This window comes from Aquarana catesbeiana, unplaced genomic scaffold (assembly GCF_042186555.1).
Source record: "Aquarana catesbeiana isolate 2022-GZ unplaced genomic scaffold, ASM4218655v1 unanchor238, whole genome shotgun sequence".
Lineage (NCBI taxonomy): Eukaryota > Metazoa > Chordata > Amphibia > Anura > Ranidae > Aquarana > Aquarana catesbeiana.
Window position 1 is genome coordinate 76,471 of NW_027362666.1, and position 143,407 is coordinate 219,877.

Sequence of the window (143,407 nt, forward strand, 5' to 3'; positions counted from 1 at the left end):
GATCTCTCCAAGTAAGAACACTTCCTCATATATGCTTATATAAATAAAATAATTAAATGTGAAAAAAGCTGTAATAAAACAATAAAAAAATATATAGACCAAGATCATCCACTTCAGCCATAAAGACATTGTGATTCAAGATCTTCTAGATCACATAGAAGGAGGACTCATCGACATACGTCCCAACTTTTTGAGATGGGAATGTGGGACACTTATTAGCAAACGTATGTAGGCATCAGACACACCCCCTGCCACGCCCCCTTAAAGGAGAATCATACAACATTCTACTGAAACTGCCCTACTAAAAATCACCAATGACCTAATAACTGCCAAAACCAATGGCCACTACTCCATACTCATACTTTTAGACCTCTCTGCTGCCTTTGACACAGTTGACCACCTGCTGCTCCTCAGAAAATTACACTCCCTTGGCCTCCGTGATTCTGCATTATCCTGGTTCTCCTCCTACCTATCTCAGCGCACTTTCAGCGTCACTTACAACTCCATCTCCTCCACTCCCCTTCCTCTTTCTGTTGGGGTACCCCAAGGCTCTGTCCTTGGGCTTCTCCTTTTCTCACTCTATACCTCTTCCCTGGGCCAGTTGATCACCTCCCATGGCTTCCAATACCATCTCTATGCCGATGACACACAGATCTATCTCTCCACTCCCCAACTCACCCCCACTATCTCCTCACGGATCTCAAACTTGCTGAATGACATATCGGTATGGATGTCACACCACTTCCTCAAACTTAATCTTTCTAAAACTGAGCTTGTTATATTTCCTCCTTCACGGTCCCCCTCCTGTGACTTCACCATTAATATCAACAACACAACCATTGGTCCCTCCACACATGCCAGGGTCCTGGGTGTAATCCTTGACTCTGACCTCTCCTTCAGCCCCCATATCCAATCACTGGCTAAATCCTGCCGCCTTAACCTCCGCAACATCTCCAGAATTCCACCCTTCCTGACTAATGACACCACAAAGCAACTTATTCACTCCTTGATTATTTCCCGCCTCGACTATTGCAACTCTCTTCTTAATGGCCGACCCTTAAGCAGGCTCCTCCCCCCCTTCAGTCTATTATGAATGCTGCTGCTAGACTAATACACCTCACTAATCGATCCGTGATTGCTGCTCCTCTCTGCCAATCCCTTCACTGGCTTCCCCTACCCCACCGTGTAAAATTCAAAATGCTAACCATAACATACAAGGCCATTCACAACATCGCCCCCATTTACATCACCAACCTCATCTGCAGATATCGCCCAAATCACCCCCTCCGCTCCTCCCAGGACCTCCTGCTCTCTAGCTCCTCCCATGCTCACCTTCAGGACTTCTCCAGAGCCTCTCCTCTGGAATTCCCTGCCCCAGTATGTCCGATCAGCCCCTATCCTGTCCACCTTTAGGAGATCCCTGAAAACTCATTTATTCAGGGAAGCCTATCTCACACCCACATAACTGTCCCTGAGCCACCCCCATCAAATCATTCTTTGCAGCTATTACCTTTTGTACCACCACCCCCTCCCTTTAGAATGTAAGCTCTACGAGCCGGGCCCTCCTGTACCTTTTGTATTGAACTGTACTGTAATTGTGTTGTCCCCCTTATACATTGTAAAGCGCTGAGTAAACTGTTGGCGCTATATAAATCTCGTATAATAATAATAATAATAATACAAAAAAATGATTGGTTAAACCCACAAGTGCTTTTTTACCACTACTTTTCCTTTACACTGGCTGTTAAAATTTACAAATGCAGCAATTTAGAAATCGGATGAAAGGTTTAGCGCTGGGAAACAATTTTTGTAAGATAAAAAGTGCATTTTATATACAACTATAAAGATCAGACCAAAATGAGGGACAGATGAGGAGGAAAGAGGGACAGAGGGACATTGTTCCAAATCAGGGACAGTCCCTGAAAATCAGGAACAGTTGGGAGCTATGCATCTGTGATTTCATACATTTGTTTGGAAGGATAGAACAATCCTCAGAAGGGATCATGTAGGATGACAGGAAAGGCTCCTGATTGGTGAGGTCCAACAGACATCCCAACTCTCCCACATTTCGGCTGTGGCTCCCTGACACCTGCAAGTGCCGCACAATATCCCGGCTGCAGGGCCGATTCTGGGCGGGTGCGCGGGGTGCACCCAGGGGCGGCGATACCGCTAGGCAAAACTAGGCAGTCACCTAGGATGCAGCCACAACCACTGGCTTACCTACTCTCCATTGGGAGGAGAGAGGGCACCTGATGCTTGTGAGTGCCTGTGCGGCTGTGCCTCATCCTCTACCCCTCCCCTACCCGGTAGCTATGTGACCAGTGGCATAGCATGGGAGGAGGCAGGCGGGGCACCGCCCTGGGGCCGGGTGCAGAATGTAAAGGGGCGCTGTTGGACTGTCCCCAGTGTGATGGCTGATTAGCGGGGCAAATAGGTGCAGCACTAGTGGCACTATGGCAGCAATCCGCATCTCCCTTGGGGTGCAGGTGGGCATCCATCGCCACACACAGCAATAATCAGCGATTTGATGGCAGATAGGTGGGGGGACCTGAGAGAGCCCAGGACTCAGAAGAAGAGCTCCTCCGGCACCGCCTCTTCCTCCTAGACCCCACCTCCCGAAGAGGCGAGAAGCAGCTGGGCAGGCCCGGAGTGAGGACTGTTCTCTGAGGACAGGCTGATTTGGGACACAGGGGACAGCCGAGAGCAGCTGACTGGCTGAAAGGATCAAAGCGGATCTTCACAAGAAGACAGACTGGCATTGAATGGAAGGTACCGTACCATCACATCATCATCATACATACACAGGTCTGCAGACAGATTCTAGTACAATGGGACAAAGGAGGGACTGCAGATAAGGACAGGGCTAGGGGTCTCACTCATCTCCCCCCTCACTCCCCTCTTTCAGTCCTCACTCTCTCTGGGCCCCCCCTCTCTCTGTCAGCCCCCCCTCTCTTTGTCAGTCCACACTCCCTCTCTCTCTCAATCATCCTCTCAGCCCTCTCTCTTTCTCTCAGACCCCCCCTCTCTGTCCACCACACCATGTGTAATTTCATATACAACATAAACATAAAGTGCTTGGTGCTCAAGATGCTGTTCCCTGCAGATCCACTGCTTCCACTTTGCTCCTACTTCATTCATCCTATAATATTTGTTGCTATATAAAATAAAGTAAAAACCTGTGCAAATTCATGTAATCATACAATATTATGTGCTCAATATAGTGTTCTCTGCAAGTCCACTACTTCCACTTTACATCTACTTCAACAAACTTATTTTGCTCAAAAAAATTTCTCAAATCAATAAAAATCCCCACTAAGGGGGCGCCCTCACCATCACGTGTGTAAGAGGTGGAAGAAGGCGTGGCTACACTACAGCTGGCACAGTTTGGAGCACCGAGAACTTTACACCTTATCAACTTTTCATTGGTTGGTGGATTTTATTGAGCAAAATAAGTTCATTGAAGTAGATGAAAAGTGGAAGCAGTGGACTTGCAGAGAACACTATATTCAGCACAAAATATTATATGATTACATGATTTTGCACAGATTTTTAGTTTATTTAATATATCAGCAAATATTATAAGATGAATGAAGTAGGTGTAAAGTGGAAGCAGTGGATCTGCAGGGAACAGCATCTTGAGCACAAAGCACTTTATGTTGTATATAATTTGCACATGGTTCAGTTTACTTCATTTCTTGATAAACACCATAAGATCAGTGAAGTAGGTGTAAAGTGGAAGCAGTAGATCTGCAGAGAATATTATTTGAGCCCCTAGCACTTTATATATGAATGTCTCCACATATTTTAGTGTATTTGTGATGATTTATGTGCACACACAATAGGACAGCGCTGTGACACATAATGCTCTTCTAGTTGATAAAGGGAATACTTACCTTTGTTACAGCAGCAGTCCGGTATAAGTTATTTTTGTAGGTATTTGAGTTGTTACACATAGCGCGGGTTTTATTCTATTTATATTGGTGACATCATTGCCCAAATCTGGGGATCAGGAGCCATTTCCACCCTTTACTCTCGGCTGGGGTTCTTTGCAGGTAGGTGCAGTCAGGGGATGAAGAGCCTCACCCGCCATGAAGGTAAAAAAACAAAACAAAAATAGAAGATTGAGCTTCTAGGGTCGTAGCTCGGCTTCCTGGGAAATTTGGGGCTCCTTGTTCAGCCTGTCAGAAGCTACTTACAGAGCGGACAGTTTAACTGCTTGCCGCCCGCCCACCATCAAATGACCCCGGGGTGGTGAGGCTCTCATTCTGGGACGCCGTCATATGATGGCATCCCAGAACGGCCGCTCTCGCAACCTCAATCTCGCCTCCACGGCTCTTTACCCATGTGATCGGCTGTGTCCAATCACAGCGGATCACATGTAAACAAGGAAGTGCCATAATCAGCTCTCCTCGCCTCACACTGACAGGGTATGTGGCGAGGAGAGCCGATCAGCGGCATCTCCTCACAGGGGAACATCTAGGAATGTAATCAGGGCACTGATCACAATATTGGAAAATAGTGTCACAAATCAGTGCCCACCAATGCCAGCTATCAGTGCCCACCAGTGGCAGCAATCAGTGCTCACCACTGCCCACAAGTGCCACCAATCAGTGCTCTTTAGCAATGCCAGTCAGTGCTGGCAATCAGTGCCACCTATCAGTGCTGCCCATCAATGCCCATCACTGCTGTCCATAAATACCCATCAGTGTCGCCCATCATTTCCACCCATCAATGCCCATCTGTACCGCCTATCCGTGCTGCCTATCAGTGCCCACAAGTGCCGCCTATCAGTGCCCACCAGTTCCGCCTATAAGTGCCCACCAGTGCCGCCTATCAGTGCCCACCAGTTCCGCCTATAAGTGCCCACCAGTGCCGCCTATCAGTGCCCACCAGTTCCGCCTATAAGTGCCCACCAGTGCCGCCTATCAGTGCCCATGAGTGCCGCCTAACAGTGCCCATAAGTGCAGCATATTAGTGCCTCCTCGTCAGTGCCACCTAATCAGTGCCCATAAGTGCCGCCTCATCAGCGCACATCAGTGAAGGTGAAAAATTACTTCGTTACAAAATTTACTGACAGAAAAAAGTAAAAAACATATTTTTTTCAAAATTTTTGGTCTTTTTTGTAAAAAATAAAAAACCCAGCAGTGATTAAATACCACCAAAAGAAAGCTCTATTTGTATGAAGAAAATGATAAAAAATGTGTTTGGGTTCAGTGTAGCATGACCGCGCAATTGTCATTCAAAGTGCAACAGTGCTGAAAACTGGCCTGGGCAGGAAAGGGGTGTAAGTGCCCAGTAGGCAAGGGGTTAAATACAAGCCGACACACTCTGAGAGGATGAGATCACAGAGCCTCTCCTCACTTCTTATCAGAGGCACTGAGCTCAATGGACAGCTTGGAGTCTTGGACCAATGGTAAAGTAGCATTGGCCCCAGCTGTCCAATAAAGATGCTGCAGTGGAGGCACGCCTCTCACTGCAGTGTCATAGAAGGGGGTGTGTCTAAAAGACAAACACTCCCTTTCAGCCCAGGCCTCTTATCTAGAAGGAAAAACGTGTTTATGTGTATAAGAATTACTCACAATCCCGTGTTTTCTCACACAGTTAGGAGGGAGAATGAGAATCTTCTGTTGATGAAAAGGTACGAGCTAAATCATATATTATTATGTTATAAGATAATCATTTATTATTTATCTATTTACTTTATCGTCATCATATGCTTCATTTAAAGTCCCACCACCCTGTTCTCGCCCCTTCTTTTGATATCTATTTACTGTGAAATTTCTGGTTATAACTTCAAACTTCAGTAATTTGTCTGTTAATCCACCTGCTTGAGTACAGATTTTGAAAATATAGTAAATTACCTTAAAATAATATATAATAATTATTTGGTTATTACTTATGGTAATTAACCCCTTCCCACCCAGGCCAATTCTGACACTTCTCTCCTACATGTAAAAATCATCATTTTTTTTTACTAGAAAATTTATCAAAACCCCCAAACATTTTATATATATATATATATTGTTTTAGGAGAGACCATAGAGAATATAATGGTGGTCATTGCAACTTTTTATATCACACGGTATTTGCGCAGCAATTCTTCAAACACGTTATTTTTTTAAAGAAACTGTTTCATGAATAAAAAAAAACAATAACGTTAGCCCGATTTTTTTTATATAATGTGAAAGATGATGTAACGCCGAGTAAATAGATACCTAACATGTCACGCTTTAAAATTGCGCACACTTGTGGAATGGCGCCAAACTTCAGTACTTAAAAATCTCCATAGGCGACGCTTTAAAAATGTTTACAGGTTACATGTTTAGAGTTATAGAGGAGGTCTAGTGATAGAATTATTGCTCTCGCTCTAACGATCGCGGTGTATGTAACCTGTGTGTATCCAGCTCTGATACTATCCAGTCCTTCACCAGCCACTCACCTCACCGCACGTCCCTGATACACACACAGCACAAGGCCGTGTTCACACTACCAGACGATTCTCTGGGCTGCAGTTCTTCTGATCTCCACAAGGTGGTGATCTCATTTCTACCAGGAAATCTCTATGGAAGACAGGAAGTGATGTCAGATACACACAGGAAGTCTCTATGGAAGACAGGAAGTGATGTTGGCACACACAGGAAGTGATGTCAGATGCAGACAAGACGATCCATGAGGTATAAAGTACAAAGAAGACGTTGCTGGAAGAGGCAGCAGAGGCGGTAATAAGATCTTATTTTCTATTTACACCCAGTAACCCCCCGTCATGTCCGTCCTCTTCCTCCATAGTCACTGTGATGTCTTTTATCTCCAGCAGATGATGATACACACATATATAGTGTGGAAATGTAGATTAACCCCTTCAGGGGGATCAGTTGATGATTAATATATCTTCCTTCCAAATCTGGCCATACATGGTTCAGTTTTATCGTTCATCCAGCGGGATGAGAGGAAAAAACTGAAGTGATTCCCCCATCCACACATTGGAGGGGGATGGGGGAATCCTCCCCGCTGCACTATTGTATTCTGACAATGGGGGGCGCTCCTCCGCTCTCAGAATACACAGATCAGTGATGAAGCTATTGGCTGCAGCCGCTGATGGAGTGACTTTTATCCGGCAGTGACCACACATGGATGGAAATGTGACCGATCCCTGCTGAACCAGCTGAATTTCCATGTAACTGTAGCACTGGTAGATTTTTCAATCTACCGCTTATAGGTAAATTTAATGGGTCATCTGTTCTGTACATAGTTCAGATTTAATTTACAGTTAGATTTGCCTCTGTTCTAGTTTGGCTGTGTTGCGTGCAGTTCCGCATTCTGCCTGTGGGTGTCGTTGTCACCATGGGTCGGTGTTGGAAAGCAACAAGCTGAAGTGTATAAGTGCTCTTCTGTCCCGGAGACAACTCGGCGGAGGTGGTCCTCCGGGTTGCATTCTGGGAGAGAGTATTTATGGGACAGATGCCATGTGTTAGAGAACTTTACCTAGTGGCCCTCCTGGTCTAGAGATATGTGTTAGTGAGTTCTAGCTCGCGGCCTGGAGGGTTGTGTTGCGGCAGCCGAGCGGGTGGACCCAGAAGTCTGTCTGCGGCCTGCTGTTAATGGGATGGTCCTGTGCTGTCTGTCCTGCGGGAAGAAGCCGGACAATCGGGAAGATCCAGGGGAGGACCCATCTTGGAAGGGACCATGCAAGGCTGGTCTTAAGAAGGGTCTGGTGAATAGAGGAGATATCCTAAACTAATCTACCGCACAAGTACTGTCGGGTCGGCTTAAAGGTTCTGGTACTGTGTTTGCTGTTCATCAGGGACTACTACATCCTGTGGCAGAGGATCGTACGGGTTTTGTTTCACCCAAGTTATCTCCCATTAAAGCATTGGAAAAGTACTAAAGTGACTGGTGCCTACATTGTCTGATAATAAGCTCAACGGGACCCTAGAACCGGTACTGGTGAAATTACAGGTAAAAAGGTGACGTAACAGCCCGCTAAAAATCAGCAGCTCCACCGTGAGTTAGTGCTACATATCTATGGTCACCATAAGTGACTTCCTCCCCTCCCCCTCATCTCCTTCATTATGTAAGTCATGCTGAGATAATCTCCCATTGGCTGAGCAATATTCTCATTTGTCTCTGAGCTCCTTCTTGCTATTCCTCGTCCTGCCTGTTGTTTCCTTGGATTGATTTTCTGTGTAGTGACCCCGGCTTCATCTCTTGGATGCGCTCGTCTGTTGCTTGTCCTGACCTTTATCCTGATTCCTGGATCTCCTCCTCATCTCTCCTCCATATCCTCTTACACAGCTTTTCTCCACACCTGCAGTGATCCTGGGGGGTGGAAACTTGGCACCAGCACTCAACAAAATCCATCCCCACCATTAGGGGCTCTGGAGAAAATTGTCTGCTATTTACACTCCGTTCCTCCGCACATCACCTGATCACATGAGAGCTTACTTTCACAGATTCCTGACAGATTTCTGTATGGTAAAGGTCAAAGTTCACTCTTCAGTTTAGGAGAGGAAGGACACACCCAGGAACAAAGATTTGGTTTGCACAGGAGCCTCCTATAGAGCCTCCCCCTCCAAATGTCCCTCCATCCAGAGTCTATATGACCTATGACATCACACTGACCTCACAGCTCCTCCTCCTCCCAATGTCCCTCCATCCAGAGTCTATATGTCCTATGACATCACACTGACCTCACAACTCCTCCTCCCAATGTCCATCCAGAGTCTATATGTCCTATGACATCACACTGACCTCACAGCTCCTCCCAATGTCCCTCCATCCAGAGTCTATATGTCCTATGACATCACACTGACCTCACAGCTCCTCCTCCCAATGTTCCTCCATCCAGAGTCTATATGTCCTATGATATCACACTGACCTCACAGCTCCTCCTCCCAATGTCCCTCCATCCAGAGTCTATATGTCCTATGACATCACACTGACCTCACAGCTCCTCCTCCCAATGTCCTTCCATCCAGAGTCTATATGTCCTATGACATCACACTGACCTCACAGCTCCTCCTCCCAATGTCCCTCCATCCAGAGTCTATATGTCCTATGACATCACACTGACCTCACAGCTCCTCCTCCCAATGTCCCTCCATCCAGAGTCTATATGTCCTATGACATCACACTGACCTCACAGCTCCTCCTCCCAATGTCCCTCCATCCAGAGTCTATATGTCCTATGACATCACACTGACCTCACAGCTCCTCCTCCCAATGTCCCTCCATCCAGAGTCTATATGTCCTATGACATCACACTGACCTCACATCTCCTCCCAATGTCCCTCCATCCAGAGTCTATATGTCCTATGACATCACACTGACCTCACAGCTCCTCCTCCCAATGTCCCTCCATCCAGAGTCTATATAAGACATGTGCATTCGTTTTCGTCCGAATTTCAGGTATTTTCGTTATCGTTTTAACAAACGATAACGAAAGTGCAGAATCTGAAAAACTAAAGATCCAACAAACAAATGCTTTATTTTCTTTTTTGTTGCTACAACAGTTCGATATAGATAGGAGATTCGACTTGATGATGACAATAACAATCTGTGTCCATCAAACCTGTGGTCGAATGTGCCTAACCTTAACTCTATTAGTCCAAGATTATTCTACATAGAGAGAAAAGATTCGACATAGAGAGAAAAGATAAATGAAAATAATGATGATGATGAATGTTATTGGCTGATTGTAACCAAAGAGGAGGAGCAGTAAATTAGCTAGAACTAAGTACACACGTACTTTGTCTTATGGTGTCTGTTGAAAGTTCTAAGAAGAGTGATGGAGCAGGTAAACTATACGGCGTCATACAGTTTAGCTGCTCCATCGAATCTTCTTTGAACATTCGACAGACACCATAAGCCTTCAATGACAGATTCCACCTTAATTTGGATTTTCGGACTAATGCAATTTTTAACGAAAAACGAAATAAATAAAAACGAATTTCGGGAGTAACTAAATAAATTTATTTTTCGGACGAAAACGAAATTCCAAAACAAAATATTTCAGTGTGCACAGTCTAGTCTATATGTCCTATGACATCACACTGACCTCACAGCTCCTCCTCCCAATGTCCCTCCATCCAGAGTCTATATGTCCTATGACATCACACTGACCTCACAGCTCCTCCTCCCAATGTCCCTCCATCCAAAGTCTATATGTCCTATGACATCACACTGACCTCACAGCTCCTCCTCCCAATGTCCCTCCATCCAGAGTCTATATGTCCTATGACATCACATTGACCTCACAGCTCCTCCTCCCAATGTCCCTTCATCCAGAGTCTATATGTCCTATGACATCACACTGACCTCACAGCTCCTCCTCCCAATGTCCATCCATCCAGAGTCTATATATCCTATGACATCACACTGACCTCACAGCTCCTCCTCCCAATGTCCCTCCATCCAGAGTCTATGTGTCCTATGACATCACACTGACCTCACAGCTCCTCCTCCCAATGTCCCTTCATCCAGAGTCTATATGTCCTATGACATCACAGTGACTTCACAGCTCCTCCTCTAATAGTCCATCCATCCAGAGTCTATATGTCCTATGACATCACACTGACCTCACAGCCCCTCCTCCCAATGTCCCTCTATCTGGCTTTTTTTCTGATGCTCTTAGGATGTGGGCGGACCCTTGGTATCCTCACTAGCAAAATGGGACTGTTGGTCCTGCATTGTATGTAATGACATCAGAATGTCTGCTACAAGCTTTTATCCTGCATAGTGTGGGGGTCCTGTGTGTGTAAATTATACCTTATCCTGAAGTGGGGCTTTAATAAAATGGAGACCTGAATGGTGAGGTGAGGAGGATTCTGGGAATAATATTTGATTTTACTATTTGTGTTCAGATCTAGAGTTTTCCTCCTGTGAAGTCTGGAGATCATATGACCATCACATTGCCTCCACCTCCCTCCCTGATAGAATAGAGAAGTACAAAGAAGATTCTAGAAGTCACCAGAGAGATCATGGAGGAGAGGTGAGCGGTGCTGGGAATTCTGGGACATTATCCAGTAACAGACAAGGGATGTGTCTGGATGGTGACTGTATCATTGTGTGTGTCAGGTTCCTATAAGGTGTCAGGATGTCACTGTCTATTTCTCCATGGAGGAGTGGGAGTATTTAGAAGGACACAAGGATCTCTACAAGGACGTCATGATGGACAATCAGCCGCCCCTCACATCACCGGGTAAGAGGAGACTTTATTGTAAAGGAGAGAGCAGTACGGAGGGTCCACCTAGATCCCCCATTATCTGATAAACACATAGAAACAATGTATTCAGTCAGTGTGTGTGTTTCCTACAGATGGATCCAGTAATGTGAACCCACCAGAGAGATGTCCCCGTCCTCTGTATTCCCGGGATTCCACACAGGAAGATCACACCATCCCTCACCATCATCAGGTAGATGAGGAACAATCACTGATAGTATCATTAGGATCTGTACATTATCTGCATTGTTACAATTGATGTCATTTTTATTATATATTCAGAGTGGAAACCTGAGAGAGTCTAAAATTGAAGTAAAAGAAGAGATAAAAGAGGAGGATGATGAGGATGGGGTGATGGAGGAGTCAGAGTTTCTAAAAGAACACAAAGATCTGTACCAGGACACCATGGTGGAGTCATCCAGCTACAGAAACCCACCAGAGAGATGTCCCCGTCCTCTGTATTCCCGGGATTCCACACAGGAAGGTCACACCATCCTTCACCATCATCAGGTAGATGAGGAACAATTATTGGTAGTTCTGATTTATACACAGCATGTTTATTACAATGAATGTTTTATTATATATTCAGAGTGGAAATCTCAGGGATGATAATATTGTTGTTAAAGAAGAGTATAAAGAGGAGGATGAAGAGTATGGAGTGATGGAGGAGTTTTCAGAAGGACACAAGGATAAGATGGAGCCACCAAATACCAGGAACCCACCAGAGAGATGTCCCCGTCCTCTGTATTCCCGGGATTCCACACAGGAAGATCACACCATCCCTCACTGTTACAAGGTTGGTGGGACGGAGGTTATAAAACACACTTATAGAGACAATGTGTGTATTTTTTGTGTAATGTCACAATAATAAAGCTTATATCTTACAGATGATATTCTCTCTCATTCTCTTGATTTAGAGTGGAGATCCAATCGATATAGAATTTGAGGTTAAATCAGAAGAAGAAGAGACGTATGTGAGGGATGATCAGCAGTCTATGGAGGAGGATGGAATAACGGGGACATTTATAGAGGAGGACACTCCTACAGAGATCAGCACAGGTGGGTCATTAACACTAATTACATTCCTCCACCCATACTGCTCACTGATTGGTCCAGAGTAGGGCAAAGACTGGGTGATATCAGCCTGTAATCCCCTGGTCACTTTCCTGAGCTGTGTTCCCCGTCCTGTATTCCTGTATTTCTCTCGGATAATCTTCCTTCTCTGTGCTGCAGACACAATTTATGTATCTAGACTGGATTTATGGAGATTCTGGGGTTCAGCTGGCTGCAAAATGTTCATTTTCACCATAAATGTTACTAGATCTGGGCACCTGGGGTATGTGTTTTGGGTCTTCTGCCCCATACCCGGATATGGCAAGATGTCTGACAGAACAATCCCCCCAGGATTACTTGCTCTGTTGTCTGCTGGCTGTGCCGGGTGGAGGGATATGTCTGTATAGTCTCAGACCCAAGTCACTGAGTGCAGTCTCAGGAGATGGGAGGTAGCGGTGTGGGACCTCTGCAACTTGTCTCATGTAAACATTTAATCTTCCACTGATTACTGAATACCAATATTATGAGTCCTGACCCTTACACCAGGGCTCAAAATTTCAAGTCCTGAGCTACTAGCCAGGCCTTAAGGGTTACTCGCCACCAGATGCTCCACCCAACCCAACCAGTCCCCGCCCCTAAACACACCCTCAGAAATGATCTCATGAAATGACACTTAAATGTTTTATGCAGAATTAAATTACAAAAATAAATATTAACAACAACTTTATCAGTGCCCCTCAGGACAGCCTCACCAGTGCCCCTCAATACAGCGAGACCTGTGCCTATCAATAGAGTCTCACCTGTGCCCCTTAATACAGTCTCACCTGTGCTCATCAATAGAGTCTCAACTGTGCTCATCAATAGAGTCTCAACTGTGCCCATCAATAGAGTTTCAACTGTGCCCATCAATAGAGTCTTAGCTGTGCCCATCAATAGAGTCTTAGCTGTGTCCATCAATAGAGTCTTAGCTGTGCCCATCAATAGAGTCTTAGCTGTGCCCATCAATAGAGTCTTAGCTGTGCCCATCAATAGAGTCTTAGCTGTGTCCATCAATAGAGTCTTAGCTGTGTCCATCAATAGAGTCTTAGCTGTGTCCATCAATAGAGTCTTAGCTGTGTCCATCAATAGAGTCTTAGCTGTGCCCATCAATAGAGTCTTAGCTGTGCCCATCAATAGTCTTAGCTGTGCCCATCAATAGAGTCTTAGCTGTGCCCATCAATAGAGTCTCAGCTGTGCCCATCAATAGAGTCTCAGCTGTGCCCATCAATAGAGTCTCAGCTGTGCCCATCAATAGAGTCTCAGCTGTGCCCATCAATAGAGTCTCAGCTGTGCCCATCAATAGAGTCTCAGCTGTGCCCATCAATAGAGTCTCAGCTGTGCCCATCAATAAAGCCTCACCTGTGCCCATCAATAAAGCCTCACCTGTGCCCATCAATAAAGCCTCACCAGTGCAGATGAAGAGTCGAGCTGGCCGATTATCAGAGAGCGGGGATTGCCCGCTGTAACAGCTTTCATTTGAATTGCTGGGTTCCAGGTGCCGCTCACCATCACAAAGTCCCGCATCCTTGCCCGGCGCCTCCTGGCATTGGACTGGTGTAATGTCTATCAAATGCGCCGGGCGAGGAGGCAGGGCTGTATATGAAGGTGAGCTGCGCCGGGAACCCAGCAATTCAAATGAAAGCTGTTACTATGGGCAATCCCCGCTCTCTGATGATCGGCCAGCTCGACTCTTCCTCTCCTCTCTTCCCCTGGCTGGGACAACGGCTCCCATTCAACCCCCGCTTGCTGGTGGTGCTCGCCCCCCTCCTCCGAGGCAGCACAATACGAGTAGGCGAGTGGAAAATTTGAGGGCCGCCTTACACTATATACTCTATATTGTACATTACATGTTCCTGACCCCTGCACTATATACTCTATATTGTACATTACATACTCCTGACCCCTGCACTATATACTCTATATTGTACATTACATACTCCTGACCCCTGTACTATATACTCTATATTGTACATTACATGTTCCTGACCCCTGTACTATATACTCTATATTGTACATTACATACTCCTGACCCCTGCACTATATACTCTATATTGTACATTACATACTCCTGACCCCTGCACTATATACTCTATATTGTACATTACATAATTCTGATACTATAAAATCCTAATTGTTGTATCCTATATAATAAGTTGTACATTACATAGTCCTGACTTCTTTTACACCCATTTTCTAACAGCTGGAGATTTTATATCTGATGATTTGATTGGAGCACAGACTTTTACATGTTGATAATAATGTGATAACATCCTCCAACTTTGAAACCTTAAACAGAAAGTGATAATGAGGGAGGAGTCAATAACCCAATGATGGTGGTCTTCAGGATCAGTCCAGTCTTCATCTTGGTTGTTCTTCCCCCATCCTCACTCTCTGACCTCTGGTGGGGCTCAGCCCCGCTGTTATTCATGACTAAAACATGGACTAAATAAGGAAGTGCAGGACTTCTTGTGTTGGGAAGATGGCAATGAGTGATAGAGGGGGTGGGGACACTCGTCCTATAATCTCCTCATTACTGTCACTCCTATAAAGGAAAATGTTTATTATAATTGATTATGAAAATAGTTGTCAACTATTTTCATAATCGATTAGTTGGTCAGTCGATTAATTGGCCTTCATACAGAATGCATTATTTCTTTACATATCAGAAAATACAGCTCAGTACACCATCCATACATGTCAGTAAATGATTGAGAATTTGAATGTGTGAGGAGCAATGCCTCATGGGACATGTAGTCCTGGGGAAGAGAAGGAAGCAAGTGATTCTAAAGGCAGAAGTTTATCTTCCTATAGGGGAACTCTATACTATACTTTGTAGATTCCTATAGGAGAACTCTGAAGGCAGGAGGAGCCAGAAGTGCTGGTGGGGGGGTCCATAAGAGGAGAATTGGGCTGCTCTGTTCAAAACCATTACACGGAGCAGGTAATTATGACAAGTTTGTTTACAAAAAAAAAAGAAATCCAACATTTACAATGACTTTAACCACTTGCCGACCGCCTCACGACAATATACGTCAGCAGAATGGCACGGGCAGGCAGAATCACGTACCCGTACGTGATCTGCCTCCCGCGGGCGGGGGGTCCGTTGGACCACCCCCCCCCGGTGCCCGAGGCGGTCGGCTTCTGTCCAGCGGCGATCGGAGGTGAGGGGGAGGCCATCCATTCGTGGCCCCCCCCTCACGATCGCCGCCGGCCAATGAAATCATTCCTATGCTGCTGTATGGTAAACAGCAGCAAAGGAAATGATGTCATCTCACCTCGGCTTGGTATTTTCCGTTCCGGCGCCGAGGAGAGAAGACTGTAATGTGAGTGCACAACACACAATAGAACATGCCAGGCACACAAAACACCCCCCGATCACCCCCCAATCACCCCCCCCCCCCGTCACACTGACACCAATAGCAGTTTTTTTTTTTCTGATTACTGCATGGTGTCAGTTTGTGACAGTTAGTGTGTTAGGGCAGTTAGTATTAGCCCCCTTCAGGTCTAGGGTACCCCCTAACCCCCCCTAATAAAGTTTTAACCCCTTGATCACTCCCTGTCACCAGTGTCACTAAGCGATCATTTTTCTGATCGCTGTATTAGTGTCGCTGGTGACAGGGACCCCCATCTATACTACCGAATAAAGGTTTTAACCCCTTGATTGCCCCCTAGTTAACCCTTTCACCACTGATCACCGTATAACTGTTACGGGTGACGCTGGTTAGTTTGTTTTATTTTTTATAGTGTCAGGGCACCCGCCGTTTATTACCGAATAAAGGTTTAGCCCCCTGATCGCCCGGCGGTGATATGTCGCCCCAGGCAGCGTCAGATTAGCGCCAGTACCGCTAACACCCACGCACGCACCGTACACCTCCCTTAGTGGTATAGTATCTGAACGCATCAATATCTGATCCGATCAGATCTATACTAGCGTCCCCAGCAGTTTAGGGTTCCCACAAACGCAGTGTTAGCGGGATCAGCCCAGATACCTGCTAGCACCTGCGATTTGCCCCTCCGCCCGGCCCAGCCCACCCAAGTGCAGTATCGATCGATCACTGTCACTTACAAAACACTAAACGCATAACTGCAGCGTTCGCAGAGTCAGGCCTGATCCCTGCGATCACTAACAGTTTTTTTGGTAGCGTTTTGGTGAACTGGCAAGCGCCAGCGGCCTAGTACACCCCGGTCGTAGTCAAACCAGCACTGCAGTAACACTTGGTGACGTGGCGAGTCCCATAAGTGCAGTTCAAGCTGGTGAGGTGACAAGCACAAGTAGTGTCCCGCTGCCACCAAGAAGAAGACAAACACAGGCCCGTCGTGCCCATAGTGCCCTTCCTGCTGCATCCGCCAATCCTAATTGGGAACCCACCGCTTCTGCAGCGCCCGTACTTCCCCCATTCACATCCCCAACCAAATGCAGTCGGCTGCATGAGAGGCATTTTCTTTATGTCCTCCCGAGTACCCCTACCCAACAAACCCCCCCAAAAAAGATGTCATGTCTGCAGCAAGCGCGGATATAGGCGTGACACCCGCTATTATTGTCCCTCCTGTCCTGACAATCCTGGTCTTTGCATTGGTGAATGTTTTGAACGCTACCATTCACTAGTTGAGTATTAGCGTAGGGTACAGCATTGCACAGACTAGGCACACTTTCACAGGGTCTCCCAAGATGCCATCGCATTTTGAGAGACCCGAACCTGGAACCGGTTACAGTTATAAAAGTTAAAGTTACAAAAAAAAGTGTAAAAAAAAATATATATATATATAAAAAATTTTTAAAAAATAGTTGTCGTTTTATTGTTCTCTCTCTCTCTCTATTCTCTCTATTGTTCTGCTCTTTTTTACTGTATTCTATTCTGCAATGTTTTATTGTTATTATGTTTTATCATGTTTGCTTTTCAGGTATGCAATTTTTTATACTTTACCGTTTACTGTGTTTTTTTTTAACCATTTTTTTGTCTTCGGGTACGCCATTCACGACTTTGAGTGGTTATACCAGAATGATGCCTGCAGGTTTAGGTATCATCTTGGTATCATTCTTTTCAGCCAGCGGTCGGCTTTCATGTAAAAGCAATCCTAGCGGCTAATTAGCCTCTAGACTGCTTTTACAAGCAGTAGGAGGGAATGCCCCCCCCCCCCACCGTCTTCCGTGTTTTTCTCTGGCTCTCCTGTCTCAACAGGGAACCTGAGAATGCAGCCGGTGATTCAGCCAGCTGACCATAGAGCTGATCAGAGACCAGAGTGGCTCCAAACATCTCTATGGCCTAAGAAACCGGAAGCTACGAGCATTTTATGACTTAGATTTCGCCGGATGTAAACAGGGCCATTGGGAAATTGGGAAAGCATTTTATCACACCGATCTTGGTGTGGTCAGATGCTTTGAGGGCGGAGGAGAGATCTAGGGTCTAATAGACCCCAATTTTTTCAAAAAAGAGTACCTGTCACTACCTATTGCTATCATAGGGGATATTTACATTCCCTGAGATAACAATAAAAATGATTAAAAAAAAATGAAAGGAACATTTTAAAAATAAGATAAAAAAGCAAAAAAATAATAAATAAATTAAAAAAAGCACCCCTTTTGCCCCCTGCTCTCGCGCTAAGGCGAACGCAATCGGCGGTCTGTCGTCAAACGTAAACAGCAATTGCACCATGCATGTGAGGTATCACCGCGACGGTCAGATCGAGGGCAGTAATTTTTGCAGTAGACCTCCTCTGTAAATCTAAAGTGGTAACCTGTAAAGGCTTTTAAAGGCTTTTAAAAATGTATTTATTTTGTTGCCACTGCACGTTTGTGCGCAATTTTAAAGCATATCATGTTTGGTATCCATGTACTCGGCCTAAGATCATCTTTTTTATTTCATCAAACATTTGGGCAATATAGTGTGTTTTAGTGCATTAAAATGTAAAAAAGTGTGTTTTTTCCCCAAAAAATGCGTTTGAAAAATCGCTGCGCAAATACTGTGTGAAAAAAAAAAAATGAAACACCCACCATTTTAATCTTAGGGCATTTGCTTTAAAAAAATATATAATGTTTGGGGGTTCAAAGTAATTTTCTTGCAAAAAAAAATAATTTTTTCATGTAAACAAAAAGTGTCAGAAAGGGCTTTGTCTTCAAGTGGTTAGAAGAGTGGGTGATGTGTGACATAAGCTTCTAAATGTTGTGCATAAAATGCCAGGACAGTTCAAACCCCCCAAATGACCCCATTTTGGAAAGTAGACACCCCAAGCTATTTGCTGAGAGGCATGTCGAGTCCATGGAATATTTTATATTGTGACACAAGTTGCGGGAAAGAGACAATTTTTTTTATTTTTTTGCGCAAAGTTGTCACTAAATGATATATTGCTCAAACATGCCATGGGAATATGTGAAATTACACCCCAAAATACATTCTGCTGCTTCTCCTGAGTACGGGGATACCACATGTGTGGGACTTTTTGGGAGCCTAGCCGCGTACGGGACCCCGAAAACCAAGCACCGCCTTCAGGCTTTCTAAGGACGTGAATTTTTGCTTTCACTCTTCACTGCCTATCACAGTTTCGGAGGCCATGGAAAGCCCAGGTGGCACAAACCCCCCCCAAATGACCCCATTTTGGAAAGTAGACACCCCAAGCTATTTGCTGAGAGGTATAGTGAGTATTTTGCAGACCTCACTTTTTGTCACAAAGTTTTGAAAATTGAAAAAAGAAAAAAAAAAAGTTTTTTCTTGTCTTTCTTCATTTTCAAAAACAAATGAGAGCTGCAAAATACTCACCATGCCTCTCAGCAAATAGCTTGGGGTGTCTACTTTCCAAAATGGGGTCATTTGGGGGGGTTTTATGCCACCTGGGCATTCCATGGCCTCCGAAACTGTGATAGGCAGTGAAGAGTGAAATCAAAAATTTACACCCTTAGAAATCCTGAAGGCAGTGATTGGTTTTCGGGGCCTCGTACGCGGCTAGGTTCCCAAAAAGTCCCACACATGTGGTATCCCCATACTCAGGAGAAGCAGCTAAATGTATTTTGGGGTGCAATTCCACATATGCCCATGGCCTGTGTGAGCAATATATCATTTAGTGACAACTTTGTGCAAAAAAAAAAAAAAAAAATTGTCACTTTCCCGCATTTTGTGTCAAAATATAAAATATTTCATGGACTCAGCATGCCTCTCAGCAAATAGCTTGGGGTGTCTACTTTCCAAAATGGGGTAATTTGGGGGGGTTTTATGCCATCTGAGCATTTTATGGCCTTCAAAACTGTGATAGGCAGTGAGGAGTAAAATCAAAAATTTACACCGTTAGAAATCCTGAAGGCGGTGATTGGTTTTCGGGGCCCCGTACGCGGCTAGGCTCCCAAAAAGTCCCACACATGTGGTATCCCCATACTCAGGAGAAGCAGCTGAATGTATTTTGGGGTGCAATTCCACATATGCCCATGGCCTGTGTGAGCAATATATCATTTAGTGACAACTTTTTGTAATTTTTTTTTTTTTTTTGTCATCATTCAATCACTTGGGACAAAATTCAATGGGCTCAACATGCCTCTCAGCAATTTCCTTGGGGTGTCTACTTTCCAAAATGGGGTCATTTGTGGGGGTTTTGTACTGCCCTGTCATTTTAGCACCTCAAGAAATGACATAGGCAGTCATAAACTAAAAGCTGTGTAAATTCCAGAAAATGTACCCTAGTTTGTTGGCGCTATAACTTTTGCGCAAACCAATAAATATACACTTCTTAACATTTTTTTTACCAAAGACATGTGGCCGAATACATTTTGGCCTAAATGTATGACTAAAATTGAGTTTATTGGATTTTTTTTTATAACAAAAACTAGAAAATATCATTTTTTTTCAAAATGTTCGGTCTTTTTCCGTTTATAGCGCAAAAAATAAAAACGGCAGAGGTGATCAAATACCATCAAAAGAAAGCTCTATTTGTGGGAAGAAAAGGACGCAAATTTCGTTTGGGTACAGCATTGCATGACCGCGCAATTAACAGTTAAAGCGACGCAGTGCCAAATTGGAAAAAGTCCTCTGGTCATTAAGGGGGTAAAACCTTCTGGGGCTGAAGTGGTTAAGGATGGTTTGAATTTGTAATTACAATTTATATTACTAGATGCTTATAACTGGCTCCTAGTAGAGGACATTTGCCAAGACACATCATACTTTATACCCACTTCAACCTCGGGGGTCATTTTTCATCCTATTTTTTGTGTAATTGTTTGAAGAAGCACGTAAGGCTGTAACTATCAACTGTATTTCTGTCAACGTGGTTTCCTTCCACCATGTTTTTATATTCTATATACTATTAAACTGTTTTCATACAAACTATATATACTTTTGTCTACGTCCTTGAGGTACCGAGATAGTTCAAACCCTTTTCTCGCTTTGCAGGGGCACTTCTGAGGTGACCCCATGCACCCATTTCTATGATATATGAAGGGTTCAAAATTTCAAGTCCTGAGCTACTAGCCAGGCCTCAAAGGTTACTCGCCACCAGTTGCCCAACCCCTTCCCTGCCCCGCCCCTAATCACGCCCTCATTATCTCATGAAATTACACTTAATGTTTTATGCAGAATTAAGTTATAAAAATAAATATTAACAACAACTCTATCCGTGTCCACCAATGCAGCCTACCCGTATCCACCAATGCCTGTGTCCGCCAGTGCAGCCTGCGTCCCCCCCAGTGCAGCCTGCATCCCCCCGGTGCAGCCTGCATCCCCCCAATGCAGCCTGTGTCCACCAGTGCAGCCTGCGTCCCCCCAATGCAGCCTGCGTCCCCCCCCAATGCAGCCTGCGTCCACCCAATGCAGCCTGCGTCCCCCCCAATTCAGCCTGCGTCCCCCCAATGCAGCCTGCATCCCCCCAATACAGCCTGTCCCCCCCAATGCAGCCTGTGTCCCCCCAATGCAGCCTGTGTCCTCCCAATGCAACCTGTATCCTTCCAATGCAGCCTGTGTCCCCCCAGATCAGCCTGTGTTCCCCCCAGTGCAGCCTGTGTCCCCCCCAGTGCAGCCTGTGTCCCCCCAGTGCAGCCTGTGTCCCCCCCAGTGCAGCCTGTGTCCCCCCCAGTGCAGCCTGTGGCCCCCCCAGTGCAGCCTGTGGCCCCCCCAGTGCAGCCTGTGGCCCCCCCAATGCAGCCTGTGTCCCTCCCAGTGCAGCCTACCTGTGCATAGGAAGAGAGCTGCTGCCTGGTTGATTAGAGCGCTGGGGAACATAACAGCTTTCATTTCAATAGCTGTGTGTTCCCCGCCGCACGCCGTCATATACAGCCCCTCCCCCTTGTCCAGGCACTTTGATAAACAGATCACCCGTCCAATCCTGGGATAGGTGATCTGTCTATCAAAAGTTCTCAGGACAAGGGGGAGGGGCTGTATATGATGGCGCATGGCGGGGAACACACAGCTATTGAAATGAAAGCTGTTATGTTTCCCAGCGCTCTAATCAACCAGGCGGCGGTGGCTCTCCTCTCTTCCCCTACAATTGCTTGGAGAATGGCTCCAGTACTATCCAGGCTGCCGGCGGTGCTCGCCTCCCCCCGCTCCCAGGCAGCCCACAATCACCAGCCCTCAAAATCCACTCGCAAAATGCGAGCAGGCGAGTGGAATTTTTGAGGTCTGATATATGGATGATGGTACCCACCCTTACCCTATAATATACCTTAAATTGAGGCAATACTGATAAATTATGCAGAGATAAGTTATAAAAATGAATATTAACAACAGCTTTATCCGTGCCCATCAGTGCAGCCTATCAAAGTCCCGAGACCAGGAGGCGGATCTGTATGTGACAGCGAGTGCGGGGAACACACAGCAGTTGAAACGAAAGCCGCTAGTGATGTTCCCCACTCACTGATCATGCAGCCGGCTCCCTCCTCTCTCTTCCTTTCCGCGATCGCTGGGAGAAGGACTCCAATTCAACCTGCCTTCCAGCGGTGCTCTCCTTATAATGTGATAATAATGCGATAACATCCTCAAACTTTGGAACCTTAAACAGAAAGTGATAATGAGGGAGGAGTCAATAACCCAATGATGGTGGTCTTCAGGATCAGTCCAGTCTTCATCTTGGTTGTTCTCCCCCCATCCTCACTCTCTGACCTCTGGTGGGGCTCAGCCCCGCTGTTATTCATGACTAAATCTTGGACTGAAGTGCAGGACTTCTTGAGTTGGGAAGATGGCAATGAGTGATAGAGGGGGAGGGGACACTTGCCCTTTAATACCCTCATCAGTGTCACTCCTATAAAATACAGTTCTCGTTGTTTCCTCACTCTTTGACTAAGGTCCATGAATAAAGAAATGATTTGGTAGGAGATCCAAGATGTAGGGCTGAAACAAACCAATCTTCTTGCCAAACCAATCTACTAACCTTCTATGAGGAGGTGAGTTGCCATCTAGATAAAGGAAGGCCCGTAGACGTGGTGTATCTGGATTTTGCAAAAGCATTTGACACAGTTCCCCATAAACGTTTACTGTACAAAATAAGGTGCGTTGGCATGGACCATAGGGTGAGTACATGGATTGAAAACTGGCTACAAGGGCGTGTTCAGAGGGTGGTGATAAATGGGGAGTACTCGGAATGGTCAGGGGTGGATACTAAGCTAAGCAGGGCAATAACTTCTCTGCAGGATGTGGAAACCTTGCAAAAAGATCTGAACAAATTAATGGGGGAGGGGCGACTACATGGCAAATGAGGTTCAATGTAGAAAAATGTAAAATAATGCATTTGGGTGGCAAAAATATGAATGCAATCTATAGACTGGGGGAAGAACCTCTGGGGGAATCTAGGATGGAAAAGGACCTGGGGGTCCTAGTAGATGATAGGCTCAGCAATGGCATGCAATGCCAAGCTGCTGCTAACAAAGCAAACAGAATATTGGCATTAAAAGGGGATCAACTCCAGAGATAAAACGATAATTCTCCCGCTCTACAAGACTCTGGTCCGGCCGCACCTGGAGTATGCTGTCAAGTTCTGGGCACCAGTCCTCAGGAAGGATGTACTGGAAATGGAGCGAGTACAAAGAAAGGCAACAAAGCTAATAAAGGGTCTGTAGGATCTTAGTTATGAGGAAAGGTTGTGAGCTCTGAACTTATTCTCTCTGGAGAAGAGACGCTTGAGAGAGGATATGATTTCAATGTATAAATACCGGACTGGTGACCCCACAATAGGGAGAAAACTTTTTTGCGGAAGGGAGTTTAACAAGACACGTGGCCCCTCCTTAAGATTAGAAGAAAAGAGGTTTAACCTTAAACTACGTAGAGGGTTCTTTACTGTAAGATCAGCAAGGATGTGGAATTCCCTTCCACAGGCGGTGGTCTCAGCGGGGAGCATCGATAGTTTCAAGAAACTATTAGATAAGCACCCGAATGACCGCAACATACAGGGATATATAATGTAATACTGACATATAATCACACACATAGGATGGACTTGTGTCTTTTTTCGACCTCACCTAATATGTAACAAATAATCGATGATATGCAATTATGAAAATAGTTTGTTGGGAAGATGGCAATGAGTGATAGAGGGGGTGGGGGACTCGTCCTATAATCCCCTCATCACTGTCACTCCTATAAAATACAGTTCTCATTGTTTCCTCACTCTCTGACTAAGGTCCATGAATAAACAAATGAACTGGTAGGAGATTCAGAGATGTGAGGCTGAAACAACTAATAAATTATGAAAATAGCTGTCAACTATTTTTATAATCGATTAGTTGGTCAGTCAATTAATTGGCCTGCATACAGAATGCGTTATTTCTTTACATATCGGAAAATACAGCTCAGTTCACTATCCATACATGTCAGTAAATGCCTGAGAACTTGAATGTGTGAGGAGCAATGCCTCATGGGACATGTAGTCCTGGGCAAAAGAAAGAAGCAAGTGATTCTAAAGGCAGAAGTTTTTTTATCTTCCTATAGGGGAACTCTATACTATACTTTGTGCCTCCCTATAGGGGAACTCTATACTATACTTTGTGCCTCCCTGTAGGAGAACTCTATACTATACTTTGTGTCTTCCTATAGGAGAACTCTTTACAGAAAAGTAGAATTATGGCTGCTCTGTGAAAAAACATTACACAGAGCAGGTAAGTATGACAAGTTTGTTAAAAAAAAAAAAACATTTACAATGACTTTAAGGTCTCTGTGCAGGAAGATCAGCATCTGACCCCAGAGAAGGTGGAGGCTGATAGACTGGAGGTAATAGAAGGCATTACTATTATATAAAGTAAAAGTTTACTAGTATTGTGCTTTATATATAAAATTATTATATCCATGAAAAAAGTCTCAGCTTTCAGTATTACTTTAATATAAAAGTCCCCCCTCCCCCCTCTAACCTCCATTTATCTTCATGTGTGACTCACAGGTAATATACCCATATGTCCTACTTCTGGGTATATTTATTATTATTATACACAATTTATATAGCCCCATCATAACAGATGATTAAATAAAATCATGCTGCTGCTGCTAAATGTCCTATGCTGGCCATACACGGATCGATTTTTGGATGAGAATATTCGCACAAATATTTGTATGAAAATTATTTGTACATTCAATGAATAGATGAGTGTAGTTTGAAAATTCCACTTGCTTTTAACATTCAATTATAAAATGAATGTAACTTTGAGCAAAAACCACATACACAATGTAAAAATTTGTTCGATGGAGAAAAGTTTTCTGTTCTGCTCCTTTGAATTTTCTCGTCACTGTGGTGGAAAATGAACGCCGATTTGACCCGACTAATGGTTAGAAAATTGGATGAATGTTTTTTTGAAAGAAAAATGAGTTTGTGTTCGGCCAGCATAAGTGACATCAGGTGCAGGGAGCTTGTACCCACCTACCTGTCTATGACAAGGGAGTCTGTCATCCATCATATTATATTACACTCCTGTCTGATCATCTGCAAAACAGCGTTTTACATCTTTTTTATAATTTAATAATGTTGATCTCTGATTCTGATATGTAGCAGATTCTCCCTCTAATAATACATCTATCTGTCTGTTATTCTCAGAGTGGATTAAATATCCAACTATATATCTGGATATTTATATTTACCGCTGTATATAGATATTCAACAATATTAACTAAATTATACACCAACCTTTTTTTGAGGTTTTTATCCAATTAGTTGATTAATCGAAACAATAATCATCCATCTAATCAATTCTGAAAATAATCATTAGTTGCCGCCCTACAGAGGACCCATTTACTAGTTACCTTGAGGGGGGAATTGTAAGATCCTCAGAGACAAAGCTGCCTGATGTGGGCGGAGTCCTGGTTTAGGGGAACCAATCTGCTCATGTCTAGTAATAATCTTTATATTTCTATTTTAGTAGATGGACGGGAGATGAGGAAAACCTCAGAGGATTGTCTCACTTTGTCTCCAGACTGTAAAGTAGAAGATGAGGACATCACACAGTATAGTCCAGGAGAAAACCCGACTACCTCAAATGTCCATCCGGCACCACACAGTGTAGATGGACCATCGTATTCCTCTTATCCTGAGGAACCTCAGACTGTGAGGGACGGTGCCGTCCTTCCAACAGATAAGAGCTTTTCCTGTACTGAGTGCGGGAAGTGTTTACCTTCTAAATCCAAACTTAATGTGCATATAAGATCTCACACAGGGGAGAAGCCATATTCCTGTCCTGAGTGCGGGAAGTGTTTTTCAAAGACGTTCGGTCTTTACACACATCAGAGATCTCACACAGGGGAGAAGCCATATTCCTGTCCTGAGTGCGGGAAATGCTTTATACAAAAATCAGACCTTGTCAGACATCAGAGATCTCACACTGGGGAGAAGCCGTATTCCTGTCCTGAGTGCAGGAAATGTTTTTCAGAGAAGTCCAGTCTTTCTGCACATCAGAGATCTCACACGGGGGAGAAGCCGTGTTCCTGTCCTGAGTGCGGAAAATGTTTTTCCAGGAAGTCCTATCTTTACAGACATCAGAGATCTCACACAGGGGAGAAGCCGTATTCCTGTCCTGAGTGCGGAAAATGTTTTTCACAGAAGTCCAATCTTTACATACATCAGAGATCTCACACGGGGGAGAAGCCATATTCCTGTCCTGAGTGCGGGAAATGTTTTTCAGAGAAGTCCAGACTTTCCGCACATCAGAGATCTCACACTGGGGAGAAGCCGTATTCCTGTCCTGAGTGTGGGAAATGTTTTTCAGAGAAGTCCAGTCTTTCCGCACATCAGAGATCTCACACGGGGGAGAAGCCGTGTTCCTGTCCTGAGTGCGGAAAATGTTTTTCCAGGAAGTCCTATCTTTACAGACATCAGAGATCTCACACAGGGGAGAAGCCGTATTCCTGTCCTGAGTGCGGAAAATGTTTTTCAGAGAAGTCCAGTCTTTCCGCACATCAGAGATCTCACATGGGGGAGAAGCCGTATTCCTGTCCTGAGTGCGGGAAATGTTTTTCAGAGAAGTCCAGTCTTTCCGCACATCGGAGATCTCACACGGGGGAGAAGCCGTATTCCTGCTCTTAGTTTTTCAGAGAAGTCCAGTCTTTCCGCAGATCAGAGATCTCGCACGGGGAGAAGCTGCATTCCTGTCCTGAGTTCGGGAAATGTTTTACACAGAAGTCCCATCTTTCCACACATCAGAGATCTGACATGGGGGAGAAGCCGTATTCCTGTCCTGAGTGAGGGAATTGTTCCTCACTGAAGTCCTGTCTTCCTGTACATCAGGGATCCCACACAACCCTCGAGGTGTATTAGTGCCTTGAGTGCGGGAAATGTCTTCTATATGAATGTTGCTGGACATCACAGCTCTCATGTGGGGAAGAAGCACACCCTGATATACACCTCAGATATACTCCATGGCTGATCTTCATCATGTAAGAAACAGTTCATAAGGAGATAAGAGATCACCAAAGACATGGATGAAGTGTTGTACCATGTTGGCCATTGATAGCAGTAGAAAAATAAAAATGGAGTCATTACCTTTCATTGGCTGAGTACATTTTGTGGTGTAAGATTTCACAAACACTTAGAGGTCTCTTTAAGAAAAAAAATAGTTGAAGGGTTATGACCGGCATTCGCCCAGCCATAATGAATATTGGCCGTATTTTATTTCATAAACTGATTTCCTTGATTCCATCTAATGACCATAATGCAGTATTGCACTAATTGAGGTATTTCAGGAAAAATATCAGATTATGGCCACTAGATGGAGCTGATCATAAGAAATCACTGTGTTTAAATCACAGCCAGAAATTGTAACAGCTGGATGAATGATTGTCACATTAGTCCAATACTTTTTATGAAAAATAGACCTCTTAGTCTCCTTCATCAGACATGTCTTCATACTAATACCTGAGATCATACTCATACACTTATCAGTACAGTACACACTGAAGGATATAACTAAATAAGCCAACACTATTATACTAACCATTGATTTAAAATGAGAAATACTATTGACTCGGTTAAATTGATGATAGGCAACTCCTATCCTCATATTGATTAGTGGTTCCAAATTAATAATAACTACTGCAGTAGGGAACAGACACAAAAGATACGCTCAGCATCTTTCCAAATAACTGTTCTGCCTTATGACACAATTGAAGGTTTTTATGCACACGTAGGTATCACATTGATATTACAATTGTACGTTTATGGTAACAAGGGGCGTTACATAGGCAGGCTAATTCTAATCAGGACTCAAAAGAATGTAAACATTTACTGAAAACCTTATTAGTGCCGTGTGCACAGTGAGGGCAGTGTGCGATACATACAAAATACAATACAATTATATACAGAACTTACAAATTTCCATTACAGTCTCCCCTCTTTTGATCAATATTTTGATCACTCAATTGTGGAGAAAATAATAGCTGAGCAACTTTTTCATTACCAAATGACTTTTCATTGTGAAAAACAAATGATTGATAAGACATATTTACAGAGTACTGGCTGTACACTCCTGTGACCAGAATGGCCTTCTAGCTGAATTGTGGACATGCTGACTTATCAGCATATGTAAACACAGACAATTCTACATAAAATGGAAGACGTACAAAAGAAAAATATGACTTCAACATGGCTAAACTACTTTTCAAATATATATATCTCTTACAATTAAAGTAATTAAATCAAAAAGTACCCTAGACTGTGATCATAAGAGGGAAACAAATCAAACACAGAGATTTCTTTAATTTAGTCATTTTTGCAGTGTCTGGTGTGGATCCAGGTGACTTTTCCTTCAAGTTTTGCACAACTGTACATGAAATAGATGCTGTATTGAGTCTCCAAACATTTCCTTATATATAAATGTCTCTTAACAATCCACAAGTCACCTGGCTTTAGTTTTAGATCCTTCCAAACTTTTAGGATCTGGAATTGGGGAGAAAAAACATAAATTAGTTTGTCAAAAAACCTTAAAAGATCAGCAACGTTCTCTGTGAGATCCGAATGGAGGACTTCAGCTGCTGAGACAAAATATTAGCAAGTGAGTAACACACTCCCAAACCAAATCCCATAGGGAGAGAGTCCAACATCCCCCTTAGGGGCTTCATAAAATATAAGAAAACATTCAGGCAAAAGTTTTCTAGTTTCTTACTCTACTTTTTCCGCTACATTGTAGACAGTAGGGGGTGTAAAAATAAAACCTCAAAACTTCTAGTAAGGACTCTCCTATAAAAATGATTTCCTCTGTTACTCTCTGTACTTACAAACTACTTCTAATAACACTTTTTACTGTGGCCTTTGCAGTAGCATTTGCCACTGGACATCCAAAAAACATGTCCATACAGACAAAATGCATACTTGTAAGATCCTAACTTGGGCATCTGGATATATCTTTTTTGTGATCTCTGGAAGGGATGTTTAGCTTTTGGTAACACCTTTGGTAACAGGTAAAACAAGAAGTGGTATGTTATAAAAACAACTGTGGAGGACCCTGGCTCTATCCCACGCTCATTTACTAAGGCAGCCATAACTGCTTGTGACTGATGACACGGTCCATGTGTCAAGCTGGAGGGAAAAGAGTGGCTGGCAGACATAAATGATCACCTTTTCCAAAGTCCTGTTTCATAAGAAGTTGCCCCCTGTGGACCACTTGTTCTTCTCGTTCTGGGGTCCTTAAAGTTTAATTATTATTCCCAGCTATACTGGGCCAGAACTAGGGTGGAATCTGAGTTAAACAGACCCAGCAAGTGTCTGGGGCTGTAATGCAGCATCCTTAGTGCATCCTGGTCTGCTTCCTTGTGTAAAAGTTAATATGGCTACCTCAGTAAGAACCTGGAAGGCTGAAAACAGCCGATCAAATTAACTTGGCATGCTTTATTGGTTTACCTGCCGAAGTAAAAACAAACTTCTGGCCCTTCAAATGGAACCAAAAGCTCTCTATATCTTGACTATCTATATAAATATACACTCACTTATTTTATAGCTCACAGGCTTTGCTAAAACATGGAGCTCTGCTTCATGAGCTGGGGAAAAAGGATCCAATGACTTTGAATACAGAGTATCCTTCTGGGTGATAAACTGCATCCTCAAATCTACAAAAAATGTAATATCTGGGTCTTCAGGGAGTGTGTCCCGCACTGGGCTCACAGCAGCTGATTCCTACACCATCAATTTAACACATGTGTCTTCCTTTCTTTTGAATAAATGTACGCGGTTTTCATTGTTAGATTTGTACATAAACTCATATTTTAAACCTTTCATTAAACAAACATTTAGTTAGCTGTATATTTGCTGCACAGAATGTCGGACCATTAAAAATTAAATGTTTGACCAAAACAATATCTAACTTTGTCTAATAGCACCTTTGCATAAAGCTACAGCTCTGATATATCGGGGTGAACCCTTCATTACTGGGTCCAGCTTCCATAAATATATTACAATGGCTTGTTTTCTATCACGCTGTTTGTGTAAGAACTCCAGTTTCATGTTTCAAAAGACAACTTTTTCCTGGCAATATTATAACAAATGATAACAATACCCTGCGGTCATGGAGAGATGCCCATAAATCAAAAATATTCTTCTGCTTATACCACTGTACTTACAAGAAAAAGGGGCACATCATTTCACAATCCACACATTCTGCTTTGGATTTCAAAAATAAAAATAAATAAAAACAAAAGGACCAACAATCTGTATGATGGACCAGAAAGCATCAAAAACTGTAAAACAACTGGCTGCAGGTGGGATCTATCCTAACAGGGTGTGTGGAATTGATGTGATGGGTCTGTTATATTTAAATTTTATTTATTATTACTCTTACATCATGGACCGCACATCAAGTTATTATCAAAAACCTTAAAAGTTCATTTTTGTAGAAAAACTTCTTATGTATTCCATCCATCTTGGCTTTGTTAAATATTATGGCAGCTGTATTCCAAATAACAACCTCATTTTAATCGTTTTTTCTCTCAATAAGGGCTTATTGTATAAATGTTAAATTACAAAATTGTTATCTTAATCTAAACTAACTCCATTCATTACAAATTTCCCCAATAACCTGGATTTCATTTCCAACCAAAGGTTGTCTAAACCAGTTTCAATATATCTATATTATTAATAAAATTGTTAAACTCATATTAGAAATGAATACTCATTATTTTTTTTTTTTTTTCCATAAAGATTTTATTGTGTAAAAAAAATATAACACATACAGAAATCGTACAGAGAATCTTGCACAATTGTCACATAGCTTAAAAAAGAAACAACATTGGATTCATACGTTTTCCAACAAAATGCTAGTAGGCGGTTGATCTGGAGAAAGATTTATGATAATGTTGGGAGCAAAAACATGAAACTTCTCAACAGGGTGTTATATTCCAGTGCAGAATTCCCCCCACTCACATCATCTTTCGGCGAGTATTAAGGGGAGAATTGAGCACCGGGCCAGTCCCGTGTAAGGGCCCAGAGGACGTCGAGACCCCTCCGGGCACAAATGTTGAGTGTCCCGAAGTTTCAAGATCGACAAGTGGGTGCCCTCATCTTGGGGCCTAATATATATGAGGCAACTGTACAAGGGTTGCAAACCAAGGAAAGGAAAATAGAGCAGTCTAAGAAGGAAGGAGAAGGGGGAAGGAGAAGAGAAAAGGGAAAAGGGAGGGTAGTGTTTGGAGGTAAGGCAAGTGGGAATAGAAAAGGATGGCTCCGGGGTGTAACCCAACCCGCCCCCCTCATAACCTGAAAGGGAGGCACCAACAGGGATGCCCTCTTGATTAAACGCGGTTATGTTTGTATGGAGGCCCGTGGAAGATACTGGCGGTATCCCTTAGTGGTCGTGAAGTGTATCCAACAGGACCATGTAGCCGTGAACTTCTGAGTCCTATCCTGAGAAACATGAATAAGCTCTTCCATGTCTTTTGTTTTGGAAATTCTTGCAAACCATTCACCGATTGATGGAACAGATGTAGATTGCCAATGTTTTGGGATGCATAGTCTAGCAGCATTCACCAGATGCATCGCTAGGGATTTGTAGTAGTTTTGTTTGGATAATGAGGTATGGTGTAGGAGATATTGGGCTGGGGTAAAGTCAAGAGTAAATGTGGTAATTTGTGTTATTAATTTGTGAACCTCCTTCCAAAAAGGTTGGAGGATTGCGCAGTCCCACCATATATGGAGCATAGTACCCACTTCCACTCCGCATCGCCAGCAAGTGTTGGGGATAGAGGTTTTAAATTTGTGGAGTCTTGAGGGGGTTCTATACCATCTGGTAGCTATCTTATACCCGTTCTCTTGTGTAGTGACATTCAATGAACCCTTGTGTATGTATTCATGGACCCTATTCCATTCCTCACTAGTTAAGGGTGTCGAAAGGTCTCTGTTCCATGAACTCTGAGAAGGTGAGATAGTAAATGTCAAGGGGTCATTAAGCAAAGTGTATAGAAGAGAGATGAGGTGTCTTTGTGGGGTTTTACGGTGACACAGAGTTTCAAACTGAGTGAGTTGTTTAATCCCGTGGGTTTGATTGATGTGAGATTCCAGGAAATGTCTGATTTGCCTGTAAGTCCAGAAGGAAAATGCTGAGGTTTTGGATATTTCTATGAGTTTTTCATGGGGCATGATTTTCCCGTCTTGATAGAAGTGCATGATTAAAACGTCTTCATGTGGCCATTCTTTCTGCAGGAAATTGGTGTGGGAGCCTGGGGGGAAAGCAGGGTTTCCTCTTAACGAAGTTAAGGGGCCCGGGATTGAGGCTAAGTTCCCCTTAAGTGAAGCCTTTCTGAATGCTAATAGGGATGGATAGATTAGTGGATGTGTCATTGTTGGTTGTGGCCAGTGCTTAGGGGATAACCATGGGAGTAAGTGTAAAGGAAGATGTGATATGGCATTTTCCAGGGGAATCCAGGATTTCTTGAGGGAGTGGATATTCCAATCCGCTATCCTCGTGAGGTGGCTTGCGCTATAGTATTTGCCCAGATCCGGCAATCCTATTCCGCCCCTGGATTTAGATAAGGTAAGTCTAGAAAATTTAATGCGGGGGGGAGAATCTCTCCATAAGAATGTTGAGCAGATTTTTTGGTATGTTGTAAAAAAGTTAGTTGGCAGGGCTATTGGTATTGTTTGTATGAGATATAGTAGGCGCGGCAAGATAAGCATTTTAATCAAAGCTGCTCGCCCAAACCAGAAGACATTTAACGTCTTCCATTCTTTGAGGAGATTTTGGGTTTTAAGAAGAGCTACCTGGAAATTCAATGCGTATAGGTTTGATAACAGGGGTGGGATTTGTACTCCTAGGTAGGTGAGGGCGTTCTTTTGCCATTGAAACGGAAAGGATTCTTGACAGCTTGTCACTTCTTGGGGGGGAAGCGAGATATTCAGGGCCTGTGATTTTGTGTGATTAATTTTTAAGTTGGATATTTTGCTAAAGAGATCAATTTCATGGAGAAGATTTGGGAGAGAGACACGGGGTGCTTGTAGTGAGAGCAAAATGTCGTCGGCGAATGCCGCTACCTTGTACTCTCTCCCTTTTACCATAATGCCCCGAATATCAGGATTGTTTCTTAATTTGTTGAGGAAGGGCTCTAAGGTGAGGATATAGAGAAGTGGTGATAGAGGGCAACCCTGACGTGTGCCATTCCTGACCGAGAAGGCGCCTGACAGGAGGCCGTTAACTCTAACTGCAGCGGAGGGACCAGAGTACAGTGCCATGATAGATGAGAGCATACGATTTCCGATCCCAATCGCCGAAAGAGCTTCGTGCATGTAGTCCCAGGCCACCCTGTCAAACGCCTTCTCGGCGTCCAGGGAGAGGAGGAAACCCTGGATTTTAGTGGTCGAAGTCCAGTGGTGTAAGTTTAATGTGCGAATTACATTGTCTCGGGCTTCTCTGCCCGGGACAAACCCTACCTGGTCCAGGGATACAAGGTTTGGTATTAGGGGGAGTAGTCTAATAGCGAGGATTTTTGCATACAATTTGATGTCTACGTTTAATAGGGATATTGGCCTGTAGTTTGCGACTGATGAAGGGTCTTTACCTTCTTTTGGTATGACCGTGATGTGGGCCATTAGCATTCTGGAAGGATCAAATTGGGCATCAGCTAAGGCGTTAAATGTAGATAAGAGTGTAGGGGAGAGGATGTCAGAGAATGTTTTATAATACTGGAGAGTGTAACCGTCGGGACCAGGGCTTTTGCCACGCTTCATTTGTTTAATTGCCACTTCAATTTCAGTTAAGGATATGGGTTTATCAAGTTCTAGTTTAAGTTGGGGCGATATAGGCTTGGGGCTATATTTGGAGAGGAAAGATTTAATGAGGTCAGATCGGGTTTTCTGTGCGTTTTGAGACATTTGATCAGGGCATAAGTTATATAGTTTTGAGTAAAAGGTCTCAAATTCTCTAGCTATTTCCTCATTCTTGACCAGGAGATCTCCCTTGGGATTGCGTAAGTGATGTATTCTGGTAGAGGTTTTAGCAGATTGGACTGAGCGTGCCAGCAAGCGGCCACATTTGTTCCCTTGCTCGTAAAAGATCCTCTGGGAGAGGATGTAGCGTCTGCTAGAGCGTTTGTCCAATTCTATTTTGAGAAGAGCGCGGGCGTGAGATAGTTCTTGTAAGGTGGCGACTGCCTGTGTTCGTTTGTGTGTTCTTTCTAGGGATTTAATTGTTGTGATAAGTGAGTTAATAAGTTCTTGGTTCAGTTTTTTGGCTTTAGCCGCCAGTGCGATCAGTTCCCCCCGGACCACACACTTGTGAGCCTCCCAGAGGGAGATAGGGGAGATTTCAGGTGACGAATTCTCAGCAAAGTAGTTGAGGATGCACGTGCGTATGTGATCTAGGGAGACCGGATCCCCGAGCAGCGAAGGGTTGAATCGCCATACTTTAGTTCGAGGGTGAATTTCGGGAAAAGTTAGTGTGACCGTAATGGGGTGATGGTCTGATAGAAACATGGGTTCTATCGTGGACTGTTTTAAATATGAGAGATCGGACTGGGAGAGGAAAAAATAGTCGATTCTAGAATACTTTTGATGTGGGGCAGAGAAAAATGTGTAATCTTTTACTGTGGGTGATAATGTGCGCCATGTGTCGTGAAGGGTCAGGTTTTGTAATTGGGTTTTGATCTGACGTAAAGCCCTGTACGTTAGGGCAGAAGAGCCTGATGATGAGTCCAATAGTGGATTCAGGGGCACGTTAAAATCTCCTCCAAGGAGAACTAGGCCTTCCTGGAAGGTTGCCAGTCGGTCACAGATGTCTCTAAAGAAGGAGACTTGATGTTCATTGGGGCAGTAAACGTTTGCCAGTGTTATTGGTTTGTTTGCGTACTTCCCTTTGAGGAAGATATATCTGCCCGTCGGGTCAATCAATGAGTCTGTGAGGAAAAAGTTTGCATGTTTGGAGATTAATATTGAGACACCTTTCGTTTTGGCCTCTGGGTTCGTGGCATGGTGAGCTGTACGGTATATGTGATTGGCAAGTTTAGGTATTGTGTCGGAGCGGAAGTGGGTCTCTTGCAAAAAAATAAAATGAGCTTTGTGTTTAGAGAGAGATGTCAAGACCTGGGAGCGTTTCTCAGGAAGGTTGAGACCTTTCACGTTAAGGGATATACATTTTAGCATTAATGAAAGATTGATTAATGGTTTCGATTGCATGGTTATGCGCTGTTTGCGTCTGGGGGTCAGACCCCGCCAAAGTGCAATTCAGTAAGTAGTGGTGGACAGTGTGTGAGGGCTGTCAGGGAGGGGGCGGAGCGGGGCTAGTCAATCCCCGGAGCCTAGGAGTATAACAAGAGAGAGAGAGAATTAGCGAAGAGAGGGAGAAGATAAAGGAGAAAGAAGAAAAGAGAAGAAGGGGAGAGGAGGGGTGAGGAGTAGTGAAGCAAGAGTGAGTCTGGGATGTAGGAGAGAAAAGAGAAGAGAAGTGGGAATAGGAGATGGGGAGGAGAGAAAGAGAGGAAGGAAGGAGTAGGTAGTGTAAGATAGGGTAATAGAGAAGAGAGGAATCGAGCAAAGAAGATACACCAGAGGCGAGGTTAGAAAATCTGCCTCGCCTAGGGGAGGAAAAAAAAAAGGGGTTCTGGAATATCAGCTGGTGTCCTTAGGGACCAGCTGTGTGGGGGAGCGAGAAAAGACGGGGGACCTCGATCGGGTGTGGACCCGGGGACAGATCCGCCTTTCTGCTTAAGCAGAGAAATGTAAGCTGAAGATTTGTGGTTTAATGTTATTGTGGTTTGAAGGGGAGCCCACTTAACATTATACTCTACTATAGAACCACTAGTATCATATTAAAGGAACCTGTGAATAGAAGCACAAGGCAATCATCAGGAAAACATAAGCATAATACATCATAGTAGGGATAGCCTATAAGCTGTGTACCTTACCGTATCAGCCATGTATTGAGCTTTTCAAGCAAGGGGGAGAAAATAACAGTATAATTCCCCTAAAACAAATACAAGAATATTAACAAGAACAAAAACAAGAACAAAAGCAACCGATATCCGATACTCATTGTGGAAGAGATATCTAACTTAAGCTTTTCCTGCTAAACGAAAAGCTAATCACTATCTTTAGAAGTGAAAACTGAGATGGCAGTTCCCGTGAGGGGGGATAGAGAGAATGGCAAGGGAGGGGAGGACTGGATGGATGGGGGGGTCAGAAGAAGGGGGGGTAGGGGGGAGAAGAGAAGTAAGGAAGGACGGAGGGGGAGGAGGGAGGGTGGGGGGAAGGGGAAAATAATTGTTATCAACGTTTGGGCGGGAGGGTCATAATGTGCGATAATGAGGTTGTGAGATTATGGCTTGTTCGGTAGCCCCCTCGGGGGTCCCAGTAACCTGATAGAGCGCATTGTATGTGATCTAGTTCCTGGGGTAGGTGGTTAGCTCACTGAGGACCAGGGACGTCCGGGTTAGTGGGGTCTCTCCTACCCATCACAGGTGTAGGTTGCGTGGGAGGTGATTAGAGCTAAAGTAAGAAAGTGGAACCCCCCGAAGGGGCACCCCGGATCGGGTAAGGACGACGTCCCTGATGATCAGGATAGCTATGAGTTTGCCTTTGCTAAATACATAAAATCATTTACCATAAAGATATGCCTTATCTACATTTGTGGGAGAGGAGGAAATACGTGGCCGTATCTTACAGTGGGAGAGGGAAGGCAGATCTTATTTTGTTCTTTGAGAAGTTCGAGTAAGGTGATTTTGGGGTATGGGCAATTATGGAAAAGATCGGTAAGATCTGCTGTTCCTCAACCCCCGGCAAGGGTATTTAAGGCCTAAGAAGGAGTGATAATTTAAGTATAAATGAAGCAAGACGAAACACATAAAAAAAAAAAAAAAAAAAAAAAAAAAAAAAAGATCTGTTCCTTCGATTCCAGAATGTTATTTTCCAGGTGGGAACTTGACCAGTTTGTGAGATATGGAGAAGTTCCTGTGTATAATAAGATGGAAAAGCCGGATAGGGGCGAGACGGGTGAGGATGAGAAGTGCCAAGGGATATCAAGTGGTTGCATTCTTGATGCATAACTTAGAACACAGTATAAGATGAAGGGGCAGTGTGCATCAGGGGTTAAATCCAAAACTCACTGCTGTTGCGACATGGCTGAGTAAGTATCGTCAATCTTCCGGATGGTTGCGTCCCGGGGGGGACATCGGAGCACGAGCAGGACTTCGTTGGTAGAGGTCTCGACGAGATGAGTGAGCTTTCGGAGATGCCGATCCTGCCTTGCGTCTACGTGATCTCTGGCGTGGTGCTTTCGGAGATGGATTAAGGGTAACCGGATGCCATGGTTCCGAGGGGAAGAAGAGGTCATACCATTCCGGAAGCTCGATCCGTGGGAGATCGAGCTGATCGCAGAAATTCTTCAGATCATCTGGTGTGCGGAGGATGGCAGAGCGTCCCCTGGTGGACGCAGATAGGGCAAAGGGAAATTTCCAGCGATACTGGATGTTCCTAGCGCGTAGTGCATCCAATAAACGTCTTAGGGCTCTTCTGTTTTGTAAAGTAATCTGTGACAAGTCCTGAAATAGCTTTACTTCGGCCCCATTAAAGATTACTCGGCCTCTTTCCCTGGCTTTCCGTAGGATTTCTTCCTTAAGGGGAAAGTTCACCAGGCAACACACAATATCTCTGGGTGGTTCATTCTCCCTGGGTTGGGGGCGTAGGGCACGGTGAGCCCTCTCCATGTCGATGGGTGAGTCTGCAGGTCTTTCTATTAAATCATTGAATAGTGTACATAGGGTTTGCTGTATTGAGTTTGGATCAATATTTTCAGGTATCCCCCTTACTCTTATGTTATGCCGTCGGCCGCGATTATCGAGGTCTTCCACATGCCTATGGAGGTCGAACATTTGGGAGAGTTGTGAATCATAGGCAGATTGGACCTGACGGATGGCTGCTGCGTGAGTCAGGGTTGTTTGTTCTACCGTGTCAATGCGGTGTGCAATCGCCTGCATGTCTGATTTTAGGTCAGCAATAGCTGCTGTCACCGTGCTTTTAATGTCCGAAGCTACTTTTTCCAGGTCGAACAAGTTTAGCATGTGTGTTCGTCCGGAGTCGGATGTGGGAGTAGGAGTACCCATGGTCTGCATGTCGGGCCGTTCAGTAGGAGAGGCCGGCGCCTGGGCCTGTGAGGCCGCGGACAGTCTTTGGGTGCGAAATATGTCAGGGATGTTCCTACTGAGTTGCGTACCTGGGTCTAATGTGGCACGGGACGTTGAGGAGCTCCGGGTGGATCTGCTCATGCTGAAATCAAGATGTGGGCTCCCCGTTAAGCCAAGATCTGTCCCCGGATCACAGGAGCTCTTGGCTTATGCTGCCATCACGGTCTCCGTCCAGGCCACGCCCCATGAATACTCATTATTACTTAATTTTACTTAATTTCCCTTTTTAAAATGCTTCCACTATCAAAGGATATTCAATTTGTGTAATACACGGTTAAATGTACCCTTTATTTTACCATGTTTGGAAAACAGATTCAAAAAATAATTGTGATCACATTGTTTACCATTAGATTTGTTAACCCAGCACATGTTTTGTCTAAAAAACTGGAATTGGCATGGTATCCTTCCAGCTTATCACTGACCTCTCATCCCAGCCACATTCTTTCAGGAGAGCACAAAGGAGGGGGTCACATCTGTGTACATGACACACACAAGTAATAGAACTAAAGGTCCCAGCATTCGCACACACACCAATATCTCTCTAAAATCGCTTACATTTTCCCATTTGTACACAACACATGCATATCATTCTCTCACTTTCTTTTAACTCTCATTAATATTTCCCTGCCTAAATTCTGCTTTGCTTATTTTGTTCAGATATCTTTTATATCTAGCTTCTATGATAAGACGGCAGCCACAGTGCTCATCCCATCTTCCCTCTCTGACAACATATAAAGTATTCTGTTTTAACCTCTCATTTCTCTGTTTTGACTTTACTAGTTGTAGTGCCTGACCCCAAATTCATCCCACAACTTAACATCAAAATATCCCTTTCTGTCTAGTGTTAATGTCACCCTTGATCCATCCTGCTCACATAGATAGCTGTTTCTCTAGCTGTTTACTCTGCATGATTCTTAGTCCCTGTGGACCTTGGTAACCCAGTTACCCATTGTGGATCCCTGTCCACTTTAACCATTAATCTAGGGGCTCAGTATAGGCGGAACCGCACCTTCGGTTCATATATAGCGCTCCTCTTGCGCTGGGCATTTTGAGGGTCTCTTACCCTTCATTCCCTTACTTAATTCAATGCCCATAATGACTGGCCAGTCTTCTCTACTTGTGCCTATACCCTCTTGCATCTAAACTACTTTATCTAGCAGATGTAGTACATATACCTGTGAACAGCACTATTCTTCCCTTTCTTATCTATAACACTCCAATGAACAGTAGACAGGGACAACATAACATATAACCACCAATCAATACAGTTCGATTAAGGGGAGTAAAATAGGTACCCTTTGTCCCAAAAATGCCTTACCGATCAAGGAAGTCTGATAACTCAAATGTAAGCAAAAGGCTTACCTCAGCCGGCTGATTATCAGAAATTCCCGGATCGTCTCAAGCTCCTCGTTTCGGATACTCAGGGTCACCTGGAATCTCCTCCTAAGGCAAAGCTCGCCATGCTGACTCGCCATGCTGACATCAGAATCTATATGTCCTACGACATCACACTGACCTCACAGCTTCTCCTCCCAATGTCCCTCCATTCAGAATCTATATGTCCTACGACATCACACTGACCTCACAGCTCCTCCTCCCAATGTCCTTCTATCCAGAGTCTATATGTCCTATGACATCACAGCTCCTCCTCCCAATGTCCCTCCATCCAAAGTCTATATGTCCTACGACATCACACTGACCTCACAGCTCCTCCTCCCAATGTCCTTCTATCCAGAGTCTATATGTCCTATGACATCACAGCTCCTCCTCCCAATGTCCCTCCATCCAAAGTCTATATGTCCTATGACATCACACTGACCTCACAGCTCCTCCTCCCAATGTCCCTCCATCCAGAGTCTATATGTCCTATGACATCACACTGACCTCACAGCTCCTCCTCCCAATGTCCCTCTATCCAGAGTCTATATGTCCTATGACATCACACTGACCTCACAGCTCCTCCTCCCAATGTCCCTCCATCCAGAGTCTATATGTCCTATGACATCACATTGACCTCACAGCTCCTCCTCCCAATGTCCTTCCATCTGTTTTTTTTTCCCTGATGCTCCTAGGATGTGGGCGGACCCTTGGCATCCTCACTAGCAAAGTGGAACTGTTGGTCCTGCATTGTATGTAATGACATCAGAATGTCTGCTACAAGCTTTTATCCTGCATAGTGTGGGGGTCCTGTGGGGGTAAATTATACCTCAGTCTGAAGTGAGGCTTTAATAAAATAGATTTTTCTATTTGTGTTCAGATCTAGAGTTTTCCTCCTGTGAAATCTGGAGATCATATGACCATCACATTGCCTCCACCTCCCTCCCTGATAGAATAGAGAAATACAAAGAAGATTCTGGAAGTCACCAGAGAGATTATGGAGGAGAGGTGAGCGGTGCTGGGAATTCTGGGACATTATCCAGTAACAGACAAGGGATGTGTCTGGATGGTGACTGTATCATTGTGTGTGTCAGGTTCCTATAAGGTGTCAGGATGTCACTGTCTATTTCTCCATGGAGGAGTGGGAGTATTTAGAAGGACACAAGGATCTCTACAAGGACGTCATGATGGACAATCAGCCGCCCCTCACATCACCGGGTAAGAGGAGACTTTATTGTAAAGGAGAGAGCAGTACGGAGGGTCCACCTAGATCCCCCATCATCTGATAAACGCATAGAAACAATGTATTCAGTCAGTGTGTGTGTTTCCTACAGATGGATCCAGTAATGGGAACCCACCAGAGAGATGTCCCCGTCCTCTGTATTCCCGGGATTCCACACAGGAAGGGCACACCATCCCTCACCATCATCAGGTAGATGAGGAACAATCACTGATAGTATCATTAGGATCTGTACATTATCTGCATTGTTACCATTGATGTCATTTTTATTATATATTCAGAGTGGAAACCTGAGAGAGTGTAAAGTTGAGGTTAAAGAAGAGATAAAAGAGGAGGATGATGAGGATGGGGTGATTGAGTTTCTAAAAGAACACAAAGATCTGTACCAGGACACCATGGTGGAGTCATCCAGCTACAGAAACCCACCAGAGAGATGTCCCCCTCCTCTGTACTCCCGGGATTCCACACAGGAAGGTCACACCATCCCTCACCATCATCAGGTAGATGATTGACACTTATTGGTAGTTCTGATTTATACACAGCATGTTTGTTGCAATTCAAGTTGGGAAAACAGTTTGGACTGAGCAAAAAGTTTGGTCTGAACATTGCCTGTTTGTCCATTTGGCGAACACCAGAATTTGCAGGGCACTCGGTGAATGTTCGCCCCATTGAATGCTCTGCAATGCACAGTGTATTCTAAGCCCTGATTGGGTAATGCTTTGCCCAATCAGGGTGCAGTGAATAGCTGGTTATTTAGGAGTGAGGTTGGGAAGCCAGACATCCTTAACAACCGATGAGACATTAGCTGTCAATGTGTTTCCCCCCCTGACAGCTGAATTAAAAAAAAACATTGCCGGCAATAAAAAAGTGAAAAAAAAACGTGGGAGCCCCCCCTCCATTTCATACCAGACCCTTATCCGAGCATGCAGCCTGATAGGCCAAGAACTGGGGGGGTGCTTTAGGGCAGGGGGTCCTCCCATTACAAAGTACCCTGTCCCCCCAGCTGCTTGGACATCCCCCCCTCCGCTGCTCTTACCGGGCCTCCCGTCCCACCGGGAGACCCGATCCGCGATCTGGCACTTCCGCCGGTTAGAGTAATACCGCGTACACACAATCGGAAATTCCTCCAGCAAAAGTCCGATGAGAGCTTTTGGTCGGAAATTGCGATCTTGTGTATGCTCCATCGGACTTTTGCTGGTGGCATTTCCGCCGGCAAAAGATTGAGAGCAGGTTTTCTATTTTTCAGATGGAAAAAGTTTCTATCGGAAATTCCGATCGTCTGTGGCAATTCCGACGCGCAAAATTCCTACGCATGCTCAGAAACAATTTGACGCGTGCTCGGAAGCATTGAACTTCATTTTCTGGGCTCGTCGTAGTGTTGTACGTCACCGCATTCTTGATGGTCGAAAGTTCAGAGAACTTTTGTGTGACCGTGTGTATGCAAGCCAAGCTTGAGCGGAATTCCATCCGAAAAACCATCCAAGATTTTTCCGAAGGAAATTCCGCTCGTGTGTGCGGGGCATAAGAAACGGCTTAGTTCCGGTCTTCTCTCTGTAAACACAGAAGCCACGTCACTTCCGGTTTACTCGGCTGCCAATGGCCGGTTTTTTAAAAAATAACAGTATTTAGAATCGACGTTTTTGGCGATCTGAATACTTTGAAGTGTAAAGGAGGGATTTGGGGTCTTTTGGACCCCCTGATCCCCTCCATAAAGAGTACCTGTCACCACCTATTACTGTCACAAGGGATTTTTACATTCCTTGTGACAGCAATAAAAGTGATCAGAATTTTTATTTTTATTTTTTTAAAGTAAAAAATAAATAAATAAAATAAATTAGAAAAAAAATGAAAGCGCCCCCGTCGCCGAGAGCTTGCTCAGCAAAAAAAAATGCACACGTCGCGCCCGCATATGTAAACGGTGTTCAAATCACACATGTGAGGTATCGCCGCGGTCATCAGAGGGAGAGCAATAATTCTAGCACTAGACCTCCTCTGTAACTCTAACCTGGTAACCGTCATTTTTTTCAAAGTGCCGCCTATGGAGATTTTTTAGGTATCGTAGTTTGTCGCTATTCCACGAGCAGGCGCAATTTCAAAGCATGACATGTTGGGTATCTATTTACTCGGCAGAACATCATCTTTCACATTATATAAAAAAATTGGGCTAACTTTACTGTTTAGTTTTTTTTAATTCATGAAAGTGTCTTTTTTCCTAAAAAAATTGCATTTGAAAGAACGCTGCGCAAATACCATGTGACATAAAATATTGCAACAATCGCCATTTTATTCTCTACGGTCTCTGCTAAAAAAAAATATATATATATAATGTTTGGGGGTTCTAAGAAATTTTCTAGCAAAAAATACAGATTTTAACTTGCAAGCAACAAATGTCAGAAATAGGCTTAGTCATGAAAAGGTTAAAATCAATATTTTACATATTGAACTGGTCTATGCCCAATTGGAGTCATTGTCCTTCAAAGTCCCACCAGAGGGTCTCTTTTTGTTTTGGGGTTCATATTAGGGATGTGGGCGATTTCTCCTCCACCCCACTAGAGGTGAACTATTCTACCTAACCTGTTCACCACTTCAGCCCCGAGCCTCTTTTTGAGATTTGTTGTTTACAAGTTAAAATCATTTTTTTCTTGCTAGAAAATTACTTACAACCCCCAAACATTATATATATATATTTTTTTTTTTCAGACACCGTAGATAATAAAATGGCGGTCATTGTAATACTTTATGTCACACCGTATTTGCGCAGCGGTCTTACAAGCACAATTTTTTGGGAAAAAATGCACTTTTTTTGTTAAAAAAATAAGACAATAGTAAAGTTAGTCCAATTTTTTTCTATATTGTGAAAGATAATGTTACGCCAAGTAAATTGATACCATGATACCATAACATGTCACGCTTCAAAATTGCGCCCACTCGTGGATGGGCGACAAACTTTGGCACTTAAAAATCTCCATTGGCAACATTTCTACAGGTTACCAGTTTTGAGTTACAGAGGAGGTCTAGGGCTAGAATTATTGCTCTCGCATTAACGATCGCGGCGATACCTCACATGTGTGGTTTGAACACCGTTTTCATATGCAGGCGCTACTCACGCATGTGTTTGCTTCTGCGTGCGAGGTCGGGGGACAGAGGTGCTTTTTGCTGGCCAAAGACCAGAGCATTTTTTGCGATTCGGCACTGCGTCGCTTTAACTGACAATTGCGCGGTTGTGTGACGTGGCTCCCAAACAAAATTGACGTCCTTTTTTCCCCACAAATAGAGCTTTCTTTTGGTGGTATTTGATCGTCTCTGCGGTTTTTATTTTTCTTTCTCGGACATCACGGGACACAGAGCCACAGTAATAACTGATGGGTTATGTAGGTACCTTTAGGTATTGGACACTGGTCACACCCTAATCAGGAAGTTCAACCCCCTATATAATCCCTCCCCTTCCAGGGATACCTCAGTTTTTACGCCAGTGTCTTGGGTGTTGGACGTGTAAAGATGTGCTGTGCTGAGCTCCAAAGGGAATATCCTGATATCCTATACTGGGGCAAGCCTGGCGAACCGGATCCATTCAAAGTGTCTTTTCATGGCCGAATTGGATGGTACCCGGGCCTTGTGTCTGAAGAAATGAGGTTTTACCTGTAATGCTTCTCTTTTTAGAGAGCTGGACCCCGCAGATCAGAAAATGGCTTTAAATCTCCTAATTTCTGGCTAGGTGCTTTACAGGGCCAGAACTGCAGGATCCCCCTATTCGTAGGGGGCCCCAGTCTCTGACGTTTTTTTCAAACGGAGCCCACCATGAGAGGTGAAGATTGGGTCTGTGTAAACTGAACCCTGCGGCTGGATAAGGTAAGAGGAGATTCCACAGAATTTTGAATTCTAGCAGGTTTTCTCCTTTAAGGTAGATGCATGCTATGCCTATTGTGACCACCGGGGGCTGCCAAGAGCACATAACTTCTCATGCTGTTTCTGTCTCAGCGTTCGACGCTGCACATCTCTTCCGACCTGCTCCAGGTAGGATGGGATGGGGGAATTTCTCCTCAGGAATGTTCCCCCCAGGCCAAGGGGAGGCCGCAGGTGGGCTGTAAGGCGGTTTTTATACCGCACTGTCGCTGCCGCTGCCGCCAGGCCGCCATTGCATCTATGCAGGTCCCATCGCTGCCGGCCTCTCTCCTTCCTCCTTCACCCCCAGCCTTCCTCCATGCTTACTCCGGAAGGGTCAGGCTCTCGTGGGAAGCACTCGTTTTCAAAAAAACGAAGGGGGGGGTGGCAGGGGGGGGGGCGTCAGCACAGCGCCAGCATGCTCAGACGCCCACAGTGCCAAAAGCATGACTACTTAAAGCACACTCTACAGGTGCTCTGAGCCTTGGAGGGACACAGAGCTGACAGTCGCATGTAAGGTGGGACACAGGCATTCCCCTAGGCAGCATTTACTAAGGTAACACCAGACTGGGCATTTGGTAGCAAGGCTTTTGCCAGACTACATCGCTCAGCAGTCAGTGTTCATTTGTGATACCTCCACCTTGTTGCTTTGCACTATGGGTAGAAGAGGTTCAAGTACCCCCAGAACCAGAGACACTAGGGGATCTCGTTCAGGTTCTGAGGACCCCCTGTCTGCTACATCCTCCCCCCCTGAGGGGCCAGGGACGGCTGGACAGGGAGAGCCGTTGGGGTCAGGGGCTGTACCTGCCTCTGGCACTTCAGCCCCTGTATACATTACGCAGGAGGTTTTTTCCTCAACCATCAATGGATTAGAGGAAAGATTAATGACCGTGATTACGTCTTCACTCAGTGGAAGAAAACGCACTAGGCCTTCCTCTGTTTCCCAAGACCCTCAAGCAGAGGAGCTCTGGGATAAAGGAGAGGAATCCCTTTCAGAGGATCAGGATGGGACAGATAATTCCTCTTCAGAGGAATCAGGTGGAGAGGGACCCTCTGCGACTTCCCAAGAGGAGAAAGTCTTAGTACAGATCCTTACTGGATTGGTCCGCTCCACATTTAAGTTGCCCGTACCTGAAACTGTTAAAGAACCCTCTTCTTTAGGGTCTCTGAAACCTCCTCAAACAGCACAGGCTTTTCCTGTTCATAATTTACTTGAAAAGCTCCTTTATTCTGAGTGGGATCACCCAGATAAGCGATTTCTTTCGCCGAAAAAGTTTTCAACACTTTATCCTATGGAAGAAAAATTTATTAAGATGTGGGGGATGCCGGCCATTTCCTCCGTAAATAATAGTCTGACTTGTCCTGTAGACAACGCTCAGGGATCCTGTGGATAAAAAGATGGAATCCCTATTGAAGGATGTTTTTTCCTTAGCAGGTTCAGTGGCCCAACCTGCAGTAGCAGCGATTGGAGTCTGTCAATACTTAAGAGACCATGTTAAGCAGGTTATCAAAGTTCTACCTGAACAGCAGGCCCAGGGGTTCGCTAACCTTCCAGCGGCCTTATGTTATGTTGTTGACGCCATCAGAGATTCTATCATGCAAACCTCTCGTCTTTCTCTTGGGTTGGTGCATATACGTAGAATCCTATGGTTGAAAAATTGGTCAGCCGAAGCACCATGTAAGAAGCTCTTGGCAGGGTTTCCATTTCGTGGTGAAAGGTTGTTTGGAGAAGACTTGGATAACTATATCAAGAGAATCTCTTGTGGGAAAAGCACTCTCTTACCTGTTAAGAAGAAGAGTAAGCTATAATAATAATATAAGAATAATCCTCCGCTCTGGGGTACAGTGCACTGTTTGTAAGTGTTCCCATTGTTTTTCATTAAATTTTGAACGCATCATACAGAGAGCACTAGATCTCCTTTATTTTTATTCCATGTGATTACTGCAAGTTCATAAGATATCAGTGTCTGACCTGTCACAAGTGGATCTGTTCCTGCTAATATCCCCTTGAGGGAACTGCTGTTTTAGACCTGACTGATTAACTCAGGGGTCCATCTGCTGAGGTGAGCGGCTTGTGTTACCAATGGTGGAGGTCTTTTCACTACAGTCACTTACTTTTGTGGATGTCACTCGTGTCACCGGATTATTCGCTGGAAACCTTTGTCTTGAACTATAGAAAATGGACTGTTCTTTATTGTTTCTATTAGATTTTAATTATATGCGCTGTACTGCTTTTTGATAATACACATGTTCAGTGATTTGATAAATTTGACCCTCAGTACCACAGCTGCTTATTGTTAGTCTTATATGGTTTGCGCTGGTTGATTTCAATATATTGCCGTTTATTTTAAAAAATTCATACGAACACACGAACACCATTAAATTCTATGGGACATGAGAATGAAAAACCAAAAGTGCTCATTTTAAAGTCTTATATGCAAGTTATTGCCATAAAAAGTGTTTGGGGACCCGAGTCCTGCACCAGGGGACATGGATCAATGCAAAAAAAAGTTTTAAAAACGGCCGTTTTTTTTCAAGAGCAGTGATTTTAATAATGCTTAAAGTTAAACAATAAAAAAAGAAATATTCCTTTAAATATTGTGCCTGGGGGTGTCCTTAGTATGCCCTTAAAGTAGTGCATTTTTCCCGTGTTTAGAACAATAACACAGCCACTTTTTTTTCAATTTCTTTATTAGGTTTTTTAAGACAAAAATTCATACAAAACAAATACAGTCAGAGCTGGGTTGCCACTACCGGCCCTACTTATGCATCTACCAACAATCTAAAATGAATACCTCCCTCCCCCCGAAATCCCCCCCACCCGCCCCTCTTCTCTCCAAGTACCTGTCTTCAGTCCCGCCCCCTCACACTCAATCTTGGTGATTGCTTGTACTTTAACCAGTCTTTCCATCTCCTTTCAAACCCTTCTTCTCCTACTTCACCATTGAACCTTAGAAACTCCATATTATAAGTTTTGTTAATTTTACCAACTCCTCAACAAAGGACTCTCGGGATCCTTCCACTGTCTGGGGATTAAACTTTTTGCTGTATTTAGGAGATGGGGCAGCAATGTTCTCTTATATTGTTTGATGGACATTCTGACCCCGTGGAACAGACAAACCCATGGCTCCTCAGGTATTTTAGTGCCAGTAATTCTTCTCTTATTAATATTACTTCTTTCCAGTATACTTTTATTTTAGGGCATGTCCACCATATATGGGACATAGTTCCAATTTCCACACATCCCCTCCAGCATAAATTAGAAGCATCCCTTTGATATTGGTATAATTTATCTGGAGTTATGTACCAGCGTGCCAAGCACTTGTAATTCATTTCTGTCGAGCTACAATCCGATGATGTAGCATGTGTCAACCGTAATATTTTACAAACATCTACCTCCATGTCTCCTGTTCCCATCTCTTCCTCCCATTTTTTGATAAATGGCAGGGGCCCCAATATTTTTAATCCATTCAGAATTTTGTAGATCCTCGAGATCCCTCTCCTTCTGTCTGTGGCTGAGCACAGCCGTTCTAGTGGGAGCAGGCTGTTCTCCGACCTGATTGGTTGGGGAAGGGACTCCACAAAGTGTTTTAACTGTGCGTACCTCCACCTGTTTACTTCCAATACATCTTTTTTATTAGTCAATTCCTGAAAAGTGCATATTTCACTGTAATATCTTTTAATTGTGCGTTTTTTTGCTTAATCCAATTACCAAACAAACTCTCTTTCCCTGGTGCAAAATAATATGTGTCTCTTAGTGGTATCAGAGGGCAGTTATATCCCCACTTTTCCCTTTTGTGTACCGTGACCCACATTGCCATTGCTATCCGTGTAATCCTGTGAGTGTGCTCATCTAAATCTCTTATGTGTGTCGGAATCTATATCACTTTCCCTAGAGTGACCTTACTAATCCTACTTTCCAATTTCACCCACCTTTTTTCCTTATTTATTTTTACTCATTTAACCACCCGTGACATAAGAATTGCGATAATAGGTTTTTATATCCGGTACCCCCAAACCACCTTGTGCCTTATCCTTATCTGTTCTGCCAAATAAACCTAGGTAGTAGTGTATTTAATATTTTGAAATATGTTTCTGGGATTAAGATTGGTAACATTTGCATTTTAAAAAATATTTTAGGGAGGATTATCATTTTAAAGCTGTTAATCCTACCAATCCAAGACCTTTGTCTAGAAGCGATTTTATTTAAATCGGTTTTGATATCATTCAACAGAGGAATACAATTTTGTTGGTAAATGATTTCAAGTGAGGGTGTTATTTTAACTCCTAAATACTTGAAATCGGTGTCCATCGGTCTCATCCCTACTTGTAACGTGGATCAAGAAGGGTTGCCAGCCAGTAATGATCCCTCTCCTTGATACCACGAATCCTAGGGTCCTTTCGCAGGCTTTGCAGAATCAAGGAGGCCATGCAGTGTAAGTTTGCAGAGGCATTCGATTCTGAGTCCTCTGGGTCACTAAGGATCACATTATCAGGAACTACCTCCTCCCAGCCACGTACAACTCCTTGGGTTTCTGGGGACTGAAAACCATCCCTTGAAGACTGCTGCTGAGTGTTATCCTCTAAATCCATGCTGACACAATCCTCCTCCTCTTCTTCTTGTGTGTTTGGCGGACCTGCAGGAATGCTATCTGGATAAAGGGGGCCTTGAGAGGAAAGGAAGTCCTCCTCTTCCTCCCGCTGTTCTGCTTCAAGTGCCCTGTCTATGATCCCACAAAGCGTGTGGTCCAGCAGGAAGACTAGAGAGACAGTATCACTGATGCATGCACTGTCACTGCTCACCATCCTCGTGGCCTCCTCAAATGGTGACAGGACAGTGCATGCATCCCTGATCAGTAGCCACTGGCGTGGCGAAAAGAAACCAAGCTCCCCTGACCCTGTGCCATACTTGCACAGGTACTCATTGATGGCCCTCTGCTGTGTGTGCAGCCGCTGCAGCATTGCCAATGTTGAGTTCCACCTGGTGGACATGTCCCAAATGAGGCGGTTGGTGGGCAGGTTAGCCAGCCAAGCACTGGCATTGTATGACCACCGGAAATGACCACAGACTTTTATGGCCTGCCTCAGGAGATCTTGTAAGCCTGGGTATCTGGTCAAGAAACGCTGCACTACCAAATTTAGGACATAGGCCAAACATGGAACATGGGTCAAGTGTCCCTTTCAGAGGGCGGAGAGAAGGTTGGTGCCATTGTTGCTTACAACCATTCCTGGCTGAAGCTGCCGTGGCATCAACCACCTCTGAGCCTGTCCCTGCAGAGCTGACAGAATCTCTGCCCCAGTGTGACTCCTGTACCCTACGTAGACCAACTCAAGCACCGCATGGCATCTTCTAGCCTGAGTGCTTTGTAGCCCCTTGAGCGCATACGGAGCACTGCTGGTTCAGAGGACAATTCTGCAGAAGAGGCCATAGAAGAAGAGGAGGGAGGGGAGCATATAGATGTTGTGGCAGAATCACCACCAGCTTTTTGGAAGCGTTGTGGCAGAACAAGCACCAACACGGAACCCTGTCCTGCATCCTGTTTCTTGCATTGGGGCCCTGAAGATTCTAGTTACGCCTCTGCTGCAGACTCTGACCATCTCCTGTAGTATATCTGCAGTCTCTGACCATCTCCTGTACTATGTCTGCAGTCTCTGACAGTCTTCTGTACTATATCTGCAGTCTCTGACCATCTCCTGTACTATGTCTGCAGTCTCTGACCGTCTTCTGCACCATGTCTGCAGTCTCTGACCGTCTTCTGCACCATGTCTGCAGTCTCTGACCGTCTTCTGCACCATGTCTGCAGTCTCTGACCGTCTTCTGCACTATGTCTGCAGTCTCTGACCGTCTTCTGTAACATGTCTGCGGTCTCTGACCATCTCCTGTACTATGTCTGCGGTCTCTGATCATCTCCTGTATTATGTCTGCAGTCTCTGATCATCTCCTATACTATGTCTGCAGTCTCTGATCATCTCCTATACTATGTCTGCTGTCTCTGACCGTCTACTGTAGAATGTCTGCAGTCTCTGACCATCCCCTGTACCATGTCTGCAGTCTCTGACAATCTCCTGTATCATGTCTGCAGTCTCTGACCATCCCCTGTACCATGTCTGCAGTCTCTGACCATCCCCTGTACTATGTCTGCAGTCTCTGACTATCCCCTGTACTATGTCTGCAGTTTCTGACCATCTCCTGTATCATGTCTTCAGTCTCTGATCATCTCCTGTACTATGTCTGCAGTCTCTGACCATCCCCTGTACTATGTCTGCAGTCTCTGACCATCTCCTGTATCATGTCTTCAGTCTCTGATCATCTCCTGTACTATGTCTGCAGTCTCTGACCATCCCCTGTACTATGTCCGCAGTCTCTGGCCATCCTCTGTACTATGTCTGCAGTCTCTGACCATCTCCTGTATCATGTCTTCAGTCTCTGACTGTCTCTTGTACTATGTCTGTAGTCTCTGACCATCTCCTGTAGTATATCTGCAGTCTCTGACTGTCTTTTGTACTATGTCTGCAGTCTCTGACCATCTCCTGTATCATGTCTTCAGTCTCTGACTGTCTCTTGTACTATGTCTGTAGTCTCTGACCATCCCCTGTACTATGTCTGCAGTCTCTGACCATCTCCTGTATCATGTCTTCAGTCTCTGACTGTCTCTTGTACTATGTCTGTAGTCTCTGACCATCTCCTGTACTATGTCTGCAGTCTCTGATCATCTCCTGTACTATGTCTGCAGTCTCTGATCATCTCCTGTACTATGTCTGCAGTCTCTGACCATCTCCTGTACTATGTCTGCAGTCTCTGACCACCTCATTATTATAACAAAGTATTGTAGAAAAGATCACACCATAGAAAATGGGGAAAGTAGAACATAAACCCGAATATGAAGGTGACATTTGTGTACGAGGAACACCTTAACAATTACTACCATTTTATTCTCCAGGGCCTCTGCTTTCAGAAAATATATGTTTGGGGGTTTTATCGAATCTTCAGGACCAAAATCTGCATTTTGCCATGTGTGCAAAAATAATGGAAAACCAGCTCTGGCAGTGAAAGGATTAATGTGAGCTAGATGGGATCACTCTGCTGTGGTAACACTCTAAACATTAGAGCTCCCCCTAGCTGCAGCCTGGTAATAACATTGCTAGGAGGTCTATTCATTTATCTGCTACATACTTCCCATCTATATAAACGTCTCCTGACATTTAGGGGTCTATTCATAAAAAATGTGCATAGCAATTCGGCCAGTAAAAATACATGTACATCCCTTCTGTGTGAATGGGGGTAAAAAACAAATGTTATTAGGAGATTTGCTGTGCTGGTCAAATGTTTGACATTGATTTAAAATGGAAAATTTGAATTAAGCCACTAGAGTTTCTTCTGTTATAAATCAATGGTTGGTTTAAAGAATTTACGTTCTTAGATATCTACTGTACTCATGTAACCATGCCTAACACAGGAAATTAAAGGGTCTATTTAAAAAAAAATGGCTGAAAGAATGTGACATGGATTTGCCCACCAAGTATCACACATTTTTTGCCATATTTAAGTTAATACCGCGATTCCTATGATCATCAGATCCATCTAGTGGCCATAATGTGACATTTTTCCTGAAATGCCTAAAAAAAGAAAGAATAGTGCAATACTGTACTATGGGCACTAGATAGAGAAAAAGATCCTAGGAAAGTATTGTATGAAGTAAAATACAACCAAAATCTGTCAAGACTGGATTGATTGCTTCTCACATTTGTCCAAAAATAATTTTAAAAACAGACCTCTAAGTGTTTGTGAAATCTTCCCCCACAAAATGTACTCAGCCAATGAAAGGTAATGACTCCATTTTTATTTTTCTACTGCTATCAATGGCCAACACGGTACAACACTTCATCCATGTCTTTGGTGATCTCTGATCTCCTTATCAACTGTTTATTACATGATGAAGATCAGCCATGGAGTATATCTGAGGTGTATATCAGGGTGTGCTTCTTCCCCACATGAGAGCTGTGATATCCAGCAACATTCATATGGAAGACATTTCCCGCACTCAAGGCACTAATACACCTTGAGGGTTGTGTGGGATCCCTGATGTACAGGAAGACTGGACTTCAGTGAGGAACAATTCCCTCGGGACAGGAATACGGCTTCTCCCCTGTGTGAGATCTCTGATGTGTGTAAAGACTGGACTTATCTGAAAAATATTTTCCACACTCAGCACAGGAATATGGCTTCTGCCCCGTGTGAGATATCTGATGTCTGGAAAGATAGGTCTTCTGTGAAAAACATTTCCCGCACTCAGGACAGGAATACGGCTTCTCCCCTGTGTGAGATCTCTGATGTTTGCAAAGACTAGCCTTCTGTGAAAAACATTTCCCGCACTCAGGACAGGAATACGGCTTCTCCCCTGTGTGAGATATCTGATGTCTGGAAAGACTGGAGTTCTGTGAAAAACATTTCCCACACTCAGGGCAGGAATACGGCTTCTCCCCCGTGTGAAATTTCTGATGTGTGTAAACATTGGACTTCTGTGAAAAACATTTCCCGCACTCAGGACAGGAATACGGCTTCTCCCCCGTGTGAGATCTCTGATGTGTGTAAAGACTGGACTTCTGTGAAAAACATTCCCCGCACTCAGGACAAGAATACGGCTTCTCTCCTGTGTGAGATCTCTGATGTGTGGAAAGTTTGGACTTCTGTGAAAAACATTTCCCGCACTCAGGACAGGAAAACGGCTTCTCCCCCGTGTGAGATCTCTTATGTATGGAAAGATGGGACTTATGTAAAAAACATTTCCCGCACTCAGGACAGGAATAAGGCTTCTCCCCCGTGTGAGATTTCTGATGTGTGTCTAGACTGGACTTATCTGAAAAACATTTCCCGCACTCAGGACAGGAATACGGCTTCTCTCCTGTGTGAGATCTTATATGCCTATTAAGTTTGGATTTAGAAGGGAAACACTTCCCACACTCAGTACATGAAAAGCTCTTCTCTGTTGGAAGGACGGCACCGTCCCTCACAGTCTGAGGTTCCTCAGGATAAGAGGAATACGATGGTCCATCTACACTGTGTGGTGCCGGATGGACATTTGAGGTAGTCGGGTTTTCTCCTGGACTATACTGTGTGATGTCCTCATCTTCTACTTTACAGTCTGGAGACAAAGTGAGACAATCCTCTGAGGTTTTCCTCATCTCCCGTCCATCTACTAAAATAGAAATAAAAAGATTATTACTAGACATGAGCAGATTGGTTCCCCTAAACCAGGACTCCGCCCACATCAGGCAGCTTTGTCTCTGAGGATCTTACAATTCCCCCCTCAAGGTAACTAGTAAATGGGTCCTCTGATCTCCTACCAGTTCATTTCTTTATTCATGGACCTTAGTCAGAGAGTGAGGAAACAACGAGAACTGTCTTTTATAGGAGTGACAGTGATGAGGGGATTATAGGACAAGTGTCCCCACCCCCTCTATCACTCATCGCCATCTTCCTAACACAAGAAGTCCTGCACTTCCTTATTTAGACCATGATTTGGTCATGAATAACAGCGGGGCTGAGCCCCACCAGAGGTCAGAGAGTGAGGATGGAGGGGAGAACAACCAAGATGAAGACTGGACTGATCCTGAAGACCAACATCATTGGGTTATTGACTCCTCCCTCATTATCACTTTCTGTTTAAGGTTCCAAAGTTTGAGGATGTTATCACATTATTATCAACATGTAAAAGTCTGTGCTCCAATCAAATCATCAGATATAAAATGTCCAGCTGGTAGGAAATGGGTGCAAAAGAAGTAAGGACTATGTAATATACAACTTATTATACAATAAACAAAAGTTAGAACTATATAGTATCAGAAGGATGTAATGTACAATATAAATTATACAGAGTAAGGGTCAGGATTCATAATATTGGTATTCAGTACTCAGTGGAAGATTAAATGTTTACATGAGACAAGTTGCAGAGGTCTGCACTTAGTGACTTGGGTCTGAGACTATACAGACATATCCCTCCACCCGTCACAGCCAGCAGACAACAGAACAAGTAATCCTGGGAGAATTGTTCTGTCAGACATCATGCTAGACCCTGGCATGATGCAGAAAACCCAAAGCACATACCCAAGGTGCCTAGGTAGAGCAACATTTTTAATGAAAATCAACATTTTGCTGCCAGTTGAAACCGAGAACCTCCATCAATCCAGTCTAGATACATAAATTGTGTTTTCAGCATAGAGAATGAAGATTATCACCCAGTCCCCGCCCTACTCTGCACCAATCAGTGAGCAGTATGGGTGGAGGAATGTATTTAGTGTTAGTGACCCACCTGTACTGATCTCTGTAGGAGTGTCCTCCTCTATAAATGTCCCCGTTATTCCATCCTCCTCCATAGACTGCTGATCATCCCTCACATACCTCTCTTCTTCTTCTGCTTTAACCTCAAATTCTATATCGACTGGATCTCCACTCTAAATCAAGAAAATGAGAGAGAATATCATCTGTAAGATATAAGATTTATTATTGTGACATCACATAAAAAATCCACACATCATCTCTAGGAGTCCATGTTCTAGATGATCCATCCCACCAACCTTGTAACAGTGAGGGATGGTGAGATCTTCCTGTGTGGAATACAGAGGACGGGGACATCTCTCTGGTGGGTTCCTGGTATTGGGTGGCTCCATCATATCCTTGTGTCCTTCTGAAAACTTCTCCATCACTCCATACTCCTCATCCTCCTCTTTATACTCTTCTTTAACATCAATATTATCATCCCCAAGGTTTCCACTCTGAATATATAATAAAACATTCATTGTAACAAACATGCTGTGTATAAATCAGAACTACCAATAATTGTCAATCATCTACCTGATGATGGTGAGGGATGGTGTGATCTTCCTGTGTGGAATCCCGGGAATACAGAGGACGGGGACATCTCTCTGGTGGGTTTCTGTAGCTGGATGACTCCACCATGGTGTCCTGGTACAGATCTTTGTGTTCTTTAAGAAACTCTGACTCCTCCATCACCCCATCCTCATCATCCTCCTCTTTTATCTCTTCTTTAACCTCAACTTTATACTCTCTCATGTTTCTACTCTGAATATATAATAAAATAACATCAATGGTAACAATGCAGATAATGTACAGATCCTAATGATACTATCAGTGATTCTTCCTCATCTACCTGATGATGGTGAGGGATGGTGTGACCTTCCTGTGTGGAATCCCGGGAATACAGAGGACGGGGACATCTCTCTGGTGGGTTCCCATTACTGGACCCATCTGTAGGAAACACACACACTGACTGAATACATTGTTTCTATGTGTTTATCAGATGATGGGGGATCTAGGTGGAGCCTCCGTACTGCTCTTTACAATAAAGTCTCCTCTTACCCGGTGATGTGAGGGGCGGCTGATTGTCCATCATGACGTCCTTGTAGAGATCCTTGTGTCCTTCTAAATACTCCCACTGCTCCATGGAGAAATAGACAGTGACATCCTGACACCTTATAGGAACCTGACACACACAATGATACAGTCACCATCCAGACACATCCCTTGTCTGTTACTGGATAATGTCCCAGAATTCCCAGCACCGCTCACCTCTCCTCCATGATCTCTCTGGTGACTTCTAGAATCTTCTTTGTATTTCTCTATTCTATCAGGGAGGGAGGTGGAGGCAATGTGATGTAATATGATCTCCAGACTTCACAGGAGGAAAATTCTAGATCTGAACACAAATAGTAAAATCAAATGATCTTCCCAGAATCCTCCTCACCTCACCATTCAGGTTTTCAGTTTATTAAAGCCGCACTTCAGACTGAGATATCATTTACCCACACAGAACCCCCACACTATGCAGGTTAAATGCTTGTTGCAGGTATTCTGATGTCATTACATACAATGCAGGACCAACAGTCCCACTTTGCTATTGAGGATGCCAAGGGTCCGCCCACATCCTAAGAGCTTTAGAAAAATAAATTCAGATAGAGGGACATTGGGAGGAGGAGCTGTGAGGTCAGTGTGATGTCATAGGACATATAGGGGGTCATTTACTATAGCGCCACGGCGCTAATTCGCAGCAATTTGCCGCAAATTAACGCTAATTTGCGGCAATTTAGCGCGAATTAGCGCTAATAGCGCTAATTCGCGCTAAAACGGTATTCACTATAGCACTGGTGAGAAAATTCTCCCAAAATCGAATTTACTATAGTTCTCTGAAACTAAATAGCGCCCAAACCCTTGCTCTGCTAAAACCTAGAGAATTGCACATGGAAATAATGTTTAGAACATGATATAATTGTTAAAATGGTACTGAAATATGCGGTATATTATTTAAAGATAATCTGCTTTTAAACTGTGTGAAAAAGTGATTTCTAGACTGAAATATCTTTAAAAGTCTGAAAAGTGAAAAATTCCCCGTTTTGGACAACTAGGTGCCAACACAACTGAGCATGCTCAGACCTGAAAATAACTCTCATTTTAACTCAAGTGTCTTTTTTACCTGGAGCTATAGTAAATACCAAAATGAGAGCTAATTAGAGAACATTTTTTGGGAGTTAAAATCTGCTCTAATTTAGTCCAAATGAAGTTTCAGTCATTGATTCTAATGGAACAATTCTAACTTTCACAAAAAAAACCTTTTAATGTTGAGATGAAATGTATCTTTCTGTGAAATAAATATTCCTTTGCAACATTGTTGCTTCTACTTAAAATATTTTGATTTTAATAATGCTACAATGTGGAATGTTTTGATGTTTTGGTAAAATATATTTTTCTCTGTCACTTTCACTTGTTACTCTTCATCTCACAACAATCTTTACCCCAAACTCACACAGGTGTCTTTACAATCCACATACAATACCATTGCTGATGCAAATTTAAAATGAATCACAATTTTTTGTGCTTTTTATTATTTCCAAATGTTCATAATTTGAGCCCAAAAAATGTGATATGTGTACCAACATCAGAAATCAAAATGTAATTCCCAAAAATTTGAGGGTAATATTCTACTCTCACCCACAAAAAACACCAAATATCACAGAATAAATCAAGAAGAATAACTCTTGAGTAATGTAATTCCATCACCTGTATGTCCATAGAAATGCAGTATTTATGTGTTTTTATGTGTATTTATGTGTAGGAGGGACTCACATGTGGCAGCTCCATGGCTTAGAGGTTAGAACTTCTGCTTAGTATCTCTGAGGGTCTGGGTTCAAATCCCAAACATGTTACTTCATGTAGAGAAGTTGTCTCATCTCCCAGGTCCTATAACTATGTCTAAATGTAGTATTTATGTGTAGGAGGGTTCCACCACTATTGTAAGTCTTTTCCAGATACACTATTTAGCCAAAAGTATTGGGACACCTGCCTTTACACACACATGAACTTTAATGGCAGCCCAGTCTTAGTCCGTAGGGTTAAAATTTGATTTGGCCCACCCTTTGCAGCTAGAACAGCTTCTGGGAAGGCTGTCCACAAGGTTTAGTGTGTCTATGGGAATGTTTGATCATTCTTCCAGAAGTGCATTTGTGAGGCCAGGCACTGATGTTGGATGAGAAGGCCTGGCTCGCAGTCTCTACTCTAATTCAGCCAAAGGGTGTTCTATCGGGTTGAGGCCAGGACTCTGTGCAGGCCAGTCAAGTTTCCCCACCCCAAACTTGCTCATCCATGTCTTTATGGACCTTGCTTTGTGCACTGGTGTGCAGTCATGTTGGAACAGGAAGGGCCTTTCCCCAAACTGTTCACACAAAGTTGGGAGCATGAAATTGTCCAAAATGTCTTGGTATGCTGATGCCTTAAGAGTTCCCTTAACTGGAACTAAGAGGCCAAGCCCAACCCCTGAAAAACAACCCCACAACATAATAACCCCTCCACCAAATGAATTGGACCAGTGCACAAAGCAAGGTCCATAAAGACATGGATGAGTGATTTTGGGGTGGAGGAACTTGACTGGCCTGCACAGAGTCCTGACCTCAACACAACAGAACACCTTGGGGATGAATTAGAGAGGAGACTGTAGGTCAGGCCTTCTCGTCCAACATCAGTGCCTGACCTCACAAATGCACTTGTAAGAATGGTCAAACATTCCCATAGACACACTCCTAAACCTTGTGGACAAGAAGAGTTGAAGCTGTTATAGCTGCAAAGGGTGGGCCAAATGAGTTTTGAACCCAATACTAATACTGGGATGCCATTACAGTTCATGTGCGTATAAAGGCAGGCGTCCCAATACTTAGGCCAATATATTGTATATTGCTTGTGACACTGAGCATAGCTATGGACTTAGGGCTGGTTCACACCACAGAGATGAAGAGAACATGTGTGGGGATGCCTGCTGGCTAAGTGGGTAGCAGTTCTGTCTATCAGCACTGGAGTTACTGGTTCAATTCCCCAACATACTAATCCTTGTGTTGAAGTTTCTATGTTCTCCCTGTGTGGGTTTCTCACCACAATCCAAAGACATGCTGGCATTTTATTTGTCTCCTGTCGAAAAAGGTTCTAATGTAAGAAAGTTAATTTTGGACTTTAGATTGGAAGCTCATTGCAGCCAGGGACTGATGTTAATGTTTATTAGCACTAATCATGCCCAGGGACTTGGACATTTCAAATTTTAGGGTTTACACTGCACAGGTACATATGATTAGAAAACTGTTGCTTTGTTTATGTGGATGCAAATAGACTTTGATCTTTGGCATGTAGTTGGAGATTTGATGCACATAGCCAAGGGCTGACACAGTTGTGAATACTATTATGTGTTCCTGATCATCAGGTGCAATCACTTTAGACATACATGAAGAGACAGATTGAAAGATACGGGTGGGCGTGTACTTCTATTGGGTGTGTACTTCTATTGGGTGTGTCAGTGTGCTAACAATACAACCTCTCTTATATAAAGGCCTGCAGTAGGGAGGTTCGTTTGGCCTGAGAAGGTCAGGTTTTTTGCTGTGATTTGTAGGGGAGAAGGAATGATATTGGGAGATTTGATGAAATTCTTGTGCATTTTTTCAATCAAAAGTGGGTTTATGTGGCCATGCTGTCAATGTTGTGTGTGTATTGTTCCTGTCTGATCATGCAAACATCGTTTGGAAGCATCTGCTGACCTACTCTTTTTGATCTCGTTTAATCGTGTACACCGAAATGCAGCTTCCAGCAGAACATGGTCACCAATGTATGTATGTGTGGATTGTGGGCTGGTGGTGGGTGTTTTGAATAATTTTTTTGTAATATTATGTTGGAATGCTTTGTAAGAATGACTGTTAAGTATGTTTCTATAATCTTGCAGATAACAATGTGATGTGTTGCCCGTTATACACTGAAATTAAAGCGGTGTCTACTCTAAGGTTTTGTCAAATTTTAGATTGTAAGCTCCTATGAGCAGGGCCCTTAAAACCCCATTACTAAATGTAGCACCATATATCCTGTCCAGATTTTTTTGAAGCTAGTAAATGATTGTAAATTTATTTTTTTTGTTTGTTTTTCTGCTGGTAAAATAAAAGAACAGTATTGAGTTTTGTTGTGTTTTTTTTCTTCTTTTCTTTCTCTTTAGTTTTTGTGGGTGGTGGTTTTGGGAAAGTGCAATATCTCCTGTATTTTATTTCAATATGTATTTGTGCACCAAAAAAACGAATCTCTTTGCCCTGGTTGACATTGATGCTACTTTGAAATCACGCGACTTAACTTGAAGTAGCACGATTTCAAAGTAGCAAGGTCAGCGTGATTTCAGGTGCTACTTGATAGACATCTGTGTGGCTTCATACACAAATGTCTATTGAAGTCGCACCTGAAATCGGCAAAAGTAGTGCAGGAACTACTTTAGCAAATTGGTGCGGCGCCACGAAAAAAATGTTGCATCGATTGGAACAGTGCCATTGCTGCCAATAGTCATGCGATTTGATCTCTCAAAGCGCATGACAAAACGCTCCAATGTAAACCTAGGCTTCTGCACACCTGTAAGTTAATGATAAAGGTGGAATCTTTATATATAACAGCTGTGGAGAATTGCAGGTAATGAATTCAGCTGGTGGGTAGGCAGTGTTGTATGTGTCAGCTTTAGTTCACATTGGTGCGATTTGACATGTCAAAGCGGTGACAATTGCACTGTTTTAATTGGTGCGACTTTGGGGTGCAATTTGTATTGATCTCAGTGCAGAAACCTACACAGATGTCTCTGAAATTCCCCCTGCAGTCGGGACTGACATGCGGGAATGAAAGTGTGTGATTTCAGCTGAACGATTTCCTCCTGCTGCTAACCCAGGGACACCATTTCTTATCGAACGCCTTTAAATATCATAAGTAGAAATACAAATTTGCATATCTGCAAATAAACAAAAATAATAAAATTCTAATAGTGGTTGCGACCAAATATTCACAGCAGCGATCAAAAGAGTGTTCTGCCGCTTGATCATTCTTACGGGAGGCGAGAGGGGACGTCCCCCCCTTCCCGACGCCCTCCAGTGCTTGTACCGACTCACCACTACGATCGGTGAGTTGGTCACAGGATCCACCAGCCCCAGATATTTAGCATAGAGATTTCCGGTGGACCAGATGGTCACCGGAGTCTCTGTGATCGTTAGGAGGCCGGGCGTGATGTTATGACGTCATGCCCGGCCTCTGTATTAAAAAAAAGGGCGCCACTTCGGCTGGGAAGCGGAGATCTTCTTTTTTTTATTTCAGGCTTCTAAGCCTAAAGGTGAGATGTGGGGTCTTATTGACCCCACATCTCACTGTAAAGAGCACCTGTCATGCTTATTCCTATAACAAGGGATGTTTAAATTCCTTGTAATAGAAACAAAAGTGATCAAAAAAATTTTTAGGGGAAAAAAGTGTCAAGCTAAAATAAAAAAGTAAAATTAACAATAAAAAAAAAAAATTTAAAGCGCCCCTGTCCCCGTGAGCTCGCATGCCGAAGCAAACGCATACATAAGTCCCGCCCACCTATGAAAACGGTGTTCAAACCACACATGTGAGGTGTCGCCGCAAACGTTAGCACAAGAGCAATAATTTTGGTCCTAGACCTCCTCTGTACCTCAAACCATGTAACCAGTAAAAATTTTTAAAGCGTCGCCTAGGGGGATTTTTAAAATAGCGAAGTTTGGTGCCATTCCACGAGCGTGTGCAATTTTGAAGCGTGACATGTTGGGTATCTATTTACTCTGCGTAACTTCATCATCTTTCATATTATGCAATAACATTGGGCTAACTTTCTTGTTTTTTTTTTTTTAAAGCCCAAAACTGTTTTTTTTTCTAAAAAAACGCATTAAAAAAACTGCTATGCAAATACCGTGCTAGATAAAAAGTTGCAATGACCGCCATTGTATTCTCTAGGGTCTCTGCTAAAAAAAACATATATAATGTTTGGGGGTTCTATGTAATTTTCTAGCCAAAAAATTATGATTTTTACATGTAGGAGAGACATGTCAGAATTGGCCTGGTAGGCAAGTGGTTAAAGTCTATGGGACACGAACATGAAAAATCAAAAGTGCTAATTTTAAAGGTTAATATGCAAGTTATTGTCATAAAAAGTGTTTGGGGACCTGGGTCCTGCCCCAGGGGACATGGATCAATGCAAAAAAAAGTTTTAAAAATGGCTGTTTTTCCGGGAGCAGTGATTTTAATAATGCTTAAAGTGAAACAATAAAAGTGTAATATTCCTTTAATTTTCATACCTGGGGGGTGTCTATAGTATGCCTGTAAAGGGGCACATGTTAGCGTGTTTAGAACAGTCTGACAGCAAAATTACATTTCAAAGGAAAAAAAGTCATTTAAAACTACTCGCGGCTAATAATGAATTGCGGGTCCGACAATACACATAAAAGTTCATTGATAAAAACGGCATGGGAATTCCCCACAGGGGAAACCCGAACCAAAATTTAAAAAAAAAATGGCGTGGGGGGTCCCCCTAAATTCCATACCAGGCCCATACCAGGTCTGGTATGGATATTAAGGGGAACCCCGGCCAAAATTTTAAAAAAATGGCGTGGGGTCCCCCTCAAAATCTATACCAGACCCTTCAGGTCTGGTATTGATTTTAAGGGGAACCCCGCACCAAAATTTTTTTTAAAATGGCGTGGGGTTCCCCCAAAAATCCATACCAGACCCTTATCCGAGCACGCAACCTGGCAGGCTGCAGGAAAAGAGGGGAGACGAGAGAGCGCCCCCCTCCTGAACCGTACCAGGCCACATGCCCTCAACATTAGAAGAGTGCTTTGGGGTAGCCCCCAAAACACTTTGTCCCCATGTTGATGGGGACAAGGGCCTCATCCCCACAACCCTTGCCCGGTGGTTGTGGGGGTCTGCGGGCGGGGGGCTTATTGGAATCTGGAAGCCCCCTTTAACAAGGGGACCCTCAGATCCCGGCCCTCCCCCTGTGTGAAATAGTAAGGGGGTACAAAAGTAGCCGTACAATTTCACAAAAAAAGTGTCAAAAATGTTAAAAATGACAAGTACAATTTTGACAATTCCTTTATCTAAATGCTTCTTCTTTCTTCTCCTTCGTTTTCTTCCTCCATCTTCTTCTTCTTCTGGTTCTTCCTCCGGTGTTCTCATCCCGGCATCTTCCTCCGCGGCATCTTGTTCCCTTCTTCTCCTCGGGCCGCTCCGCATCCATGATGGCATGGAGGGAGGCTCCCGCTGTGTGACGCTTCTCCTCTTCTGATGGTTCTTAAATAACGGGGGGCGAGGTCACCCGGTGACCCCGCCCCCCTCTGACGCACGGGGACTGTGGCCCTCCATTATTTAAGAACCGTCAGAAGAGGAGAAGCGTCACACAGCGGGAGCCTCCCTCCATGCCATCATGGATGCGGAGCTGCTCGGAGAAGAAGATGAAGATAAGAAGACGCCGCAGAGGAGATGCTGGACGAGAACACCGGAGGAAGAACCAGAAGAAGAACAAGATGGAGGAAGAAACCGAAGGAAGATAGAAGAAAGGAGATAGAAGAAAGAAGAAGCATTTAAATAAAGGAATTGTCAAAAACTGTCTCTTGTAATTTTTAACATTTTTGACACTTTTTTGTGAAATGGTAGGGGTACTTTTGTACCCCCTTACCATTTCACACAGGGGGGGGCAGTATCTGGGGGTCCCCGTGTTAAAGGGGGCTTCCAGATTCCGATAAGCCCCCCGCCCACAGACCCCCACAACCACCGGGCAAGGGTTGTGGGGATGAGGCCCCTTTCCCCATCAACATGGGGACAAGGTGTTTTGGGGGGCTACCCCAAAGCACCCTCCCAATGTTCAGGGCATGTGGCCTGGTACAGTTCAGGAGGGGGGGTGCTCTCTCGTTCCCCCTCTTTTCCTGCGGCCTGCCAGGTTGCGTGCTCGGATAAGGGTCTGGTATGGATTTTTGGGGGGACCCCATGTCATTTTTTTTTAAACTTTGGCACGGGGTTCCCCTTAAAATCCATACCAGACCTGAAGGGCCTGATATGGAATTTAGGGGGACCCCCACGTCATTTTTTTAAAATTTTGGTTCGGGGTTCCCCTGTGGGGAATTCCCATGCCGTTTTTATCAATGAACTTTTATGTGTATTGTCGGACCAGCAATTCACTACTAGCCGCGAGTAGTTTTAAATGACTTTTTCTCCTTTGAAATGCCATTTTGCTGTCAGACTGTTCTAAACACGGGAAACATGCGCCCCTTTACAGGCATACTATAGACACCCCCCAGGTACGAAATTTAAAGGAATATTACACTTTTATTGTTTCACTCAAAGCATTATTAAAATCACTGCTCCCGAAAAAAACGGCCGTTTAAAAAAAAAAATTTGGCATTGATCCATGTCCCCAAACACTTTTTATGGCAAAGAACTTGCATATACGCCTTCAGTGAGAACTTTGGATTTTGCAGATTCGAGCCACATTGACTTCCACCTTTCCAGCATATGTGATCTGACATGTGATCTGATCTGCATTATTGCCGTAATAGCGCTGCTTTCTATTGGCATTAGCGCTGACTTTCTGAGAGTTGAAGTCTTTCTGGCCTTTTTTGAGTTATTTTTTGGTACTGCAGGAGAATTTTTTGGCGCTATAGTAAATGACCCCCAATGTCTCCGACTTTTATTCTTAGCTGTCTCACTTCTTCTAGTTCAAAGTGGGAGTACACTAGATCGTTGTGTGCTGAGGTAAAGTCACACATCTTATTTTCCATATAGTCTACTCTTTCACCCAGTGCCTCAATCTCTACCTTAGATTTATGCATAAAGTTTATCATATCATGCTGTAGAGCACCCCTTAGAGACATTATCATATCTTTGATAGTTGTGTCTAGTATGGGTTGCCCTGCTGTTGGTATGGCATTTATTTTATCATCATAAGGGTTGCTTTCTAGAGTGTAATTGTGGTCTGAGGGAGCTTTGGTGGTTTTACCTTCATTAGAAGAGGTCCTTCTTCTTTGTTTCACTGGACTCAGAATATCATCCTGGGAATCAGTGTTGCTGTGGCACTGTGGGGTAAAGTCCTTGTCTCCCTCTTCTTCTGAGCCTGCAGCATGTTTCTCTGTGTTGCGGGGAGGGGAAGAGCTGGCGCCATCTTGGTCTCTCTGTATCCCGGCCGGGCTACAGAAAGCACTTAATTTGCGGGGTCCCTCTCTCGTTTTCCGCTTGGCTGACATGATCCTCGTGTTCCCTCTGATCTCCAGTGGAGGTATATAACTCTCAGGGCTTACAAGTTGCTTTGAAGTTTGCTCAGGGGAGTCTGTGATAGAGGAGCTCCCTTACAGTGCAGCCATTCACTTCCTCGGCTGACCACGCCCCCGGGTACCAAAGATTTTCATCATTGCACCGACACACAGAATATTTTTTTTTCATTGAATAGATATTTTTATTATAATGTTACTTATAACAAGATTGCAGTCATAGAATTAGGAAATAGTAAAGGAAGAAATCCAATCGGTCAGGATGATCACTTGTCTGGAATATGGAGGCGGAGTCATTATTAATTTGTTTACAATACAATACACAACGTGTTACATTATTATAACAAAGTATTGTAGAAAAGATCACACCATAGAAAATGGGGGAAAGTAGAAAATAAACCCGGATATGAAGGTGACATTTGTGTACGAGGAACACCTTAACAATTACCACCATTTTATTCTCCAGGGCCTCTGCTTTCAGAAAATATATGTTTGGGGGTTTTATCTCATCTTCAGGCCCAAAATCTGCATTTTAATATGTGTGCAAAAATAATACAAAACTAGCTCTGGCAGTGAAAGGGTAAATGTGAGCTAGATGGGATCACTCTGCTGTGGTAACACTCTAATCATTAGAGCTCCCCCTAGCTGCAGCCTGGTAATAACATTGCTAGGAGGTCTATTCATTTATCTGCTACATACTTCCCATCTTTATATAAACCTCTCCTGACATTTAAGGGTCTATTCATAAATAATTTACATAATAAATCACCCAATGAAAAATACATGTACATTCATTCTGTGTGTATGAGGGGAAAATTGAGTTTAATTGGCTATTTGCTGGTCGAATAATTTCCATTGATTTAAAATAGAAAATACTACATTTGCCACTAGATGGAGATAATTGCTATTATACTTAGCGCCATCTAAAGTCCAAACATAGTATTTCTCATTTTAATTCAATGGTTAGTCTAATAGTGTTGGCTTATTTAAGGTATATCCTTCAGTGTGTACTGTACTGATAAGTGTATGAGTATGATCTCAGGTATTAGTATGAAGACATGTCTGATGAAGGAAAATAAGAGGTCTATTTTTAAAAAAATTATTAGATTAATGTGACAATCATTCATCCAGCTGTTACAATTTCTGTCTGTGATTTAATACAGTGATTTCCTATGATCATCAGCTCCATCTAGTGGCCATAATCGGTTATTTTTCCTGAAATACCTCAATTAGTGCAATACTTCATTATGGTCATTAGATGGAGTCAAGGAGATCAGAATATGAAGTAAAATAAGCCCAATATTCATCACAGCCGGGTGAATGTCGGTCATAACCGTTCAACTATTTTTTTTTAAACAGACCTCTAAGTGTTTGTGAAATCTTCCACCACAAAATGTACTCAGCCAATGAGAGGTAATGACTCCATTTTTATTTTTCTCCTGCTATCAATGGCCAACATGGTACAACACTTCATCCATGTCTTTGGTGATCTCTGATCTCCTTATGAACTGTTTCTTACATGATGAAGATAAGCCATGGAGTATATCTGAGGTGTATATCAGGGTGTGCTTCTTCCCCACATGAGAGATGTGATGTCCAGCAACAATAATATAGAAGACATTTCCCACACTCAAGGCACTAATACACCTCGAGGGTTGCATGGAATCCCTGATGTACAGGAAGACAGGACTTCAGTGAGGAACAATTCCCTCACTCAGGACAGGAATACGGCTTCTCCCCGTGTGAGATCGCTGATGTGTGTAAAGATGTGACTTCTGTGAAAAACATTTCCCACACTCAGGACAGGAATACGGCTTCTCCCCTGTGTGAGATCTCTGATGTCTGTAAAGACAGGACTTTTCTGAAAAACATTTCCCACACTCAGGACAGGAATACGGCTTCTCCCCTGTGTGAGCTCTCTGATGTGTGGAAAGATGGGACTTATCTAAAAAACATTTCCCACACTCAGGACAGGAATACGGCTTCTCCCCTGTGTGAGATCTCTGATGTCTGTAAAGATAGGACTTCTGTGAAAAACATTTCCCGCACTCAGGACAGGAATACGTTTTCTCCCCCGTGTGAAATCTCTGATGTGTGTCAAGACTGGACTTTACTGAAAAACATTTCCCGCACTCAAGACAGGAAAATGGCTTCTCTCCTGTGTGAGATCTCTGATGTGTGTTAAGATCGGACTTCTGTGAAAAGCATTTCCCGCACTCAGGACAGGAATACGGTTTCTCTCCTGTGTGAGATCTTTGATGTCTGTAAAGATTGTACTTCACTGAAAAACATTTCCTGCACTCAGGACAGGAATACGGCTTCTCTCCTGTGTGAGATCTTTTATGCACAATAAGTTCAGATTTATAACAGAAACACTTCCCGCACTCAGTACATGAAAATCTCTTATCTGTTGGAAGGACAGCACCGTCCCTCACAGTCTGAGGTTCCTCAGGAGGTTCCTCAGGATAAGAGGAATACGATGGTCCATCTACACTGTGTGGTGCCGGATGGACATTTGAGGTAGTCGGGTTTTCTCCTGGACTATACTGTGTGATGTCCTCATCTTCTACTTTACAGTCTGGAGACAAAGTGAGACAATCCTCTGAGGTTTTCCTCATCTCCCGTCCATCTACTAAAATAGAAATATAAAGATTATTACTAGACATGAGCAGATTGGTTCCCCTAAACCAGGACTCCGCCCACATCAGGCAGCTTTGTCTCTGAGGATCTTACAATTCCCCCCTCAAGGTAACTAGTAAATGGGTCCTCTGTAGGGCGGCAACTAATGATTATTTTCAGAATTGATTAGATGGATGATTATTGTTTCGATTAATCAACTAATTGGATACAAACCTCGAAAAAAGGTTGGTGTATAATTGAGTTAATATTATTGAATATCTATATACAGCGGTAAATATAAATATCCAGATATATAGTTGGATATTTAATCCACTCTGAGAATAACAGACAGATAGATGTATTATTAGAGGGAGAATCTGCTACATATCAGAATCAGAGATCAACATTATTAAAATATAAAAAAAGATGTAAAACGCTGTTTTGCAGATGATCAGACAGGAGTGTAATATAATATGATGGATGACAGACTCCCTTGTCATAGACAGGTAGGTGGGTACAAGCTCCCTGCACCTGATGTCACTTATGCTGGCCGAACACAAACTCATTTTTCTTTCAAAAAAACATTCATCCAATTTTCTAACCATTAGTGGGTCAAATCAGCGTTCATTTTCCACCACAGTGACGGGAAAATTCAAAGGCGCAGAACAGAAAACTTTTCTCCATCGAACAAATTTTCACATCATGTATGTGGTTTGTGGTCAGAAGTTACATTAATTCTATAATTGAATATTAAAATTAAGTGGAATTTTCTAATTACACCCGTCCATTCATCGAATGTACAAATAACTTTCATACAAATATTTTTCTGAATATTCTCATCCAAAAATCGATCCGTATGGCCATCATAGGACATTTAGTGGCAGCAGCATGATTTTTTTTTTAATCATCTCTTATGATGGGGTTAAAAAAAAAAAAACCTTTATAGTACAAAAACAGCAGATAATCACTACTATAAGGGATTCATTTATACTGTGAAATAGTGAAAGTAATATATCTTATATCATATATATAATAATAAATATACCCAGAAGTAGGATATATGGGGATTTTGCCTGGGAGTCATGGAGAAAAAAAACTTTTATATTAACCACTTGCCGACCAGCCGCCATCATTATATGGCGGCAGGCCGGCACATTCCTGCAAATCACCGTAGGTGTACGTCAACTCCATTAAGGAGTCATAGTGTGTACGGCAGGGGACCTGATCCAGTGTGGCCGGGGGCGGCAATGTCCGCTCCTCAGAGAGCCAGAACAGGGATCTGTCAATGTAAACAGACAGATCCCCATTCTGACAGGAAAGTTAGAGAGAGATCTGCTGTTCCTAGTTATTAGGAACAGCAATCTGTCACCTCCTCCAGTTAGCCCAGCCCCCATACAGTTAGAAACAATCCCAGCCCAGCCCCTGAGGAAGGCACGTGACGTAACATGTAGGGCGTGGACCGGAGTATACAGTGGACCGGAAGTCACGTGAGAGGTGGCATGAACACCATTTGTTTGTCTTTCCTTGGCACATTTTTTATTATATTGATGTAAGCGGGCATCTTTTGTAATGGTAATACACTATTGGATACTTATTTACCTTACATGTGAAATGGATTACCTTGAATGAGGGGTGGAACATTTTTGGGAAGAGGCATATTGGTGACTAGGGATGAGCCGAACACCCCCCGGTTCGGTTCGCACCAGAACCTGCGAACGGACCGAAAGTTCGCACGAACGTTAGAACCCCATTGACGTCTATGGGACTCGAACATTCGAAATCAAAAGTGCTCATTTTAAAGGCTAATTTGCATGGTGTTGTCCTAAAAAGGGTTTGGGGACCGGGTCCTGCCCCAGGGGACATGTATCAATGCAAAAAAACCTTTTTAAAACGGCCGTTTTTTCGGGAGCAGTGATTTTAATGATGCTTAAAGTAAAAAAAAAAAAGTGAAATATTCCTTTAAATATCGTACCTGGGGGGTGTCTATAGTATGCCTGTAAAGTGGCGCGTGTTTCCCGTGCTTAGAACAGTCCCTGCACAAAATGTCATTTTTAAAGGAAAAAATCTCATTTAAAACTGCTTGCGGCTTTAATGTAATGTCGGGTCATGGCAATATGGATGAAAATCAGTGAGACAAACGGCATGGGTACCCCCCAGTCCATTACCAGGCCCTTTGGGTCTTGTATGGATATTAAGGGGAACCCCGCACCCAAATTAAAATAAGGAAAGGTGTGGGGCCACCAGGCCCTATATACTCTGAACAGCAGTATACAGGCGGTGCAAACAAGACAGGGACTGTAGGTTTGTTGTTAAGTAGAATCTCTTTGTAATTTTGAACAGGTACATTTTTAACGTGTAAAAGATGGTGCAGCGCTGAGTAAACTAAACTAAACATCAAGGGATATTAAATGCAGTTGAAAGAGAGAATCCCCATACAACATAAAATGGAAGCGTATAAGATGTAAATCAGAAAGTCCAGAAAGTCCATAAAAATCCAAAAAAACTATTAAGAAATTCCACCAAGTGATCGTGATATCAAGCTGATATAGGTGACTGATGTGCCCTTCACCGGTATCTGAAATAGCCTCTCACCTGACGACCAGGACCCTTTAATTACAGAGGGTCATGCAAGCCTTCCCTTACGGGTCATATAAATGGATGGTAATCAGAATCAGGGACCAAGGGCTCCGTCACGCACCGGGTGGGATAATTCCGGATGTTCCAATGGTATATATAATAGAAGAGTGACAACATATAGTGCTCTCCGTTTGCAAAACAATTTATTTAAAATGCTAATAAAATACACTTACATAGCTAGCACTTCTCAAGTGCCAGTGAAACAGCAACAAGCGGTAGTGTGTAAACACAGATGGAATGGAGCATGCGCGGTGGCCGCGGGTGACGTCACGACGTCTCGTTCTGGACGCGTTGCATCCCAGTGGGTGGGGACTTCTTCAGCAGATCTGCTGAAGAAGTCCCCGCCCACTGGGACGCAACGCATCCAGAACGAGACGTCGTGACGTCACCCGCGGCCACCGGGTGCTGTTTCACTGGCACTTGAGAAGTGCTAGCTATGTAAGTGTATTTTATTAGCATTTTAAATAAATTGTTTTGCAAACGGAGAGCACTATATGTTGTCACTCTTCTATTATATATACCATTGGAACATCCGGAATTATCCCACCCGGTGCGTGACGGAGCCCTTGGTCCCTGATTCTGATTACCATCCATTTATATGACCCGTAAGGGAAGGCTTGCATGACCCTCTGTAATTAAAGGGTCCTGGTCGTCAGGTGAGAGGCTATTTCTGATACCGGTGAAGGGCACATCAGTCACCTATATCAGCTTGATATCACGATCACTTGGTGGAATTTCTTAATAGTTTTTTTGGATTTTTTTGGATTTTTCTGGACTTTCTGATTTACATCTTATACGCTTCCATTTTATGTTGTATGGGGATTCTCTCTTTCAACTGCATTTAATATCCCTTGATGTTTAGTTTAGTTTACTCAGCGCTGCACCATCTTTTACATTTTATTTAAGGGATTTGATTGATTGACCCTGGTGTTCAGCTGCTTATTATCATACACGCGCTGATTTATATCCTATTCTACATTTTTAACGTGTTTAGCTTCAGCCAAAAAATCTTTTTTAAGCTTTTTTGAAAACATAGGGAAGGGTTATCACCCCTGTGACATTTGTTTTGCTGTCTGTCCTCCTCTTCAGAAGATTTCACCTCACTTTTTGTCCCAATGACAAATGTTTTTGAAAATTTGGGGTTTTTTGTGGAACAAGGATTGGAAAGCATCAGTGGAAAGGAGAAATGTTTTGCCCATATTAACTCTTATGCCCCATACACGTGGTCGGACTTTGTTCGGACATTCCGACAACAAAATCCTAGGATTTTTTCCGACGGATGTTGGCTCAAACTTGTCTTGCATACACACGGTCACACAAAGTTGTCGGAAAATCCGATCATTCTGAACGCGGTGACGTAAAACACGTACGTCGGGACTATAAACGGGGCAGTGGCCAATAGCTTTCATCTCTTTATTTATTCTGAGCATGCTTGGCACTTTGTCCGTCGGATTTGTGTACACACGATCGGAATTTCCGACAACGGATTTTGTTGTCGGAAAATTTTATAGCCTGCTCTCAAACTTTGTGTGTCGGAAAATCCGATGGAAAATGTGTGATGGAGCATACACACGGTCGGAATTTCCGACAACAAGGTCCTATCACACATTTTCCGTCGGAAAATCCGACCGTGTGTACGGGGCATTACAGGAGAGAATTCCCCTTCCTAGGGGTAGATTTCATCTCACTTCCTGTTGTCTCCTTCCGTTTGCAAGTAGGAGTCATTTGTAAGTTAGATGTTTGAAAGTAGGGGCCTGCCCCATATACTCAGCAGAAATTTGGGCCTTAGGTGTTGTTGTGGCCACAACACTGTAAGCCCTCACAGGGCCCTGCTGTGAAATATTAGATCAAGAATTGTAATTACATGCCCCTGTTGAACAGGGGCAGAAAAATTGGGCCTTTGGTGGTGGTGGTGGTGCTGGTGCCACAACACTGTAAGTCCTCACTCACTCTTGGTGGGCGCAGAAATGGGCCCTGCTGTGAAATATTAGATCAAGAATTGTAATTACATGTCCCTGTTGAACAAGGGCAGAAAAATTGGGCCTTTGGTGGTGGTGGTGCTGGTGCCACAACACTAAGTCCTCACTTGCTCTTGGTGGGTGCAGAAATGGGCCCTGCTGTGAAATATTAGATCAAGAATTGTAATTACATGCCCCTGTTGAACAAGGCAGAAAAATTGGGCCTTTGGTGGTGGTGCTGGTGCCACAACACTGTTAGTCCTCACTCGCTCTTGGTGGGTGCAGAAATGGGCCCTGCTGTAAAATATTAGATCAAGAATTGTAATTACATGCCCCTGTTGAACAGGGGCTGAAAAATTGGGCCTTAGGCACTGGTGCTGGTGCCACAACACTGCAACCCCTCACAGACACTCTAGTTGGAATGCAGAAATGAGCCCTGCTGCAAAGTATTGCATCAAAAATTGTAATTACACACCCCTGTTAAACAAGGGCTGAAAATTGGGCCTTAGGCACTGGTGGTGGCGCCCAGAACCAAAAATGTTCTTACAAGCTATCAGCGTGATCATTGAGGAGGAAGAGGATAATTACTTAGGGATAGTCACTCAGCATCAGCATAGGCAGTCTTTGAAGGGATCTGAGATTTCAAAAAAAATTATTTGGTTACATCAGCATCAGGTGCTTGGTAGCTGGTGGTGATCCAAGACTGATTCATTTTTATGAAGGTCAGTCGATCGACCGAGTCGGTGGACAGACGCACCCTGTGATCGGTTACAAAGCCTCCAGCAGCACTGAATGTGCTTTCCGAGAGAACACTGGATGCAGGACAGGCCATTAGCTCAATTGCATACTGTGCAAGCTCTGGCCAGTGATCCATCCTCAAGATCCAGTAACCCAGAGGATTTTCGGTGGGAAAGGTGTCCAAGTCAGATCTTGCCCCTAGGTATTCCTGCACCATGTAAAACAGACGCTGGCGATGGTTGCTGGAACCGAACATACCTTGGGGCTGCGGACCAAAAAATTGTCTGAATGCATCGGTCAGACGGCCACCTTCTCCACCGCTCCTTCTTTGACTGGCCGAAGCCTCAGCAACACGTTGTCCAGAAACAGGAGTTTGTAACCTCCCAGTCTCTGGGAACGCGTTGCACAGACCTTTCTGCAAGGCCTCCCGAAGATGTTTATTCCTCTGTTCCCTCTGCGATGGCAAGATAAGGTCCGCAACCTTACCCTTGTAACGTGGATCAAGGAGGGTTGCCAGCCAGTATTGGTCCTTCTCCTTGATACCACGAATACGAGGATCCTTACGCAGGCTTTGCAGGATCAGGGAGGCCATGCAGCGTAGGTTTGCTGAGGCATTCGGTCCGGAGTCCTCTGGGTCACTAAGGACGACATGGTCCGCAGCCACCTCCTCCCAGCCACGTACAAGTCCATGGGTTTCTTGGGACTAATCCCTTAAAGATTGCTGCTGATGCTGAGTGCCAGGCTCCACCTCCATACTGAAAGGATCTTCCTCCTCCTTGTCCTGTGTGATCGGCGGGCACGCAGGAACACTGTCTGGATAAAGGGGGCCTTGAGAGCTAAGGAAGTCCTCCTCTTCCTGTCTCTGTTCTGCCTCAAGTGCCCTGTCCATTATTCCATGCAGCGTGTGCTCCAACAGGTGGACAAGGGGGACAGTGTCACTGATGCATGCACTGTCACTGCTCACCATCCTCGTGGCCTACAAAAATGGTGACAGGACAGTGCATGCATCCCTGATCATGGCCCACTGGCGTGGGGAAAAAAAACAAGCTCCCCTGACCCTGTCCTGGTGCCATAGTCACACAGGTACTCATTGATGGCCCTCTGCTGTGTGTGCAGCCACTGTAGCATGGCCAACGTTGAGTTCCACCTGGTGGGCATGTCACAGATTAGGCGGTTCTTGGGCAGGTTAAACTCTTTTTGGAGGTCCGCCAGCCGAGCACTGGCATTATATGACCGGCGGAAATGCACACAGACTTTCCTGGCCTGCCTCAGGACATCCTGTAAGCCCGGGTACCTGCCCAAGAACTGCTGCACCATCAAGTTAAGGACGTGAGCCAAACAGGGCACATGGGTCATTTGTCCCTGTCGCAGGGCAGAGTTGAGGTTGGTGCCATTGTCACAAACCACCATTCCTGCCTTAAGTTGGCGTGGCGTCAACCACCTCTGAACCTGCCCCTGCAGAGCTGACAGAACCTCTGACCCAGTGTGGCTCCTGTCCCCCAAGCACACCAGCTCAAGCACCGCATGGCATCTGCTGGACCATGAGTCAGCGGTAATATGCACCTTACCGCTGACCGCCCTGTCCAGCGAGGCATGGACATTGCCTTCCACATGCCGGTAGAGAGCCGGAATCGCCTTCCGTGAGAAAAAGTGGCGTTTGGGTACCTGCCACTGAGGAACCGCACATTCCACAAACTCACAGAAGGGGGCAGAGTCTATCAACTGAAAAGGCAGGAGTTGAAGTGCTAGCAATTTTGCCAAGCTAGCATTCAACTGCTGGGCATGTGGATGGCTGGGAGCAAACTTCTTTCGGCGGTGCAGCAGCTGGGGCAGGGAAATTTGCCTGGTACAATCTGACGTCGGTGTACCAAAAGCAGATTGCCCACAAGTACTTGGCTGTGACACACCTAATTCTACACCTTCATTCCTCTCAGTGCAGGTCTCAGAGAGGACTGAAGGTATAGTGGGGTTGGAGATCTCAGCTGATGAGGAGCAAGGAGAGGTCCTCTTTGTTCTTTGGTGTGGGTCTTTTAGATACGCTTGCCAACGAACTGCATGGCAGGTCAACATATGTCTGGTCAAGCATGTGGTACCCAAGCGGGAGATGTTTTGGCCACGCGAGATACGCTTGAGACATATGTTGCAAATAGCAGCGGTGCAATCTGATGTACTTGTCTCAAAAAAGGCCCACACCAAAGAACTTTTTGAATAACGCGCGGAGACTGCAGCGCCCTGCACATGTGGAGCTTTGGGGTGTGATGCAGTCAATGTGCTGCCCTTAGGCTGGCCCCTGGTGGGCATCCTGCCTCGTTGGTGATGTGCCGCCTCCTCCTCCTCCTCCTCTCTCCTATCAGGCACCCAGGTTGAGTCAGTGACCTCATCATCCCCTCCCTCCTCATCACTGGAGCAAACCTGGCAGTATGCTGCAGCAGGGGGGAGCATGACTGCCAGATTGCTGTCCTTCTTGGGCACCCACTCTGTCCGTGCTCACGTTACTGCCTTCATCGAGCTCAGTATCATCATCAGAGCCTTCCAAACGCTGGGCATCCTCCTGGAGCATGTACCCAACACTGTGGTCAAACAGTTCGAGGGACTCCTCAGGAGGACATGGTGGGGCTAGGGAAGGAGTCACTGATGCCATTGAGCAAAGGGAAGAGGCCGCTGCTTTGCCAGACAAAGTACCCTGGACATGGGTGAGAGAGGATGAGGACGGCTTGGTCATCCACTCGACCAAGTCTTCCGCATGTTGCGGCTCAACACAGCCAGCTGCCGAAAAAAAGGCTAAGCGTGTCCCGCGGCCACGTGCTGATGAGGATGCACCGTCTCCATGACCAGCACTAGACACAGAGCCTGCTTGCCCTCTCTTATTGGCTTGTGACTGTCTGCCTCTCCTTCTTGGCGTTCCAGACATACTAATGGCCTGTAGCTGCACTAAGCTGGGATATATATATATATGTACTGATACTGCAGCTAGCAAAATCAACTGCCTGCCTGTAGTATGAGAACACCACCAACCTTCTACAGGTAGCTTTAGCTGAACACTGTGCAGAGCTCGCAAAAAAATAACTTGTAGGTTTAGCTGGATACTGTGAGGAGGATGCACTGCACTAACTTGTAGTTTTAGCTGAACACTGTGAGCAGGACGCACCGCACTAACTTGTAGGTTTAGCTGAACACTGTGAGGTGGACACACCCCATTAACTTGTAGTTTTAGCTGAACACTGTGAGCAGGACGCACCCCACTAACTTGTAGTTTTAGCTGAACACTGTGAGCAGGACGCACTGCACTAACTGTAAATAGTCTAGCTGCCTGACTGTGATACTAATAGGATCAAAAGAACACCAGTAATTTTCTTCAGGTAGCTGTAAATACTGTAACAAGACAAGCCTGCCTGTCAGTAGGAAGATAACAGGAACGGATCTAGCTAAACTGAATACAGTGTATATATATATATATATGCAACACCTGGGATGCATATATATACACAATACACTGTAAGTGCAGCTAACTGACTGACTGTTCTGCCTAATCTATCTAACTTAAATGAAATGACACTGTCTCTCTCTCTCTCTCTATCTATGAACGCCGGAACACACACTACACAGGGCCGCCGTGCAGGCGGCCTTATATAGTGTGGGGCGTGTACTAAATCCCCTGAGCCATAATTGGCCAAAGCCTCCTTGGCTTTGGCCAATTACGGCTCTCTGTTCAGACGGCGCTGTGATTGGCCAAGCATGCGAGTCATAGTGCATGCTTGGCCAATCATCAGCCAGCAATGCACTGTGATGCCGCAGTGAATTATGGGCCGTGACGCGCCACACGAATTTGGCACGAACGGCCCATATCGTTCGCAATTCGGCGAACGGGCGAACAGACGATGTTCGAGTCGAACATGGGTTCGACTCGAACACGAAGCTCATCCCTATTGGAGACCCTGGATCCTGGAAGTGGTGGTGATCGTTGTTTTACTGGATGATGATCTAAGGCATATGTTATATGTCCATGAGGTGAGAGTCCTGTGAGCACAGTGGTGTGGTGTCAACCATTTCACTCATGAGAATACACCAAGGGATTATTTCTTCACCGTCTTCACTGTTTGCACCTTTCTGAATATTGGACTATTCATTCATAAGGACTTTACTGAACTTTTTCAAAATATTTAATGGCATAAAACAAGTAAAAATTTGCGCTGAACTGAAAAAAAGCAAGCGGCCAGCAAAGTTTGTAGATAACAAACAAAAAGTCACATGCATAAAAATTATTGCGGCGCTGAAAAAATAAAAAAAATATTTGTTTTCACTTAATTTTTTAATGAAATATTGGATGCACTTTAACCACTTAAAAGTGGAAGTGTCTCTCGCGCTACTGAGAGTAACCAGTAAATGTAGCTAGTGGCAGAAATCAAGTGATAAAAAAGTGTATCACAAAACACCAAAACATGTAAAATCTGTATAAAATGATCTTGCGCAAAAAAATAAATATCACTGTAAAAAACACTGTGATAAAATAACCCAACAAATGTATCACTGAAAAAATAAATAAAGGAATATCTCCACGTGAAGTGAAGTAATAATGAATACGAATATAAATATAAATGTGCAAAATTGCAATCAAGTGTCCAAAATATTCATGAATCACGTGAAAAAAATGGTACATGCACTTTAACCACTTGTCGACTGCTGCACGACGGTATACTTCGGCAGAATGGTGCGGCTGGGCATATGGACGTATATATATGTCCCCTTTAAGATGCGGCATTGTGGGCCCGCAGGGAGCTCCATGAGTGCGATCGCAGGTCTCACGGACTCGATGTCCGCCGGGAGTCCCACAATCACCTCATGGAGAGGAAGAATGGGGAAATGCTGATGTAAACAAGTATTTCCCCGATATGCCTAGTGACAGGACACTGATCACAGCTCCCTGTAATTGGGAGTGGTGATCAGTGTCGTGTCACATGTAGCCCCTCCCCCCACAGTTAGAACACATCCCTAGGACACACTTAACCCCTTCAGCGCCCCCTACTGGTAAACCCCTTCACTGCCAGTGACATTTACACAGTAATCAGTGCATTTTTATAGCTCTGATTGCTGTATAAATGTGAATGGTCCCAAAATTGTGTCAAAATTGTCCGATGTGTCCGCCATAATGTTGCAGTCATGATAAAAAAAAAATCGCTGATCTCCGCCATTACTAGTAAAAAAAAATTAAATACAAATGCCAAAACTATCCCCTATTTTGTAGACGCTATAACTTTTGCGCAAACCAATCAATAAATACTTATTGCGATTTTTTTTTTACAAAAAATATGTATACTACGTATCGGCCTAAACTGAGGGAAAAAAAGTTTTTTTATATATTTTTTAGGGATATTAATTATAGGAAAAAGTAAAAATTATTGCTTTTTTTTCAAAATTGTCGCTCTTTTTTTGTTTGTAGCGCAAAAAAAAATGCAGAGGTGATCAAATACCACAAAAAAAGCTCTATTTGTGGGGAAAATAGGATGCCAATTTTGTTGGGGAGCCACGTCACACGACCGAGCAATTGTCAGCTAAAGCGACGCAGTGCCGAATTGCAAAAAGTGCTCTGGTCTTTGGCCAGCCAAATGGTCCGGGGCCGAAGTGGTTAGTAGGAGTTTTTTGTCAATATATATATATATATATATATATATATATATATATATATATATATATATATATATAGATACACTGTATCTATATATATATATATATATATATATATATATATATATATATATATAAATAACGGTATTGGTGCAAACTAATAACATCTATGGTCAAAGTCAACATTTCACTTCCAGCTGAACACCAGAATCTCCATAAATCCAGTCTAGATCCATAAATTGTGTCTGCAGTACAGAGAAGGAATATTATCACCCAGTCCCCGCCCTACTCTGGACCAATCAGTGAGCAGTATGGGAGGAGGAATGTATTTAGTGTTAATGACCCACCTGTGCTGATCTCTGTAGGAGTGTCCTCCTCTATAAATGTCCCCGTTATTCCATCCTCCTCCATAGACTGCTGATCATCCCTCACATACCTCTCTTCTTCTTCTGCTTTAACCTCAAATTCTATATCGATTGGATCTCCACTCTAAATCAAGAAAATGAGAGAGAATATCATCTGTAAAATATAAGTTCATATAAAAAAATCCACACATCATCTCTACAAGGCCATGTTTTAGACACTCTGTCCCACCAACCTTGTAACAGTGAGGGATGGTGTGATCTTCCTGTGTGGAATCCTGGGAATACAGAGGATGAGGACATCTCTCTGGTGGGTTCCTGTAGCTGGATGACTCCACCATGGTGTCCTGGTACAGATCTTTGTGTTCTTTTAGAGACTCTGACTCCTCCATCACCCCATCCTCATCATCCTCCTCTTTTACCTCTTCTTTAATCTCAGCTTTAGAACCTCTCAGGTTTCCACTCTGAATATATAATAAAAATGACATCAATTGTAACAATGCAGATAATGTACAGATCCTAATGATACTATCAGTGATTGTTCCTCATCTACCTGATGATGGTGGGGGATGGTGTGATCTTCCTGTGTGGAATCCCGGGAATACAGAGGACGGGGACATCTCTCTGGTGGGTTCCCATTACTGGATCCATCTGTAGGAAACACACACACTGACTGAATACATTGTTTCTATGTGTTTATCAGATGATGGGGGATCTAGGTGGACCCTCCGTACTGCTCTCTCCTTTACAATAAAGTCTCCTCTTACCCGGTGATGTGAGGGGCGGCTGATTGTCCATCATGACGTCCTTGTAGAGATCCTTGTGTCCTTCTAAATACTCCCACTCCTCCATGGAGAAATAGACAGTGACATCCTGACACCTTATAGGAACCTGACACACACAATGATACAGTCACCATCCAGACACATCCCTTGTCTGTTACTGGATAATGTCCCAGAATTCCCAGAATCCTCCTCACCTCTCCTGTCAGCAGCTCCATCATCTTCTTGGTGACTTCTAGAATCTTCTCCATGTTGTGTCTCTCAGGTTTTAGGGAGTCACATGGAGGCACTGTGATGGTCATATGATCACCTGACTTCACAAGAGGAAATCTCTGTATTGAGGAACCAATAGGAATATCATGTTAGAATCCCAGAATCCTCCTCACCTCTCCGGTCAGGTCTGTGTTTTATTAATAGAGATAAGAGTGATGTCATGTGACCTCCCAGAATCCTCCTCACCTCTCCGGTCAGCAGGTAGATGATCTCCAGGGTGAGGTTTAGTATCTTCTCAGTCATGTGACTCCGGTCCTCCTCCATCCTCATTGGTGCCGTCATTTGATCTATACAGGTCTCCTTGTAGACGGATAACTTTGGGAAATGAAAGTAAGAATTATTTGGATGGTGTTGGTCACACAATAATAGGATGTGGATGTGAGGGGGGTGATAGGAGGGTTGCTGTACATTTAACAAATACTCCTCCCCATGGGAACACATTTAGTTTGGATTGTTTGTTACATTTTTGAGGTGTGGGACCCTCTTGGCTGCTGGATCAGATATTCCCCTTTCTATGTTGGGTTTGTTTGGTTCCTGAACTGGATTCAATGGGTTTTAGATCTGCAGACAAGGAATGATAAATACGATCTTTCCTTTGATTTGTTTGCTCTGAGGCAGTGATGTGAGGACAATGTCGGGTCATCATGATGTCCAGGAAGGGGAACTTGCTGACTTTTGGTCGGAGTTGTCGGCTAATCAGGATAATTGTCAGAACTCCGGCTGCAAGGCTCCAATCTCCGGCAGCCTGCTGACTGATCGGAGTGATGTCACTGTCACTCTCTGCAGTAAGAGAAGGGATCGGATTGGATAGCAGGAGGATGCTGCTGGTGGAGTACAGAACTGTGGGGGAGGAGTCAGTTTTGTACTCTCCAATAGCAACCCATCTGCCATCTATGCTGATTATGAAGATTATAACATGTAAGTGTACTATTTGTTTTTATGGAATAAATGACTTCATCATTCTAATGAGGATCTCGCGCTGTCATTTCTTTGTTGTTTAATCTCCTTGGATCTTCCCGGATCTTTATCTGACAAGCTGCAGGACCCTTGTATGTTGGAATGAACATTTGTCCTCATCATGCTGTTACCATAGACTGCTGTCTGTTGGGCTGGACCTTGTAGTGCACATTACTGGTGTGTGTGTTTTTTATTTCAGTGCTGGTAGGAGGACAGCAGGGGGGAGGGGTTTGTTCTCTTGGTCTATTTTGTATCCTGTAACATATTTCTAGAACGGTGAAATGGTGAGGTGAAGGCTTCCTTCACTTGCTGGCAGAAGGTCTTTAAAAGAGAAGTATGATTTTTTTTCTTTCAGATTCATACTTACCTAGGTGGATGCAGCATCGTTCCCCCGGCACCTCCTCACTGAGAACCGATCGATCTAACATCTGCGATGGCTCGGTTCTCACAGCTCTGCCCCCCGCACTCACTGGAGATGTGGAGGGATGGGGAGCGCCCGTCTCAGTCTCTCAGTGGCTCGCTGAGGGGCTGAGATGGCCATCAGTCCAGACACCTGGAAGATCCAGACTTCATTGTGGTGATGATGCGGTGCCTGGACTGATTCCAGTGATGTCCCCAGAGAGAGGACTTCATCCCGCTCTCTGCTGAAAACAGGTCACAAGAGTGCAAAACGAATTGTACTCCTGTAACCCATAGGAGAAGACCAGCCAAGTGATCTCAAGCTGGACTTCTCCTTTAAGGAGGTGAGAAAAGTATGTGCAGGTGGGGTGAGAGGACCATCAGAGACCAACAGCCTGTGTAGTGTAATAATTGTCCTTTGTAGGCCATGTATGGTCAGGATGGTCATTGTCTTGTCTATTTATTGTCAGTGATGTTTGTTTAGAGCAGTGGTTCTCAACTCCAGTCCTCAGGACCCACCAACAGGTCAGGTTTGCAAGATAGCTGAAATACATCACAGGTGATATCACTTGCTGCTCAGTGATTGTAGTATTCTAGTCGGCAACTCCCCAAGGTAATACGTAAAATCTGGCCTATTGGTGGGTCCCGAGGACTGGAGTTGAGAACCACTGGTTTAGAGGAACATATTACTAGAATTTATCTCCAAAATGAAGAGAATGTTCCGGCCCCATAAGTGGGGAAATGTTCTGACCCTGAAGGGGTTAATCTAGGTTTCCACACTATATATGTGTGTATCATCATCTGCTGGAGATAAAAGACATCACAGTGACTATGGAGGAAGAGGACGGACATGACGGGGGGTTACTGGGTGTAAATAGAAAATAAGATCTTATTACCTCGTCTGCTATCACTTCCAACAATGTCTCCTCACTACTTCCTCCCTACTCACCTCTCACTTGGAACTTCCTGTGTGTACCTGACATCACTTCCTGTTTACCATAGAGACTTCCTGTCTGTATTCCATAGAGACTTACTGTCTGGGTAGAAGTAAGATCACCATCTTGTGGAGTTAAGAGGAACGTCTCATAATTTTCCATTTTTTTACTGAAAGTGGTTATGGAGTGGTTTTTATAAGCTAGAATTAATTCAAATTGTGCCTGGGTATTCAATCTAGTTATGACAGTAGATAGATTGGGAGCTTCCGTAGATTTCCAGAGATAAACTATTGTAAGGCTATTAAAACGTGGAGCACAATTGTTCTATGTATAGTGGGGTATTTCTCAAGGTCTATATCTAGTAGGGCTGAGGCGGGAGTAAGCGTGGAAAGGTTTCCTGTAATATCTGCTATAAATGATGAGATTCAGTTCCAAAAGCTTTTCAGGGTTTTGGAACTCCAGAGGGTGTGTATAAGATTTCCAGTTTGCTCATTACACCTCCAACAAATGTCGGGTGTGGATGGGTAGATTTTGAATAATTTATATGGGGTTAAATACCACCTGTTAGTTATTTTTTGAGCATTGTCCCCGTGTTCTATACACCATGATGATTTGTTGATTATTTGGAATGATTTTTTCCACTGGTCCCATGAGAAGTTTTGACCTAAATCTCTTTCCCATTTTAACAATTGAGCATTTTTATTGTCTGGATGGAGGAGAGTATCCCATAGAAAAAGGAAATGCCTTTCTTTGTATGGTCCTCATGATAAGACAGATATTCCCATATTATCGATGGAAATTCTATCACATCATCAGGATTGAAATCTTTTAAACGTTTACACTTTCCAAGCTTACTCCTAATAATGTCCATAAGGTTGAAGGGTAGATTTTTATATAATCTGATTCCCTGTTTGATCCATTCATCTACTGAAAAGCGGATTCTGCAATAGTTAATCATTTCTGTAGGGAGGCATATTTTAGATTTTTTCTTTAATATGTCTAGTTTTAGAAAGTATGTGTTTCCAAGCAAATAATGTAGTTTTAATAGTCAGTAGATTTGGAGTGATTACTTTAGGGAGAATGGCTGTGGCTATTACTAGTGCATATAAGTCAGAATTTTTAGTAGATTCTTGTTCTATGTTTAGCCATAACTTATCTTTTTTAGGATAGAACCAATATTTCATCTGGTCTAAAATGGATGCATAGTAATAGTTCTTGACATCTGGTAGATTCATTCCTCCATTAGCTTTAGTGGTGGTGAGGATTGAGAACGCGACTCTAGGTTTTTTTTTTATTCCATATAAATTGTTTAAGTTTGGTATTCAATTGCGTGAAGAATTTGGCAGGTATAGGGATAGGGAGACATCTAAAATAGTATAGAATTTTTGGTAAGGTTTGCGTCTTGAACGCAGCTATTTTGCCGACCCAGGATAGATGTGTTTTTTGTATATTCATTAGGTCTCGATTCATTTGTTCTAAAAGGGTAGGGAAGTTTACATCATATATTTTAGTTGGAGGTGAGGTGAGTTGTATTCCTAGATATGTTATCGAGGTATTGTCCCAATTAAAACCATGTTTTGTACTTAAGTCTATAATTGTTGTGGCAGGTATATTCATAGGTAGGATGTGACATTTACTTTGATTGATGTTGTAGTATGACACCTCTTTGAATTTATCTAGTGCTGTAATTACTGATGGTAAAGACATTTCAGGCCTGGTTAGTGTCAGTATTATGTCATCGGAAAATAAGCCTTTTTTGTGTACATCTTGGCCAATGGTAATACCTTTGATTTCTGGGGAAGAGCGTATATATTCCACTAAAGGTTCTATCGGTAGGGAAAATATTAGTGGGGATAAGGGGCAACCCTGTCTAGTCCCGTTGGATAAAGAGAAATTTCTAGATAGCATACCTGTTGAGAAAATGTTTGCAGTGGGATGGGTGTATAATGCCATAATGGCGGAGTGTATGAATCCTTGGAGCCAAATTTGGTTAGATTTTGTGAAATATAGTCCCAATGCATTCTGTCAAATGCTTTTTCAGCATCTAATGCTAGTAGTAGAGAGGGTGTTTTGTCATTGTGTATTAGGTTGATAATATTTAACATCCTTCTTGTGCTGTCGGGTGTTTGCCTACCTTTGACAAAGCCTACTTGGTCGGCTTTAATTAATAAGGGGGTTATGTTGACTATTCTATTGGCCAGTATTTTGGCGTATATTTTAAGACCAGAATTTAATAAAGATATGGGTCTATAATTTAAGGGGGACGTGGGGTCTTTTCCTGATTTTGGTAATGTTATTATTATGGCTTCTAGAAGTTCTTTTGAAAAGGTGTTTGAATTTGCTGCTTGGTTAAACAATTTGGCTAGGTATGGGATTAAGGTGTCTTTAAAGGCTGAGTAATATTCTCCTGATAGGCCATCCGCTCCTGGTGCTTTATTTTTTGTTAGTTCGTTTATGACTTTTGAGATTTCCTCATTGGAAATTGGTTTATTAAGCTGATCTAGAGATATGGGGTCGATGGAGGGGAGATTAACGTTTTCTAAAAATGCTTTAATTTTGTTGGTGTCAGGTTGAGGGGTATTTTTGTCATCTTTTAAGTTATATAACGCTTCATAGTATTGTGCAAATGTGTCTACAATTTCTTGTGGGTTGATTATTACTTTGTTTGAGTTGTGGTGGATTAGTTTAGGAATTTTATTTTTTTGTTGACGTTGGCGCAGTTGAGAATGAGAAGCTAATAGTTTACCCGCTTTGTTTCCTTGAGAGTAATATTTCAAATTAAATTTTTTTAAATATTTATCATGATCAGCAATTAGAGCAAATCTGAGTTCAGCTCTTAGATTACTAAGTTGGCATTCTAAATTTATGTCTTGGGGCTTTTTTTTATATAGTTCTTTCAAATTGGATATCCCTTTTAGAATAGTATCTATTTTATTCCTACTTTTTTTCTCCCTGGCAGCTATTTGTATTAGCAGGCCTCTGGCGTAGGCTTTGTGAGAGCACCATAGTGTAGAATTATTAACAGAGTCTTTATCATTCAGTAAACACAAATTCCTCTAGGCTTTTTTCATCACAGACCGATACCTCTCCTGGGAGAGAATAAATGTGTTATTTCTCCATAAATGATTATTGGGACAGATTTAGTTTGATTTAATTCCTAGTGTAATTGGTGCGTGGTCTGACCACATTAAATTGTAAATGTTAGCATTGGTTATTTTTGGGAGGAGATATTTGTCTGTGATGAAATAGTCTATCCTGGAATATGACTTGTGAACGTTGGAAAAAAAAAGTTAAGTCTTTTTCTGTGGTGTGTAAACATCTCCAGGGATCATACATGTCTTCTGCTGAGAAGATGTTGGCCAGTCCTCTTCTAGGATTCTTCCCTTTCTTGGATGTGTCCATGTCCGGATCCCTTGGAGCATTAAGGTCTCCACAAATAATGAGGTGTCCTTTCTGTATTTTCTTTGTGTTCTTGATCACTTTCTTGATGAATTGGTGAGGGTTTTTGTTGGGAGCATATATGTTGACTATTGTGTATACCGTGTTGTCAATTGAAGCTACCAGAATTATGAATCTTCCTTGGGTATCAGTTTTGATATCAATTTGTTGAAAGGAAACTGTGTCTTTTATAGCTGTAATCACTCCTTTTTTTATTTAATATTACTGGAAAAGAAAATTTGTGGAAATTTATGGTGTTTGAATTGTGGTAAGTTATCCGTTGTAAAGTGCGATTCTTGGATACAAATGACGTCGCTTCCGAATTTAATGGCTTCTGACCATAGAGATCTCTGTTTGAATGGGCTATTTAGGCCCTTCACATTCATTGACATGAGTTTAAGAGTCATTACTGGTATAAGGGTGGATGCTGAGGTGTAGTATCATATTTGTATATTGTTGATTGCTGAAATGTGGAAAAACACAACTTGACGGTGCAGTTATACTTTTCCTCCAGTAGATGGAGGTGTTGAATTAAGTAAAGTATATAAGTGAAAAAAACATAGGGAAAGTCATTGACCAAAACTAAGTAAAAACATTAAAAAAAGAAGTGGAGTTTTGATGCAACTCCAGTGTACAGTAACATGAACTCCTAGTCAGGGGGTTGTTGGGGTTAGTGCAGAATTCCCTGAGGTCCGGCTTCCCTGAGCTTCATTAGAAACCTGAGGTTTAAACTTGGAAGGAACTTGTGGTTGTACAAATTATTTAAAAGTGTTGGACTTTCTCTTTTTTCTAAATCTTGCCCTTTTAGGATTTTTTGTTCCAGTCTTGAGATATTGGTCCAGGGGTATTAGTATCCATTCTGTTGTTCTCTATGTTGGGGATTAACCCCCAAAAAATTAGTATTTTCAGGCCTTGGTCCAGGCTGTTGATTGAGTAAGAGGTACCTTTGTAGTCTACAAGTAGTTTTGTGGGAAATCCCCATTTATAAATCACATTGTGGTTACACAGGATCTTCATAATCGAGTTTAGGTTTTTGCGAGCTAAGATTGTCTCTTGAGATAGGTCTGAGTACAGGATTATACCTGCGTAGGGGTCAGGGAGAGGTGAGTGGCGGCGTGCATATTGCATGAGTTGATCTTTTACTCCAAAAAAATGAATTCTGACTATGACATCTCTCGGTAGTTTCTCAGCAATATGATGCGGTTTAGGCAATCTGTGGGCTCTATCAATTTCCAGCTCTTGTTGTGGAATTGATGGAATTAGCTCTGCAATCATTTTTTTAATGAAGCATTTCAGATCCGCTGGTTTCACATTTTCTGGTATTCCTCTGAATTTTATATTATTTCTCCTACTTCTGTCTTCAATGTCTCCGACTTTTATTCTTAGCTGTCTCACTTCTTCTTCCAGTTCAAAGTGGGAGTCCAGTAGATCGTTGTGTGCTGAGGTAAAGTCGCACATCTTATTTTCCATATAGTCCACTCTTTCACCCAGTGCCTCAATCTCTACCTTAGATTTATGCATAAAGTTTATCATATCATGCTGTAGAGCACCCCTTAGAGACATTATCATATCTTTGATAGTTGTGTCTAGTATGGGTTGCCCTGCTGTTGGTATGGCATTTAGTTTATCATCATAAGGGTTGCTTTCTAGAGTGTAATTGTGGTCTGAGGGAGCTTTGGTGGTTTTACCTTCATTAGAAGAGATTCTTCTTCTTTGTTTCACTGGGCTCAGAATATCATCCTGGGAATCAGTGTTGCTGTGGCACTGTGGGGTAAAGTCCTTGTCTCCCTCTTCTTCTGAGCCTGCAGTATGTTTCTCTGTGTTGCAGGGCGGGGAGGAGCTGGCGCCATCTTGGTCTCTCTGTATCCCGGCCGGGCTACAGAAAGCACTTAATTTGCGGGGTCCCTCTCTTGTTTTCCACTTAGCTGACATGATCCTCGTGTTACTGCTGAGGTATATAACTCTCAGGGCTTACAAGTTGCTTTGAAGTACACTCAGGAGAGTCTGTGATAGAGGAGCTCCCTTACAGTGCAGCCATTCACTTCTTCAGCTGACCACGCCCCCGGGTACCAAAGATTTTCATCATTGCACCGACACACAGAATATTCTTTTTTCATTGAATAGATATTTTTATTATAATGTTACTTATAACAAGATTGCAGTCATAGAATTAGGAAATAGTAAAGTAAGAAATCCAATTGGTCAGGATGATCACTTGTCTGGAATGTGGAGGCGGAGTCATTATTAATTTGTGTACAATACAATACACAACGTGTTACATTATTATAACAAAGTATTGTAGAAAAGATCACACCATAGAAAATGAAGGTGACATTTGTGTACGAGGAACACCTTAACAATTACCACCATTCTATTCTCCAGGGCCTCTGCTGTCAGAAAATATGTTTGGGGGTTTTATCTCATCTTCAGGCCCAAAATCTACATTTTAATATGTGTGCAAAAATAATACAAAACCAGCTCTGGCGGTGAAAGGGTTAATGTGAGCTAGATGGGATCACTCTGCTGTGGTCACACTCTAAACATTAGAGCTCCCCCTAGCTGCAGCCTGGTAATAACATTGATAGGAGGTCTATTCATTTATCTGCTACATACTTCCCATCATTATATAAACGTCTCCTGACATTTAGGGGTCTATTCATGAATAATTTACATAATAAATCATCCAATGAGAATACATGTACATTCCTTCTGTGTGAATGAGGGGGAAATGGAGTTTAATTGGCTATTTGCTGGTCGAATAATTTCCATTGATTTAAAATAGAAAATACTACATTTACCACTAGCTGGAGATAATTGCTATTATACTTAGCGCCATCTAAAGTCCAAACATAGTATTTCTCATTTTAATTCAATGGTTAGTCTAATAGTGTTGGCTTATTTAAGTTATATCCTTCAGTGTGTACTGTACTGATAAGTGTAGGAGACTAAGAGGTCTGTTTGTTTTTTTAATTATTAGATTAATGTGACAATTATTCATCCAGCTGTTACAATTTCTGGCTGTGATTTAACACAGTGATTTCCTATGATCATCAGCTCCAACTAGTGGCCATAATTCGTTATTTTTCCTGAAATACCTCAATTAGTGCAATACTGCATTATGGTCATTAGATGGAGTCAAGGAAATCAGAGTATGAAGTAAAATAAGCCCAATATTCATCACAGCCGGGTGAATGTCGGTCATAACCGTTCAACTATTTTTTTTTAAACAGACCTCTAAGTGTTAATCTTACACCACAAAATGTACTCAGCCAATGAGAGGTAATGACTCCATTTTTATTTTTCTCCTGCTATCAATGGCCAACACGGTACAACACTTCATCCATGTCTTTGGTGATCTCTGATCTCCTTATGAACTGTTTCTTACATGATGAAGATCAGCCATGGAGTATATCTGAGGTGTATATCAGGGTGTGCTTCTTCCCCACATGAGAGCTGTGATGTCCAGCAACATTCATATAGAAGACATTTCCCGCACTCAAGGCACTAATACACCTCGAGGGTTGTGTGGGATCCCTGATGTACAGGAAGACAGGACTTCAGTGAGGAACAATTCCCTCACTCAGGACAGGAATACGGCTTCTCCCCGTGTGAGATCTCTGATGTTTGGAAAGATGGGACTTCTGTGTAAAACATTTCCCACACTCAGGACAGGAATACAGTTTCTCCCCTGTGTGATATCTCTGATGTGTGTAAAGATACAACTTATCTGAAAAACATTTCCCGCACTCAGGACAGGAATACGGCTTCTCCCCTGTGTGAGATCTCTGATGTCTGTAAAGACTGGACTTTTCTGAAAAACATTTCCCGCACTCAGAACAGGAATACGGCTTCTCCCCTGTGTGAGATCTCTGATGTGTGGAAAGATGGGACTTATCTGAAAAACATTTCCCACACTCAGGACAGGAATACGGCTTCTCCCCAGTGTGAGATCTCTGATGTGTGTCAAGACTGGACTTTACTGAAAAACATTTCCCGCACTCAAGACAGGAAAATGGCTTCTCTCCTGTGTGAGATCTCTGATGTGTGTTAAGATAGGACTTCTGTGAAAAACATTTCCCGCACTCAGGACAGGAATACGGTTTCTCCTCCGTGTGAGATCGCTGATGTGTGTAAAGATTGTACTTCTGTGAAAAACATTTCCCACACTCAGGACAGGAATACGGTTTCTCCTCCGTGTGAGATCGCTGATGTGTGTAAAGATTGTACTTCTGTGAAAAACATTTCCCACACTCAGGACAGGAATACGGCTTCTCCCCTGTGTGAGATCTCTGATGCTTGTCAAGACTGCACTTCTCTGAAAAACATTTCCCGCACTCAGGACAGGAATATGGCTTCTCTCCTGTGTGAGATCTCTGATGTCTGTAAAGATGAGACTTCACTGAAAAACATTTCCCGCACTCAGGACAGGAATATGGCTTCTCTCCTGTGTGAGATCTCTGATGTCTGTAAAGATGAGACTTCACTGAAAAACATTTCCCGCACTCAGGACAGGAATACGGCTTCTCCCCTGTGTGAGATCTCTGATGTCTGTAAAGATGAGACTTCTGTGAAAAACATTTCCCGCACTCAGGACAGGAAAACGGCTTCTCCCCCGTGTGAGATCTCTGATGTGTGTCAAGATAGGACTTCAGTGAAAAACATTTCCCGCACTCAGGACAGGAATACGGCTTTTCTCCTGTGTGAGATCTCTGATGTGTGGAAAGATCAGACTTCACTGAAAAACATTTCCCGCACTCAGGACAGGAATACGGCTTCTCCCCCGTGTGAGATCTTATATGCCTATTAAGATTGGATTTAGAAGGGAAACACTTCCCGCACTCAGTACAGGAAAAGCTCTTCTCTGTTGGAAGGACGGCACCGTCCCTCACAGTCTGAGGTTCCTCAGGATAAGAGGAATACGATGGTCCATCTACACTGTGTGGTGCCGGATGGACATTTGAGGTAGTCGGGTTTTCTCCTGGACTATACTGTGTGATGTCCTCATCTTCTACTTTACAGTCTGGAGACAAAGTGAGACAATCCTCTGAGGTTTTCCTCATCTCCCGTCCATCTACTAAAATAGAAATAAAAAGATTATTACTAGACATGAGCAGCGCCCCCTACTGGTAAACCCCTTCACTGCCAGTGACATTTACACAGTAATCAGTGCATTTTTATTCACGTCGTCCCGTGCAGGAGCGGCCTGCGCGCCCGGTGATCAGCGAGTCTATGAGACTCGCCTGATCGCAGATCAGAGTAAGGGGTCGGTCCCGACCCCTTACCACATGATCAGCTGTCAGCCAATGACAGCTGATCATGTGATGTAAACAAAGCCGGTAATCGGCTATTTTTTCTCCTCGTGCTGACAGCATGAGGAGGAAAAAAAAAAGCCGATCACCGGCGGCCATGAGTTGTTCATCAGTCCCGATCACGGCGATCATCTGTGCCCCCTGCCAGTCACACATAGCAATAGGCAGCAGTGCCCACTAGCGTCACCCATCAGTGCCCACATTGCCACCCATCAGTGTCCACAGTGCCACCCATCAGCGCCCACAATCAGTGCCATAACATCAGTGCCACCTATCAGTGCCCATCAGTGCTGCCCATCATTGCCCCCCCATCAGTGGTACCTATCCATGCCACCTATCTGTGCCACCCATCAGTGCCACCTTATCTGTCCCCATCAGTGCCGCCTTATCTGTGGCTATCAGTGCCGCCTTATCTGTCCCATCAGTGCCGCCTTATCTGTGCCCATCAGTGCCGCCTTATCTGTGCCCATCAGTGCCGCCTTATCTGTGGCTATCAGTGCCGCTTTATCTGTGGCTATCAGTGCCGCCTTATCTGTGCCCATCAGTGCCGCCTTATCTGTGCCCATCAGTGCCGCCTTATCTGTGCCCATCAGTGCCGCCTTATCTGTGCCCATCAGTGCCGCCTTATCTGTGCCCATCAGTGCCGCCTTATCTGTGCCCATCAGTGCCGCCTTATCTGTGGCTATCAGTGCCGCCTTATCTGTGGCTATCAGTGCCGCCTTATCTGTGGCTATCAGTGCCCATCAGTGCAGCCTATCAGTGCCCACCAGTGCCGCCTCATCAGCGCATATCAATGAAGGAGAAAAATTACCTGTTTGCAAAATTTTATAACAAACTATGAAACATGGGGGTTTTTTTTCAAAATTTTCCATCTTTTTTTGTTTGTTTAGCAAAAAAAAAAAAAATCCCAGCTGTGATTAAATACAGTACCAGCAAAAGAAAGCTCTATTTGTGGGAAAAAAAATGATAAAAATTTAATTTGGGTACAGTGTTGTATGACCGCGCAATTGTCATTCAAAGTGCGACAGCGCTGAAAGCTGAAAATTGGTCTGGGCAGGAGGGGGGTTTAAGTGCCCAGTAAGCAAGTGGTTAATTATAGCAAAAAGTAAAAAATATTGCTTTTTTTTCAAAATTGTCGCTCTTTTTTTGTTTGTAGCGCAAAAAAAATGCAGAGGTGATCAAATACCACAAAAAAAAGCTCTATTTGTGGGGAAAAAAGGACGCCAATTTTGTTTGGGAGCCACGTCGCACAACCGAGCAATTGTCAGCTAAAGCGACGCAGTGCCAAATCGCAAAAAGTGCTCTGGTCTTTGGCCAGCCAAATGGTCCGGGGCTGAAGTGGTTAGTAGGAGTTTTTTTTTCACTATATATATATATATATATATATATATATATATATATATATATATATATATATATACATATATATATATATATATACATATATATATATATATATACATACATACACACACACACACACACACAGTGGGGACGGAAAGTATTCAGACCCCCTTACATTTTTCACTCTTTGTTATATTGCAGCCATTTGCTAAAATCATTTAAGTTCATTTTTTCCTCATTAATGTACACACAGCACCCCATATTGTACACACAGCACCTCATATTGTACACACAGCCCCCCATATTGTACACACAGCCCCCCATATTGTACACACAGCTCCCCATATTGTACACACAGCACCCCATATTGTACACACAGCCCCCCATATTGTACACACAGCACCCCATATTGTACACACAGCCCCCCATATTGTACACACAGCACCCCATATTGTACACACAGCCCCCCATATTGTACACACAGCCCCCCATATTGTACACACAGCTCCTCATATTGTACACACATCACCCCATATTGTACACACAGCACCCCATATTGTACACACAGCACCCCATATTGTACACACAGCCCCCCATATTGTACACACAGCCCCCCATATTGTACACACAGCTCCCCATATTGTACACACAGCACCCCATATTGTACACACAGCACCCCATATTGTACACACAGCACCCCATATTGTACACACAGCACCCCATATTGTACACACAGCCCCCCATATTGTACACACAGCACCCCATATTGTACACACAGCACCCCATATTGTACACACAGCACCCCATATTATACACACAGCACCTCATATTGCACACACAGCACCCCATATTGTACACACAGCACCCCATATTGTACACAGCCCCCCATATTGTACACAGCACCCCATATTATACACACAGCACCCCATATTGTACACACAGCACCCCATATTATACACACAGCACCCCATATTGTACACACAGCCCCCCATATTATACACACAGCACCCCATATTGTACACACAGCACCTCATAATGTACACACAGCACCCCATATTGTACACACAGCACCCCATATTGTACACACAGCACCCCATATTGTACACAGCCCCCCATATTGTACACACAGCACCCCATATTGTACACACAGCACCCCATATTGTACACACAGCCCCCCATATTGTACACACAGCACCCCATATTGTACACACAGCCCCCCATATTGTACACACAGCCCCCCATATTGTACACACAGCACCCCATATTGTACACACAGCCCCCATATTGTACACACAGCACCCCATATTGTACACACAGCACCACATATTGTACACACAGCACCTCATATTGTACACACAGCACCCCATATTGTACACACAGCACCTCATATTGTACACACAGCACCCCATATTGTACACACAGCACCCCATATTGTACACACAGCACCCCATATTGTACACACAGCACCCCATATTATACACACAGCTCCCCATATTGTACACACAGCACCTCATATTATACACACAGCCCCCCATATTGTACACACAGCACCTCATATTGTACACACAGCACCCCATAATGACAGAAAAACACAGAATTGTTGACATTTTTGCAGATTTATTAAAAAAGAAAAACTGAAATATCACATGCTCCTAAGTATTCAGACCCTTTGCTGTGACACTCATATATTTAACTCAGGTGCTGACCATTTCTTCTGATCATCCTTGAGATGGTTCTACACCTTCATTTGAGTCCAGCTGTGTTTGATTATACTGATTGGACTTGATTAGGAAAGCCACACACCTGTCTATATAAGACCTTACAGCTCACAGTGCATGTCAGAGCAAATGAGAATCATGAGGCCAAAGGAACTGCCTGAAGAGCTCAGAGACAGAATTGTGGCAAGGCACAGATCTGGCCAAGGTTACAAAAAAATTTCTGCTGCACTTAAGGTTCCTAAGAGCACAGTGGCCTCCATAATCCTTAAATGGAAGACATTTGGGACGACCAGAACCCTTCCTAGAGCTGGCCGTCCGGCCAAACTGAGCTATCGGGGGAGAAGAACCTTGGTGAGAGAGGTAAAGAAGAACCCAAAGATCACTGTGGCTGACCTCCAGAGATGCAGTCGGGAGATGGGAGAAAGTCAACCATCACTGCAGCCCTCCACCATTCGGGGCTTTATGGCGAAGTGGCCCTACGGAAGCCTCTCCTCAGTGCAAGACACATGAAAGCCCGCATGGAGTTTGCTAAAAAACACCTGAAAGTGGTGAGATGGTAAGAAATCAGATTCTCTGGTCTGATGAGACCAAGATAGAACTTTTTGGCCTTGATTCTAAGCAGTATGTGTGGAGAAAAGCAGGCACTGCTCATCACCTGTCCAATACAGTCCCAACAGTGAAGCATGGTGGTGGCAGCATCATGCTGTGGGGGTGTTTTTCAGCTGCAGGGACAGGACGACTGGTTGCAAATCGAGGGAAAGATGAATGCGGCCAAGTACAGGGATATCCTGGACGAAAACCTTCTCCAGAGTGCTCAGGACCTCAGACTGGGCCAAAGGTTTACCTTCCAACAAGACAATGACCCTAAGCACACAGCTAAAATAACGAAGTAGTGGCTTCACAACAACTCCGTGACTGTTCTTGAATGGCCCAGCCAGAGCCCTGACTTAAACCCAATTGAACATCTCTGGAGAGACTTAAAAATGGCCGTCCACCAACGTTTACCATCCAACCTGACAGAACTGGAGAGGATCTGCAAGGAGGAATGGCAGAGGATCCCCAAATCCAGGTGTGAAAAACTTGTTGTATCTTTCCCAAAAAGACCCATCAAAAGGGGCTTCTACTAAATACTGAGCAAAGGGTCTGAATACTTAGGACCATGTGATATTTCAGTTTTTCTTTTTTATAAATCTGCAAAAATGTCAACAACTCTGTGTTTTTCTGTCAATATGGGGTGATGTGTGTACAATATGGGGCGCTGTGTGTACAATATGAGGTGCTGTGTGTACAATATGAGGTGCTGTGTGTACAATATGGGGTGCTGTGTGTACAATATGGGGTGATGTGTGTACAATATGGGGTGCTGTGTGTACAATATGAGGTGCTGTGTGTACAATATGGGGTGCTGTGTGTACAATATGGGGGGCTGTGTATACAATATGGGGTGCTGTGTACAATATGGGGTGCTGTGTGTACAATATGGGGTGCTGTGTGTACAATATGGGGTGCTGTGTGTACAATATGGGGGGCTGTGTATACAATATGGGGGGCTGTGTGTACAATATGAGGTGCTGTGTGTACAATATGGGGGGCTGTGTGTACATTAATGAGGAAAAAATGAACTTAAATGATTTTAGCAAATGGCTGTAATATAACAAAGAATGAAAAATTTAAGGGGGTCTGAATACTTTCCATCCCCACTGTATATATATATATATATATATATATATATATATTACACATACATACACACACACTGTATTGTCAAAAGTATTGGGACGCCTGCCTTTACACACACATGACCTTTAATGGCATCCCAGTCTTAGTCCGTAGGGTTCAATATTGAATTGGCCCACCCTTTGCAGATATAACAGCTTCAATTCTTCTGGGAAGGCTGTCCACAAGGTTTAGGAGGGTGTCTATGGGAATGTTTGACCATTCTTATAGAAGAGCATATGTGAGGTCAGGCGCTGATGTTGGACGAGAAGGCCTGGCTTGCAGTCTCCGCTCTATTTCACCCCAAAGGTGTTCTATCTGGTTGAGGTCAGGACTCTGTACAGGCCAGTCAAATTCCTCCACCCCAAACTCCCTCATCCATGTCTTTATGGACCTTGCTTTGTCCACTGGTCCAAATCATTTGGTGGAGGGGGGATTATGATGTGGGGGGGGGATTATGGTGTGGGGGGGGGGTCATGGTGTGGGATTGTTTTTCAGGGGTTGGGCTTGGCCCCTTAGTTCCAGTGAGGGGAACTCTTAAGGCGTCGGAATACCAAGACATTTTGGACAATTTCACGCTCCCAACTTTGTGGGAGGAGTTTGGGGACGGCCCCTTCCTGTTCCAACATGACTGAGCACCAGAGCACAAAGCAAGGTCCATAAAGACATGGATTTAGCAAGGGTGGTTGGAAATGAACTTCAAGTGCAAAAAAATGACATTATAATAGTAACTAAAACATATAAAATTTAATGTAACAATCTAAAAAATAAAAATTCCAAAGTGCTATAATTGTGGGAACCTCCCAACTAAAAAGTTGTGCATTTGAAGTAAATTTGTATTGCAATTATCTGTAGAGGGGTTTCCACCATCCCTGATAAGTTTAAAAAAAATGTTTATGTCTTCTTCTCATTTTGATGTGTATTACATGTGACATCACATATCACTGGAATTATTACACTTGAAGGTAATCTGTATGGGAAATATCTATAGGAGGGGTTTCCACCATCCCTGCTAAGTTTCATTTTGTATGTCTTATTCTCAGTGTGATGTGTATTATATGTGACGTTACAGATCACAGAGACCGCATTGTGCTAATATTGAAGATTATTGAGATTTCCATACATTAGAGGGTTCCACCATTATTGTTAAGTTATTGATCAGTAAGTTAGCGCTGCACCTTTTTGTGATGTGGGAACACATAACAGTGCTTAGCGGCCTTTCACTGACACTTTTTTATTTTACCTTTTAGATATTTTATATATTAGATTTTATATTTCAGTTGTGCCCAACCAGGCCGCCCTCCATAGAAAATGTGCCTGTCTGCTGAATTCATCTCCCCATTCCTGCACTGATGGGCATTGATAGGTGCCACTGGTAGCACTGATGGGCACTGACAGGTAGCACTGATGGGCATTGATAGGTGCCACTGGTAGCACCCAGCACACCCCGTGCGCACGCCTATGATAGCACTGATTGCTGTATAAATGTCAACAGTGTCAAAAGTGTCTGATCTGTGCGCCGCAATGTCACAGTCCCGCTAAAAATCGCAGATCGCCGCCATTACTAGTAAAAAAAAAATCTTTCCCCTATTTTGTAGACGCTATAACTTTTGCGCAAACCAATCAATATACGCTTATTGTGGGGTTTTTTTTAACAAAAATAAGTTTTAGAATACACATGGGCCTAAACTGAGGAAGAAATTCATTTATTTTTTTTCAAATCTTGGGATATTTATTATAGCAAAAAGTAAAAAATATTGTGGTTTTGTTTCAAAATTGTCGCTTTTTTTTGTTTATAGCGCATAAAATAAAAACCACAGAGGCGATCAAATACCACCAAAAGAAAGCTCTATTTGTGGGGAAAAAAAGGACATCAATTTTGTTTGGGTACAACGTCGCACGACCGCGCAATTGTCAGTTAAAGCGACGCAGTGCCGTATGGCAAAAAATGGCCTGGTCATTAAGGGGGAAAATCTTCCGTTCTGTAAGTAGTTAACCCCTTGCCTACAGGGCACTTTCACCCCCTTCCTGCCCTTCTTTTCTTTTGGTGGTATTTAATCACTGCTGGGTTTTTTACTAGAACAAAAAAAAAATTTGGAAAAAAAAAAAGGTTTTCTTCGGTTCTGTCAGTGAATTTTGTAAATAAGTAATTTCTCCTTCACTGATGAGGCAACACTTATGGGCACCGATCAGATGGCACAGATAGGCATTGATGGGCAGCACTGACTGGCATCACTAATGGGCACTGATTGGTGGCACTTTATTGTAATCAGTGCTCTGATTATATATCTCGATGTCCCCTGTGAGGAGAGGCCGCTGATCGGCTCTCCTCTCCACACATTCTGTCAGTGTGAGGCGATGAGAGACAATTACCAGCATTTCCATGTTTACATATGACCGGCTTTGATTGGACACAGCCGATCACATGGTTAAAGAGCCGCGGCTCTTTACAGAGATCGGGTCGTGCCGTGTCCTTGCAACAAGGTGGGGCAGCTGGGGGAGCTTGCGAGAGCGGGCGTTCTGGGGTGCCGTCAGTCTATCAGCCTCCACCTTCTCTGGGGTCAGATGCTGATCTTCCCTGCACAGAGACTTTAAAGTCATTGTAAAAGTTGGATTTCTTTTTTTAACCACTTCCCTACCTGCCCATAGTCATATGACGTCCACAGATGGGATCTCCCATTCTGGGTGGGCATCATATGACGTCCTGGGATTCCCGGCCGTCTAGGGGGTGCACGCGCCCGCCGCGTTGCTCGGGACCCGGAGCGTGTGCCCGGCGGCCGCGATGTCCGCCGGGCACCCGCGATTGTCCGTTAACCGGGCCGGCATGTGGATCTGTGTGTGTAAACACAGAGATCCACAGCCTGTCAGCTCAGAGGAGAGTGATCTGTGTTCCCAGAACGGAGGAACACTGATCGGTCTCCTCCCCTTGTACGTCCCCTCCCCCTACAGTTAGTAATCACTCCCTAGGAAACATATTAACCCCTCCCTGCCCCCTAGTGGTTAACCCCTTCACTGCCTGTCACATTTACACAGTAATCAATGCAATTGTATAGCACTGATCGCTGTATAAATGTGAATGGTCCCAAAAATGTGTCAAAAGTGTCCGATGTGTCCGCCATAATGTCGCAGTCACAAAAAAAAATCGCGATCGCCGCTAAAAAAATAAATAAATATATTTTTTTTAAAAATGCCATAAATCTATCCCGTATTTTGTAGACGTTATAACTTTTGCGCAAACCAATCAATATACACTTATTGTGATTTTTTTTACCAAAAATATGTAGAAGAATACGTATCGGCCGAAACTGAGGAAAAAATTTTTCTTAAAAATTGGGATATTTATTATAGCAAAAAGTAAAAAATATTGTGTTTTTTTTTTTTTCAAAATTGTCGCTCTTCTTTTGTTTATAGCGCAAAAAATAAAAACCGCAGAGGCGATCAAATACCACCAAAAGAAAGCTCTATTTGTGGTGAAAAAAAGGACATCAATTTTTTTTGGGTACAACGTCGCACGACCGCGCAATTGACGTTTAAAGTGCGACAGCGCTGAAAACTAAAAATTGGCCTGGGAAGGAAGGGGGTGAAATTGCCCTGTATTGAACCGGTTAAACAAACTTGTCATACTTACCTGCTCTGTGTAATGGTTTTGCACAGAGCAGCCCCGATTCTCCTCTTATGGACCCCCCCTCCCCCACATCTGGCTCCTCCTGCCTTCAGAGTTCCCCTATAGGAGGCCGCAAAGTATAGTATAGAGTTCCCCTATAGGAAGCCACAAAGTATAGTATAGAGTTCCCTTACAGGAAGCCACACAGTATAGTATAAAAAGTTCCCCTATAGGAAGCCACACAGTATAGTATAGAGTTCCCCTATAGGAAGCCACACAGTATAGTATAGAGTTCCCCTATAGGAAGCCACGAAGTATAGTATAGAGTTCCCTTACAGGAAGCCACACAGTATAGTATAAAAAGTTCCCCTATAGGAAGCCACACAGTATAGTATAGAGTTCCCCTATAGGAAGCCACACAGTATAGTATAGAGTTCCCCTATAGGAAAGTACAAAGTATAGTATAGAGTTCCTCTAAAGCAAGATAAAAAAACTTCTGCCTTTAGAATCACTTGCTTCCTTCTCTTGCCCAGGACTACATGTCCCATGAGGCATTGCTCCTCACACATTCAAGTTCTTAGGCATTTACTGACATGTATGGATGGTATACTGAGCTGTATTTTCGAATATGTAAAAAAAATAATGCATTCTGTATGAAGGCCAATTAATCAACTGACCAACTAATCGATTATGAAAATAGTTGACAACTAGTTTCAAAATCGATTAGTTGTTTCAGCCCTACATCTCTAAATCTCCTACCAGTTCATGTCTTTATTCATGGACCTTAGTCAGAGAGTGAGGAAACAATGAGAACTGTCTTTTATAGGAGTGACAGTGATGAGGGGATTATAGGACGAGTGTCCTCACCCCCTCTATCACTATCACTCTATCACAATTGCCATCTTCCCAACACAAGAAGTCCTGCACTTCCTTATTTAGTCCATGATTTAGTCATGAATAACAGCGGGTCTGAGCCCCACACAAGGTCAGAGAGTGAGGATGGGATGTGATCTTCCTGTGTGGAATCCCGGGAATACAGAGGACGGGGACATCTCTCTGGTGGGTTCCCATTACTGGATCCATCTGTAGGAAACACACACACTGACTGAATACATTGTTTCTATGTGTTTATCAGATGATGGGGGATCTAGGTGGACCCTCCGTACTGCTCTCTCCTTTACAATAAAGTCTCCTCTTACCCGGTGATGTGAGGGGCGGCTGATTGTCCATCATGACGTCCTTGTAGAGATCCTTGTGTCCTTCTAAATACTCCCACTCCTCCATGGAGAAATAGACAGTGACATCCTGACACCTTATAGGAAGCTGACACACACAATGATACAGTCACCATCCAGACACATCCCTTGTCTGTTACTGGATAATGTCCCAGAATTCCCAGAATCCTCCTCACCTCTCCTGTCAGCAGCTCCATCATCTTCTTGGTGACTTCTAGAATCTTCTCCATGTTGTGTCTCTCAGGTTTTAGGGAGTCACATGGAGGCACTGTGATGGTCATATGATCACCTGACTTCACAAGAGGAAATCTCTGTATTGAGGAACCAATAGGAATATCATGTTAGAATCCCAGAATCCTCCTCACCTCTCCGGTCAGGTCTGTGTTTTATTAATAGAGATAAGAGTGATGTCATGTGACCTCCCAGAATCCTCCTCACCTCTCCAGTCAGCAGGTAGATGATCTCCAGGGTGAAGTTTAGTATCTTCTCAGTCATGTGACTCCGGTCCTCCTCCATCCTCACTGGTGCCGTCATTTGATCTATACAGGTCTCCGTGTAGACGGATAACTTTAGGAAATGAAAGTAAGAATTATTTGGATGGGGGGGCATGGCTTGATGGTGAAGAGAGCAGTCGCATAGACTCACACTCACAGACATGGTGAAATACGGGTAGCCTAGGCCCTCACACACGGCAGAACAACTGGCGTGGTTCCGGATGCAAGATGGCGCTGAGACACATGCAGAGCATGCAGGCACGCTGCAGGCTTTCTCCTCTGCTGTCCAGGGCTCTGCAACAGGGGTGAGTGCTTTAATTCCTGCTATATTTAACATGCAAACAGCTGGGTTATAAGCTCCCCGCTAGCAGCCGAATAGCGCCGCTAAAAGGAAGGTAAAGCGCCGCTAAAACTAGCAGCGTTTTACCGTCAACGCATGCCCGCTGCAGTGTGAAAGCAACCTAAAGTGATACAGAAAATTTTTACATTTAAACATTTATTAAACAAAACAAACCTCCAATCAGTTCACTTGTATGTAGAATTTAGATTAAAAAAATATAAAAAAAACTATATCTTAAAAACAAATACACAAAAACAGGTAATCAAAACTTTTGGATGAAAAAAAATGGGCTAATTTTACTGCTTTAGTTTTTTTTTGTAATTTATTAGTGTATTTTTTTTTTAATTGCATTTGAAAGACCGCTGCGCAAATACCGTGTGACATAAAGTATTGCAACAACCGCTATTTTATTCCCTAGGGTCTCTGCTAAAAAAAATATATATATAATGTTTGGGGGTTCTAAGTGATTTTCTAGCAGAAAATACAGGATTTTTACTTGTAAGCAACAAATGTCAGTAAAGATTTAGTCTTTAAATGGTTAAACTGAGAGCTTCTACACACAGAGTTCAGTCCATTCATAAGTGTAAACATTGTATCTCTTCAGGTTCTTTTTATTAGATTTGGCAGGCTGCCCAGAGAGGGGGAGAAGTCGCTTCACAGAAGAATACAGGCAACTTGTATTGACAGAAGTCATTTGCAAGTCGCGCTGCGTTATATCTGCCTTTTTTATCAGCACAATCGGCCGATGCCGATTAAGTAAAAAACACCAAATATCGGCCGATATATCGGTCGACCTCTACTGTGAACCCCATATCTGTAACTATGCGTGATACTACTAGTGAGATGACGGCACTTCGCGCCAAGATCGACGATTTGGAAAATCGTTCTCGCAGGAACAGTCATAGATTTGTGGGATTCCCGGGACGCGCGGAAGGCCCCCATCCTGAAAAGTTTCTTTATTTTTGGTTGCGGGATATTTTTGGTAAAGATGCACCCTCATTCTCACATGTTATAGAGCGTGCGCATCGCACTCCTCCTCACCCCCCTCCAGCGGGTACCCCACCACGCTCCATTATTGCACGCATCCTTAATTTCCAGGATAAAGTGGCCATCCTACGCCTTGCGCAAGAAAAAGGCCCGCTTAAATTTAATGGTAACAATATTTCTGTTTATCCAGACTTTTCTGCTGAAGTTCAACGCCAACGGATCTCCTTCTCGGCAGTGAAATCTCGTCTGTCCTATGCCATGCTCTTCCCTGCCAAATTGCGCATTATTCATGATGGCAAGGCCCATTTCTACACCAGCCCCAAGGAAGCCATGGTGTGGCTGAATGATCAATATGGAGCAGCCCACAGACGCAGAGGTGATTGAAGTTACCACTAACCTACGATGATACTTACCAGTTGCCTTAATACAGGCCCCGTGCACCCCTGTATGACTCGGTGCCTTTTCGGTAATTCACAATGCCAGTAGTTTTCGCCATCTGGCCTTTTTACTTGGCGAGACCTGCACCCTACTGTGCCAGATAGGGTGTCTACTTCTCCATTTCTCCAGGCCTCCATCTCTAAATTTTCTCCTGCACTTGTACTGTTTGCCATCCTGACCTGTCTGGAGTGAAGGCCATCAGATTTTGCACTTTCTTCCGCACGGACGACTAGGCCATGCATTTTACACCAGGACATGATCAAAGTTTTTTTTGCCACCAGTTGGGAGCCTCACCAGATCTCACGTTACCCTCTTACCGATTTGTGGCGAGGCCACGGAACAGTTTTTGACCTCCACGGTTTTCTAGTTAGGAAGGTCTTTCAGTTTGGGATCCGAAGCTCGCTATGTTTGGGATGGCCGAGTGGGATGGGGGGCAAGGAGTTTTAAGGGACTTTGTTGGTGCTTTCTTTTTATCCCTTTTCCAGCTCACCTCTGCAATTTTTTACTCGAGAGACATTTTTTTCTCAGGTTACTGCCTACGGCAGTATGTTAATGCTTCTGTTTTTATTTTTTTTTTCCTTTTCTATTTTTGGCTCCTGTTACCCTGCTGGCAGATCCATGCACTTTTTGTTCATGTGCTTGTATGTGCTTCAGGTGGCACGGCCTGTCTGGTCATGTATGTATTGGTTCAAGTGTTTATCTGTGCTTATTCATTAAAAAACCTGTGGCTATCTAATTCATACCATGCTACTCACACTAACTATTCCAGGGGGGTATCTATCCTACTGGCTAAATCTCTCCCAGCTGAGATGATAAAAGTTAAAACAGACCCTGAAGGGCGGTTTATTGATCTTACTTTACAGATTTCCACTGTAACCTTTACTCTGGTGAACATTTAGATCCCCCCTGTTTTCAGTGGAGGTACTCTCCAAATTGTCCCTCCAACTACTGAATAGACCCCCCGGCCCCCTGCTTTATGTGGGGGATTTTAATGCGGTCTTAGACCCAGCAATGGACCATCTGGGAGGTGGAGGTAGGTCCTTTCCCTCATTTGTAGACTGGGTTCAGGTGCACGGCCTAACAGAGGTGTGGCGTTGGAAACATCTGGATGTGCGCCATTTTTCCTGCCATTCGGATTATTTTCACACCATGTCCAGACTGGACTTGGCGTTTGCTCCGCCGGAGACCATTCCTTGTTGATTCCACCGTTTCATATCTGCCCAGAGGAGTTTCGGATCATGCCCCTCTCTCTGTGGACCCCCTCCTGCTCCCAGGTTTGGGGGCTGCTTTGTGGTGCCTGAACTCATACTGGTTGGAGGACGAGGTAGTGCAGGGGGAATGTAGGATGGGCATTTCTAATTACTGGAAAGATAATTTGGGTAAAGTGGACCCCTCCATAGAATGGGCCGCATTCAAGACCACACTGATGGCCACCTTTATGTCTATCACGGGGATCTTACGGAAAAATAACCAGATGCTTACTGAGGAACTTGAGACTGTTATGGTGCGCGCAGAGTCTGCTTATGCCTCTAACCCTGCCTCAGACACGAGAGAAGCATGGTTACAGAGCCGCAGGGAGTATGAACTCCGTCTGCCGGATCTCACACAAAAGCGCATGTTGCATGTTTCTCAGAAATCGTTTGAACAAAGCTGGACGTCTCTTGGCATATCTGATCAGACCTGACCATTCTCCCATTTCCATACCACGTATCATTACTGCCCAAGGTACCATTAGTGATAACCCAGGGGATATCTTGGATTCCTTTTTATGTTTTTACAAAGAGTTGTATATATCTCTAGGGTTGACTATGATGAATCTCAGCTGACTGACTACTTAGCTGACATATCTCTTCCCTCCTTATCAGGTGAGGGGCGTGATATGCTGGAGGCACCTATCTCAGCTGAGGAGATTACTACAGCAATCTCCCAAATGCCCGCACATAAGACTCCTGGACCTGGCGGCTTCCCGACCGAATGGTATACAAAATTTAAAGACCTTTTGTCCCCTTTCCTCTTGCGGACATATAACAAAGCCCTAGATGATGGGACCCTCCCCCCAACGATGCGAGAGGCCCTGATAATACTCCTATTAAAACCCCGAAAGGACCCACTTAATTGTGAATCTTACCGTCCAATTTCTCTCATTAATGTGGACGTTAAGATTCTGGCCAAAATATTAGCAAACCGTTTGAATAATGTAGTCACATCCCTGGTCAACAGTGACCAGGGAGGCGTTATACCCGTCAGGTCTACCAGAATGAACATTTGCAGATTGCTTCACAACCTGCAATATCCACACGACTGTCCCCCTACCCGCGCCATTGTGTCCTTGGACACCTGTAAAGCATTTGATAGTGTGGAGTGGCCATAACTTTTCCGAGTTTTACAGAAGTATGGCTTTGGCCCCCATGTTGTAGCATGGATAAAACTACTTTATACCTCCCCGGTAGCTCTGGTTCGGGTCAATTCCACTATTACTGATCCCTTCCCGATCACTAGGGGCACACGACAGGGGTGCCCGTTGTCGCCCCTCTTGTTCGCCCAGGCCATGGAGCCGCTTGCAGTTGGCATTCGCTCCTCCCCCTTAATTAAAGGACTTCCGACTACTAATATAGAGGAGCGCATTTCACTTTATGCGGATGACACATTGGTGTATCTGGCTGATACGAATGAGTCACTGCGGGCCTTGCTGGAGGAGATCACTACCTTTGGGGACTACTCTGGATTCCGGGTTAACTGGGACAAGTCCAGCCTTTTTCCCTTAGATGTGAACAACCCTCTCCATATTCACCCGGCCTGCAGGCTCCAGGTGGTGTCCTCCTTTAGATATCTCGGAGTTTTGGTTCAGACCCCCTTATCTTTATATGTTACCAATAATCTAGATCCTTTGTTGGTCCGCCTTCAGGAACAGACTAAACAGTGGATGGACTTACCTCTGGACCTCATGGGGAGGGCCAATATTCTTAAGATGATTTATTTACCAAGATTGCTCTATATCCTTACAAACTTCCCATGTAAAATACCTAAAGCTATCTTCAAACGCATAGATACGATATGTACTACTTTCCTTTGGAAGGGCGGATCCCCCAAAGTGGCACTCGAAACACTGAGGTTACCAGCCCATTTGGCAGGCCTAGCGTTTCCTAATTTTTTTCTATATTATTTGGCATCCCAGCTGGTGCACATACATGATTGGCTAAGTCCAGTTCCAGCCAATGCCTGTGCAGCCACGGAGGGGGCCATTGCATCTTCCCTGGAAACCCTACATAATATAATATATAGAGGCCGGGTCCCCGACCACCCCGGAACCTCCATACTCTCCACTTCCCTTTCATTATTCAAATACATTATTATGAAGATAGCTAAACATTCCTGGCTGAAGTCCCCTAACAACCCCCTGTGGTTTAACCCTAATCTGCAGGAATTGTACTCTCTTCCAGATGCCAATCAATGGTACTCTAAAGGGGTTAAATATTTATGTCACCTGTACAATGCACAGGGCTTTAAAACTTTTTTCACAGCTACGTTTGGACTTTGACCTACCAAGATCGTACTTATTTTATTTTATTACTACCAGCTCAGACATGCTATACATGCCCAATTTGGTACCCTGGCTGACCCCACTGACCTGCCCCCATCCCACTAAACTAGTATCCACTTACTATGCAGCCCTAATGTCTGACTTTAACCCTAGGTTTCATAAAGCACAAGTAAAGTGGCCATCGATGGATATTTCCATGGTAACTGAGGACTGGTCAGAATTTAGTGACACGTATAAAACTTCTCTTATGTCTTCCCGAGACCGCATCATACAGGTTAAAATTTTTCATCAGACCCACCTTACTCCAGCTAGACTACATAGGATGGGTCTCTTGCCCTCGGCTGTCTGTTTCCGTCTCTGTGGCCAGGAGGCTGACTTCCTACATTGCTTCTGGTCGTGCCCGATAGTCAGGGACTTCTGGGAGGAAGTGGGTGCTTTTATCTCGACAGTGTTGGGCCTCCCTAACATAATTCACCCCAAGAATTGCCTGTTAGGCATTTTTGGCGACCTACACATATCGCCCCGTGCTAAGAGACTGCTCCGTATACTTTATTTTTATGTTAAAAAGTCTATCTTACTGTCCTGGAAGGGTGCACAGACCTCTCTGAAATCCCTCTGGTTAAAACTTATTAATGATTCTATTCCACTGTATAAACTGACTTTTGAAATCCGGAAACAGAATAAAACCTTTCATAAAATTTGGGGTAAATGGTTGGCTAGTCCGTTAACCCTTTCTCAACACCGATTTTGGTACACTTGATTGACCATTGATAGGCCGTGCCCCAGGGATCTCTAATACCTGGTCCTTTACTACTGTTATGCTATACTAGTATGCCTATATCCCTTATTATTATAACTATCTCAGGCCCTTTGCAATGATTTCTGTCTATTTTTATATGCTTGAACATGTTGCATTTCGGTCCCTACTTCTGTATGACCAGATTGTCAGATGCTCTTGGGTTTTTTTTTTTTTTTTTTCTTTTCTTTTGTTTGTGCTTGTTTTTTATTTTCGTTGGTTTGTTTTAAACCTAAACCTAATAAAAATATCTTTAAAAAAAAAAGAATTATTTGGATGGTGTTGGTCACACAATAATAGGATGTGGATGTGAGGGGGTAATAAGAGGGTTGCTTTATATTTAAGAACTACTGCCGCCATGGGAACACATTTAGTCTGGACTGTTTAGTGTTTGTTACATCTTGGAGGACCTGGGACCCTCTTGGCTTACTGGATCAGATATTCCCTTTTCTCTGTTGGGATTGTTTCCTTTCTGAACTGGTTTTCAGCTGAAACATAATCCCCCAATGAGTGAAGGAACTCCCTTCTTCATCTTACTTGATAACCCAGAACAAATCACGTGACCACTGAGACAAATGAGATCGTTAAGGTTGCCAGTTCTGTAAGGTCTGAAAAAAAGGTGCAGTTGGGGTGGGAGGGTCATCACAGACCCAGAGACCCCCTCTTTCCCTTCAGAGTCCCCCTGAGCCCTCTATCCCCTATTCCCTCAGAGCCCTGCAGACTGACTACCCCCTCAAGGGTCTCAGAGTCCTTCAGCTACATTACCCCTTCAGAGGCCCCTGAAGTCTTTCAGCTTTACTAAACCCTCAGAGCCCCTCAGTTCCTCTACTTCCCTCAGAGATCTCAGTATTTTCCTCCCTCTGACACCAATGATGGAACATATTCTTCATGGCAGGCTGGGGAATGTTTTCTTCCTCCTGACCAGCAATGTAAGAGGCTCTATGCTCCATACTCCTGACCCCTGCACTCCATCATTGTGTTGGCTGCATATTATAATGATTGCCGTTGGCTGCCTGTGTAGTGTAATAATTGTCCTTTGTAGGCCATGTATGGTCAGGATGGTCATTGTCTTGTCTATTTATTGTTAGTGATGTTTGTTTAGAGGAACATATTACTAGAATTTATCTCCAAAATGAAGAGAATGTTCCGGCCCCATAAATGGGGAAATGTTCTGACCCTGAAGGGGTTAATCTACAAATAATAAATATTTGGGTAGTGCTTTCACTATGGACAAAATATCTGAATCCACAACACGATAGTTCCAATAAAACTTTCTGATAACAAAGTGTCAGACAACTCCTGGGGTAACCTGGCAGCACTTACTCAGAAACCCCCCCGGCTGTAGATGATAGGTGTGCTGGGCTCTGTAGTCCCACAGAATTTGTGGTGCCTGTGAACCAATAGATGCCTCTATAGCAGTAAATGGGGAATACCAACATAAGGAGCAGAAGAGCCAATCCACTACCAGGGTCCTGACTGCAGATACTCCGGTGGATGGCGGGCCGGATACCACTTAGGTGTAACCAGAGAGGGCGCCTCTCCTAACCTGGTGACATCCGATGTGTTTGGATTGGAAAATGCCAATCTGTGTCCAGAAGGGCTATTGGCAGGTGAAGAGGTCCTAAAAAACATTCCTACCTCCGCCCAGATTCCTTAACCATTTATAGCCCAGAATAGCTTAAAGGGGAAGTAAACCCCGGTGGGTTTACTTCCTCTTTTTTCCCCCTGCAAAGTAAAAGCATAATGAGCTAGTATGTATCGCACACTAGCCCATTATGTGGCACTTACCTGCAAACGAAGCCTGCACTGTCCCCGCTGGTGGCCGCATCCATCTTCGCCCCTCTTCCTTCCAGGGCCGCGGACTTTGGTTCTGTGACTGGACGGAGATGTGTGACGTCACTCCTGCGCATGCACATGGGAGCCATCAGTCATAGCACTTGCTACTGAGGAAACGGCTCGGAGGGTCATTTCTTCACAGCGCATGCGCCGCTGACGTCAGAGCAAGAGTATATGGTAAATATCTCCTAAAACCATGCAGGCTTAGGAGATATTTACAGTACCTACAAGTAAGTGTTATTATAGGGTTACCTGTATATAAAAGTGGTGTAACTAGGTTTACAACCCCTTTAATACATCTTCTATATCATCATATATCACTAAACTCATACAAAACTTTATTTATAATCATCAATATGTGGTAACACAATATAAAAATACTACAAAAATGTACAAAAAATAGATGAATCAAAAGAAAACAACTCAATATCAATATCCAGTTTAGCCGGAACAATTGTATTCAGCTCAAAAATCTATTTTAATTCCCATCTGGATGTCTTTTTGATAAAACTGCCCCTCCCCCAATCCAAGTTCACATCCCATCCCCCCAAAATCCAGCCCCTTTCAGACTCCTATTGTGAGACTCATCATAGTATCTCTGGAGGGGCGCTGATCATTCCTGTGTAAAATCTTACAGAAATCTTCCCTAATCCCAACCTTTAATTATCATTTCATTCCCCCCACATACAATGTCTGGAACCGACATTTACTGACATCAATAACTCCCCTCGTGGTACAGACCAGAAATTCCCTCATTGTAATATACGGGGTTATTCTACATTTCCACACTATATATATGTGTATCGTCATCTGCTGGAGATAAAAGACATCACAGTGACTATGGAGGAAGAGGACGGACATGACGGGGGGTTACTGGGTGTAAATAGAAAATAAGATCTTATTACCTCCTCTACTGCCACTTCCAGCAATGTCTCCCCCTCTACTTCCTCCCAACTCACCTCTCACCCGGAACTTCCTGTCTGTCCCTGACATCACTTCCGGTCTGTTCCTGACATCACTTCCTGTCTGTCCCTGACATCACTTCCTGTCTGTCTTCCATTGGAGACTTCCTGTTTCAGTAGAAGTGAGATCACCATCTTGTGGAGTTCGGAGGAACTGCAGCCCAAGAAATGTCTCGTAGTGTGATTACAGCCTTCCCATTGCTTCCAGATGATGTAGAACAGTCCCGGGATTTAGTCCTCTGTCCCATCATGTCCTCATCTCACAGGTTCCAGGACTCAGAGTGTCAGTGAGGGGATGACGGCTGAAATAATTTCTGGATCCCATCACCAGACACTGCAATTATAGCCGACTGTGGGGAGCAGTGATCTCCTTTCTGTCAGTGATAGTAGAACTCCGACATCAGCAGAGAGGGAGCGGGAGTGTGTGATCAGGTAATGGAACCCACCACTGACCACCAATGCTGGGCTGGAGTTACACTTTATTCTCACTGACACCAACAATGAGACTTATTTTATTTCACTGACACCAACAATGGGTCTTGTTTTATCTCCCTGACACCAACAATGGGACTTATTTTATCTCACTGACACCAACAATGGGACTTATTTTATCTCCCTGACACCAACAATGGGACTTATTTTATCTCCCTGACACCAACAATGGGACTTATTTTATCTCCCTGACACCAACAATGGGACTTATTTTATCTCCCTGACACCAACAATGGGACTTATTTTATATCACTGACACCAACAATGGGACTTATTTTATCTCACTGACACCAACAATGGGACTTATTTTATTCATACTGACACCAACAAGGGGACTTATTTTATCTCACTGACACCAACAATGGGACTTATTTTATCTCACTGACACCAACAATGAGACTTATTTTATCTCACTGACACCAACAATGAGACTTATTTTATATCACTGACACTAACAATAGGACTTATTTTATCTCACTGACACCAATGTTGGATGTCAGGGAAATCATGTCTATGGTGATTTGCTAACTGGAGTGAGATCCTTGGTTGGTGGAGGAGGAATGAGGGGAGAGATATAACCAGCTATGATAGAGTTCTCACAGCCTGCAATACTGCTGACCACCACTGGAGGGAGACTCCCCATCATTTATCTGGCTGGACACACACAGGCAGATACAAATCTTTCATACAATCTAAGGAGTGTGGAGCAGACAAGTGATCCCCACACACTTCAGAGGATCCCCCAAATGATCCTTCAATCTAGAATCCTGGTGTTACAAAAAACACAGCACTAGGTGTGCGCTCCTTCCATTTCTGTTTTTTTCTTGTAGAATCCTGGTGTGATGACTTCTTCCCCCTCCTCCGCACACATGATTGCAGATTGGATGAAGTGTGTGATGTGAGTGGTGTGCCGGGCAGTGATACACACACACATACAGATCCTTGTCTGCCAGATAAATGTAATAAAATACATCCAATATTCATCATAGCTGGGCGAATGTTGGTCACATTTGTTATTTTTTGTTTTTTTAACAGACCTCTAAGTGTTTGTGAAATCTCACACCACAAAATGTACTCAGCCAATGAGAGGTAATGACTCCATTTTTATTTTTATACTGCTATCAATGGCCAACACGGTACAACACTTCATCCATGTCTTTGGTGATCTCTGATCTCCTTATGAACTCAGGGATGTACAATTCCTATCGCCTGACACCCGGGACATGCAGTTCTGAGGGCCGGACAGGTTGTTTTTTAACATTTAGCCCTGCTGTGGGCGAGCAAGGAGCAGGTTTACTTGTTGGATGGAAGCATTTGGGTGGCTGAGCAAATGTTTTCACACCCCCTGGTAAAGTGCCCGCACCCCGACACACACCCGCTATGTATCCCGGGCTCCTCTTACCCATCTGTGGACCCGGGACCAGCATAGCGGGTGATGATGGGTAGAGGGGAGGGAGGAGAGAGGACACACATCCGCTCTCCTCCTCTTCTTCTTCCTGACCCGGAAGTGATATGTATGACATCACTTCCGGGTCCCTGGTGACAGTTTCCCCGACTATCAAAGCCGGGATAGAATATAATGCAGTGTGATCTGTATTACATTACATTCAGTGGAGCACAGGGGAGACATTGGGGGTCTTTTAGACCCTGGATGTCTCATTAAAGAGAACTTGTCACCAAAAAATCATCACATAGGGGACTTTTTGTCCTCTACGTCAGTGTTTCTCAACTATTTTTTCAGTCAAGGCGCCTTCCAAAATCATGGACAGTCTTGAGGCGCCCTCCAAAATTATGGACAGTCTTGAAGTTCTCCAATCTAAAATGTAAAAACTATTCTAATAGTTCTACATAATACAACAACATCAACACACATAGGACACCCAACTTTATAATTGATTTATTCTTCCAAAGCAAATAAACTTTTGCAAACTGGTACTGACTAGTATTCCAATGTTTCTCTTATCCCTCAGTTTTTCTCCATCCCTCAGTTAATGAGACCCCAAAGCTGATGGAGAGAGGCGGGGGAGGGTCACACAAGGATGATATTTAGGCAACTGACATCCTCCTTATCAGCTCATGATATCATTAGTCGTTGGGAGGTTGGCAGCTAGAAGGTTGTAATGGTGTACAATGAAAACCTGAGACTTTGTGTAACTAAAAGGCTTCATCTACTCTCCGGCTTGTATACAATTTTGAGGCAATTGTTCAGTATTTTGCCAAGGCACCCCTGAAGAAACCTCAAGGCACCCCGGTTGAAAAAGGCTGCTCTATGTGATGAAAAATATATATATTTTTTTAATAGTACAAAATGTAATTTAAACCCAGGCACATAAACGCCCCCAAAAAACCTCTGAGGCCCCGCCCCCACATATACACACGTACAAACATAAAATCACACATTGGGGCGCCTACGGCTAAAAATGTTGATTGCGATACACATGTTGCATATCGCCGCACACACCGGAGTGAGAGCAATAATTCTATTACCAGACTTCCTCCGTAACACTAAACTTATGATCTCTAGGGGGCTTTTAAAGCATCACCTATAGAAAATATAGCGTACTGAAGTTTGTAACCATTTCACAAGCGCACACAAAGTTAAGGTTTGATATGTTAGGTATCTATTTACTTGGTGCAACCTTGTTTTTTTATTTTACCAAAAATTCAGTAATTTATTGTGTTTTTGTGCCCCCTAAAATGAACTTTAGTCTGTTTTTTTACAGAAATGTTTTGTTTCCTTGACTTTTGCGATAATATCGCGTGACAGTGATGGTGAACCTTGGCACCCCAGATGTTTTAGAACTACATTTCCCATGATGCTCAACAACAGTGCCAAGTGCATGAGCATCATAGGAAATGTAGTTCCAAAACATCTGGGGTGCCGAGGTTAACCATCACTGCTCTAGGGTGTCTGCTTTCAGAAAATATTACTTGGGGCAACCTCGGCTTTTATATTTTACCAAAGAATTGGGTAATTTATTGTGTTTTTGTGCCCCCTAAAATGAACTTTAGTGTGTTTTTTACAGAAAATTTGCGTTTCCTAGACTTTTGTGATAAAATCGTGTGACTAAAAAATTGGAACTACCACTCTTTTATTCTTTAGGGTGTCTGCTTTCAGAAAATATACTGTATAATGTTTTGGGGGTTTTATATAATCTTCAGGCCTAAAATGATTTTTTAACTCCTTCCCACCTGGCCTATAGCAGAATGACGGCCAGGCGGGGGTTCCATTATCCTGAATGGAGGTCATATGACATCAAGAAGAATAAGCCGCTCGGGCGCGTGGTGATCGGTGGTGCGGTGTGTCGGTCTGACACACCGCATCTCCAATCTCAGTAAAGAGCCTATGACATAGGCTCTTTACCATGTGATCAGCTGTGTCCAATCAAAGCTAATCACATTATAACCAGAAAGTGCCGGTTATTGGCTTTCATTTATTCATGCTGACAAGGAGAGGAGAGCCAATCAGTGACTCTCCTGACAGGGGGGATCTGCACTGATATTCAATATTGATCATCAGTACAGGCCCATCAGTGATGATCAACAGTGATGACCACCAGTTCCCACCAGGTATGCCAATCAGTGCCCATCGGGGATGCCTGTCAGTACGGCCTTATCAGTGTCACCCATAAGTGCTGCATATTAGTCCCTCCTCATCAGTGAAGGAGAAAACTTACTTATTTACAACATTTTATAACAGAAACAGAGAAACTTTAAAAAAAAAAAATCTGTCTTTTTTTCATTTGTAGCACAAACAATAAAAACCTCAGTGATGATGAAATACCCCCAAAAGAAAGCTCTGTTTATGTGGAAAAAGATACAAATTTCATTTGGGTACAGTGTTACATAATCACGAAAAAGTCATTCAAAGTGTGAGAGCGCTGAAAGATGAAAATTGGCCTAGGCAGGAAGGGGGGTAAAAGTGTCCGGTATTGAAGGGGTTAAATGTTTGGGCAAAAACCCCCACAAAACGGCTCTGGCAGTGAAAGGGTTAAAGGAAATGTTCACCTTCAGGAAGATGTTACATGTTCCTGCAGCGGCTCAGCGATCCGAGTCCTCTGTAGTGGCTTGTAGTTTTCAATGAACTCCCACACCACTGTTGAGCACTCTGGTAGATGAGGAACAAGGAGACTGTCATAAGGGACAAGGAGATTGGGACCCCGATTTAGTTTTCAAAAAATGTCCACATCCCTGGAACTGTTTCTTACATGATGAAGGTCAGCCATGGAATATATCTGAGGTGTATATCAGGGTGTTCTTCTTCCCCACATGAGAGCTGTGATGTCCAGCAACATTCATATAGAAGACATTTCCCGCACTCAAGGCACTAATACACCTCAAGGGTTGTGTGGGATCCCTGATGTACAGGAAGACAGGACTTCAGTGAGGAACAATTCCCTCACTCAGGACAGGAATATGGCTTCTCCTCCGTGTGAGATCTCTGATGTGTGTAAAGAATGGACTTATCTAAAAAACATTTCCCACACTCAGGACAGGAATACGGCTTCTCCCCATGTGAGATCTCTGATGTCTGTTAAAATTGGACTTGTCTGAAAAACATTTCCCGCACTCAGGACAGGAATACGGCTTCTCCCCCGTGTGAAATCTCTCATGTCTGTAAAGATTTGATTTCACTGAAAAACATTTCCCGCACTCAGAACAGGAATAGGGCTTCTCCCCTGTGTGAGATCTCTGATGTTTGTAAAGATAGGACTTGTCTGAAAAACAATTCCCACACTCAGGACAGGAATATGGCTTCTCCCCTGTGTGTAATCTCTGATGTGTGAAAAGACTGGACTGGTATGAAAAACATTTCCCGCACTCAGAACACACATATAGCTTCTCCCCTGTGTGAGATATCTGATGTCTGTAAAAGTTTGATTTCACTGAAAAACATTTCCCACACTCAGGACAGGAATACGGCTTCTCCCCTGTGTGAGATCTCTGGTGTGTGAAAAGACTGGACTTCAATGAAAAACATTTCCCACACTCAGGACAGGAATACAGCTTCTCCCCTGTGTGAGATCTCTGATGTATGTAAAGATTGAACTTCACTGAAAAACATTTCCCACACTCAGGACAGGAATACGGCTTCTCCCCTGTGTGAGATCTCTGATGTGTGAAAAGATGGGACTTCAATGAAAAACATTTCCCACACTCAGGACAGGAATATGGCTTCTCCCCCGTGTGAGATCTCTGATGTTTGTAAAGATTGGACTTCTGTGAAAAACATTTCCCACACTCAGAACAGGAATACGGCTTCTCCCCTGTGTGAGATCTCTGATGTGTGAAAAGATGGGACTTCAATGAAAAACATTTCCCACACTCAGGACAGGAATATGGCTTTTCCCCCGCATGAGATCTCTGATGTTTGTAAAGACTGGACTTCACTGAAAAACATTTCCTGCACTCAGGACAGAAATATGGCTTCTCCCCAGTGTGAGATCTCTGATGTGTGGAAAGACCGGACTTCTGTGAAAAACATTTCCCACACTCAGAACAAGAATACGGCTTCTCACCTGTGTGAGATCTTTTATGCATATTAAGATTGGATTTAGAATGGAAACATTTCCTGCACTCAGGACAGGAATACGGCTTCTCCCCTGTGTGAGATCTCTGATGTGTGTAAAGATGGGACTTCTGTGAAAAACATTTCCCGCACTCAGTACAGGAATATGGCTTCTCTCCTGTGTGAGATCTTTTATGCACATTAAGATTGGATTTAGAATGGAAACACTTCCCGCACTCAGTACAGGAAAAGCTCTTCTCTGTTGGAAGGACGGCCCCGTCCCTCACAGTCTGAGGTTCCTCAGGATAAGAGGAATACGATGGTCCATCTACACTGTGTGGTGCCGGATGGACATTTGAGGTAGTCGGGTTTTCTCCTGGACTATACTGTGTGATGTCCTCATCTTCTACTTTACAGTCTGGAGACAAAGTGAGACAATCCTCTGAGGTTTTCCTCATCTCCCGTCCATCTACTAAAATAGAAATACAAAGATTATTACTAGACATGAGCAGATTGGTTCCCCTAAACCAGGACTCCGCCCACATCAGGCAGCTTTGTCTCTGAGGATCTTACAATTCCCCCCTCAAGGTAACTAGTAAATGGGTCCTCTGTAGGGCGGCAACTAATGATTATTTTCAGAATTGATTAGTTGGCCGATTATTGTTTCAATTAATCGACTAATTGGGGAAAAACCTCAAAAAAAGGTTGGTGTATAACCCCTTGCTTACTGGGCACTTAAACCCCCCTCCTGCCCAGACCAATTTTCAGCTTTCAGCACTGACGCACTTTGAATGACAATTGCGCGGTCATACAACACTGTATCCAAATGAAATTTTTATCATTTTTTTCCCACAAATAGAGCTTTCTTTTGGTGGTATTTAGTCACAGCTGGGGTTTTTATTTTTTGCTAAACAAACAAAAAAAGATGGAAATTTTTGAAAAAAAAAATCATGTTTAATAGTTTGTTATAAAATTTTGCAAACAGGTAATTTTTCTCCTTCATTGATATGCGCTGATGAGGCGGCACTGGTGGGCACTGATGGACACAGATAAGGCGGCACTAATAGGCACTGTTAAGGCGGCACTGATAGGCACAGTTAAGGTGGCACTGATAGGCACAGTTAAGGCAGCACTGATGGGGACAGATAAGGCGGTACTGATGGGCACAGATAAGGCGGCACTGATGGGCGCTGATGGGTGGCACTGATAGGTACCACTGATGGGGGCACTGATGGGTGGCACTGATGTGCAGCACTGTTGCACTGATGTGGGTGCTGATGGGTGGCACTGATGGGTGGCACTGTGGGCACTGATGGGTGGCACTGTGGGCCCTGATGGATGGCACTGATTGATGGCACTGTGGGCACTGATGGGTGACGCTGGCAGGCACTGGTAGGCGGCACTGCTGCCTATTGCTTTGTCACAGATGATCGCCGTGATCGGGACTGATGTCCGTCTCACGGCCGCTGGTGATCGGGTTTTTTTTCCCTCCTCACGCTGTCAGCGTGAGGAGGAAAAATAGCCGATTACCGGCTCTGTTTACATCACATGGTCAGCTGTCATTGGCTGACAGCTGATCATGTGGTAAGGGGTCGGGACCGACCCCTTACTCTGATCTGTGATCAGGCGAGTCTCATAGACTCGCTGATCACCGAGCGTGCCGCACGCACCCTGCAGGGGGCGCGCAGGCCGCTCGTGCACGGGATGATGTCAATGGACGTAGTCCCGGCAATGTAGATCCGCACTGTTGCCGTCATTTGGCAATGGCCCGGATCTGAAGAGGTTAATTGAGTTAATATTCTTGAATATCTATATACAGCGGTAAATATAAATATCCAGATATATAGTTGGATATTTAATCCACTCTGAGAATAACAGACAGATAGATGTATTATTAGAGGGAGAATCTGCTACATATCAGAATCAGAGATCAACATTATTAAAATATAAAAAAGATGTAAAACGCTGTTTTGCAGATGATCAGACAGGAGTGTAATATAATATGATGGATGACAGACTCCCTTGTCATAGACAGGTAGGTGGGTACAAGCTCCCTGCACCTGATGTCACTTATGCTGGCCGAACACAAACTCATTTTTCTTTCAAAAAAACATTCATCCAATTTTCTAACCATTAGTGGGTCAAATCGGCGTTCATTTTCCACCACAGTGACGGGAAAATTCAAAGGAGCAGAACAGAAAACTTTTCTCCATCGAACTTATTTTCAAATAGTGTATGTGGTTTTTGCTCAGAAGTTACATTCATTTTAAAATTGAATGTTGAAAGTAAGTGGAATTTTCAAGCTTCACTCGTGACTAATGAGTTACAGCGAAAGCAAGCAACACGAGTGTGTGCCTCTTAACAAGTTGTGCCAGCAGGTGGTGATGTTGTACTGTTGGCGTGAGAAAAAAAACAGGAAGTGTAGTGTACAGCGTGGTGTGTGTGGGAGCTGCGGACCAGACCGATCATACCGGAACCCCCCACTGAGACCGAGAGAGGCGGTGGGCGACTGAGAGCGGCTGTTGGGACCATCAGAATTGGAGGAGTGGGAGTGACTAAGGATCGTGCCACTCTGACAGAGGAGGTGGGACCAGGAGACCATGAGGTGACAGATTATCCGGCAGAGGCGGTGGCGGGTAAGTGCAATCCGTGGACCGGAGGGGAAGTGTGTCAGGTAAAGACTGACTGACTGTAGTGGGGACGCTGGATGAGGGGGGTGTAATGTGAGGAACTGAGTGCTGCTGAATATTGTGGTGTAACTGAGTATTGTGGTATAACTGAGCATTGAGTACTGTTGAGTAACTGAATATTGTGGTATAACTGAATATTGTAACTGTGTGTGCCCGTATACTGTGTGTGCCTGAGTACTGTGTGTGCCCATGTACTGTGTGTGCCCGAGTACTGTGTGTGCCCATGTACTGTGTGTGCCTGAGTACTGTGTGTGCCCGAGTACTGTGTGTGCCCGAGTACTGTGTGTGCCCGAGTACTGTGTGTGCCCATGTACTGTGTGTGCCCGAGTACTGTGTGTGCCCATGTACTGTGTGTGCCCGAGTACTGTGTGTGCCCGAGTACTGTGTGTGCCCGAGTACTGTGTGTGCCCATGTACTGTGTGTGCCCGAGTACTGTGAGTGCCCGAGTACTGTGTGTGCCCGAGTACTTTGAGTGCCTTTGTACTGTGTGTGCCCGAGTACTGTGTGTGCCCGAGTACTGTGAGTGCCCAAGTACTGTGTGTGTCCATGTACTGTGTGTGCCCGAGTACTGTGTGTGTCCGAGTACTGTGTGTGTCCATGTACTGTGTGTGTCCGAGTACTGTGTGTGTCCAAGTACTGTGTGTGCCCGAGTACTGTGTGTGTCCATGTACTGTGTGTGCCCGAGTACTGTGTGTGCCCGAGTACTGTGTGTGCCCGAGTACTGTGTGTGCCCAAGTACTGTGTGTGCCCGAGTACTGTGTGTGTCCATGTACTGTGTGTGCCCGAGTACTGTGTGTGCCCGAGTACTGTGTGTGCCCATGTACTGTGTGTGCCCGAGTACTGTGTGTGCCCATGTACTGTGTGTGCCTGAGTACAGTGTGTGCCCATGTACTGTGTGTGCCTGAGTACTGTGTGTGCCCGAGTACTGTGTGTGCCCGAGTACTGTGTGTGCCCATGTACTGTGTGTGCCCGAGTACTGTGAGTGCCCGAGTACTGTGTGTGCCCGAGTACTGTGAGTGCCTATGTACTGTGTGTGCCCGAGTACTGTGTGTGCCCGAGTACTGTGAGTGCCCGAGTACTGTGTGTGCCCGAGTACTGTGTGTGTCCATGTACTGTGTGTGCCCGAGTACAGTGTGTTCCCGAGTACTGTGTGTGCCCGAGTACTGTGTGTGTCCATGTACTGTGTGTGCCCCAGTACTGTGAGTGCCCTAGTACTGTGAGTGCCCGAGTACTGTGTGTGCCCGAGTACTGTGTGTGCCCGAGTACTGTGTGTGTCCATGTACTGTGTGTGCCCGAGTACTGTGTGTGCCCGAGTACTGTGTGTGCCCGAGTACTGTGTGTGTCCATGTACTGTGTGTGCCCCAGTACTGTGAGTGCCCCAGTACTGTGAGTGCCCGAGTACTGTGTGTGCCCGAGTACTGTGTGTGCCCGAGTACTGTGTGTCCATGTACTGTGAGTGCCCGAGTACTGTGTGTGCCCGAGTACTGTGTGTGTCCGAGTACTGTGTGTGTCCATGTACTGTGTGTGCCCCAGTACTGTGAGTGCCCCAGTACTGTGAGTGCCCGAGTACTGTGTGTGCCCAAGTACTGTGTGTGTCCGAGTACTGTGTGTCCATGTACTGTGAGTGCCCGAGTACTGTGTGTGCCCGAGTACTGTGTGTGCCCGAGTACTGTGAGTGCCCGAGTACTGTGTGTGCCCGAGTACTGTGTGTGTCCATGTACTGTGAGTGCCCAAGTACTGTGTGTGCCCGTGTACTGTGTGTGCCTGAGTACTGTGTGTGCCCGAGTACTGTGTGTGCCCGAGTACTGTGTGTGCCCGTGTACTGTGAGTGCCTGAGTACTGTGTGTGCCTGAGTACTGTGTGTGCCCGAGTACTGTGTGTGCCCGTGTACTGTGAGTGCCTGAGTACTGTGTGTGCCTGAGTACTGTGTGTGCCCGAGTACTGTGTGTGTCCATGTACTGTGAGTGCCCGAGTACTGTGTGTGCCCGTGTACTGTGAGTGCCGAGTACTGTGTGTGCCCGAGTACTGTGTGTGCCCGAGTACTGTGAGTGCCCGTGTACTGTGTGTGCCCGTGTACTGTGAGTGCCCGCGTACTGTGTGTGCCTATGTACTGTGAGTGCCCGAGTACTGCGAGTGTCCACGTACTGTGAGTGCCTATGTACTGTGAGTGCCTGCGTACTGTGTGTGCCCGAGTACTGTGTGTGCCTATGTACTGTGAGTGCCCGTGTACTGTGTGTGCCCATGTACTGTGAGTGCCAGAGTACTGTGAGTGTCCACGTACTGTGAGTGCCCGCGTACTGTGTGTGCCCGTGTACTGTGTGTGCCCATGTACTGTGAGTGCCAGTGTACTGTGTGTGCCTATGTACTGTGAGTGCCTGCGTACTGTGTGTGCCCGTGTACTGTGTGTGCCCGAGTACTGTGTGTGCCCGAGTACTGTGTGTGTGTGTGTGTCCATGTACTGTGAGTGCCCGAGTACTGTGTGTGCCCGTGTACTGTGAGTGCCTGAGTACTGTGTGTGCCTGAGTACTGTGTGTGTCCATGTACTGTGAGTGCCCGAGTACTGTGTGTGCCCGAGTACTGTGTGTGTCCAAGTACTGTGTGTGTCCATGTACTGTGAGTGCCCGAGTACTGTGAGTGCCTGAGTACTGTGTGTGTCCATGTACTGTGAGTGCCTGAGTACTGTGTGTGCCTGAGTACTGTGTGTGCCCGAGTACTGTGAGTGCCTGAGTACTGTGTGTGCCCTAGTACTGTGTGTGCCCGTGTACTGTGAGTGCCTGAATACTGTGTGTGCCTGAGTACTGTGTGTGCCCGAGTACTGTGTGTGCCTGAGTACTGTGTGTGCCCGAGTACTGTGTGTGCCTGAGTACTGTGTGTGTCCATGTACTGTGAGTGCCTGAGTACTGTGTGTGCCCGAGTACTGTGTGTGTCCATGTACTGTGAGTGCCTGAGTACTGTGTGTGCCCGTGTACTGTGAGTGCCCGAGTACTGTGTATGCCCGTGTACTGTGAGTGCCCGAGTACTGTGTGTGCCCTAGTACTGTGTGTGCCCGTGTACTGTGAGTGCCTGAGTACTGTGTGTGCCTGAGTACTGTGTGTGCCCGTGTACTGTGAGTGCCCGAGTACTGTGTGTGCCTGAGTACTGTGTGTGCCCGTGTACTGTGAGTGCCCGAGTACTGTTTGTGCCTGAGTACTGTGTGTGCCTGAGTACTGTTTGTGCCCGTGTACTGTGTGTGCCCGTGTACTGTGTGTGCCCGTGTACTGTGTGTGCCTGAGTACTGTGTGTGCCCTAGTACTGTGTGTGTCCATGTACTGTGAGTGCCGAGTACTGTGTGTGCCCGAGTACTGTGTGTGTGTCCATGTACTGTGAGTGCCTGAGCACTGTGTGTGCCCGAGTACTGTGTGTGCCCGTGTACTGTGAGTGCCCGTGTACTGTGAGTGCCTGAGTACTGTGTGTGCCCGAGTACCGTGTGTGCCCGAGTACTGTGTGTGCCCGTGTACTGTGTGTGCCTGAGTACTGTGTGTGCCCTAGTACTGTGTGTGTCCATGTACTGTGAGTGCCGAGTACTGTGTGTGCCCGAGTACCGTGTGTGCCCGAGTACTGTGTGTGTGTCCATGTACTGTGAGTGCCTGAGCACTGTGTGTGCCCGAGTACTGTGTGTGCCCGTGTACTGTGAGTGCCCGTGTACTGTGAGTGCCCGTGTACTGTGAGTGCCTGAGTACTGTGTGTGCCCGAGTACCGTGTGTGCCCGAGTACCGTGTGTGCCCGTGTACCATGAGTGCCCGTGTACTGTGAGTGCCCGTGTACTGTGAGTGCCCGAGTACTGTGTGTGCCCGTGTACTGTGTGTGCCCATGTACTGTGAGTGCCCGAGTACTGTGTGTGCCTATGTACTGTGAGTGCCCGCGTACTGTGTGTGCCCGTGTACTGTGTGTGCCCGTGTACTGTGTGTGCCCGTGTACTGTGTGTGCCCGTGTACTGTGAGTGCCCGAGTACTGTGTGTGCCCGTGTACTGTGTGTGCCCATGTACTGTGAGTGCCCGAGTACTGTGAGTGCCCGAGTACTGTGTGTGCCTGAGTACTGTGTGTGCCCGTGTACTGTGAGTGCCCGAGTACTGTGTGTGCCTGAGTACTGTGTGTGCCCGTGTACTGTGAGTGCCTGAGTACTGTGTGTGCCTGAGTACTGTGTGTGCCTGAGTACTGTTTGTGCCCGTGTACTGTGTGTGCCCGTGTACTGTGTGTGCCCGTGTACTGTGTGTGCCTGAGTACTGTGTGTGCCCTAGTACTGTGTGTGTCCATGTACTGTGAGTGCCGAGTACTGTGTGTGCCCGAGTACCGTGTGTGCCCGAGTACTGTGTGTGTGTCCATGTACTGTGAGTGCCTGAGCACTGTGTGTGCCCGAGTACTGTGTGTGCCCGTGTACTGTGAGTGCCCGTGTACTGTGAGTGCCTGAGTACTGTGTGTGCCCGAGTACCGTGTGTGCCCGAGTACTGTGTGTGCCCGTGTACTGTGTGTGCCTGAGTACTGTGTGTGCCCTAGTACTGTGTGTGTCCATGTACTGTGAGTGCCGAGTACTGTGTGTGCCCGAGTACCGTGTGTGCCCGAGTACTGTGTGTGTGTCCATGTACTGTGAGTGCCTGAGCACTGTGTGTGCCCGAGTACTGTGTGTGCCCGTGTACTGTGAGTGCCCGTGTACTGTGAGTGCCCGTGTACTGTGAGTGCCTGAGTACTGTGTGTGCCCGAGTACCGTGTGTGCCCGAGTACCGTGTGTGCCCGTGTACCATGAGTGCCCGTGTACTGTGAGTGCCCGTGTACTGTGAGTGCCCGAGTACTGTGTGTGCCCGTGTACTGTGTGTGCCCATGTACTGTGAGTGCCCGAGTACTGTGTGTGCCTATGTACTGTGTGTGCCCGCGTACTGTGTGTGCCCGTGTACTGTGTGTGCCCGTGTACTGTGTGTGCCCGTGTACTGTGTGTGCCCGTGTACTGTGAGTGCCCGAGTACTGTGTGTGCCCGTGTACTGTGTGTGCCCATGTACTGTGAGTGCCCGAGTACTGTGTGTGCCCGTGTACTGTGTGTGCCCGCGTACTGTGAGTGCCCGAGTACTGTGTGTGCCCGTGTACTGTGTGTGCCCGCGTACTGTGTGTGCCCGTGTACTGTGTGTGCCCGTGTACTGTGAGTGCCCGAGTACTGTGTGTGCCCGTGTACTGTGAGTGCCCGAGTACTGTGTGTGCCCGTGTACTGTGTGTGCCCGTGTACTGTGAGTGCCCGAGTACTGTGTGTGCCCGTGTACTGTGTGTGCCCATGTACTGTGAGTGCCCGAGTACCGTGTGTGCCCGAGTACCGTGTGTGCCCGAGTACCGTGTGTGCCCGTGTACCGTGAGTGCCCGTGTACTGTGTGTGCCCGTGTACTGTGTGTGCCCATGTACTGTGAGTGCCCGAGTACTGTGTGTGCCCGTGTACCGTGAGTGCCCGTGTACTGTGTGTGCCCGTGTACTGTGTGTGCCCATGTACTGTGAGTGCCCGAGTACTGTGTGTGCCCGTGTACTGTGTGTGCCCATGTACTGTGAGTGCCCGAGTACTGTGTGTGCCTATGTACTGTGTGTGCCCGCGTACTGTGTGTGCCCGCGTACTGTGTGTGCCCGTGTACTGTGTGTGCCCGTGTACTGTGAGTGCCCGAGTACTGTGTGTGCCCGTGTACTGTGAGTGCCCATGTACTGTGAGTGCCCGAGTACTGTGTGTGCCCGTGTACTGTGAGTGCCCATGTACTGTGAGTGCCCGAGTACTGTGTGTGCCCATGTACTGTGAGTGCCCGAGTACTGTGTGTGCCCGTGTACTGTGTGTGCCCATGTACTGTGAGTGCCCGAGTACTGTGTGTGCCCATGTACTGTGAGTGCCCGAGTACTGTGTGTGCCTATGTACTGTGTGTGCCCGCGTACTGTGTGTGCCCGCGTACTGTGTGTGCCCGTGTACTGTGTGTGCCCGTGTACTGTGAGTGCCCGAGTACTGTGTGTGCCCGTGTACTGTGTGTGCCCATGTACTGTGAGTGCCCGAGTACTGTGTGTGCCCGTGTACTGTGAGTGCCCGAGTACTGTGTGTGCCCGTGTACTGTGTGTGCCCATGTACTGTGAGTGCCCGAGTACCGTGTGTGCCCGAGTACCGTGTGTGCCCGAGTACCGTGTGTGCCCGTGTACCGTGAGTGCCCGTGTACTGTGTGTGCCCGTGTACTGTGTGTGCCCATGTACTGTGAGTGCCCGAGTACTGTGTGTGCCTATGTACTGTGTGTGCCCGCGTACTGTGTGTGCCCGTGTACTGTGTGTGCCCGCGTACTGTGTGTGCCCGTGTACTGTGTGTGCCCGAGTACTGGGAGTGTCCACGTACTGTGAGTGCCTATGTACTGCGGGTGCCCGAGTACTGCGAGTGTCCACGTACTGTGAGTGCCTATGTACTGCGGGTGCCCGAGTACTGCGAGTGTCCACGTACTGTGAGTGCCCGAGTACTGTGAGTGCCCGAGTACTGTGTGTGCCCGTGTACTGTGTGTGCCCGTGTACTGTGTGTGCCCGAGTACTGCGAGTGCCTGTGTACTGTTAGTGTCCGTGTACTGTGTCTGCCTGAGTACTGCGAGTGCCCGAGTATTGCGAGTGTCCACGTACTTTGAGTGCCCATGTACTGTGAGTGCCCAAGTACTGCAAGTGCCTATGTAGTTTGAGTGTCCGCGTAGTTTGAGTGCCTTGTACTGTATGTGCCCGAGTATTGTGAGTGCCTGTGTACTGTATGTGACCGAGTATTGTGTGTGCCCGTGTACTGTTTGTGCCAGTGTACTGTGCGTGTCCGTGTACTGTGTGTGCCCGTGTACTGTGTGTGCCTGTATACTGTGAGTGCCCGAGTACTGTGTGTGCCCGAGTACTGTGTGTGCCCGAGTACTGTGAGTGCCCGAGTACTGTGTGTGCCCGAGTACTGCGAGTGCCTGTGTACTGTTAGTGTCCGTGTACTGTGTCTGCCTGAGTACTGCGAGTGCCCGAGTATTGCGAGTGTCCACGTACTTTGAGTGCCCATGTACTGTGAGTGCCCAAGTACTGCAAGTGCCTATGTAGTTTGAGTGTCCGCGTAGTTTGAGTGCCTTGTACTGTATGTGCCCGAGTATTGTGAGTGCCTGTGTACTGTATGTGACCGAGTATTGTGTGTGCCCGTGTACTGTTTGTGCCAGTGTACTGTGCGTGTCCGTGTACTGTGTGTGCCCGTGTACTGTGTGTGCCTGTATACTGTGAGTGCCCGTGTACTGTGAGTGCCCGTGTACTGTGAGTGCCCGTGTACTGTGTGTGCCTGTGTACTGTGAGTGCCCGTGTACTGTGTGTGCCCGTGTACTGTGTGTGCCTGTGTACTGTAAGTGCCTATGTACTGTGTGTGCCTGTGTACTGTGAGTGCCTGTATACTGTGAGTGCCCGTGTACTGTGAGTGCCCGTGTACTGTGTGTGCCCGTGTACTGTTTGTGCCAGTGTACTGTGAGTGCCCGTGTACTGTTTGTGTCCATGTACTGTGTGTGCCCATGTACTGTGCGTGTCCGTGTACTGTGTGTGCCCATGTACTGTGTGTGCCCGCGTACTATGTGTGGCCATGTACTGTGTGTGCCCGTGTACTGTGAGTGCCCGTGTACTATGTGTGCCCATGTACTGAGTGTCCAGGTACTGTGTGTGCCCGTGTATTTTTGAGTGTCTGTGTATTGTTGAGTATTAGAGTCAGGAAGCTAGTTGTTATTAATTGGAGAGAGTAAAATTCCCAATTAAATTAGTGGGTATGATGCCCGGTGGGTATGGAGATGCGACGGTGTACATCTCGCGGCATGTATGCGTTTCTTGATCATCCAACCGAGGGCGAATACTGCTGCGCAAAATGTAAGAACATTGTTTCCCTGGAAGCCCAGGTTCTGAATCTGGCTATGAGTAAGCACTTAGCATAAGTGCGAAATGCGTTAGCTGATTGCCTGTACCTTCTGCCACAGTGTTTTGTATGCTATATGCTCATGCATTTATAATAAATAATTTTTGAACTACATCTTCCTGGAGTGCGGCTGTCCGGATTTTCTCATCTACCTTCAACAGGTAGAGGGGAAAGAGTCAGGGAGGCCGGTCCTGGGCTGGAACATCCCAATAAGTATGCCCCGTTGAGTGATATTGGAGAAACCAGTCAGGGATCAGCACTGCTGGAGATGAGGGACTCTCCTAGCTGCCAGGGGAATAACTCCTCCAGTGAGCGTGGGGGGGCAGCAAAGGGAAAGGAAAGACAGATTCTGGTGGTAGGGGACTCAATCCTCAGAAGGACAGAGAGGGCAATCTGTCACAAAGACCTGAAGTGCCAAACTGTATGTTGTTTACCGGGCGCTCGGGCTTGGCACGTCACAGATCTGGTGGACGGATTACTGGGAGGGGCTGGGGAAGACCCGGCTGTCATGGTGCACGTTGGCACCAATGACAAAGTCAAAGGCAGATGGAGTGTCCTAAAGAACGATTTTAGGGCCTTAGGAGCTAAATTGAGGAATAGGACCTCCAAGGTAGTTTTCTCAGAATGCCCTCTGGAGGCAACATGTCCACATAGGTGGCAGACAGCGCTGTCTGTTATGGGGTTCACTGGCTCTCCCCATCCCTATATACGTCAAATATAGGCATGCTGCTTTTTGTCTTGATAATTGCGGCTCATGGCTTTTCTCCACCTGTGAGACTCTTGTGAAAAATTCTCCTCTGGGGTCTGACTGCACCGTATCATTGAGCTCTTTTTTGATCAGAAGTGGTCTTAAAAACAACATTAATAGGTGTATATTGTGGCCATAGATGCCACATTAGCCACTAAGGAGTGTTTTCGGCCATCTTTCTTGTCTTGTCTGGTTGATCCACTTGTCCCCCTCTTGTCTCTTTTGTCTGTTCTCCTTCCTCCTCTCTGGGAGATATCCTGGTAGTGCACGGGAGGAGGTTCACACATGACCCAACATCTTGCTGTTCCTTTATGTGGACATCCTCGTCTTCCTTTTCTTGCCTTGAGCAATTGAACTCCAGTGCATATAGCATTAAACTCATGAGATTGTTCGTATTTTTATGGATGCCTTTCAGCCCTCTTTCCCTTTTCCCTGAAGAAGACCCTCACTTCACATATAGAAACACATTGGTTTTTATCTGTCTAGTTGGCAGTTGGTTTGGGCTTCTTCCATTTTTCTTATGTTGAAACTTCATGTGTATTTCAGTGTTACTATGTGTTTTATGACATGATGTTAATGAACAAAAATTGTATTTTTTACTAAATATTTTTCTCTGAGTGTTCATGGTCCTTCAAAGTCCCGTTTTTTTAGGAACTTTTCTTTTACATATTCTCAGAAATACTATCAATACCTCGAGCCACACCAGAAAGGCAGCTGGAGATTAGGGAAGTTAACAAGTGGTTAAGGAGCTGGTGTAGAAAGGAGGGATTTGGGTTCCTGGAGAACTGGGGCAACTTCTCAGTCGGTTACCAGCTCCATAGAAGGGACAGACTGCACCTCAATGGGGAAGGTGCAGCTCAGCTGGGAGAGAAGATGGCCGAAAAGTTAGAGGGGTTTTTAAAGTAGACGATGGGGTCTAGAGGGACAAGGGTCTAGATGTGGAGATAGCCAGTGTGGAACAAATTTCAGAGGGTAGTATTGGGGGCATTAGTGGTAGCATCCAAATCCATGGTAAGTATAGTAACAAGCCCTATTTAAAACCCCAGAGCACCCAATAAGGAGACAGTATGCATCCGGACAAGACTACGAGGCTTGTTCACCAATGCCAGGAGTCTGGTGGACAAGATGGGAGAACTAGAGCTGCTACTATATGAGAAGGATTTGGATTTTGTGGAAATTTCAGAGACTTGGTTTAACAGCGCTCATGATTGGCTGGCAACCATTCAAGGGTATTCCATATATAGCAGAGACAGGAAGGGTAACAAAGGGGGAGGGGTATGCCTGTATATCAAGAACGATGTACAGGTGAATATGAGGGATGACATCACTAAGGGAGCTAGGGAGGAGGTGGAATCCCTATGGGTAGAGCTCCAAAGGGATGAAGCTAAGGGGAAAATAATACTGGGAGTATGCTATAGGCCCCCTAACCTGAGGGAGGAGGGGGAGGTGAACCTCCTATCAAAGTTTGGAATGGGAAGTGTCATTATAATGGGGGATTTGAATTATCCAGACATAGACTGGGCGGAGGGAACCACACATTTGTCTAAGGCTCGCCAGTTCCTAAATGTCTTGCTGGGCAATTTCATGGGTCAAATGCGGCCTTTCAATAGGGGGCACTTGGGTGCTGCCCCCCCCCCCGCAAAGCTGGACAAGGAAAAAAAACAGTGGTCCGGTAAGAGCGTCCAATCACCGGACACTGAGCTGTCCACTAGAAGCTTGACTGCTGCAATCAGGTGATTGCAGCTGAAAAGCTTCATTGGGAGGTGTTTGGAGTGTAAACAGGGTGTGGGCCATGCGTCCTGTTTACACTCCCAGTCCCACTCTAAATCGTTCACGAGTTCACCCTGTTACTCTTCTCTGATTGGCGGGTCCAGAGAACGGTAGGCGGGGCTTATCGCTGAACCATGACTTCTGGTTTCCCACCACTCACTCGGATGAAATGAAAGCAGAGAGCACGGCCTGCCGGACCAGACGGGTAAGCTAACAGTGCCGTCCATCTCAGTGCCATCCGCGAGCCTCAGCTGGAATTCTGCACCGTCTCTGAGATCTAGCTGCTCCCCCCTCCCTTCCGCACATACTGCAAGAGCCTGCCTTGCCCTGCAGAGTGGAGGTTTCACTATCCTCTGTAGCCTGCACACTAACATGGTATGCAAGAGTCAGCTGTCAGGAAACTGTAAATCCCAGGCTGGCCTGATGAGACTGCAGTCACACTGACAGCTTCCTCTGCATAGTTGGAAAGGTTACCATGATGTTGCTGAGGAACTACATGCCCCAGTGTGGCTATGCTCTCTTGAGGTTAGCAGGCTCAGTGAAATCTTCCGCAGCCTCTCTCTGCAATGTCCCTGTTATGCTAAATTTGAAAGTTTAGGCTAGCACTGCCTATTCAGCTGCTGGAGCACTACAAGTCCCAGTGACTCCTGCTGGTGCTTGTAGTGCCCCAGGAGATCCCCTGCTTACCTAATCCTTACAGACATCTTCCACCTACTCTATAGCTGCCGGAATTAGACAAGAATTAGAATGTGGTGTTGTTACTATTAATATATGGTGTGATATGGTGTGATCACAGAAGCATTTTTAAATTTCCTGCTCCCCTTTTGTATATTTCGTTCTTATCTGTCTTCTCTATCTTTCAATCTATTGCCTATAATTTTAATGCCCCCCACCCCTTATTTAATAAGATCTATCTATCTATCTATATACCCCATCTGTAGTGCTGGGCTATATACCCTATCTGTAATGCTGGGCTATATATCTTGATCTGTAATGCTGAACTATATACCCTGATCTGTGAGGCTGAGCTATATACTCTGTCCTGTGATTCTGGGGCTGTATACTCTGTCTTGTGAGGCTGAGCTGTATACCCTGATCTGTGATGCTGACCTGTATACCCTGATCTGTGATGCTGAGCTGTATACCCTGATCTGCGAGGCTGAGCTGTATACTCTGCCCTGTGATGCTGAGCTGTATACTCTGCCCTGTGATGCTGAGCTGTATACTCTGCCCTGTGATGCTGAGCTGTATACTCTGCCCTGTGATGCTGAGCTGTATACTCTGCCCTGTGATGCTGAGCTGTATACTCTGCCCTGTGATGCTGAGCTGTATACTCTGCCCTGTGATGCTGAGCTGTATACTCTGCCCTGTGATGCTGAGCTGTATACTCTGCCCTGTGATGCTGAGCTGTATACTCTGCCCTGTGATGCTGAGCTGTATACTCTGCCCTGTGATGCTGAGTTGTATACTCCTGACACTTTGGGTGGAAGCAAGTGGAATACAGGGGACAAAGTGGTGGATTCTATAAGGGGTGGGGCTTATGAGAAGTGGGAGGGGTCAAAAAGGAAAGGCGGGTCTGGAACCCTCATATCCTAAAACTTCACCAGCTGCCACTGGTCAGAGGGTAAATGCACCAAACAGAATCAAAGCGTTATTAGACCTACTGATTACTAACAATACAGACCTGATCACAGATGTGGAAATACGGGGCAATTTCAGTAACAGCGATCACAGGTCAATTGACTTCAGTATAAATCACACAAATAGGAAACATAAGGGGAATACAAAGACACTGACAAAGAATTTCAAAAGAGCAAACTTCCCTAAACTGCGCTCTTTGCTAGATGATATTAAATGGGATACAATCCTGGGTACAAAGAACATCAACTTTACAAAGATTGCAACAAGAAATTAAATCTATATACAAGATTTTAGTAATTAAAATAGTATCAATAGCAGTAATCAGCATGGATTCATGAAGAAGCGTTCTTGCCAAACCAATCTATTAACCTTCTATGAAGAAGTGAGCTGCCATCTAGATAAAGGAAGGCCTGGGACCAATCCTATTTAATTTGTTCATAAACGACCTGGAGGATGGGGTAAACAGTTCAATCTCTGTATTTGCGGACAATACTAAGCTAAGCAGGGCAATAACTTCTCCGCAGGATGTGGAAACTTTGCAAGTAGATCTGAACAAATGAATGGGGTGGGCGACTACATGGCAAATGAGGTTCAATGTTTAAAAAGTAAAATAATGCATTTGGGTGCCAAAAATATGAATGCAATTTACCCGCTAGGGGAAGAACCTCTGGGGGAATCTAGGATGGAAAAGGACCTGGGGGTCCTAGTAGATGATGGCATGCAATGCCAACAGAATATTGGCATTAAAAAGTTGATTAACTCCAGAGATAAAACGATAATTCTCCCACTATACAAGACTCTGGTCCGGCCGCACCTGGAGTATGCCGTCCAGTTCTGGGCACCAGTCCTCAGGAAGGATGTACTGGAAATGGAGCGAGTACAAAGAAGGGCAACAAAGCTAATAAAGGGTCTGGAGGATCTTAGTTATGAGGAAAGGTTGTGAGCGCTGAACTTATTCTCTCTGGAGAAGAGATGCTCAAGAGGGGATATGGTTTGAATGTACAAATAACGTACTGGTGACCCCACAATAGGGAGAAAACTTTTCCGTGCAAGGACTAGTAACATCTATGGTAAAAATGAACATTTTGCTGCCAGATGTACCCCAGAATCTCCATAAATCCAGTCTAGATACATAAATTGTGTCTGCAGCACAGAGAAGGAAGATTATCAGAGAGAAATACAGGAATACAGGACGGGGAACACAGCTCAGGAAAGTGACCAGGGGATTACAGGCTGATATCACCCAGTCCCCACCCTACTCTGGACCAATCAGTGAGCAGTATGGGTGGAGGGAGGTATTTAGTGTTAATGACCCACCTGTGCTGATCTCTGTAGGAGTGTCCTCCTCTATAAATGTCCCCGTTATTCCATCCTCCTCCATAGACTGCTGATCATCCCTCACATACCTCTCTTCTTCTTCTGATTTAACCTCAAATTCTATATCGATTGGATCTCCACTCTAAACCAAGAAAATGAGAGAGAATATCATCTGTAAGATATAAGCTTTATTGTTGTGACATCACATAAAAAATCCACTTATTGTCTCTATAAGTATGTTTTATATCCTCCGTCCCACCAACCTTGTAACAGTGAGGGATGGTATGATCTTCCTGTGTGGAATCCCGGGAATACAGAGGACGGGGACATCTCTCTGGTGGGTTCCCATTACTGGATCCATCTGTAGGAAACACACACACTGACTGAATACATTGTTTCTATGTGTTTATCAGATGATGGGGGATCTAGGTGGACCCTCCGTACTGCTCTCTCCTTTACAATAAAGTCTCCTCTTACCCGGTGATGTGAGGGGCGGCTGATTGTCCATCATGACGTCCTTGTAGAGATCCTTGTGTCCTTCTAAATACTCCCACTCCTCCATGGAGAAATAGACAGTGACATCCTGACACCTTATAGGAACCTGACACACACAATGATACAGTCACCATCCAGACACATCCCTTGTCTGTTACTGGATAATGTCCCAGAATTCCCAGAATCCTCCTCACCTCTCCTGTCAGCAGCTCCATCATCTTCTTGATGACTTCTAGAATCTTCTGCATGTTGTGTCTCTCAGGTTTTAGGGAGTCACATGGAGGCACTGTGATGGTCATATGATCACCTGACTTCACAAGAGGAAATCTCTGTATTGAGGAACCAATAGGAATATCATGTTAGAATCCCAGAATCCTCCTCACCTCTCCGGTCAGGTCTGTGTTTTATTAATAGAGATAAGAGTGATGTCATGTGACCTCCCAGAATCCTCCTCACCTCTCCGGTCAGGTCTGTGTTTTATTAATAGAGATAAGAGTGATGTCATGTGACCTCCCAGAATCCTCCTCACCTCTCCGGTCAGGTCTGTGTTTTATTAATAGAGATAAGAGTGATGTCATGTGACCTCCCAGAATCCTCCTCACCTCTCCGGTCAGGTCTGTGTTTTATTAATAGAGATAAGAGTGATGTCATGTGACCTCCCAGAATCCTCCTCACCTCTCCGGTCAGGTCTGTGTTTTATTAATAGAGATAAGAGTGATGTCATGTGACCTCCCAGAATCCTCCTCACCTCTCCGGTCAGGTCTGTGTTTTATTAATAGAGATAAGAGTGATGTCATGTGACCTCCCAGAATCCTCCTCACCTCTCCGGTCAGGTCTGTGTTTTATTAATAGAGATAAGAGTGATGTCATGTGAACTCCCAGAATCCTCCTCACCTCTCCGGTCAGGTCTGTGTTTTATTAATAGAGATAAGAGTGATGTCATGTGACCTCCCAGAATCCTCCTCACCTCTCCGGTCAGGTCTGTGTTTTATTAATAGAGATAAGAGTGATGTCATGTGACCTCCCAGAATCCTCCTCACCTCTCTGGTCAGGTCTGTGTTTTATTAATAGAGATAAGAGTGATGTCATGTGACCTCCCAGAATCCTCCTCACCTCTCCGGTCAGGTCTGTGTTTTATTAATAGAGATAAGAGTGATGTCATGTGACCTCCCAGAATCCTCCTCACCTCTCTGGTCAGGTCTATGTTTTAGTAATAGAGATAAGAGTGATGTCATGTGACCTCCCAGAATCCTCCTCACCTCTCCGGTCAGGTCTGTGTTTTATTAATAGAGATAAGAGTGATGTCATGTGACCCCCCAGAATCCTCCTCACCTCTCCGGTCAGGTCTGTGTTTTATTAATAGAGATAAGAGTGATGTCATGTGACCTCCCAGAATCCTCCTCACCTCTCCGGTCAGGTCTGTGTTTTATTAATAGAGATAAGAGTGATGTCATGTGACCTCCCAGAATCCTCCTCACCTCTCCGGTCAGCAGGTAGATGATCTCCAGGGTGAGGTTTAGTATCTTCTCAGTCATGTGACTCCGGTCCTCCTCCATCCTCATTGGTGCCATCACTTGATCTATACAGGTCTCCTTGTAGACGGATAACTTTGGGAAATGAAAGTAAGAATTATTTGGATGGTGTTGGTCACACAATAATAGGATGTAGATGTGAGGGGGGTAATAGGAGGGTTGCTGTACATTTAACAACTACTCCCCCCCATGGGAACAGATTTAATTTGCACTATTTAGCGTTGTCTAGGTTTTCAAGGTTACAGGACCCTCTTGGCCTGCCGGATTAGAAATTCCCTTTTCTCTGTTGGGTTTCTTTGGTTTCTGAACTTTTAAATAGTATTAGATCTGCAGACAAGGGATGATAAATATAATTCTTCCATTGCTTTGTTTGCTCTGAGGCAGTGATGTGAGGACAATGTCGGGTCATCATCATGTCCAGGAAGAGGAACTTGCTGGCTTTTGGTCGGAGTTGTCGGCTAAACAGGACAATTGCCAGAACTCCGGTTGCAAGGCTCCAATCTGTCAGGAATCTGCTGGCTGACAGGAGTGATGTCACTGTCACTCTCTGCAGTAAGAGAAGGGATTGAAATGGATAGCAGGAGGATTCTGCTGGTGGAGTAGAGAGCTGTGGGGGAGTATTCTGTTCTCCTTTTAACAGAAGCCCAGTGTGGGTTGGAAGAGGACAGCAGGGGCATGGCTTTTATTGCCAAGTATACTGTAGTACCTAGGACATTGTACAGAGTGGCATTGGGTTCCTGGGGTTCTAAACTTCAGCACCGGCACTGCCATTGTCTGTGTCATGGGAAGGTATTGGACTGTCTCCTAAAGATGTGTAGAAGTGACTCCTAACTACCTTTTGGTCGATGCTGCACAAACAGACCTCCTCTAATAAGAAGTGTCCACCAAGGGGGTGAAGGACTGCCCTTCTTCATTCCACTTGGGAAAAAAAATATTTAACCAGTGAGATGGTATGAAGGTGAAGATTGCTTTCCTTTCTTGGCTGGAGTTCTGTAAGAAGGTCTGGAAAGTAAGTGCAGGTGAGAGGACAATCAGAGACAAAGATCCCCCCTCCCCCAACTTAGCATCTCTCTGAGCCCTACAACCTCCTCTTTCCTCAGAGCCCTGCTGCCCTCCAACCATATCAAGCACCTAGATTTCTTCAACTATTTACCCCCTCAAAGCCCTTTACCTCCACTACCCCCTCAGAGGCCCCAAAGTCCCTCAGCTTCAGTACCCCCTGAGAGACCCCATCAGCTCCTTTACTTCCCTCGACTCCTTCAGTATTTCCCTCCCTCTGACACCAATGATGGATCATATTCTTCATGGCAGAAGAGCAATGTAAGGGTCTCTATGCTCCATACTCCTGACCCCGGCACTCCATCATTGTGTTGGCTGCATATTGTAATGATTGCCCATTGGCTGCCTGTGTAGTGTAATAATTGTCCTTTGCAGGCCATGTATGGTCAGGATGGTCATTGTCTTGTCTATTTATTGTCAGTGATGTTTGTTTAGAGGAACATATTACTAGAATTTATCTCCAAAATGAAGAGAATGTTCCGGCCCCATAAGTGGGGAAATGTTCTTCCCCTGAAGGGGTTAATCTAGGTCTCCACACTATATATGTGTGTATCATCATCTGCTGGAGATAAAAGACATCACAGTGACTATGGAGGAAGAGGACGGACATGACGGGGGGGTTACTGGGTGTAAATAGAAAATAAGATCTTATTACCTCCTCTGTTGCCACTTCCAGCAATGTCTCCTCGCTACTTCATACTTATTCTAGATTACTTCCTGTCTGTATCTGACATCACTTCCTGTCTGTATTCCATAGAGACTTCCTGTCTGAGTAGACGTAAGATCACCATCTTGTGGAGTTCAGAGGAACTGCAGCCCTAAGAAACGTCTCATAATAACCATTCCTCTATAATGTCTAACTTACATGGCTAAGTTAAAAAACAAAGGTTTACCTAATAAAACAGATAACTCCTGAAATATATCTTTTGATGAGAAAATGCAAAAATGTATAATAAAGCATAAAAATATATATCAGTCCACTCATAATGCAGATGTTAAACATAAATTGCAAGGATGTAATGTTCACATAGGAATGGTGATGGACCTTTCTCAAAGTAATAGCAAATCCTTGAATGCTTATATAAATAAAATAAGTAATCCTGGAGTGAAAAAAGATGTAAAGCAATAAATAATATATAAACTGGAAAAATGAATGGGAGGGTGTCCTGCTCTGATGGAAAAAGCATATAATCCTATAGTGATAGCTGCTGCCTCCACCGTAACACCTACCTAAGTAGGGTCTGAGTTTGCAAAAATGAAATTGGGACACCCTCCCATTTCATTTTTGCAATATATAAACTGGGTCATCCACTTCATCTATAAAGGCTTTGAGATTCAAGATCTTCTAGATCACATAGAAGGAGGACTCATCGAGGATTTCATACATTTGTTTGGAAGGATAGAAGAATCCTCAGAAGGGATCATGTAGGATGACAGGAAAGTCTCCTGACTGGTGAGATCATCCAAACATAATGATTACATCCATGAACTGAAGCGATTTCATTGGAGTGATAAATCCAATATGTAAACACTGTGTAGACATTATCCAAGAACTCAGCACACTCCAGGTGTAGAGAAGATCTCAAAATGGGTTTAGCCTTCAATGTATCATAGGTAGACTCATCTCTTCAGGGAAGCCTATCACATCTCCAACTTTTAACTCTTCCATTAGCTCATCCCCAACAGTTATAACCTTTTCTACCACTTTAGATTGTAAGCTCTTAGGAGCGAGGTCCTCTTAACCCTCTTGTATTGTAACTGTACTGTCTCCCTTTAGATTGTAAAGCGCTGTGCAAATGAATGGCGCTCTATAAATCCTGTAAAATAATAATAATTAAACATTTCTGGAGATGGACTTCCACAGGGACCACATGACTACATATATAATTTGTACAGTGCCCCCAGGTCTCCAGGTGGATTTAGCCTGTAATCAATAATGCACAAATGTCCATATAAAAATGTATCCAGGGACCACCGATAACATCTATGTATGGCTTGGATGTCACCCTTATGACTAGGAGCCCATAAAAGTCCGTTTACTGTCATGGAACTTTCGATCAAAGGAACTTCATTCCAGGTATAAGTGTTATGGCAATGATTAAGAGCTCCAATCGAGCTCAAGGTTATCTGCTGCTGTCTCTAATTTGAAAAGTGTTGATATGCATGCATATAAAAGTAAACACTCTGAGACACGCTCAGTTTCGTTACTGTTACACTTCTAATTTATTCAAGGCGGTGTTAATGTTTTATACACACAAATACGTCATTGCTATGTCAGTCTAATAGGTACATCTCATTGGTCAAGATAGAAAAGAAGATGGATAATTTTCATAACGAGGTTTGGCTCTCTTTGTTCTTATCTCCAGTTCCGCGTTCTTCTGTGTGTGGGAGGTAGGGGGTACACGCCATTTTGAGAAAATATAGGAACAGAGCAAATCTGTATACTTATATAATGAGTAAGGAGAAAAATATGTATGCACATAAGAAAATAGACATTTTCAGATTACTATTATTATTATCTACATCACATTCCTTCACAATCCCCCCTAAAATGACTATTTTCTCTTTTCTGTCCCTAATACTAAAGGTCCTACTTTTTAGCCTGGCCCTTCTCCTCAGCAACTCTTTTAGGCTGTATATAGAATTGGGCAGCAACTGTTCACTTCCCTCCTCGATACAGCTGGAGAGGTGCAGTCAGGCGCTATCTATCCCTATAACCCTATAGGATTGTGAGATTATGGACAGGGAGTGACTGTAGAGGAGTGAAGGGTTTGTCATCTTCCATCATAAGGAGGTCCTCTTCTTCTTGGTGGAGAAATGTAGGTGTGCTATTGTCTACAGCCTTGCTCATTAACTTTTTTACAAAAGGTAGAATACAGCATATAATCAGGGCTAAAAGGACCAGGATTATTAATACCGTTACCCGTATCTGGGCGAACACCTTCTGCCACCCACTCATCCAGCTAAAATATTGATCCCATGGGTCTGTGATACCTGAGTTCTTCTTCAACTCTAGTGACAGATCTTCTAATTTCTTTATAGCTAAAGTAACCTTACCATTTGGGCCAATATTATCAGGAATGTATGTACAACAGGTTCCCGTTTTTTCCTATGATTTTACAAAACACCTCCTTTCCCAGATAACACCATGTCTAAGGCCATCCGGTCCTGGAATGTCATGTAGGAAGTGGGGGCTAACTGATCAGAAATTCCCTGGAGGGCATCTTTAGAGTAATTTACAAATCTCTGTTGGTTATAATATGTATAGTGTCAGGTCACCTAGAGGCTGGGTGACAGATGCACACCGTTGGGATCAGGAGTGCACCGCAAGGTAGTAGACCCTACGGCTGACTGCTGCGGATTGTACCCTGGGAGGTTCAGGAATCAGGTCTACTGGATCACTGACACAGATCCCACTGGGAGCTAGAGCATAGATTCCCCAGGGCGCGGAGTCTAAGAGCCAGCGGGTGTTCACCAGAGCCTCTAGTGGTGAGGATGGACTGCGCTGCAGTCTGGCTCCAGGTCGCGGTCCCCAGGGTCTCACAGCTCACGCTCACGGTAGACTACAGGAGATGAGGAAGGAGGGAGCTGGCTGGAACATCAGGGTCACAGGCAAACAGGGATGGTCGGGAACAGGCCAAAGTCGGTAACAGGAATCAGATGTAGGAAACACAGCAAGTACACATAGAGGCTAACACACAGTGGTTGATCAGCACTGCTGGCTTGCAGTGCACAGGTTAATATAGGGTTCCCTGATAGGGCCTGGGGTGGGGTCATGCTTAGAGGGGAGGTTACAAAAGCAGTCAGGTGAGGGTCAGCTGGTCTCTAGAGATGAACACATGGAGACAGGTATGCTGATCGACAAACTCTATTGCATAACCATGACATGTAGTTAATCCAATCTACATTCTTGCTGACAGTTGTTATGGGGATCAAAGACTCAAAACCAGCTTTTACCAGATCCCTGGCTTTAAACTCATCAGGGACCCCCCTTGTAACCCCTATGACATGTATGTATACATGAGGATCAAAGCTTCCGGAGAGAGCTGCTCGCTTCCTCCTCTGACTGTGTGCTGGGTCAGTGTATGTATCAGGGGTATCTTTTGTTAGGATATGGGGCTTTCTATTTTCATCTTTTTTGTCTAATGCACTCTGTGGTCGCCCATTCTGGCCCTGTGTTCCAACCCACTGGCCCCCACAGAAACCACAACTCTGTCCCCAGTAACTGTCTGTGTGGCATACATATATGTCCTTACCGTCAGGGATATCACTGTACCAATGGCATCACCATGAAGGGTCAAACGGACAAGGTACTATGTCACAGTAATCTAAGGTAAAGGTGGTCACATGTGTACCTGAAGAGTTACACCAAAACGTAATTATGTTATCATTTTTGTGATGGCCACCTCCTGGGCCCCTCCCCCCTAGATCAAACAGAAAAAGGATATGCAGCACCCGAAAACACGCTCTCCTGTAGTGATAAGCGTGCATTCAGGTGTTCTTCCTGGCCAACTTGACTGAGGGGGCTGTGGTCACCAAAACTTGGAATGGACCATCATAACTTGGCTCAAGGATCTCCAGACAGTAGTTGGTGTGTTCCTGTATCTAATTCAGGATCTGGAATGGAAGAAAACACCTGGACATGCATTCAGGTTAATTCTCGTGATAATGTGGTTACATAATTAGTCAACACATCAGACTGTAACTGTAACTGTTGTGGAAAGTAACAACCAAGTCTGGGGGCTGAACCAAACAAAATTTCATAAGGGGATAGGGCATGTTTCCCCTGGGGGTGTGTCTGACACTGAACAGGGCAATGGGCCAACTCATGTTAGTCTCTTGGGCCATCTTTAACATCCTGTTTTTAGTGTCCCATTCATCCTTTCTACCTTCCCGCTACTTTGAGGGTGGTATGGGATGTGTAGTGCCAACTGAACCCCCAGTGCTGCCCAAATCTCTTTAGTAAGGGTTGTTGTTAGGGCTGGTCCCTGATCTCTCAATATCACCTCTGGGACCCCAAATCTACATACTATCTCACTCAGTAATTTCTTAGCTGTGGTCCTGGCAGTCATGACCACTTCCACTAGGGCGTATTCGAATCTGCCACTTCTTGGCACTTGAGAATGATCAATTTGCATCCTCTGGAATGGGGTATAGGGCTTTTGCCAGGTGCTTCTTCTGTGCATTCTGGGTTACATTTGGTGCAGATAATGCATGATCTGCAGAAGCTGTCGGTCAGTGGAGTAACTCTTGGTGCAACACTTGTTGATAAGAGAGTTCATAAAAGTCTTTGTCAAGTGGGCAGCTCCATGTGCCCATTGCACCACGGCTGGGTACATACTCCTGGGTAGACAAGGCTTCTTGTTGCACTCGAATAGTCCATTTCTGAGAGTTGTTCCTCTCCGTTTCCAGCTTTCCTTCTTATCCGGACTTGCTGTTTCCTGTAGTTCTTTTAGATAAACTCTGTCCACTGGGAAAGTCTGTAAGGTAAGCACGGGGTGGTCTTCTTCTACCACCCTGCTGTCCACTTCCCGCGGACCACCAGCTGTCTGTTTGGCAGCTGTATTGGCTCGATGATTGCCTTAAGCTTCTTTTGAGTTCATTTTGTCGTGTGCTTTTACTCAGAATAGTCACTTGGGTTGGGAGAAGCAAGGCATCAATCAAGTTTTCACAGGTGTTCCTGCAGCCATCAGGAATCCTCTGTCCTAGATAACACCATAATCATGGGCAATGCTGAAAGCATATCTTGAGTCCATGAATGTTGGCTCTTTTTCCCTCTGCCCATTTACGTGCTGTAGTAAGTGCTTATAGCTCTGCCTCCTGTGTAGACATCACCGGTGTTAAGGCTTCAGCTTGTAGAACAGTGTTTTCAGTGGTGACCGCGTGTCCTGTGCGGTCACGGGGGTAACAAGTCAAGACTCTACTCCTCCTCCTCCTTTCCCCCCTCGAGAAGTGGAAGAAGGGTGGTAGGGTTCAGTGTTTGACAACTTAATAGAGTAATGCTGTCCAGTAGGAGGGAACACAGGAGTCTCAAGTGTCTGGTAGTGGACAAGTGTTTCGGCTGGATCTTGGTTGAATATGGCAACAACGTCATGGGGAACAAGCAGAACGAGGCAGTGTCCGAGGACCAAGTTCACAGTTTTGTCAAGCAAGTCTTGTGTAGCAAATCCAGCTCGCAGACACAATAGGCCTCCTCTTGCTACCGCATCCAGCCGACAGGAATAATATCCTATGGGGCGTAGGCTGATGCCGTGTGATTGGGTGAGTACACCTGCAGCATGTCCCAGACGTTCGGATACAAAGAGCTTGAGCGTTTTGTCGTAGGCTGGGAGCCCTAGCGCCGGGGGTGGCGCACTCAAGGGTTTCAAACTTTAGATATTTCTTCAGGAGACATCTGGAAGGGTCTGTTTGCAGAGCATCAGTAGGAAGGCTTCTGGAATCCATGCTCTGCACTAGGAAATTAGTCCAAGGAAAATGACAGGTGTTGAGCACCACTGCAATTTGGGCTTTGAGGCTCTGCAGCCCTGGTTGGCAAGATAGCACAACAGGCTTTCTGAGGTGACTTCAACAGGGGGTAAGTCAGCTGCACAAAAGAGAAGGTCATCAACATGTTGGAAGAGAATCACTTCCGGGTGTTCCTTTTGTCATGTGTCAAGGATGATAGCCATAGCTTTTGCAAACTGGCTTGGAAAGTTCTGTGCCCCTTGTGGCACAACTGTTTAGGTATGTTGCCGTTTCTTTCCGTGGATGAATGCGAAAAGGTACCAGCAGAAGGGGTGAGGGTGGACACTGAAGAAAACGTTTGTAAGGTCCACCTCTGTGAGGTATTTTGCAGTCAAAGGCATCCACAGTAGGTACCTGGTTCTCTTTTTAGGATTCTCTTCTTGGGGTTATTGTGGTTTCCGGGGCAATGAAGCGCCCTCTTTTAGCTTGACTGAAACTGGTGGCACCTTTAAGTTACCGTTGTCTCCCGGTCCTGTGGACCATAGGCACGCAGGGATTCTGTCAAGTACTTCCTGCAGTATTGAACTTGAAGTTTTTTTTCTTCATTAAGTGTCATCAGGAGAGGCAGAGAACACAAAGCAGATGAGTCTTCTAAAGATAGGGGAGTATGTAACTTCATCCCCCCTTCAGGCGTGTCCTGATTGAGGCCTGTAGTCTGGACAACACATCAGCTCCTAGTAGATTCAAGGGACATGTAGAGGACACCACAAATCTGGCAAGCAAATCAGGAAGTGGAAAGGAAAGAATTATTAGGCAGGTTCACCGCTCTCAACACACTTTTGGCTGCACCCCTGTCAATGAGGAAAGTGGTAGGTTTTTCGTCTGGGACATCTTGGGGCTCTGCATTCTTTTTTGAAGTGACCCCGTTTCCCACAGTTGTAACAGGTGATCCTTTCCCTGGTATTGGGCAGTGGTGGTGGACTAGTGTAGGTGGGATCTTCGTCATGGGTTACCATGAGGGGCGTTGGTTTTTTACCTTTTTGATTTTCTATACCTCTGGCCACCAACAATAAATCAGACATTTTCATTGAATGGTATTCAGGGCGGGCCACCATCAGGCCTTTTCTGATATCCTCTCTGAGCCCTGAAACAAAAGCAGTTGATAACATGTGTGTGTGTGCCTTTATGAGTCTAGCATGATACTTCTTCACACACTACCCTTTATCTTGGGTAATATCTTGGATTGTGGTCTTCTGATCCGTCAACTTCTCCTTTGCCC

At 44.5% G+C, this 143,407-nt stretch overlaps 4 protein-coding genes across 5 annotated transcripts; 2 read left to right on the plus strand and 2 right to left on the minus strand.

The window, feature by feature from the left end:
* Positions 1–6,601: 6,601 nt before the first annotated feature.
* On the plus strand, positions 6,602–27,389 carry LOC141122079 (uncharacterized). Of its 2 annotated transcripts, XM_073611882.1 has the most exons (8): positions 6,602–6,719; positions 10,860–10,987; positions 11,074–11,197; positions 11,314–11,411; positions 11,501–11,728; positions 11,808–12,014; positions 12,136–12,277; positions 25,623–27,389. In XM_073611882.1, the coding sequence occupies exons 3-8, from the start codon at positions 11,113–11,115 to the stop codon at positions 26,780–26,782; spliced, it is 1,920 nt and encodes a 639-aa protein (XP_073467983.1). In that variant the 5' UTR covers positions 6,602–6,719; positions 10,860–10,987; positions 11,074–11,112; the 3' UTR covers positions 26,783–27,389. The 2 variants fall into 2 exon arrangements, with proteins under 2 accessions (XP_073467983.1, XP_073467984.1); XM_073611883.1 differs by lacking the exon at positions 11,501–11,728.
* Positions 27,390–38,272: 10,883 nt separating this feature from the next.
* On the plus strand, positions 38,273–41,475 carry LOC141122074 (uncharacterized). The gene is made up of 5 exons (XM_073611867.1): positions 38,273–38,441; positions 40,604–40,731; positions 40,818–40,941; positions 41,058–41,155; positions 41,245–41,475. Exons 1-5 carry the CDS (start codon positions 38,273–38,275, stop codon positions 41,473–41,475), a joined length of 750 nt encoding a protein of 249 aa, XP_073467968.1.
* An 11,473-nt stretch (positions 41,476–52,948) lies between these two features.
* On the minus strand, positions 52,949–82,785 carry LOC141122075 (uncharacterized). The gene is made up of 9 exons (XM_073611868.1): positions 82,705–82,785; positions 80,639–80,767; positions 80,377–80,511; positions 80,165–80,288; positions 79,951–80,048; positions 79,634–79,861; positions 79,383–79,524; positions 67,191–68,093; positions 52,949–53,829 (listed from the first exon to the last, which is right to left on the minus strand). The coding sequence occupies exons 2-9, from the start codon at positions 80,732–80,734 to the stop codon at positions 52,949–52,951; spliced, it is 2,607 nt and encodes an 868-aa protein (XP_073467969.1). The 5' UTR covers positions 80,735–80,767; positions 82,705–82,785.
* A 5,501-nt stretch (positions 82,786–88,286) lies between these two features.
* LOC141122076 (uncharacterized) lies at positions 88,287–136,446 on the minus strand. Its single transcript, XM_073611869.1, is given in 10 exon segments — positions 88,287–89,789; positions 89,792–91,250; positions 115,414–115,508; positions 115,511–116,974; positions 132,599–132,740; positions 132,862–132,959; positions 133,076–133,199; positions 133,288–133,422; positions 134,572–134,700; positions 136,340–136,446. Coding segments are annotated over 9 exon segments (3,714 nt in total). The 5' UTR covers positions 134,665–134,700; positions 136,340–136,446; the 3' UTR covers positions 88,287–89,685.
* Positions 136,447–143,407: the final 6,961 nt, after the last annotated feature.

Excerpts from the sequence above, each read along its gene's own strand:
- LOC141122079 (XM_073611882.1), top strand. The coding sequence starts at position 11,113 with ATGGAGGAGTGGGAGTATTTAGAAGGACACAAGGATCTCTACAAGGAC. Across the intron at positions 11,198-11,313 it reads GCCGCCCCTCACATCACCGG|ATGGATCCAGTAATGTGAAC; the intron begins GTAAGAGGAGAC and ends TGTTTCCTACAG. Across the intron at positions 12,015-12,135 it reads CCATCCCTCACTGTTACAAG|AGTGGAGATCCAATCGATAT; the intron begins GTTGGTGGGACG and ends CTCTTGATTTAG.
- LOC141122074 (XM_073611867.1), top strand. The coding sequence starts at position 38,273 with ATGTCGGGCCGTTCAGTAGGAGAGGCCGGCGCCTGGGCCTGTGAGGCC. Across the intron at positions 38,442-40,603 it reads GCTCATGCTGAAATCAAGAT|ATCTAGAGTTTTCCTCCTGT; the intron begins GTGGGCTCCCCG and ends ATTTGTGTTCAG. Across the intron at positions 41,156-41,244 it reads CCATCCCTCACCATCATCAG|AGTGGAAACCTGAGAGAGTG; the intron begins GTAGATGAGGAA and ends TTATATATTCAG.
- LOC141122075 (XM_073611868.1), bottom strand. The coding sequence starts at position 80,734 with ATGACGGCACCAATGAGGATGGAGGAGGACCGGAGTCACATGACTGAG. Across the intron at positions 80,512-80,638 it reads TCTACCTGCTGACCGGAGAG|AGATTTCCTCTTGTGAAGTC; the intron begins GTGAGGAGGATT and ends TCCTCAATACAG. Across the intron at positions 53,830-67,190 it reads ATCTCACACGGGGAGAAGCC|AGAAGAGCTTTTCATGTACT; the intron begins GTATTCCTGTCC and ends TCCTTCCAACAG.